This window comes from Uloborus diversus, unplaced genomic scaffold (assembly GCF_026930045.1).
Source record: "Uloborus diversus isolate 005 unplaced genomic scaffold, Udiv.v.3.1 scaffold_11, whole genome shotgun sequence".
Lineage (NCBI taxonomy): Eukaryota > Metazoa > Arthropoda > Arachnida > Araneae > Uloboridae > Uloborus > Uloborus diversus.
Genome location: NW_026557765.1, coordinates 3,791,481 through 3,935,659, shown reverse-complemented (window position 1 = coordinate 3,935,659; position 144,179 = coordinate 3,791,481).

Below are 144,179 nucleotides of genomic sequence, written 5' to 3'. Positions count from 1 at the left end.
GGTTGATTGGATAATGAGTAAGTGTTCAATCAGCATAAATAATAATAAAAACCATTAATTACATTAAAGTTCCGTTTAATGGAAAATGATCAGCCAAATCATGTATTATTTGCCAATCTTGCGCAAAAATCTTACCAGGGGTGCCCATCCCCCCAAGCTCAATGGCGCAAATTCCCCCCCAAAAACTCGTTTTCAAATCGTTTTAAACATAACAGTTTTTAGAGTGTGTATCTTCCAGTCAAATTCACGGGGGGAGGGGGAGTAGTGCTAACAAATAGCACTTGAACTGAAATATTGTTGGATTGTTGACCCGCCTTGCCTTTCCAAATTTTACAACGTGGACCTTGAGTAAACAAGTTTTGGGAATCCCTGAATTTTGCTACATCTTTTTTTTCTTTTTCAAACGTATGAATAACTATAGGGAGAGTGGATTCAACTTTCTGGGCTTGGGATGGAGTCATTACTAGATGTACACAATATGAATCTTCAAACGGAAATTCATTGTCACTTAGATAAGGGGTCCGGGGGTTTCTTCCCCAGAAAATTTTCGAAATCGTAATTTTAAAACCAGTTTTATACAATCTCTGGTGATGTTTGGGGGATAAAAGGTTTGGTGGAACCCTTACCGGTAACTTTTCAATATTGTAACGGATTCGGTGCGACTTCCACTTTCTTGAAATGAAGACACAGTTCTTGATAAAAACACAGGAGATTTATTTACACTATATACAGGAAAGATCTTCAACAACTGCTAAATTATTCATCAGCAATTAAGCAATTATCACACAACACCGTAAACTCACCGTTTACACACGTATTTACTTCCAAATACGAAAACAACACAGCGAAATGCCTCGCTATAAACAGAGCAAAAATGCACTCAGTTCGAAAATCTCAATCGAAACTAACTGTTTATCCATCGCTAACGGCTTAAATACACCGAAAAGAATTTTCTCAAATATTCCACACGCTTCTCGAAATGCGTTGTCCGTTATCAACTTTTATCAATGAACAAAAAGGGAATAGGGGTCGTATATTTTAGCCATATGAAAAAGGGGTTGTATATTCATTACGGGAAACTATTTACAGGTTACGTTCCTACAATAATTACTATTTACAGAATTTGTAACATTGCCCCCTTCCTAAGGACTGCACGTCCCGGGCAGTACAATCCCGAGAAAGGGTGCCAAACTTCTATCACAAGTTTACAAATATACACATTAATTAATAACTAACAGATACAGAAAACACAATAATAACACGAAATATTACTAAACATTAAAAGCAAAAATTATCTACAACTTTTATGTTATCAACCATGGTTGTTTACGTAATACTCATGAACTATGGCCATAGTATGGGGCTAACCGATCATAATGTACAACCCTAGGTTTTGCATTAGGTGATTTTTGGATCCTCACTACGACGTCATTTAGTCGGTTAACGACTTTGTAGGGTCCATCCCAATGCGACTGCAATTTGGGTGAAAGACCTTTCCGTCGGATGGGATTCCATAACCAAACCTTGTCGCCTTCGTTGAATTCATGTCCAGTAGACCTTGTGTCGTATCGGGTCTTCATCTTCTCCGCCGCGATGTTGATTCGCTCTCGTGCGAAGTTATGAACGTCTTCCAACCGGGCCTGGAGATCCTGGATGTACTCCTCAGGCGATGAAGGCGCATCCGGAGGACGACCGAAGACGAGATCACAAGGTAGCCGAAGCTCTCGTCCGAAGAGCATCTGAGATGGGGCATATCCGGTAGTCTCGTGGACAGCACTGCGGTAGGCCAGCAGGAACAAAGGTAGCTTCTTGTCCCAATCCTGTTGATTTCTGGATACCATAAGTGAGAGATTATTCAGGATTGTGCGGTTAAATCTCTCCACCATGCCGTCCGATTGTGGGTGTAGTGGTGTTGTCCTAGTTTTCTCAATTCCGAGAATTTGACATAGGCCCTTAAACACAGCAGAGATGAAATTCCTCCCTTGATCGGAATGAATCTGCAAAGGTGTTCCGTATCTCGAGATCCAATGCTGGACTAGAGTCTCTGCTACGGTAGTAGCTTCTTGATCTGGAATGGGATATGCTTCCGGCCATTTGGTGAAGTAGTCGATGGAAACAAGAATGTATTTGTTCCCATCAGCAGTTCTTGGTAGAGGACCCAGGATGTCGATCCCAATTCGTTCGAAAGGAGCTCCAACGTTGTACAGATGTAGCTTCCCTCTGCTTCTTTTCTTCGGTCCTTTACGAGCAGAACAGGCGTCACAAGAATGGCACCACTTCTCCACGTCATCCTTCGCCTTACTCCAGAAGAAGCGCTCCCGAACTTTACTGAGGGTTTTCAACACACCAAAATGTCCTCCAGTCGCACTACTATGTATTTCTTTCAGAACATCTGAAATCCTTGATCGGGGAAGTAGTAACTGCCACCTAGATGTTTTGCCGTCATCAGATTCCCATTTTCGGTACAGTACGCCGTTCCGTAAATGGAGTGAGTTCCATAAAGCCCAGTATCTTTTTGTTGCAGGACTGAAGATGGAAACGTCCTGCCAGCTAGGGCGTCGACTGTCACTTTCCATGAACTCTAAAATTGGTTTTATGTCGGGGTCTTCAAGTTGATCTTTTCGAACTTGGTCATCACTCCATGAATCAGGTTCTGATGATGTTGGAGTCACTGTCACCTGATAGGCGGTAGAGCTAGTCATTCCATACTGTTTCTCGATTCGGGAACAATAGTGGCAGTTCTCAGGACAGGGTCTCCTTGATAAAGCGTCAGCATTACCGTGAGATAACCCTTTTCGGTGCTTGATCTCCATGTCATATTCCTGGAGCCGCTGTATCCATCTGGCTATCTGGCCTTCTGGATTCTTGAAGTTCAAAAGCCAAGTTAACGAGGCATGATCTGTCCGAAGCAGAAATTTTCGGCCGTAGAGGTAATGATGGAAGTGTTCTACAGCTTTCACTATGGCCAGTAACTCCTTTCTGGTGACGCAGTAATTTCGCTCCGACTTTGATAAGCATTTGCTCCAGTAAGCGATGACATGTTCATTTCCGTCAATTTCTTGGGATAAAACAGCTCCGATGCCCTCGTTGCTCGCATCAGTGTCCAGGATGAAGGATTTTTCAGGCTGAGGATAGGCGAGGATAGGCGTTGATGTTAAAGCCTCCTTCAGTCGTAGAAATGCATCTTCGCATTCTTTGGACCATTCGAACTTTTGCTTGCTCTCCGTCAGCTTATGCAAAGGTCGTGCAATGTTGGAAAAACCCTTTACAAACTTCCTGTAGTAGGTGCAGAGCCCCAGGAAACTTCGCAGCTGATGGATGTTTTCGGGACGACTCCAACTCTTGACCGCGGATACCTTTTCCGGATCGGTTTGTACACCCTCAGAAGAGATGATGTGACCAAGGTAGTTCACTTCCCGGCGGAACAAATTACATTTGGACGGGCTTAACTTCAGATTGGCTTCCTTAAGCTTTTGCAGCACCTTCCTAAGATTTGCCAGATGTTCTTCGAAACTGCGTCCCACGATGATGATATCGTCTAAATAGACCAGACAGGATTCGTAGGAAAGTCCTCTTAACACTGTCTCCATAAGACGCTCGAACGTAGCTGGTGCATTGCAGAGGCCGAAGGGCATCACTTTAAACTGCCATAAGCCTTGTCCAGTTGTAAATGCTGTCTTCTCTCGGTCATCAGGGTGTATCTCAACCTGCCAGTAGCCGCTCTTCAAGTCCAGGGTCGAAAACCACTTGTGTCCGGAAAGAGTGTCCAAGGTGTCGTCTATCCGTGGAAGAGGGTAACTGTCTTTCTTGGTGATTTCATTCAGCCGTCGGTAATCGACACAAAATCTGGTGGAGCCATCTTTCTTTCGGACTAAGACGATGGGAGAAGCCCAGGGACTGGATGAAGGTTCGATGACATCATTCTCCTTCATCTCTTTCAGAAGGGTTTCAACCTCTTCCTTCTTCGCGAACGGTAGTCGTCTTGGATGCTGTTTAATAGGGCGGTGTTCTCCAGTGTAAATCCTATGCTGCGTTAAATTCGTACGGCCAACATCCTCCGATGTAGATGAAAACAGATGCTTGAAGTCGTCCACCAATTGTTCCGCAGCAGTTCTTTGATCCTTCGATAAGGGTGCACTCCCAATTAACTTCGATGTCAAGGACTCAGAAGACACAGTCTCGGGGGAATTGATTCTTCTAATGATGCAGTTTACGGGAGTACAAGTTGCTAACACTTCGCCTTTCCGGATATTCCTTGGCCTTTCACTCACGTTGGCGACTCTCACAGGAATTACATCCTTAGAAAGGTCCACAAGCGTAGATGCTACCAGCACTCCTTTTGGGTTATTGCTTAAGTTGGGGTATTCAATGAGTCCAAATCTAAAACTATTGCTTTCTTCAATGGAGCCGGGTATTAATGATTCTGACCTTGAGGGAATCGATATATCTGTTTGGGCTATTATTTGATGAGCGGATTTTACATCACTTTCTGCAGGGAAAACGGCTATGTCTTCTCTCATCGAGTGCAGCTCATTAGTCTTGAAGTCGAGAGTGAAGTCATATTTCTTCAAAAAGTCCAATCCGAGAATGAAGGGGTCCGTGATATTAGCAACGAATGCCGTATGATGGTAGGTGGCACTCCCAAACACTATTTCCAAGTCCACTTTACCGTCAATCTCAATTTTGTCACCTGTCACAGTCTGGAGACTTACGCGTGGCGATGTCCACAGCAGTTTCAATCCAAATTCACGAGCCACATCTGTCCTAATGATTGTCACATTGGCTCCAGTGTCGACAATCAGTCTGCAGGGGTTCCCATTTACATGTGCGTAAATGAAAAGTCCATCACTGCCACTACTAGAAGAGGAAATCTGCAGAGCTTTAGTGGTTGTGATTTCCTTCCCTCGCGTAGCTTGGCGAGCCGGACAACTCCTTCGCAGGTGTCCTTCACTACCGCATTTCCAGCACTTCTGCTCTTGTTTCTTTTGGGCTGTTATGCTGCTCAAATGTCTTGTCAAGTCACCGAGTTGTCTCTCAAGTTCAGCGAGGTGGGACGACCTGGAATCAGACTCATCAGCTTCCTGAGTCCGGATTAGATGGCGATCCACACGGGTTGCTTCTTGGGCGGCCTCGTATCTCATCGCATACACAACGGCAGAACTCAGGTCTTTGACATCCGCCATCCGTAGAGCTTTCTGGATTTCCGGATCTCGAACCCCGTCGATGTAGTAGTTGAGTGCCAGGTTGTCTCGAACATCCGCAGGACAGTCACAAAAAGCAAGATGAGACAATCTCTCGACGTCCGCCGCTAGCTCTTGCAGGGTTTCCCCGGTTTTCTGGAAACGGGACTTCAACTGGAGTCGGCTGAAATCTTTCTGGCACTTCTCACCGAAGCGAAGCTCCAACGCAGATGTGAGGGCGGCGAAATCCAGGCGCTGGCTGTCCGGAAGGGTCTGGAGAATGTCCGCTGCGTCACCTCTCAGGGATGCTGCAAGATGACAGGCCTTGGCAGCAGAGTCCCATCCGTTCGCTTCCGCCACTATAATGAATTGAGTTTTGTAAACCTGCCACGAAGTTTTCCCATCAAATGTGGCAAGTTTAATGGACGGTCGAGCAACCGATGTGGGAGCGCCAAACTGTACAGAGCTGCTTTCCGCGGTCGCCAATCTCCTTTCCACGTCCTTAATTATTTCTTCCTTAAATGAAGTCAATTTCTTGTCCTCTTCTTCCAACTTATTTTCCATATTGGCGATGCGCTCTTCCACAGTATCAAATTTTTCTTCCAGAGCATCGACTTTATCTCCCATGGCGGTTAGTTGATTCTCCATCATGGTTTTCATCGACGTTAGGTCACTTTTCATTTCATCGTGACTTGTAGTAATTTTAGCAGTTAAATCACTATTTAACAGTTCTTGGTTAGTCGCAATGTCATTTTTTAATTGTTCTTGATTTGCAGTAAAACTTTCAGCCAAGTCACTTTTCGCAGCATTAATTGCTTCCAGAAGTTGTTTTAATTGGTTATCCATTGCGCGAGTAATCACCATAAAAACAAAGTCTATAAATTCAAACAGTCTTTATGAAAAAATGTCCAAAGTCACACTTACTCCAAGAAAGTCCAGAAGAAGCCCCACGTTGGGCGCCAATTTGTAACGGATTCGGTGCGACTTCCACTTTCTTGAAATGAAGACACAGTTCTTGATAAAAACACAGGAGATTTATTTACACTATATACAGGAAAGATCTTCAACAACTGCTAAATTATTCATCAGCAATTAAGCAATTATCACACAACACCGTAAACTCACCGTTTACACACGTATTTACTTCCAAATACGAAAACAACACAGCGAAATGCCTCGCTATAAACAGAGCAAAAATGCACTCAGTTCGAAAATCTCAATCGAAACTAACTGTTTATCCATCGCTAACGGCTTAAATACACCGAAAAGAATTTTCTCAAATATTCCACACGCTTCTCGAAATGCGTTGTCCGTTATCAACTTTTATCAATGAACAAAAAGGGAATAGGGGTCGTATATTTTAGCCATATGAAAAAGGGGTTGTATATTCATTACGGGAAACTATTTACAGGTTACGTTCCTACAATAATTACTATTTACAGAATTTGTAACAATATTGTAACTTAAAAAGCGCAATTGTAGATAATCTACCGTTGTGTTAAGGAGGGCTCTCCTTTATTTCCTAAATTGTAGTTCTAAAAACGCAGTTTTAGACTATCTGTGGTAATGTCAGGGAAAGAGGAGATCCTAGGGCTCACCCAAGGAAAATTTTTAAAACTAAAGTCGTAAAAACGCTATCAATGGTTGGGGGACAAGCAGTTTTCTGAAATTGAAGCTCTAAAATCGCAATTGTAGCCGACCTTTGTGACGTTAAGAAAAGAGAGGAAGCTCTCCCGGAATTTTCTCGAAATTGAAGCCCTGAAAACCAAATTTAAGACAATTTTTAATACTGTTGACGAGAGTTGGGGGAGGAGCGCTCTACTCAAATTTTCGAACTTGTAGCTTTAAAAACGCAGTTTTGATAGATCTTCATAATGTTAGTGGAAGGTGAATTTCGGTGCCATTGCGCCGCTAATTTTTTGAAATTGATACTCCAAAAACGCAATTCTAGGCTTGTCTTATCGTGTTAAGGAAAGAGGGGGGGGGGGGAATCAGAGGCTCTCTCTTATAAATTTTTCAAAATTGCAACACTAGAAACGCAGTTTTAGATGACTCTTGATGGTAAAGAGAGTGTTATTCTGGCGTTACTGTGTGGGGGAGGGGGAGAGGGGTCTCTCCCGAAAGTTTTCCAAAATTGAAGTCGCATAGCCAAAAAAGATGGATCACACACACTGTGACAGATAGACAGATATTTTTCGGAAAGCCTCAAACATGGATTCAGTTAAGCAATAAATAAATACCTTTGTGCCGAGGAATAACAGGAAATATCCAACGTTGTTTAGCACAAATTAACAGATTTCAGAATACACGTGTTTCGAGGTTTCAAAGAACCCCTTTTTCAATTCAAAGGTGTGAATGTCTGAAATTTGTTTATTTGTGCTAAACAACGTTGGATATTTCCTGTTATGGATTCTGTTATTCAGCACACATCGAAAATCATAACTCGAGAATTTTAACAAATCAAATATCCTTTTATACATACCAGACATGAAAGAAAGTAAATATGATTTACAAAAAAATATTTAAACACCTTAAAAACAGACTGTTCTACATCCATCAGCAAAAACCAACATCACTGAAAGTTTTAATAAAAATCATCTAACGATAAATTGAAACAATCAGTTTAAAAATGGTAGAGAAGATGGGAGTAAAGTGAAATGAAAAATTCTTCATAAGCTTAAGCTAGTTAATGAAGAAAATATATTAATTGTCAATAAGAGCGATGAAAAATATGTTATTCGCCAACTTCAAAACTAGTTCTTAACGATTGTCAAGGTGCGAATGAATCAATGAAAGAATAGAGCATACTGATCAGAATTATTTCAAACAACAGAACATTTTTTGACCTCTCTCCCTCTCATCACTCACACGTATTCATCATGCAGAATTGTGCTACTTCCAGAAAATTTATAAAAAAATGAAAAGAAATCAAATCATCTAATCCAGCTTTGAAACGAATGCCAACTCCATGCCGTCTGCGATGTTCCCTTAATTGGGAGGGGGGGGATACGCTTTTGGTCACCCCTTAATTGTTTCAAACGCATGTTCCAATATGCGGAGAGAGAGAAGATTTGGCTTCTAGTTTAGCAGGGATAGTCATATTACTTGACTTACTAGCAACATAACTTTTAAATATTCAATCATAATTAGGGGGTGTCGCAGGGCTACCTTTTTACATTATTTCGAAATTGAAGACATAAAAACGCAGTTTTGGACTATATTTTAAGTTTGGGAGGAAGGGGAGAGGAGGACCAGGATAGCATCTCCCGATAATTTTTCCAAATTTAAGTTCCCAACACAATCGTACGTTACATTTAATTATGTTCAGAAGGGTCCGGGGGCTCTCCCCCGGGAATTTTTATAATTGTTATTTTAAAAACACAGTTTTAGACGATTTTTGGTGATGTCAAGAGAGGAAGAGACTCGGGGTCATCGTTTAATAATTTTTTAAAATGCAAATTTCAAGCACGCATTCTCAATTGTGAATTACTTCTGATTATGACACGTAAAGGGGGGTCCAGGGGTTTTCCCCCGGGAAAAATTTGAAAATTGTAGTTCAAAAAATGCAGTTTTAGAAGATCTATGGTAATATTAAGGGAAAGAAAAATTCGAGGGCCACAGCTCCCCCTCCAAAATTTTTTGAAATTTTGAAGCCTTAAAAACGAGAATGTAGACTTTTTTTTGATAAAATTTAGTACACCGTCAGTTTCTTGAAATTAAAACTCCGAAAACGTAATTTAAGCCAACCTTCGATGAAAGAGGGGGGAGGGAGTTTTGAAGGGGCTCGAGACCAGAAATGTTTCGTAATTGAAGCACTAAAAGCGAGATTTAAGATATTTCTCGATGATGTTGGCGAGAGAGAGAGGAGGGGGGGGGGGGGCATTCTATTGAAAAACTTTCGATTTGAAGAAACCGCAGTTTTAGAAGATTTTTGGTAATGTTACTGGGTGGAGAGATTCGGAGTCCTCCCCTGGCAAATATTTTAAATTGAAATTCAATTAAAGCAATCGTAGACGATTTTCAATACTGTTAGAGGAGCAGAAGGTTTTGGATTGGAGATCTCTCCCCCGAAAAGTTTTCTGAATTGAAGCCTTAAAAATGAAATTTTTGAGAATCTTCGGTAATATTTGGAGGACGACAGTTTTGGGACACTTCAGGTTTTTTTTTTTAAATTAAAGTTCAAAAGACTAAATTTATTCGACCTTGAATGATGATGAATGATTAATTGAGAGGGCGTTTCTCGGAGGTAACGGTGGGAGTACTCTCATGGTCTTTCTTAATTGCAGTCCTAGATACTCAGGTGTCGACCATCTTTAATGACGTTAAGGTAAGGGATGGGGTTTGAGAACGTTTTCCCTGGATTTTTCAAAACCTAAGTTTTGAAAACTCACTTCCAGGCCAGCTTTGGGAATGCAAAAAGAAGGGTTTGGAGTTCCCCACTCCTCCTTTCAGTTTGGCTACGTCCTTCCATCTTCATTGTAAATTTTAATTATTGAAGTAATATTTTATTATAATTTTCCTTTGCCAAACATGATTATTTGCTGAAATTTTCCATAATAAAATTTTCAATTTCCCGCCTAATATTTTTGTTTTATTGCAATACAAGCGTTTGCTCCCTTCGAAAAAGGACTTATAACATTTTGAACGGATGTGGTAATTTGCTGCGATACTTTAGGTCTCTACACCACTTCATTTTATTTTAAATATGCCACCTGCATCTCTTGATCAAGCTTTGATTTACTTACGATTTTTACATTCAAACATTTAGAACTTTGGGTGTGAACATTCATTACATAATACTTTGAATCTCTCTTTGTATTTAACTGGTTTTTTTTCCCCTCTATCTCTCTATTTCAAATTTATTTCAACCCATACATTTTTTTCCACTTAGCAATAATTTTCAGGACAACATTTTTCATCAAAAAAAAAAAAATAATAATAATAATAACAATAATAGATAAATAAAATAAATTAAAAAAAGAAAAAAACATATGGGAATGTTTCGGTGACCCCTATCCTACGGGCTGTCCTATTTATTTATGTATTTTTATTATTTTTTTAACTGCAGAACCATGAAGCATGGTTTGTATAACCAGGGCCGCCGAGAGACAAGGCGTGCAACATGTTAGTTTGGTCGCCTGTCCTCCCTCCCATTATTCAAATTTTTCTCTATGCACAATACTTTAATTTCAGCCGGAGCCCATAGTTTCCGACTAGGCAGACATACGCATTCTGCGGCCTAGTGTACTGTACTGAATACTTTTCCTGCGTTAATAAAAATGTTTGAAGTGTACTTTTCCGCGTTCTGCGGCCCTTACTTAGATCCTCTTGATAAAACAGAATCATGGATGTTCCTAAATTGTATTTTAAGATTACATTTTCTGTTCAAATTTGACAGAAAAAATACCTTTTGTCACTATTATTTCACTTGTTCATTTATAATTACTATTTTAATTATTTTTAAACAACGAAGAGTTTTCCTTTTTCTTCGTTAGTTTGCATCGCTAAAATGAAATTGGCGGCCGCACTTCTGAAAAACAGGGGGGGGGGGGGTGCTACGGCGATGGCTCTGAAGAGTACGTGGAAAAAGTATTATTGATGCATCTATTTCTTGTTGAATGAGTTTAAATATTTTTTCTTTCCAAAATTCAAAAATTTCATGTTCTAAAGAAAAAAAAAACCTTCCGGAAAAAATCCCCCCCCCCCAAAAAAATTTTGATGGCGCAGCTTGCGCTATAATCCACCCCTGTGGGCACCCTTGAATCTTACTTCAAGATTTGACTTGAGAAAAGCCTTGAACAGTCACGAAAAGCAAAGATAGTCAACAATACAACAATTGTCGCTATCGACAGGGAGTTGAGATGATACACTAAATACTGTATTGAGTTGAGGAAAGCCTTCGAACATGGAACTAAAAAGCTCATAACTCGTTTTTTTATTCTACTTAGAAATTTCGAACAGGTGCCATCTTCAGCAGAAAAATCAGAGCTTTCGATGGACATATAATGTAAATATGTGCAAGTATATTTTCATCCCAATATTAGAGAATTTATACGAAAATTGTGTTTTATTGCCCCCTAAGGTGGTTTTGCCCCCCCCATAACGCGACGAAAACTACCCTATGTGTTATTCTGATGCATAAGCTATATTGTTGTAAAGTTTTATCAAAATCCGTTCAGTAGTTTTTGCGCGAAAGAGTAACAAACATCCATATATCCATACAAACTTTCGCATATATAATAGTAGTAAGATTCATCATTTTGAAAATAGTTCTTTGCCCTTCTCACAGCTAAAACGTTAAAGTAGTATTACTTACTTCTGTTCTTTTAAAAATCAGAAGCGCCTTAAGATTCATTTTCCCTTAATCTAAGATCCGGCTAAGGTTGACTTACCCTTATCGAGTTCCCTTATAATTTACACACAAAAAGTAGGTAAAAATAATACAAATACGATGATATAGGGTTGTCTAAGCAAAAGTGTTCAAATCATAGAATAGTCGCGATTCAAAGTTTCAAAACCAATTTCGCAGATTTTCCGCATGTATCTTTAAATTTGGATATAATCCGTAGATTTTTAAAATAAGAGGTAGATTTAAATTTCCCGCAAAATGACATATTCGGCTCAAAACTCAACATTTTCGCAGAAAAAAGATCATGTGAAATTTTGAAAAAACAAAATTTCTGCAAAATTTCTTATTTAATTTGAAGACACCTGCAGAAAATCAGCAGAATTGTTCAAACTTCAATCAACCTATTTTTATCAAAATTTTCTTTCTTTTTTTTTAATGAGGAAACTCGATGAGGGTAATTCAACCTAAGTTGGATCTTATACTAATAGCGGCACATAGTTTACATGAACGTACAGAAGATATTGATACACGCGTATCAGGAAAGCAGTGCCAATCAGTACATATACACTATATGACCAAAAGTATTGGGACACTTTCAAAAAATCACATTTTTAAGGATTTCTCGAGAAATACGAGACCAGTTGCTTTGTAACTTTAGTCACGTAAAAGGTATGTTTCAGTTGTCATTTTCCCTTGAAAGTTATACTGTTTCCATTGAAAGGTATGTTCCTTAAGCTGGAACATACCTTTTATGTGACTAAAGTTACAAAGCAACTGGTCTCTTATTTCTCGAGAAATCCTTAAAAATGTGAGTTCTTGAAAGTGTTCAAGTACTTTTGATTATATAGTGTATGTCTCGACAGTAAAACCAAGTGGTATTAGAGTAAGGGTATTTATGTAGTTAAACTGCGTATGGTAACATTTAATACGCAGTTTAATGCGTTGATAGGTTTTGGCATTTCATTCACAAACCATAGCATTAATTGAGAAATCATAAAAGCGATACATCATTTTTATTGAAAAATCGTTGCGATTTTTGTGCGATATTTGATTACACTAGCTCAAACATTTATCTAGAATCTGAAAGTAGTCTAAATATTTTTTTCTTGACTGGGAGGGAGGGGGGGGGGGTAGATACTGTATAACGACATCATTTGTAAATTTGCAAACTTAAAGGATATTTTTAGCATGATTTATTGAAATAAAATTACGATACCTTTTCGGCTTTTCACGTGTATTATCGTAAATAACGTTTTGCTTACGACAGCATTTAAAGAGAAACTGGTCTTTTTCTATTGCTATTTTCCGTTAAAACATTGAATTTGCAATTTTATTGATCCATTCATTAAAAAGTAGCAGAAAAAAGCATTTTAGATAAAAAACGAGATGATCTTTTTAAGCAATAGTTGCCTATAAAAAAAATCGAATATCTATTTGCTAAGGGAGTCAGGGTAAGTATATTCTTCTACAGAAAATTTTATTCTTTAAAAAAACAGGTGTAAATTAAAACCAGTTTTTTTTTATTGATATATAACTTTTCATACAATATTTTTATTCATAAGAATGTACTTAATAATGTTCAATTAAGTTTTACTATGTATATTAATAATCACTAAGTAAATAAATAGTTAATAAAAAGCAAGACATTTTAAGCTAAAAACAAAACATTTGAAACGAATATGAGAGGAACTTTTTAAGTGAGAGTAGAGTTTAAAAGAAATTGAATATTTATTAGCTGAGTTTTTAGTTCAGTTTTTATCTTCAATAGTAAAATTTATTTCGTTTAAAAAAATGGTGTAGTAACTTAAAACGTTTATTTTAAAATTGTTTTCAGATTTTGAAATGTTTTATCTGATTAACCAAGTGTTTGCAATAACATTTATGTAAAAAAAAGCGAAAAATTAGAAGAAATTATTTCCCAAACGCTTCCTCCCCCTTCGTAGAATACAAAAAAATTGTGGATTTAACATTAATGGGAACATTGGCAGATTCAACGAGCGAAATTCTTCGATGAAAATATTTTTAGAATTTCATCCTCGGTCTCAAGACCAAAAACAATTTTTGTGTATATTTGAATTAGTCTTTTAGTGGAAGTTGTATTGCTCCCTCTTCCGATCTTTGGTTATGAAAGGTTTAAAAAAAGTGTTTCGTTTTTTTTTTGTCATATTTTGTCTAAAACAAGCCCCTTTTTGACAAATAATTTTGCGTGTGAATCAATTACATAATCTGAAATATGCAGTCGAAGCATCATGTTTTTTAATTTGTTAATTTTTTAACTTTGAGTTTAAAAAAAACGTAAAACTCATTTATCTTGCAGTGAAAACTGTTTACAGTGGTTTTCTGATCGTTATTACTTTACTGGAAAACTAGAACCATCTATAGTAGATATTATGACCCTTGTTTATCTGGATCTCCGGATCAAATGTGTCCAGTTTAAAATTATTTATATTCACTTAAATAATAATTCTAAATTATGTTAACAAGAACGGAACTATAAGTACTCCAAACATTCACCCTTAATTTTGATTAAATGTACAACTCCTGCATAGATCGTGTAATAAATTAAAGTCACCTAGTGAACAACATGGTGCATTTTTGTTACAAAGCTGTTTTAAGAGAGTTGTCTGCTTATTTGCGAATGTGTTTGGCTTATTACTCATATTAGCCGGCATTTCCGGATTGCCTTTGGTCCCCAGTTAGTCTGGGTGTACAAGGTTTTACTGTACTGCAAATTTAAAAGAAAAAAGTGTTACCATGGGCAAGGGCGTATCCAGCTCAACATGGAAGTTGGTGGAGGAGGGGACTGGCATGTCATTTGGGCAATAAGGGGGCAGTTTGATTCCCCCCCCCCAGGTTTTGGGAGCAATGTAATTACGTATTTGTGTATGTATTTTGTTGTTTTTCCCAAAAAGGTTTTCTCATTGAGTATATACCGTTTGCCTCTTTCTCCCTGTAAAATTCTGAAATGACGGGCTTGAGGAGGAACTTTCTAAACTTAAACTTTTCCGCGGTGCATAGTGAGGGGGTGGGGGTCATGTGTAAAAATATACTATTGCAAAAAAAACACACTTTTGCAAAAAAACACTTTTGTGGGCAGTTTATAGAAAATGGAAGTGCTTTTTGCTCTGCTACCTTGTTTTAAGTCTTCAGTGTGGTATTAACGCAACTAAGCACCTATACCAACGATATCTATTTTCTTTGCCTATACTGCAGTGGGAAGGTAAAGCGCAATATCTGCAAGTTTTCACTTTTCATTTTTCTTTCATTTTTGTCATCTATTGTACTTTAGCTTTATTGTGCAAGCTTGTTTATTTGCTTTCCGCTGATTATAAAGCACGAAAAGAACCTCAAATTCCATCACTTCCCTTTTGTTAATTTGGAATTGAAAACGCGTTTCTTCAAATATCTAAAAAATACCGAACACTGCAGATACGGCCCTTTACTTTCCCTTTGCAAAATTATCTTATGGGAAGGTAAAGAACCTCCAATATTCTAAAAAACGATTACAGTGACAATAAGCTATAAAGGATTTCAATGGATAGCAGCCATGGAATGTTTTCATTTTAAGCCATCGTTTTCAACACAGAACTTGGTAATTACGTCAAGGCTAGTAGGCGGATATGAATCTGCAGCCTTCACGTTCTTTCAAACGATTGCTACAGTACTGCAGCGAATAATTAGCCATGAAGACTTTCAATGAATAACAGTCCAACTTGTGGTCCAGTGGTAACGCGTGGATCGAAAGCTGAAGACCTTGAATTCTAGCTGAACTAGGGTTGGTGGAAACAGCCAGGTGTTTGAAATGGGTTCTGCTGGTCACAAAATATAAGGAAATGATAATGAGTGAACATCAACTGCAGTGGTCAAGGATCTTCGTGTACTAAATGTGCCAGAAAGCATCTATGGTCAAAATGGCCCTAACGAACAAATCCTGGGGAGTTAATTGGAAATTAAAAGCAGAAGATCGCAAAATCTGAAAAAAGCTAGAGTAGATCTTCATTAAGTAAGTTTATTGATTTTCGCTTTTGACCAATATGAAAAGTTTTGCTGCATGAATTAAGGGGAGGGTGGATGTTGAAAATGAAAAAAATTATTTTTTAAGTGACATACTTAAAATTTTGTACCCTGATGTATTTCTAAATGAATAAAGACATCTCACTTTTTTTTTTTCAAAAATATCAAAAATTTTAAATATTTATTAAATTTTAAACTTTTTTAAACCAAATCTAAAATTTGCTCCCTGCGTCGCAAAATTTAATTAAATTTCATTTTTCTTTTTTTAAACCATAGTTTACATCTAATAAAACAAAAGTTGCTTCTTCAACATAAATTTTTAACAATAGTTTGTTCATAAAAAATTTTACATCAAATTTTACTTGATTTTTTACGGAAAATATTGACTTTTCGTAGTAAATGACCCTGAGAACTCATAATATAATGCAGATAGAGCCTTTAATGTAAGCAAGATTTGTTCCTTACATTTTTGATCTCATTAGAGCCAAATTGCAAAAATATTGAAAAAAAAGTTTTGCGCATGGAACATTTTGAAAATTGCGCGTTGTGCGAAATCTATTTTGTGAGAAAACGACAATTTATTACTTTATGGTGCATGGGTAATACAAATTCAAGTCAAAACTGCAAATATCTTGACACATTACTTACCTTGAGAAAATGTGGTTCCATAAAAATGCATTTTACATTTTTTAAAAAAAAATTGTATTTTCAACCAATGAAATTTAGCAGTATAGGTTTCGAAAAGAAAAAAAGCTTTTGTTGTTTTTTCATCGGAGACCCTTGTAAATGGCTCTGAGAACTCATAATATAATACATATAGAACCTTTAATATAAGCAAGATTTGTTTCTAACATTATTGATCTCATTTGAGCCAAATTGCAAGAATATTGAATAAATAACTTTGCGCAGGGAACATTTAGAAAATCAAGCGTCGTGTAAAATCTACATTGTGAGAAAACGACAATTTATTACTTTACAGTGCATGTATAATATAAATTCAAGTTAAAGATTCCAAATATTTGCACACATTACTTACCTTGAGTAAATGTGGTTCCATAAAAATATATTTTTTATTAAAAAGAGAAAAATTGTTGTTTCATCCTAAAAAACATTGCACAGCGTATTCATCGGAGACCCAAATGGTAGAAAAATACTATTATAATTGCATATATTCATGCATTATATTTTAAAAGTAACAATAAAATGTACGAGTTTTTGTTTTCAATGACTTTTGTATTAGAATTCAAATTTAAGTTAGGCATGTATGTGATATTTATTTACAGTTTACACAAATGTTCTAGTATAAACAGGCCCGTTGTACACAAAAGTAGTTTTATTCATAATCAAATCAAGTATTGCAGCTTACAAAGCATATGTCAGGCAATTAAAACTTATACCAGATGTAAATGATTTCAATTATACAGCTATTCACAATGAAACTTAAATGAAGCACTTCATCTTACACACTTGAAATAATGTAAGTACTTGGGACAGAAATTGTCGTTAGAGTAGAACAAAATATTTGAGGGAGTAGATGGACAAAGCGAAATTAAATTCAGGTTTGAGAGCTTTTACTATATTATTATACAAGATGTTTACATTTCGCATGTAAGGGTCATAACCAATGTAATTTAAGGCATGGGTGCAACTTTTTTGGTTTCTTATTTTTTAGCACAAATTAAAACGCACCAGCTGAATAAGTGACACCTTCTTTTTTTTTCAACTGGTTGTTGGCACAAACTTTGGCATATTTTTTAAAATTACGCTTCTGTTTACTTTCTGCAGTTGAACGCAGTTTTTTTTGTGTTTCACGCCTTTTGTCCTTTTGATGAGCAATAACCAGAGATGCATCTGCCAAATTACAGTCAGATGTTAGAGTTAAAGTTTCCGTGCACCCTAAATTAAATTCACTCACTGCAGCTAAAACTGCCAATTCAAGCCTCTTTTTGGTGACGAATATTTCTTTTGGGCACTTTTGCCAAATACAGCTGTGGAGGCTTTCATTGCGGTTTTGCGTTTTAGCAGCTGTACAACGTAACAGTAGTTCATCATTTATTAACCGTTGATAAACGGGCAGGATCTTTACAAGAACATCCTCAGAGAGCTTTGTCTTCATATGCTTATGACTTTGAGGTTTCATGCGATTTGACAAAGCTCTCTGATAGAAGCACCAAGATGATTTTCCTTGCGGACACTTACTGTGTTGAGGCTTGCTGTCGGTCGAGACACAGTGATACAACGATGCTAAAATGGCAGTTTTCATATTTTTAATGTTCGGCGCATTGTCTTTTATGGCTTTGCGGTAGTAACTTTGGAGGCGTTGAATTGTGGCTTGAGTTAAATTCCCAGACTTCTTGCCTCCAAGTGTCACGCCTTTCACCCGCCACTCTTTAACTTTATTTTCCAGGCCAGTTCGTAGCCTCTTGGCCACGTGATTAATGCATTCCTCTTTCGTTATCACAAAATCATCGTAGATGTTTTGCTCAGTCAAATGGGTGAAAGTTTTTGCATCACCATCAGATAGAAGAGAAACGTATCTGAAGTTGAGTTCCGTTGCTCTTCTAAACAAGGTCTCAGCAGCATGCATTTCCATGCTGTTTGAGGTGCCAAAGAAATTTTTCTGGCAGCCGGTCCCTTTGTGACCCTCAAACCACACATAGAATTCGCAGCTTTCCTTCCCCAAATCTCTTTCTGCAGAAACGCATTCCGGGCAGTACTTGCTGAGAACTTCGTAGTCTATGACTAAACCGGTCAACATGTCGATAACGATGCCAATCCCGTTTAACGACGTATGGCCTCGCTTTTGCCACGTACCGTCATATGAGACTGAAATATCGAGGACTCCATCATTTTCAACTGCTCCATTCTCAAGATTTATTTTACGAATGTAATCCCTCGAGGCATTTAAAATCTTCTTTTTTGTCTCACTTGATTCACTTGAAAGGGTTTCTACGTAAGCAGCAAAGGTCTTTTTATCCATATTTGGTATTCCCAAGACCATCGAAAAAGTTTGCAAAGCAGCATAGCCTCTGCCAATTGCCAAAAATGATTCCACGAGTTTTTTGTTCAGTTGAAACTTCTTTGATGTACTTTCTCGTGGAGTGTTGAAGGCCGAAGAGTAGCAATGGTTACAGTCCTTGCAAAAAATTGCCATCTTACATGCATACCCAAACTTGTTGCTAGCACAAACATCTAATGATTTACTCCCACATTCAGTGCAGGGCAATTCACACAACAGTGAGCTCCACATTTCTTTCGACATCATAGTAATGTTCTCGGGCATACTGCTGCTAGGCGACTTTATATCAGCACATTTAGAAGAATTAGGTTGATCCACAGGTGACGACAAAATGTTATTTTGATTTGTGCTTGCATTTTTACGTTTTGCAGCATTTGCAGCACAAGCAGCTCGCCGCTTAGAAGGGCGACCTTTAGGTTTCCGGTAGAGTGAACTAATCAAGTCCATTTCACCGTAAATGTTGAATAAAAATTTAAACTATGCAAAAACAATCACTAATATAGAACAACGTAACAGATAATAACAATAAAATCAACAAATCACAACAAAAAAACGGATACCAACAAGAAATAACAACAAAAGTTGATTCGAAAAATAATTATAACTCGCAGTCGCTAAATGTAAACAAATGTCGATTGTGTCAGAGATACGGTTACAGTTAAAGCAACTGTAGAAGTGCATCTTCTTGGAATAATATTATTTAGTGTGGCTTATCATATAAAGTGATGAAAAAACAAGTAGTAATATGTAAACAAACAGTTTAAAGGGCATTTAAATGTCTCCGGCGGCCATTTTGAACCACGAAATGGCAGCCATATTTGGTTCTAATGATAATTAATTTATGTATAACTTTTTAAAATGTTGATTTTATTGGAAAATTCTTTTGGCTTTGTGTAGGGAAGGGATCTAGCAATATTATAAAATTAAAAAAAAAAAATGAATAAAAATCATTTTTTGGTGATTTTCAACGTCCACCCTCACCTTAACGTAGCTTCTTCAGAACGATTTCTTCTGAAATTTTTAAATGAGGGGAGCAGTTTACGAACACACTCGTGTACAGATTCGCACAACACTTCCTTTTGTGCTTCCCACTGAGATAATTTACTCAGTTTTCAGTTAGATTACTTAATGCTTTCGCTAGTCGAGGGGGGGGGGGCTTATACGAAATTTCTAACCAATTATAGGATTGAATGGTTGAAGTGTTGACAAGGGCGAATTCAACTTCTGCATTTGCGGGGGTTATTTTGTAAAGGAGTGGGAGGAGGCCATAAGTGTCACTTTTGGGAACAAATGGGAGGGAGGGGGAGTTTTGGGACCAGTTTTGGAAAGATAAATCCCCCAAAACGCACCTCTAGAATCTTTTTGGTCACTTAAGAGGGGTTATAACCCCCTCCGGATTCGTGCCTGAGTGTTGATTATGAATTTTACTATTTATACGTGATAGTGTCCGTGATGTGATTAACTGTTTTTTGAACAAGGAAAATGGTATTTTGCAGTAACATGACAATGAAATTACACCAGGTCTAACCATTTAAATAATCGTTCTTCGCAGCAACATTCCAAAACATTTTTTATTTGGAACAATCGCGAAATTTAGACACTGAATATTAATACTTCTGACCATTCTCCTGCAGGCATGGACATTCCTTCATCCAACCACTCGGCGATTTCGATTCCGCCACGGCTTCCGGTAGTACCCAAATGGTTCGGCTACTACATCCTCATCCGCAATTTAGACAACCACAGCTCCGAAGAGGACATTTGGCGGGAGAGTGGACTGGACAATGATTCGTCAGTTGCCTTCAAAGGGTTGACATCCCACTTGACTAGGAACGACTGCCGAAGAGGTTCCGTCATGTTCTTCAGCTTCGAAAAAGCTCGACGCATGGCAGTTCTTCTAAACAAGAAGATTATATGTGGTCGCGTCGTTGAAGTTGTGCACATGGGGGACTACATACAAGAGATATGCAACGTGGAATCCTGCCGGGTCACTGAAAAATGGCGACAGAATGAGTTCTTCAGCCACGAGTACGAAGTCTCCATCCTGGTAAAATGCCCTCGTGGTTGGTTCTTTGTGAGGGATGTCTTCGAAAAATATGGCAGTGTCAAGTCATTCTATTATGACTCCAAGTCGGACACGGCCATGATTTCTTACACTTACCTGACGGAAGCTTACATGGCGTACTTGGATTTCATCGAAAAGGTACGCAGGAAGAGAGGGATGGAAGTGATTAATGTTCAAGTAACAGGGAAATGCATGATTTCCGTGAATATGGACAGACTTTGAATTTATTGGGAAAAGACATTGAGTTGTTTATCATTCTGAAAATTTAATTTAATTTTGTTCTTAGTGAGACATTATTTTCTTGAAATTCTCAAGTAAAGAAATTATTTTAAAATGGACGTTACAAAACACTTCATGAAACGGACATTTGTTGTTAAGTACAAGATAACAGCATTTCTCATACATTCTTGATATCAAGATGCTTGTTTCTGGTTCATCATGCTGATTCTATTTATTCCGTACGATCTAAGATAAAAATTGTTTAATGCTATTAAGGACTAACATTAGCTTGTGAAAAAAAGGACGAAAAGAAGTAATGTTTGATGACTGAATCAGTTTTACAAAGACGATTATTTTTTATATACTACAAGACTTTTTTGATAAGTCTTCATTAAAAATAATCTTGGAATATTTTCTAAGCACATTCAGTTGTAACGCTGATTATTTGAAACGTTTATTTTCTTGGAATTCTTAGCCATGGAAAAACTATTTTTAAAATGTGCATTTGTTTTTTAGATTTAAGAGTTTTAGTCGTTTTAAAGCAATAAAACTTTTAAAACCGATTTTTTTCGTTCATTTATTTGATTAAAATTTCGGTAATGTATGAAATATTACGTAATTAAAAATCTCCTTTACGAGTCCTGGGGGAAATGTTCACCACTAAAAAGTCTGCTTAATATAGACCTGTTATTGTATACGTAACTTACTAAACACACCTGCCTTGCCTTCAAAATTCGAGTCGAACCGAACCATTGCTTCGGTAACTTGTCTGGTCAGTGCTAATTCTGTGTTAGCTACCAGTTTGTTTGGCACTCTTGGCTTCCTTAAGAGGTTTTCCATTTCCAGCTCAGTCACTTTCCTATGCCGGGCTGATGAGTGCTAATAAGCACGAAACTGCAGTCCTCGGCTGGAAATGACTGAGCTGGCGGTGTATTTCACGTATTTCTGCCTTAGCCCTGGCTATGGGGCGGTAACTTACTAAACACACCTGCCTTGCCTTCAAAATTCGAGTCGAACCGAACCATTGCTTCGGTCACTCGTCTGGTCAGTGCTAATTCTGTGTTAGCTACCAGTTTGTTTGGCACTCTTGGCTTCCTTAAGAGGTTTTCCATTTCCAGCTCAGTCACTTTCCTATGCCGGGCTGATGAGTGCTAATAAGCACGAAACTGCAGTCCTCGGCTGGAAATGACTGAGCTGGCAGTGTATTTCATGTATTTCTGCCTTAGCCCTGGCTATAGGGCGGTAACTTACTAAACTGTTATTGTATACTTTATACTTACTGCAAAAGCTCTTAGTTGAGGGAGGAAAAAAAATCTCTAAAATTTTTAAAGAAAAAAAAATCAAAAGCTCCAGCAAACAAAGATAGGTTTTTTCCGGGATACTATCCTCAAGTTTTTGATAAAGGGGGCAGTTTAGTCTAGACTCTCGACTTTGAGGTGGTTTTACGGATGTAATAATAATAATAAATAAATAAATAATAAAAAAAAACTAAATGTTTTCGCCATCCACTTTTTATCAGTTTTTTAATTGATACTTGAGAAGTATAAAAATGCATAATAGTGAAAAAAAAAAAAAAAAAGGAAATCAGTTGAGGCCAGCAAAGTCAGCTCAGAAAAAAAGTGTCGACTGATTGACGAGATTCCAATCTTCCTGGTGATCTGAAACGCTGTTGATCTCGATTAATGGCTTTTTCTTTGTCTATCTAGACGCCAATAACTTCCTCTTTGGCATTTTTTTTAAAGATCCGTTTTACATAAAAAAAATGTGAATTTAACACTGAAAAAATGCACAGGGATCGCATATCCACATGTCTTGATGGTTGTTTTTCAGGTATATTGAGAACAAAAGATTTTATCCTAACAAAATTGACTACATTACTGTTTGCTGACGATTTGATCATTATCCAACCGAATGAAGAGGATTTACAACGATCCCTTTACACACTACAAAAAATGTGTCAAAACTACAATATGAAGATCTCGATACAGAAAACTAAATCGATGGCATTCCGGCGAAAGGAGCCGGTAAGACTAAAATCGTCTTCAACAATCAAATTATTGAACAGGTCAATAATTTCAATTACCTTGGTTGCAACATTTCATACCAACACGATTCTGGTATCCAGAACAAAATGTATAAGTTCCAACATATTTATGGCACGCTGATGAGAACCTTAAAAGGAAAGACAAGAAGAGAAACTCAGATGAAGTTCTATAGGGTTATGGCAGTGCCAACACTGCTCTATGGCTCGGAAACATGAACCATGAACTTCCAGACAAAAAATAGAATTCAGACGTCAGAGATGCGATTTCTCCGAGCGGTCAAACATTGTACCATCCTAGACAAAATAAGCGAAGATATACGGAAAGAATTACAGGTCTACAGTCTTAACGGAAAAATTACTGATTATTGTATCAAATGGAGAGACCACGTACGAAGAATGCCGCGTGGAAGACTACCAAGGGCCGTCTATTACTATCAACCCAAAGGCAAACGAGACTGCGGTCGACCTATAAAGCGGTGGACAGACTAGGAAGCCGGAACAGGTTGAAAGCCTAATCCATGAAGATGATGATGATCCTTGACTATAACTCCGAAAATAGTTCAAATTTAAGTAAATCTTCTTAGAGGCTTATTCTTAAAGGTCAAAACTTCGAAAATATTAAAAGAAATTTTTTTTTTTTTTTAATTTTTAGGCTAGAATACACCGTTAAATTAAAAATAGATTAAGAACAATTATAAGTGTAAAAATATAAAAATAATATTTTCCACCAACGGGCGAGAAAAAACATTCACATTCTATAAAACATTTCCACTGTTCTGTCAAATTTTCTTTGCTGTTGCCATTACAAAAAAAAAAAAAAAAACTAACGCAGACGATTATTAAATTAAATAACACACACGCATAAACATTGCAGACGATAATTATTTTAAAAATATTTAATGTAAAACACGGCAGACGAGGAGGGAGAAAAGAAATTAGAAAAATTTTCTTAAAAGACCTTGAGCAACTACCTATTATGATGAAAATAATATCGTGAGAAAAGGTGAAAAAAAAAAAATTTTATAACTCAAGTTGTAAGTTACTATTTTCATTCTTACTCATTATATATACTTATACTGTTGTGTTGTTTACTTAGCTTATTTCAAAACCTCTTTACTAACAGCATTAATTACTACCTTTATTATATCGCTCACTTTTTAGAGCTGTTAAAACAATTGTTATCAATTTGGAAAGGTAAAAGAAATTTCCCTGCTTAATCGCATTTATGAATCTTTGAACCGGCGCGGCGGTATTCGTATAAGCGGGGCCGACGTAGTTCCAAAATCATTCTGATTTACGAAGTGATTTTTATTGAATTTAGAATTAAGGAAGTTACGGGGAGGGGAGGGGTCTACCCACGGATGACATGGAATTGGCAAACGTCCAGTTAAGTTTAATTGAAGGGCTTGGGGCAAGAATGTAATATGCCACATAAGTTTTTTTCCGGTAGGCCAATTTCTAACTTTTGAAAAATTCTACAAATATTTTTCTCGATATTATACATTCTATATTCTGCAATACTAAAACCAAATACGTTTTTCTGACAGTGACATAATCCATTGTCATGTTTCTTTCAATTATCAAAACAGCACTTATACCAAAAAATCTTTTTTTTTTTTTTGAGCAATCACGATTGCTTATTGTTCTCACTTGACTGTTTTTGGCGTTACGCTGATTTTATTTTCTCGCCAGCACCCTCTGTCAGCACCACCGTCGCGTCGACCGGCCTCACGATGCTGCTCCTATAGCGAAAGCCGTCTCCAGGTTGCGTCCATATCCTACACACGCATGCATGCATACACACACACATACCCACATACCCCCACACACACATACACACATATACACACACATACTTGCACAAAGACAAAAACACAGGCCTACACACACACTTACACACATACACGCCAGCACACAGACACAAACACACACACTCACACACACACACACTCACACACACACACTCACACACATACCCACACACATACACATATATACACACACATGCCTGCACAAAGACACAAACACACACGCCTACATACACGCATACCCACACACACACATGCCTGTACACACGCAAAAAAACACGTGATTGCGAAAAACATAATTTGAATTTAAAATGTCAAAATTCAAACTAATTTTGTTATAAATTTTTTTTTCAAAATTGTGGCATATCACGTTCTTGGCCCGAGCTCTTCGATTTAATTAGATAATTTCGAGTGTCAGGATTTAGGCTAGAGTTAGATAATTTAAGCATTGGTTGCTTGAAGGTGGGATCTTCCCTAAAAAGTAAAGTGAGCTATTTACATTTTCAATTTTTATCATAATAATCATTTAAGTAACTGGAGACATTGTCCTTCGTTTAAAATTCACACAATAATTTGATTGTGTTGACTTTTGCATTTACTTTGTCGCATGGGAATTTCTTTCTCTTCCAAATATTATCGTCTGCTGTCATAAAAACTAGAACTTTAAAACATTTTTTCAGCATTTTATTAAAACATCACGTGACCAAGTTACTTCATTCATTATGAGTTCAAAGAATTAGCTTATTGTCTTCGAAATTTTATGCATCGTGAAGTAAGTGAGTTATGAATTAAAATTAACCTTTTTGTAAAAACGCCCATTAATTAAAAGTTGTTTTTTGACGTTTAATTAAGAACGATGTTAATAGGCTTTTTGCCAAAAAAGGAGCTTGGGGAAAAAATTCTAAAATATTTTTCATGCGCGGTGTAAAAAACTATTCTTAGGAGAAAAAAGCCGAAATTGTTGAACATTGAAAACGTTTATAAAGCAATTTTTTTTGCATGGTAGAGTGAATTTCTAAAAGAATACTACGTCAATTGAAAAAAAGAAACCGGTTTACTAAAAGTAGCCTGCTGTTTTTTAAAATAATTAATGTCTTACAATCCCGTTTTAAGATTTAGCTTCGATGCATTTAATATAAATTGACTTAAAAATAATGATTCATCTTGCAAGACTGGAGCTTTTGAAGTATATTGTCAAAACTTCTAACTTATGTTCAACTTTGTTTCAAAACGTGTTTGTTGTTGCTAAAATTTGAAGGAAAAGGTTTAAGTGGATTCTGCATCAAAGTTGCCCTAATTTTGCTAAAATTTTTGATTCTTCATCCCATTCCTGACGCAGCATAAAGTGACCCCAAATGGCACGATAGCTTTAAACCAGGTTTATAATTCATTTTAAATGTTTTTCAAAATTATTATTCCTTAATTTTTGATAACTCCACATTTTCATTCGCTTTAAACACACACACACAAAAAAAAAAAAAAAAAAAAAAAACTATTAAAATATAAGTGGGACTATGTAAAGTCAAGAAATGGTTTCTCAAAGTTACTCGGAACGACTGTAGGCACTATAACTGTAGCCTGTTCGTCAACGATCTCATAATGGGGCTCTCCACAAATGTGTCTCGCGTTGAAGGGGGGGAAGGGGTCCTTGAAATTGGGACTGTTTGTGATAAGGGGGAGGGATAGAGTAAGAAGTGTGAAATCACGCATTTTTTTTATAAAGATATGTTTCTGAGAAACAGCGTGACACGTAACAAAGGGGGGGGGGGGTGCGGTGCGGTAAAGTTTGACAGTGTGTGATAAAGAGGGAGGGTCGAAAATGTTGGAAATAAAAGTGCGACATTTGTAGACAGCTCCTACGGGGTTGCTTTTTTACACAGCTACAGACAGTGACGAACTTTACGTGTCGCAATTGCGGGGGAGGGGGGGGGGGTGAGATACAAAAAGATACATGAAAAGTATTCTACACAGTTTTTTCCTCTAAGGCCCCCCTCCAAATATACATTGAGTCGGGCAGCCTACACCTAAACATCCGCTACTAGATACAGACAAAATTTGCGATGTATGGAAAATTTCTGTGTTTTTTCTTTATCTTTTATTCCAGTCAGTGAGCATATCATAGCGTGCAGGGAATACACGATACATTTTGACTTCAGAAATATTGTTAAGGGTAGTTAGTAAGTAAACATACAAAAAGTCCCCGCCCCTAGGGGATGAGCTAAAGGTGGGAGGTAGGGGCGAAGAAAATTTTGGGTTTATCGAGAAAACGTTGGAAACGGTGGAAAAAAAATGCATTTAAAATAAAAATTCAAGCTAAATAAACTTCCTATGAAACTGTTTCTTCACATTTGTCGAATTTCCGATAATTTTCCGGGTATATGTTATGAAAAATCGATGATTTTCGGAAAAATTCTCTCTTTTTGTCAAACATTTGTTCCTAGTGCCGCCCAGAATCAGTATTCATAAAAATTGTCAACAAAAAAGTCCTAGAGCTTTAAATTTCCTTCAATTTGATATGCTACTTTGTTATATTTTATTCAATCAATCAAAAGTTACAGAATTTCAAACACGCAATTTCATGGCAAAACATGGAACACTTGCCATTTGTTAATTTCAAACTGACTCGAAAGGATCGCGCACTTCCTATTTCTTCGATGAATTCGATAATCCTGACGAACAATAAAGAAGTATTTGTGGATTACTACAACACAAATAATGTTTAGGCGGGGGGGGGGGGGGGGGGGTTGTGAAATTGTGACTTTGTGACAAGGGGGAAGGAAAGAGTAAGAAATGTGACATCAAGCATTTTTTAATAGCAATTATAAAAAGTAGCTTGTAAAACGAACTTTGTGATAAGGGGGGGGGGGAGGGGTGAAAATGTTGAAAAAAAGTGACATTATTTATATGGACAGCCCTTTGCCAAGGAATCGGACGAAGCTTTGTAAAGTTACGTATATGCAGTATGAATTGGTGGACTGAGGACGTGCAGAAAGTCAGCACTATAGATACTGTTTAAGGAAATTAATAACGACATTGATTTAATTTGAATTTATTGTTACTGAGGATACGTAGTCTACAAAACCGTTAGGCAAAAAGAGACGACTGTATAAACCATATGGGATCAATGTCAGTTAGAAAATTGAAACGACGGTCAAACAAGAAGGTTTCTGTCCGACTTTCATAATAACAGTCAGCTGACAAATCCGCTAATGAGGAAGCTGTTGAAGAGACAAATACGCTCCGAGCTTTAGGTGATGTTGACGTTGATATTGCGAAGATGGCTATTATAAGATGGCAAAATTCTTTGGTAGCTATCATTTGGGAGGAAGTCCTCCTGGTTTTTCTCTTGATAGCCAAATCCCTAATTGATCACAACATTCTGCTGTCAAAATTAACCAGAAATCTAAAATCATACAACATGTATCTAAAGTATATATGAATAGTTCTTCTTCCCCTGAATCCATTGAGGCTGCAGGGGTCATATGTATCTCTCATGGTATGGTGCTATAGCCGCAGAAAAGTCCCTCAACGAGTTTCGTTACAGATCATTTATCAAAGTAGGTACACCTGTAGCTAGGAACTTATTGGTGAAGTACCGGATTGGGGGTTTGGGAAAGGAGGAATGACCAACTCGTGCCGAAACTTTCGGAATCGGATGTTGCTCCTGACGGAATCTTGAAGATGATTTTGACAGTTTGCTTTTCTACAAGTGACCGGAAAGTCACTTGTAGGAAATCATCGTTAAACTACTCTTTCGCAATCTTGCATTGCAAGGGCAGTTGCAACAATGGACTCAAAATATTTATGCAGGGTGAATGGGGATGACGATGACATCAACACATTGCCAATTTCTTAGAACAACTTTTCCACTGCTGGTGACATGACCCTTCCGCCTCAGAATAAAACCTAGATGTCACCTTAAAGATGATATTTGCATTTTCTAATTTCTGTCAGTCCATATTCCATATAAACACTTTCAAAGTATGATTAGTAATAATGTAATAAAAACTATAATTACAAAAAGGTGTTGCCGGTCAGCTACATTTACCTTATTTCTATTATTAAAATTTTCATTATCATGCTATATCGTCACATATACATTTCAATAAGAACAAAGAAACTGAGTACATGCTAGAGCTTTATAGTTTTTGATTGCTTGTGAGCTTTGTGTCGCTGTGATTGGGCGTAGTCTTCGTATTTCTTTTTATCAGGTTTGAATCTGCAGTCCAAGTGCTCAGCCGGTGGGTTTTTCAAGACACAGAAAACCTTTAGGGTCCTTGTCTCATGATTGCTGCACAAGCTCCCTTGAGCTCTTGCTTGGCAGACACTCTGAGACAAAAAGAACAACATATTTTTTTTCCGAAAAGTATTAGTTTTCAAGAACGCATATCTAAAAAACCACTGGAAATGTGACATATATATATGAAAACAATTTCACAATAAATTTAGTTAACTTTCACTTTTATTCGGAACCCATTTTCCTGCCGTTTCCGAGATATAATCGAAAATTACAAAATTGGACTCCCCTTTCCCACCTTTAACTTCCCTCCCCTCCCTAGGGTCGGAGACTTTCAGTATGTTTACTAATTAATTACTTTTAACAAATTTCTTACTGAAGAAGTGCTGACTTTCTACACTTACTCAGTTCACTTTCGTTAAAAAATGCCATGGGTTATAAAACTAATTCATACTGCATATACGTAGTTCTGCAAAACGTCGTATTTCTTGGTAAGGGGCTGTCCATGAATGATCTTAAACTTTTTTTCAACATTTTGGACCTCCTGTCCATTTGTCACAAAGTACTTTTCATAAACTAATTTTTATTAGCATACTCGTACATTAAAAAATGCTTGATGTCCCACTTCTAACTCTTTCCTTTCCCCTTGTCACAAAGTCACAATGTCACAACCCCCCCCCCCCCCCGCCTAAACATCATTTGTGTTGTAGTAATCCACAAATACTTCTTTATTGTCCGTCAGGATTGTCGAATTCATCGAGGAAAGAGGAAGTGCTCGATCCGTTCGAGTTTGTTTGAAATTAGTGAAAGGCAAGTGTTCCATGTTTTGCTATGAAATTGCGTGTTTGAATTTCTGTAACTTTTGATTGGCTGAATAAAATATAACAAAATAGCATATCAAATTGAAGGAAGTTTAAAGCTCTACAACTTTGTTGTTGACAATTTTCATGAAAACTGATCCTGGGAGGCACTAGGATCAAATGTTTGGCCAAAAAAGAGAATTTTTCCGAAAATCATCGATTTTCAATAACATTCACCCGGAAAATTATTGGAAATTTGACATATGTGTAGAAGCAGTTTTAAAGAAGTTTATTTAGCTTGAATTTTTATTTTAAACGCATTATTTTCCACCGTTTCTGACATTTTCTCGAAAAACCCAAAATTTGCTTCCCCCTCCCTCCCACCTTTACCTCACCCCTAGGGGCGGGGACTTTTTGTATGTTTACTTACTAACTACCCCTAACAATATTCTGAAGTCAAAATTTATTGCATATTCCATGTACGTTACATGGAATATGCAATAAATTTTGCTGCTTTGAGCACTCATTGACTGGACTATTTATCTTTCTTTTTAATTTACCAATAATAAAGCTGAAAGTCTCTCTGTCTGGATCTCTGTTTATCTGTCAGGATCTCTGTGACGCGCATAGCACCTAGACCGGTCGGCTGATTTTCATGAAATTTGGCACAGAATTAGTTTATAGCAAGGGGTGTGCACCTCGAAGCGATTTTTTAAAAATTCGATTTTGTTCTTTTTCTACTCTAATTTCAAGAAAGTTTTCCCGAGCAAATTATCACAACGTGAACGAGTAAATTACCAAATTATCATAACGTGGAACCGTAACATGGGCAAGCGAGTGAACATAGCAAATTGGCGAGAATTTCGTCATCCATTATTTGTAAATAAACAGGCGAACCAAATGACCTTTTAATTTTCTACTACGGGCAAAGCCGTGCGGGTGTCACTAGTGGAAATATAAAAGCGATTGAAATTTAAGGCAGATCATCTTGTACAAATAAACATTTCGTCTCCAACTAAAAATTATTTTACCAAAACAAATCCCCTTCCCAAATTGAAAGTACAATCACGAAACTAACATCTTTCTGCGGTCATTAGTAGATAAATAGTTTACTTTCAGAAAAAGAGAATTGCAAAGAATTTGATTTATCTAACTGTCTATAATCCATTTGTTAAGTGTCTTTATGATAGAGATAAAAGGTGGGTTAATGTTTGCTTAAACCGCATCAGCTGACTGATTTGATGTTCATTAACGGGAACAATTTTTCTCGCACAACGTTATTGCTGTTGATAATCGGCTGCTAGTGGCAACCCTAAAAGGTCAGGAAACGGTTCGAGAAAGGAAGCACGTGTTGACGAAAAAGGTTTATAGAAAGAATTTGTACTCTTAAAGTGGATCAGAGGAAGAAAATAAATTCTAAGTCAGACAGGAGCGCCCTAATGGGAGGTCACGGGAGGCCACTGTGACCTCCCTAAGATTTCCTTATTCTGCAATTTTTGTCTACCGTTTCGGCAAATTCGGAGACAGCGTTGAAAATTGCAATAAAAAAATGTCAATGCTCATATTACCATTCGGTAAAACTCGGAGTTTCGTTAAGTAAGAATCCCCCCCCCCCTCTCAAATTAATTATTTCGGGCACTCCTGAACTCAGAACTTTTATTAATCATGTTTAAGTTATTTTTAAGAGGGCTCAGTGGATATTTTATGCGCTAATTATAGTTTTTGCTAGCAAATAATCAGTCCGGAATCAAGAAAAATAATTCTGCTTCAATTTCTCTCGCTAAACGTGACAGTTATTCTAGTAAAATAACACAAGGATTCACACAAAAATTGATGTATAGCTATGGTTGTAATAAATTGGTGTATAGCCGCGATGGGGGAGGGGGAAATGAGGCTGGTAATAGATAGGTACTAATTTCTGCAAGTGAGCGGCGCTGCAGATCTTTTTTCTCCTTTTCAGTGATTTGTACACAGGAAAAAGTAATAGTTTCAAATAAAATTCAGTATCGAAATGGTTCGCCGACAGGAACCATTGCTGATTAGTTTTTAATGCCAATTAACTCAGATGATGTCGCGACTCATGATAGTTTTCAAAAATGAAATATCTGCGAGAGAAAGTTTTGTGACGGATACAACATTCAAGTTTGAATATTTAGTAGCGCAAAAAAGGAAAGAAATAAAATGAAATAATAAATAAATAAATACAATGAATTAAAAAGGAGTCCACTCTCAAAACTGGCAGCGTTTTAATGCTGTGATTAGTATCTGCGTAGCCTTCAGAGTGCTGCCAAGTTAGCTTTGCCACAACTGTAGTTGCTACTGACAAGAAATGATGCCTGCTTTTTTGCCGCATATAATTAGCAAGCTATGGTGCTGGATGCTGGCAAAAGAAATGAGTTTTTCCAAAAAATCCAGTTTTTTTATGGGTCAAGTTAGAAATTAACGAATATGAAAAATATGTTCATGTAATTAAAAAAAAAAAAGAAAAAAATTCATTTGAATTTTGACATCTCGAATTCAGATTGTTTTTCGCAATCACGAGTGTGTGTATGTAGGCGTGTGTGTTTGTGTGTGTGGGGGGGGGGTATGTGTGTTTGTGTGTAGGGCGTATGTGTATGTGTGTGTATTCATGTGTGTTTGTGTCTGTGTGCTGGCATAAGTGTGTGGGTAGTTGTGTATATGAATGTGTCTGTGTGTGTGTGGGGGGGGGTATGTGTATGTGTGTGTAGGCACATGTGTTTGTGTATGTGTGCAGGCATGAATGTGTGGGTAGTTGTGTGTATGTGTTTGTGTGTGTAGGTGTATGTGTGTGTGTGTGTGTGTGTGTGTTTGTGTGTGTGTGTGTGTAGTGTATGTATGCGCGTGTGTGTAGGACATGGACGCAACCCGGAGACGGCTTTCGCTAAAGGAGCAGCATCGTGAGGAGCCGGTCGACGGTGATGGTGCGGAGGGTGGCGGTGGGAAAATAAAATGATAGGACATCAAAACAGTCGAGAACAATAAGCAATCATGATTGCTCAAAAAAGCTTTACAAAAATTTAACTCAACATTTTTGCGCATTGTACTGTTTTAACTAAATAACAGAAAAAGAAGTGCTGTGATGAAAAATAGTCGCAAAGTTCTAATAAAAATAAAATTAAAAAAATCCACAAAACATTCAGTTGCTTCATTGTTCTATTTCACCAACAGCAAAACAAACATTGTATTTTATTTTGACATCACAATCCTTTTTCCCCTTCTTGGCAATACATATTGGCGCCTGAATCTTTTTCTTGGCGCGAACCGCTTCTCCCGGCAACCATCACTAATCATTCTGAGGCTCTCGGTAAAGCACGACAGAAACTATCAAGTCAGTAAGCCGAAAGCATTGGATGCTGCAGCGTGTTCCGCTTATCACAGATCATCTTTGCTGAGCGTGTTTTGAAGGATCAGCTGGGAGTTTATCTCTGGTTCTGCATCTTTGCGGTGTTTTTTCCGTTGCGATCCCGAGGATTTTCCCCCTGATTTTTGAGATTTTTCTTTTTTGTTAACTTCATCGGAAATATGACGGAGAATTTAACGAAATTGCCGGTGAAAAGCATTTTAAGGAAAAGTTCACTGACTTTCATCGAGCACGATGATTCGGAAGTAGAGTGAGTAACTTATTTTTTGTAATTTTTCATTCACTGCAAAATTTTCGATGTAGCGGCTCCCGTTATAAGGATTTCAAAGTGATAATGAAAATAAATTTTAGGCCATTTTAGCTATTTAGATGACTGGATTTATACATGCAAAACATGACATGTACATCCCCTATCGAGGGGGGCGGGAGGTGCTCCTTTTTTAAACCTCTCCTAAATGTGGGAGTCTTGGGGGGGGGGGGGGGGGGGGGGGGCGGGAGTGATAGTTTTCTCCCAAAGGAATTTTTTAACAGTCGTTAAAACATTGAGCATTTTTAGAAGTATGTTGAACAAATAGAGTAGAATAAGTATTTATATTTTATGTAAATGAATTGTAATAATTTGATTTATTTGTAGAGGAATATTTACCAAGATTAAGCTACTTAAAATTTATACCTGCTTTAAAAAGTTCCATTACCAATATTATACGAGCGGAAATTGACGTCATTATCATTTTTGTTATTCTAGTTTTTCGAAATGTATACAATTTTCTGTATTAAATGAGACTTTTAAAATTAATTTAAACGACACTGTGGGCCCACTAATATTTAAAAGAGATTAGTAGTTAATATTTAATGGATGATAAAAAAAAAAAAAAAAAAAACTGGCGAATTTGCAAGTTTGGAGACCCGTCTCATTGTATTTTTTGAAAGTACCTTAGGTAAAAAAATTTAAACATTTTTTTAAAGTGTTGAAATTTAATTTAAAAAAAAGACTTTGAGAAACAGATATTATGATCTTATTCTGGGCCTTTGTGTCGTGAGTGTCCCTCGCAATTAGGACATGGTAAATTCGCCACTGAAAATATCTGAAAAAAAAATCGATTATCGAGTTTGATATATGTTTCGAGTTTAACAATAAAAAATTCACGAAGTGAAGATAAAGAATTAATTTTCAATTCTTATAGAGAAATATCGTCTGCGTATTTTTACAGTTGTTTTCGAAATTCAGAAGCTTGAATACGCTACCTTGTGGTGATTTAAGAAACTATCGAAAGAGGTAAAATATTCCGTTCCACGTTTTTCCTTTGTGGTAAAATATAATTTTAAAAGAATAGAGAAAAGCCTCCACGAACTATATGAGCAATTATTGTCACTCGCTACGTTTTGAGGCAGGTTGTAAGTTACGGCCATTTGTTTGCTTTACCCTTTTCAGTCGCCATTAGTGAGAGGTTACAGCGCCTCTTATAGTTTATTGAAATTGCGAATTCGTTTTCAATTTTTCTGGAGAAATATCGTCTGCGTATATACTTTATTTTTTTAAATGGTGTTGATTAGAATAATGCAATTAGTTATTCTACAATACTTGAGGGAAAAAATTCATATTCGAAATTCGTATGGTTTATCTATATATATATAAAAATGAATGTTTGTCTGTATGTCATCCATGAACTCAAAAACTACCCGGCAGATTTGGCTGAAACTTTCACCGTTTGTTATTTTTGGTACTGGGAATGTTTATAGACTAGTTGGAAAAAAAATCCGATCGATAGTTCCTTTTTTATTCCAATTTAAATCACAATCCATTGGATAAATACGAATAAAATGATCGGCTGCAGAAATTAATTCGCGTGAAAGATCTCATTGAAAAGAAGTTAGCATTTTTCTTGAGTTTGAACAAATAAATTCTTTCTTTATTGTTTTTTGGCTTTTCATGCAACGGGGGGGGATTTAAAACTTTTTCTATTTGATATTTTTAGCGATCTTGCAAACTGCGTGAGTACAAAATTTGAGTAGAGTCACGGCTTCACTTGATACCTGGACCGATTATTATGTAAATTGCTATATATATGTATTTTTCCACGGAGAAGGTGCATAATATGCTCATTGAAGCCACTCGCCACCAGGTGGCACTGCAGAGTAGCAACTTCTGCCCCGTTCAACCGATTGTCATGAAAATCAGTATAATGATGTATTTTTTTGTTGGCGTAGCAACGCGCGTCGGGTACAGCTAGTGATGAAATAAAAACTCATTTAAATGAATGTTTTGTAGAAAAAAAAACATGTGAAATTAAGTAGTATTGTTGATTACACAATTGTATATAGTTACGTGTTGATCTGGAAAGAAGATGAAGTCGTTAAATAAGTAGCAAAGTAAGCTTTTATTACCGTCAAATGTTTACTCAGTTGTAAGATCTTTCACTATCCATTCTCTAGTGTTAAGCTCCCAAAATATCGACTTCATTTTCGTGATCTTTGTTGAACAAGTTTATTATATTAATTACAGGGCCTAATTTACAGAAGAGCTCCTATTTTTTTTTCTTTAAAGAATTTCAAACAAGTTCTGAGGAGAATTACACTTCCCGAATTTTTTTTTGAAATGAAATATGATAAGAGTATTTGTTAAAGTTATTCCTAATTTAACCGTTCGACATAACTATTAAAAAGTTATGGTAAGTTTGGAGCAATATTTCTCAAATATTTTGCGCAATATGTTTCTGAGATCATATTTTGTTTTTATCTTCTTTTCTGAAGGGTAGAGAGAGAGGAATTACTAATTTTCACTCGGACTCTTTTCAGAAATTAAACATCGTCTCCACACTATTAAGGCAAAATTTCACAAACATGTAGGAACACAATAAAAAAAAATAAAAAAAAAAAATAATTGAACTTTGACATCTTGAATTCAAATATATGTTTTTCGCAATCACGTATGTGTGTGTATGTAGGCGTGTATGTTTGTGTGTGTGGGGGGGGGGTATGTTTGTTTGTGTGTCGGGGGTATGTGTATGTGTGTGTAGGCATGTGTGTGTGTGAGGGTAGTTGCGTGTGTTTGTGTGGGGGTATGTGTATGTGTGGGTAGTTGTGTGTATGTGTAGTTGTGTGTATGTATTTCTGTGTTTGTATGTATGTGTGTGCATGTGTTTGTGTGTGTTTATGTATGGGTGTCTGTATGTATGCGTGTATGTGTTTGTGTGCATGTGTTTGTGTGTGTTTATGTGTAGGTGTCTGTATGTATGCGTGTATGTGTTTGTGTGTGTAGGTGTATGTATATATATATGTGTGTGTGTCTGTGTGTGTAGGTGCGTGTATGTATGCGTGTAAGTGGTAGGATATTGACGTAACCTCGAGACGGTTTTCGCTAGAGGAGCAGCATCGTGAGGAGCCGGTCGACGGTGATGCTGCAGAGGCTGGCGGGGGGGGGGGGGGAATAAAATCATAGGACATCAAAGCAGTCAAATGAAAGCAATAAGCAATCGTGATTGCTCAAAAAAACATTTTTTTTTCTCTAAAACTAAACATCAAGTTTTAAGAGCAAAAGTTCATGATAGTTCTTTCAAAAAATAAATTTTATTTATCCTCTCTGGAGGACTTTCATTTTACTGAATCTCTTTTTTCTTTGAATAAACTTTGTGTTTTTACTTCCCGTTTAAACTCTGAAGCACTGGTAATTCATTACATTGATTTAAACAGATCTCTAATAATCTTTATCTTTTGCTAAAACTCAATAATGTCACATACTGTCTTAAAGGATTGACCTTTAGAAACAAATTTTGGTACTAAGACACAGCTTTTTTCTAAATTGTAATCAATACCAAATATTTAAAAAAAAAATTAACTAGGAAATAACTCAATTTTTATCATTATCAGTTCGAATCAACGTATTTTCAATCAAGTTATTTTATAGACAATATAATATATCGCAGTAATTCTTACAGCCAGTCTTATACTATTCTGCCGTGTGCAGGTAAAGAGCAGTTACTGAATTTTTTTCATTTTTCATTTTTTCGCATTTTTGTCATCTGTTGTACGTTAGCTTTACTGTACAAGCTCGCTTATTTGGTTTCTGCTGGAAAAAAAGGCGAGAAAGAAATGTCTCATTCCAACATTTCCCCATTGTTAGTACTGTCTGACCACGAATTGTATGGAAAGACAAACATCCGTTTTGCAGCGGGAAATGGACAAATCTATTATTTTTAGTGATGTCAGCTTTTGCAGAAGCAGAGTCTCATTCAAATAAGCGGAATACACGCATCAAATTTTTACTTTTCCTCCTCATTCAGATAGATTCATCTCATCTGGACGTTTGAAAATTCCATACAATCCGTGGTTGGACAGTATTGAATCCAACACACATTTCTTCAAATATCTCGAAAGCTCATTTCTGCAGATACTGCCGTTTACCTGGCCACGGCAGTACTCAGGGCCGGATTTAGGGGAGGGCAGGCGGGGCTACTGCCCCGGGGCCTCCACAACAAAGGGGCCCCCACAATACAATTTTTACAAAATATCCTAACTTTCACGGGTCGAAAATATCGGATATATACATTTATATCAAAGTATCGGATATTTTCGAAAATATGATGGTCTTTTCGAACCCTGATTAGGGGCCTCCACTCCTTCGTTGCCCCGGGGCCTCCACACTTCCAAATCCGGCCCTGGCAGTACTAGCAGGGCTTAATTTGAATGGGAGCTCATGTGAGCTGAGCGTTTTTTTTTTTTTCAATTTCAAGCGAATTTTTATGTATTAGACGGAATTAGGTGAAATAAGTGTTTAACAAAGCTCTGAAAACCATAGGGCTCCTTCACTTCTTTTACAACAAATTAAGCTCCGACTTCTCATTAAATATTAGTATGTTGACATATCACTGTTGCCATTGGCAAAATATTGACTCGTAGTGAAAACACCACAAGAGGGCGCCCTGATTCTTCCCGCTGCATTGAAACTTTCTCATTACGTTTTAATAATAAAAAATATCCTGCTTTGAGTTCATGTTTTATGTAGAATATTAATCGACGTATTAAATTCTCAATATTTTCAATGATATGAAATCAGTCTCATCAAACAGAAGTAAATAAACACTTTCATTTGCAGAATTTATTTATTAAAAGGAATATTTGCTAGAAATCTATTGATTTCTAATACGAGAAATTATGACGTTCGATTTTTATCTAGTTTTTTGCGTGTTAGTATTTTGCAGGGTTCGAAAATATCATATTTTCCAAAATATCGAAAATATCGGATATTTTAATATATATCCGATATTTTCAATCAGCACAAACTAATGTCTTCAAAATAGTAAAATCATCCCCAAATCACTCTTTAATTATTATTATAATAATGACTTAAAATTAAGGTTTCTTTCGTTATTCATATCTAATATTTCATTTTACATTTTCGACAATTTTAATAGAGTTAATTTAGCATTAGCTGTTTTACTCATTTGTCTTCTGTTAGCTACTTTTACATTGTTATATGATTCTGAAATAAAGAATATGCATTAGTCGGGTGCACAGTCATAAGACATTTTACTTTTTTCTGATCAACATTTAATAAGTAGTTAGGTACTTTTAATATGAATTAAAATTGTTACATTACTATTAATTTTATGAATATAAAATAAAAAAAGATTATATTATTTTGTTATATTAATAATGTATTGATACATCATAAAAATATAGTACATAACCTTTTGGTTATTTCTAATAATACATGAGCAATATTACTATAATTAATATAATTTTTATATTGAAAATACCATAGTTGGAAAAATAAATATTGAAAATATCAAAATATCATGATATTTTCAAAATAAATATCGGATATATATCATAATATATATCGGCGAACCCTGGTATTTTGTACCGTAGTTTATAGTACAAAAGTACTATTCATGCATTACAAACGCGTGTAATGGATGTTTTGTACACTGTACGCGGGCTCATAAATTCCAAAGAACAGTTAATTTCTTTTTAATGATTAATTTTATATGTGTGGCAGGAATACGTATTAAAATTTTCTTTTTTATTTTAGCAAGTCGCCTACAAAGCGTTAGGTCAAGAGCATGCACTAAATAATTCATAAATATAATTTTTAAAGGTGGCATAAAAAATTTCAATCTGAGTTATTTTGATCAGTACTTTTTTTTTCCCGATAAAGATCTATTAAATTAGATCATGCCACATTCCGGTCATTTAAAATCAGATATGAATCATAAATTAGCGCTTTCGTTTGAATATAATAAAATTTTTATTTTAATTTTTGCTCTTAATTATGTATTATATTGGATACACTTTCAACTTTTAATTTAGTGAAATCTTTATAATATCAGCGTGAGGAGGTTTCGTGTAATTCTTAGTTACAGCGTAATATAGGAAATTATGTTGAATTTAGAAGAAAGCGGAGATATTCCTAGGATAACTACAATCGCCAGGTTTGAGAAAGGAATAAGTCCAAAAATCAATTGTTTAAGAAATTGAACAATGACCACCAAATCTTTGCTGTATCTGCCTTTAGAGACTGGGTTTTGTTTATTTATTTATTTTTTTTTTTTTTTTTTTGCAACTTACATGTAGAGCAATGTTTGGAGATATTGTAGAGTTCAAAAAGTAATTTGGACATTTCGGTCTTCCATCCCTTCTTAAACCTGACGATTCATTTTCAAGGAGTGAAACTACTCCTTGATATCTTTTTATAAGAGCGGAATTCAAGTGCGACACATACGAAAACATAATAGTGATTAATACATAGAAGAAAATGTCGGTTTCGTGCAGGGTTGCCAGACGTCCCGGATTTCAAGGGACAGTCCCGTATTTTGTAAAATTGTCCCGCGTCCCGGGGAACTTCCATACGGGACGGCTAAAGTCCCGTATTCTGGCTAATAACAATATTTTACAGAAAGAGACATTTTTTGAGGGAAAAAAATAAAGTAAAACAAAAAAAACCGTGAAATAAAGAGCAATAAGAAAATCATGTGGCAGCAAACGCAAAAATTAGTTCTGTTTTAATTTGGTTTTTGTTTAGGCGGCAGACGGTGAGGAGCAGAATGATTGCTTCATCTTGACGCATCGACTAATGTAAATAAAATATATCTCTGCGCATGCGTTGTCAACCGCAATGAAAAGGATTTTTGTACTTTGATCGGCGACATTTTGTAAGGTTTAATGCTTTGTTACGATTGAATTTTTCAGACTTATCATGAGCAGACGTTCTACGTCGGAAAACACACCTTAAAGATACGTCATATCCAGTAATTGCCCTCAACTTCAAAAATATCCCCCCCCCCTTTTCACTCCTAGAAGCCTGTCCCGTATTTACTGTTCTTAAATCTGGCAACCCTGGTTTCGTGAAAAGTTTCAGAATTCCGAATTCTTGCAGATTCGAACGTTTTGAATTGTTTGCTCGGAGTCTATTTCGACCGTTTTTAACAGAATTTTTGTCATTTCATGTTTCAAAAAATGATAAAACATTCAGATGTAATACTATTTAAAAAATTCAAATAAACTTTTTCTTTTTTTTCTTCATTTTCCAGGATGCTAAAATTTTACATAATTTATGAATCGCGTGAAAATACGCTTGACTAAACTTTCCTTTGAATTTCCTTTTCTTTGAAATATGCTTGAAAATGCGTTAAAAATATCTCGGATAGAAAATTTTGATGGAAACATTTTATGTTAACAAAACTTCCTCCAGAGAAGCATGCCTACTGCAATGTTAAATTGTTTAGAGTCAGTAGTTTGTATCGGTCATTCAATTTTCCAATTGTATCTTAGATAGTTTAGTTTGTGTAGTCCCAAAAATTCGGCACTCGATAACCCGGCGGAATCCAGAAAAACCCGGCCACACAATGATGGGACGAAAAAGCACTGCGCGAAAAAACCGGTAGAGCGCATTTCCAGAGAAATAGATATTTCTCTAAAATATTAGTACGAATTTTAAGAGGTAATTTTAAGAATTTTTAATCAAATTTTAAAGATTTTTAATCAGATATAGGGCAACGGCACCAGTAACAGACGTCACTGTCAGGTTGACTCAATCTTCTGAGTCTTTTAAAGTATTTAGACTTTTTAAACTATTTTTTTTATCATGCAACTACATCTCATCTAACGTTTGGCAGCTTCTGGATCCTCTAAATGAGTTAATACTATTTATACTTGCTCAATTTTGAAAAAAAAGGTCCACCCCTAGTAACAGAGACCGACAATTCTGATGATACCCACTAACAGGTAGGATGAGGAAAAGTTGAGTAATTGACAAAATTCCCCTTTTCTCTTCAAAATGTGCCAAAAGTTCTTTATTTTTAGATCTTAAACCTTATTAAATTTAAATGAACATGAAACACCGGTAGACCTCATGGTGGCTGTTCATAACCTTCCACCACTGCCTTGTAAATACCAACTGGCTCATAAAATTCACTCTGATAACACTAGATGGTTGCAACGTATTCATGGATCGCAGCAACATCAGTTTAACCCGCCTAAAATTCTTATTTTGTAAATCCAAACTTACGACTGTCTATTACTGGACCCTTGTCTGTAACTGGTGCTGTCAATAGGCACATTAAAAATTATTTTCATACTATCCCTTTAATTATTTTCCTCCGACTTTCCCAACAGTTAATATTAACAAGAAGTTCTGTCTAGAACTAGACGAGCCTACTTTCCCGTATACCCATACTACTTTCTAGTACCTGATCAATATTCTCAAAAATAGCTAAAATAAACTAACTGAATACCTAAATTAAATCTTTAGCGTAAAAATAAAAACAAGTCAGGTCAACAATAATTATTTCACAGTCAAAACCATAGCTGCGGAGTCGGAGTCAATCTCATTTTGGGGTAAAGGAGTCGGAGTCGAATATCTAAGAATCGGAGTCAGTCATTTGTCCTCCTTGTATAAATTTTTGCCAAAGCTACGAAGTCAGAGTCGAAATCGGGGAGTCGGAGTCCGATTAATTGTCGGGCACAGGAGTCGGAGTCAAGTGCCCCTAAATTCTCGAAGTCTGGAGTTTGGCGTCAAGAGCTATTTCCAACAAAATTTGTTTGAAGTAAATCCGCCTTCAAGTACGGAATCTACATTGACTTTCAGTTTCCCCGTAGGCGCTAATGTTAAGGGATTTGAACTGTTCAAAATTGAACGGAAAATTGTTCAAATCAAAAAGATATTTTATATACAAGTTTTTCATCAAAAGCTTTTTCCTACAAAGTTTGTTTGAAGCAAATTCGCCTCACAGTTCGGAATTGCCTTGAATTTCCCCGTAGGCGCTAATGTTAAGTTTTTTTGAACTGTTCAAAATTGAACAAAAAATAGTTCAAATCAAAAAGTGAAATATGGGAATGAGGTGTCCTCGCCGAGATCTTTCGAACAAAAAAAAAGTTTTTTCGAATCGGACTATTCCTTCAAAAGTTATTAGGGGGGGACTGACCGACAGACAGACAGACCGACAGACATTTTCCCCCATCTCAATACCCTACTTTCCAATTTTTAATTTTTCGATATTTATTTAATTCTTTTATTTATTTTTGACTTTTTTTTTGCTTTTCACGATATTTTTTTAAGATGCATTAAGCCTTCTTTTATGCTTTTTTCTTCCTTTTCTGACTTTTACTGGGAAAGTAGGCTAAAAAGGCTTAATTCACCGCATACAATAATAATAATACCAATTAATGTAAACAAATATTTATTTTATGTGGCAGCTTAGCGGTAAATTTATTAACTTCATCAAGTAAATGAATTTAAGGAAAGTTTCGCTTGAATAAAAGTATGTCAACATCTTTAAAATTTCACTCCAAATCCTTAATTGACTTCTAATTGAACGCTGCATGACATTTTTCCCACCAGGAGACTTTTTTTGGCCGATTTGCATCACATTTCATGCAGCTTAATTACAAAATGATCCTTAAAAGACATTTTCCGCTTATAATTAATTTATGCTTTCATTGCTTTTTTTGTTTTTATTTTCCAAGGAAACGATTTAATTTATTGGGTTTTAAGGAAAAATGTTCTTCCTCACGTTCAAGTTAAAAATGTCGAATTAGAATGAATTGAACCTTTTTGCTCACTTTCAGACATCTTAGTTGACATTGAGGTTATTTTTATAACGTTAGTGGATAAAGGCATTAATAAATAATTATTTTGCTTCAAAAAAATTGTGTAATGCGATGAATGATACATCCAGACTTAGTTATTTTTGACGCATTATTCAATTTTGAGCAATCACGAATTGCTTATTATCCTCAGTTGACCAAAGTTGTCGTTGCTCTGATTTTTCAGATTGCCATGACAACGCTTGTTTTTAATATTTATGTAGAGAGTGAAATCTCCATCTCGTCATAGTTATAAATCGTCTGCTATTTGATTTTATTGATATTTTTTTCAGGGCCTAACTCAGGCAGACTTTACATTAAAAAAGGGATTTTTTGTGTTGAATCGCTTTTTTTCAGGAAAACACACATTTATAGATGAACTTCAACAGAAATGCTTCATTTAAATAAAAATTTCCAGATTACTAACTCCCATCCCCCCAAGAATGATAAGAAATAAAAATATCATAACTTTACACGCTGTAAATAATTTTTGGGATGAGTGTACTGATGGATATCTCCCCTAAACTCTTTATCCTTACTACCGCATCCTATTCACCATTTCTTTTTTTACGGATATGCCTCGTATTACCTGTTCTAGAAAATCACCGGTCATAATATGACGCGTTAGAATTTCTTCTAAATTTCCATTCCATTCCATTTGTAGAAACAAGAAACCCGACGAGTAGGGTCCTATCACTATTCGTGATCTCAATATCACATGGTGTCTATCGTTTAATACTGCATAGAGTATTGCAATGTAGGTAGATCACTTTCAACAAAGTAAAAAATGATTTCCAAGCGGTAATTTTAGAATTATTAAGTGATATAACGAACGGTGTACAATATTTCTAACTTTGCTTTTTAAAATTATTATTATTTTGCTTAATGAGTGAAAACTTATTTAACCATCTTGATAAGTATTTGCAGCACTGCGCTTTCGACTAAAAATAAAATTCTCATATAAATAATAGCCGATGATTGAGTAACCAGCGTGTTTCAACAATGAAACTCACACCACGGCATGATAATTTGATAATATGCTTTGGTAATGTTTGACATGCAGGGAAAGGCTTTATTGTGACAAGGCTGAACTGGATCCGGTAACTTAACTGTTTTATTGGTAAGACTGTGTCATTTCAGGGGAATGAAGAGACGAAAAAATGGTCAACAATGAACGCTACCTACTGGTGTTAATGTTAAAATTTCAACTGTCAAAATATCACCAAACAGGCAATGGCTTCGTTCAAATGTAGAAGCAATTTTCTCCCGTCATAACTTGACGGGCGATTTTCTAATACATAAATAAATAAATGGTGATAAAAAAATAATAATCACACATACAAACAAAATTGAAGTAGCGCAAAATTAGCCGCCATGGCTCAGCCCAAAAATGACTGTACTACAAATCAAAAAGTGAAATAAAGAGGTCCTTCTTACATCATCAAGGTAAATAAATGAAAAAAAAAAAATATATTAATTTGAATTTTTGGCATCTTGAATTCAAATTATGTTTTTCGCAATCACGAGCGTGTGTGTGTATATATGCGTGTGTGTGTTTGTGTAGGCGCATGTGTATGGGTGCGTGTGTGTGTGTGAGAGTGTATGTATGCATGTGTGTGAGTTTTGTGTATGCAGTGGTGTGCGTGTACGCGCGTGTGCGTGTAGGCGTTCGTGTGCGTGTAGGCGTTCGTGTGTGTATGTAGGCATGTGTGTTTGTGTCTGTGTGCAGGCATGAGTATGTGTATATGTGTATGTAGGTGTGTGTGTGTGTGTGTGCGTGTGTAGGTGTGTGTATGTATGCGTGTGTGTGTAGGATATGGACGCAACCTGGACATGGTTTTCGCAAGAGGAGCAGCATCGTGAGGCGGCCGGTCAACGGTGATACTGCAGAGGGTGCTGGCGGGAAAATAAAATCAGCGTAACGCCAAAAACAGTCAAATGAGAACAATAAGCAATCGTGATTGCTCAAAAAAAAAAATGCATTATGAAACTTCAAAATCGTTCTGAAACAAAACAAATATGTGCGAACTACATTTCCACTCCCAAATTCAAATATAATAGTACTTAGCCCTTATTATCACTTAGCTGCTGTTCCGTTCTACGCCACTTAATGACTTGCAGAAGTCATTAGCGATTTATCTTTCCTCCATTACCGGCAATTGCCTTTTGTAAACACAACCTTCTCCGCAGCATTGGTATCCTATTCAGCCTACTATTCGTTACCCCCGTTCTTTGTGCTGACCTCCTACGCTTACTACGGCATACAAAAGGTAAATGCCAATGCCAGCGAAGGCAGAAGAAAAACTGTGAAAGAATTTCGACTTGGGACGGATGCATTGATTTTGGTGGAGGCGGTGTTTTTTGCTTTCTTTGATACTTCATTGCAGAAAATAAATTCTGTTTTGCGAGAGCAAATATTGAATGCTAGAAACAGAATATTTACATTCATTCAGAGGCGTTCCGAACTTAAATTTTCGAAAGGATGGATATTATCAATTTGCCGAACGGAACTTTAAATTTTGCCAAATGATAAAATATTGGTATGTGCACTTTAGAGCAGGAATTTGTAAATGGAGGGAGCCAGTAGCGCATCAAAGAGGGGGGGGGGGGGGTTGAACCCCCCCCCCCCCCCTCATTGGTTTTTACATAAATGCAAATTTTAATACAATAGTTAATGCATGTGAAAAGGCTGTTTAGATTTAAAAAAAAAAAAAACCTGCAGAAGGTATTTTTGATCAAAAAATCCCCTTTGGAGGGTATATTTGTTAAAAAAATACCCTTCAAAAGGTATTTTTGATACAAAAAAACCCCTTCAGAAGGTATTTGTGATAAAAAAAACAACCCATTTATTAGGTATTTTTGATCAAAAAAATCCCCTCCAAAAGGTATTTTTGATACAAAAAAACCCCTTCAGAAGGTATTTGTGATAAAAAAAACAACCCTTTTATTAGGTATTTTTGATCAAAAAATACCCTTCAAAAGGTATTTTTGATACAAAAAAACCACTTCAGAAGGTATTTGTGATAAAAAAAACAACCCTTTTATTAGGTATTTTTGATCAAAAAATCCCCTCCAAAAGGTATTTTTGATCAAAAAAAAAAAAAAAAAAACCCTCTCCAGAAGGTATTTTTTTTATCAAAAAACTCTCCCCAGAAGGTATTTTTCATCAAAAAAACCCTTCCAGAATGTATTTCTAGCTGCGCTAGTGGAGGGAGCAAGTCCAATCATTGGCTTAACAAAAGCTTAGGCAAAGACGCCAAGTCATATGACTCAACAACGACGAATGGTTGACATGTTTTGCGTGAAACTAGCGAAAGAAACCTGATTTCTTCTAATGCTTTGCTTTAAAATCTGTCATTGGGGTCTTTGCTTCACGAATGAAAGTCATCACTCCCTCCATTCTATCTCTTCTCAATGGTGTGCGCACGTATGTGCAACTATTGAAAATAGACATTCGGGCATTTTAATAATGCTATTATGTCTTAAAATTTATCGAATCTTAAAACAAAATTTGACGAATAGGAAAATGTTTGAGAAGTCTCATCGACCTTCTGATACCTCCCATCGGATTGCCCCGGCATTCATCTATCTATACACGTATCTATTGACTCATCTATGTATTTATCTCTGTCTCTGTCTAGTTGATTTAAGGCGATACGGGGGTTTCAATTTTTTTTAAAGTAATTTTCAATGAATTTCTTTGAAATTTTCAGCATATTTACATGATACTAACACTAACTGAAATATAAAATTTCATTGAATTATTTTGAAATTTAATTTTTTTTAAATTCAAATTTAGATTTTATAACGCTTTTGTCATATTACTCCTTGCAAACGAAAATTCATCAGATTTATAAAATACTAGCAAAATATGATACGTAAAACAACCGAAATTAGGACGTTGGAATTACTTTTTCAAAATTTTGTCTTAAAGATAAATAATGAGAAGAAAAGCCGAAAACTAGACGTTTTCGATAAAATATGTTTATATTTCAATAAAATATAGCAAATATACTCCACAAAACTAATCAAACAGAAAAATCTTTCACAACAAAATGTTAACAAACCGCTTAAATACTTGGCATAAAATTTTCAGAAAATTGAAATAATAATTCGTTTGCAAGGAGCAGTTTGAATTTTGTAATTATGTCGAAAATTAGGTTTTGAGGAAATCAACATTTTCTGTTTTATTGCCAATTTCATTATTGAATAAGCAAATTAGTTTTAAATACAAATTCACCACAAATAAGGTCATTTAAAATGGTATTAGTATTAAAAATTTAAATATTATATGCTTTTTTTTTACTCATGCATTTTTATGTGCATTTTTGTAGTAAAAAAAGGGGGCGTGGCTCCTACAAAAAAAAGTGTCGCCAGTTTTCCACCGATTCAGTTCTTTTTTCTTTTTAAACGGTTCAGCTAAAGGTCTAATTTTTAGAAATATAATGAATGAAAAAAACGTTTGTTTGATCAATTTTTACTCATCTGAAAGCCCCTTATCGCCTTAACTTTTTCATTTTGTGATTTGCCGTAGAGCTTCCCATAAACATAATATCTGCTATGGGGCTGTCCATAAATAATGTCACTTTTTTGAACTTTGAGTTCGTATTGGAAAGGACACAAGGAGGAAAAAACGTAAAAAAGGTAATTTTAATGAATGAATTATTTATTTTTACTTCCTTTTACGAAAAAGGAAGTATTGTATTCGCGAAAAAAATTTCACTCAAAAATCGACCTTAATTTCCATTTTACTCACCCCCGAATGAATATTGAGTTTTTTTTTTGGACTCGATCACACGTGGATAGGTTTTTAAGAACGTATAGACACGCGAAATATCCATAATGACGATTCATGAGTTAATTACAACGAATTTTCTTGTGACGTCTGTATGTATGTGCGTATGTATGTCGCATAACTCAAGACCGGTAAGTCCTAGAAAGTTGAAATTTTGTACGTAGACACTAGTGGGGTTTAGTTGTGCACTTCTCCTTTTGGTTGCATTCGGGTGTTTCTAAAAGGGGTCTTTTGCCCCTTTTTGGGGGGAAATCATTGTTAATTTCGATGTAAACTCAAGTGGTGTTATAATTTGGCGATACACTTGGCGATATATCGCCAGTCTTTTATTCGCCAAGTTTTGTCGCCAACTTGGCGACAAACTTGGCGATTTTTTAAAATTTTGTTTCAATTTGGCCACTATTGGTGATGTTTAGAGAGTAAACTATTGAATCCATAGACTAATAATAAGAGTAGACCGAGCTTTCTCATTCTTGCTGATAAAGAAAATTGGTTCATAGATGTATCATGTGACTAGTGGAAGGGCTTGGCGAAGACTTTGGCAGCATGGTTGCTAGATGGCAGCATTATCTATAGTTTGGCACTCGACATGTATTTTAAGATAATGTGTTTTCATTAAAAAAATTCCAGGTGCAGAGATTGAACTGTTTTTCTTTTAGTTATGCATTATTTTGACATTAGTAATAGTTTTTGATCAGTTTTCGGTAACTTTTATTTCATTTGGAGCTGTCAGCGCTGGCGTGAACGAAATGGCGTAAACGTTTTGCGTTAACGCAAAAATGTACTAATCGGTATCTTAAATTGAAACTGTAGGTAAAAATCTTACCGTTTGCTGATTCTTCTTGGTCGCTTGCATCTTTTATTGCTTAGAGAGTTATTGAAATTGACTCAAGAAAATGCACAATGCTATCTAAACGAAAAACTCGCTATATTAACAAAATATTTACAACTTAGAATAACAAATTTACAAATCGGACTCCATAAAAGATCATTCTTCCGTGTTCCATCAATTCTATTTATTTTATTTCGCGCTGGCGTTGATCGTCTGCTACGATCAACGCCCGCTGTTGCTAGGATATCCACCAGTCACATGGTTTGGTTTATGAGCAGCAAAAGGGTTGCCATAGCTCGGTCTACTCTTATTATTAGTCTATGATTGAATCACATTAAAATTGCCATTAATGGGGAAATGACATTAAATTGGAGTGAAAGGAAGTCATGTGATGCACTCATCAGCTCGGTTTAGTTTAAGAGTGACTGGATAAAATTCCTTTATTATAATAAATCATTTATAATTCACTAGTTCCCAACTATAGTTTTTTCAAGGAAGAGGGCGGGGGAGGGGGGGTGATAGGTGTAAATAATCTCTGGAGGGGGCCGAAGATCCCTCAAAGATTGAGAACCACTGGTTTAAACCAGTGGGAGAACATCCTTCACTGTTTCTTTTTCATCCTCCAGCCGCTATAACGAACTCGTAATTAAAAAACTTCATTGAAATTACTTCACTTTCATCAGATTATGCAGAAAGCAATTTCATTTCGTTTTTAAATTTTGAAAAAGAAAAAGCAAACATCTTTAGCAATTACGAAAAGCTTTAGCATTAAACATCAAAAACGTTTTCAGATAAAAGCTTTCAAGAAACTAACAAATTTTCCTCTCATACCTTTTAAAAAATCGATTGGGGAGCTCTTGCATTAAAATGCTTGCTACATTTTATCGAGAGGAAAAAGATAAGTTTCATTGCCAGTGACACTTAGACTGATATTTAAGAAGATCGAAATCTAAAACGCGTTAAGTGACAGAATTTTTAAACAAGTTTTGAAGGTCTACGTTTGTACTGAATATGCAATTTTACATCATCCGTGTGAACGTTAAGAAATATTTTTTTCGGAAACAACTTATTAAGCTTTCATAAACTTTAAGTTTTGGTAAAAAGTATAATTTTGTACATTTGTTTAAATTTCCTTTTCAATTTTTTAAATAAAATTGGCAAAAGTTTTAGCAAAAGTACGACGCAATTTACTTATTAAAAGTTTTAAAAAGTAAAAATTGTACATCTACACCTTGTAAAAGTGTATGAGAAAATAAATTTGTTTAAAAAAATCGCTATTGGCACTTTTGCTGCTACGTCAGAAGTAATTTAAGCATATTTAAAGTAAAAATGCTATACTTGCTCGGGGTTTCGCTAAAACAAGAATTTAAGTTCGAAATTTGCTTTAAATTTGTAATTACTATTTTTAAAAGAGAAAAACTGCTAAACGTTATTTATTGAAAACTCTGTCTTGAAGTAGCCAAAATAACCAGACGCGTTTTCTTACTTCTTTAAAAGAACTTTTTAAAATTATAATTATTTCTTTAATATTATTTTTATAATGATAAAATTACTATTATCAATTTTTTTTATTAGATTCATTCAGTGTCTTTAATTATTAACATGTATAATTAGTGAGACATATTTATAATGTTTAATGTGATAACATTTAAATTTATCAAAACACTATAAAATGATGGTGATAAACACTAAGTTAAAACTGTGCGGCAAAAAAAATGCTCTCAAAATGCATATGGCATTCTATAATTCTTGCTGCTTCTTATGTAAAATGACCCCCTGAATCCAATGACAGTTTCATAGTCATTACTTTCATTTGGAGGGTAAGGGAGCTTAAAATTAGCCATTAACATTCTTCTGAGGGACTAGAGAGGCACGAAGTTCAAAAGCATAAGCATTTAGACCAAGTCGGGAGACTCACGGGGGTATTTCCCGCTAAAATATTTGAGAAATCATCGAAACCGATACATATTTTGTCTAGGGGTTTGTTTTAAAAATTTTTCACTGGTAAAAACCGATGAATCCCCGGTGAATGTCGATATTCTCCAACACATCTTGTTATGGTAACATAAGCATGATTCACTATTTTTACTTTACAACCGGAAAGTGTATTTGAATTTAGAATTTAACAATCGAAGACATCGGTGTAAGAAAAAAACAACTCCATTTTGTGTTTTTCGTTAAAATATATGAAGAAAGTTTCTATCTTTATTTCTGTGAACCTGACATCTCCAACCAATATTCCGTCAGATATTAGCGGAAAAAAGCGGTAATAGGCAAAAGTAAAGATTAGCATTACCAATATTTTGAAATATCTTGAAACTTATGTGTTATTTATCACAAGACTCGTATTATATTATTGTCTATTAACACTCCTATTGAATTATTTTCTACGTATTAAAGCTAAACATTGTTTGAATTATTATTAAAAATGCATTTTGTTTTTTGGGGGATAGTTACATGCATTTAGAGCAAGAACGAGACCGCTACAATCCGTAATAAATAATTGCGCATGTGTGACATGCTTTTTTTTTTTTTTTTTTAATATCATTGAAATTGGCTTCGTAGAGGTGAATTCTAACATAATATTCAATTCAAAAACAAAACTAAAAAGAATTTTTTAATTTTTTTTTTTTTGATTTCTGAAAGTGTTTAAAAAGTGGAGCTGTCACCATTGTCTTCAATTTAACCATACGTTTTACATTTCAAATCAGAATTCACTTTCCACTTTAATTGAACTTTGTATATTTCATTATTTAAGCTCAGGAATACCGCAAACATTAATTAGCCTTTGTTCCTTTTATTCGATAATGAGGCGAAGTCGATAAGTTACATTTGGAACGATATTTTAACTGAATGTTATGAACTATTCCCCATATGTTGGTTATTTATCTGTCTTTAACTGGCATCAGGGAAATCTCTTGAAATTCCTCTTTCTCCTCGTTCGAATTGAATTAGCTGTCAACCGACTAATTTCTCTGGATGGAATTTCATCTTTGGCACGTTGTCTAACCCCGACAAGAAGTGACTGATTGTTCTGATTCAGATGTCGGTGCAAGCGATGGATGATTGTGATTGCAGTGACTGATTGTGTTCAAGTTATCGGGAACTGCCACGAAATTTGACTTATGGCTGGAACTGAACTATGTAGTTATTCCAGGGAGCAGTCAAAGGAATGCCATTGTTGATTTCAAGCAAAATATTGCTACAAATGTAATTATGAAAATATGGAGTTTATTTGTAAGATAATCGACATCAGGTCAATCCATTGCGACGAACGTAACATTCTGACTTTTTTTTAAATTTTGATACATATTGAGAATTTTAAGCGTTTAATAATCATTTACTTTTAGTTATAATGAATTTTGTGACGGAATAAAACTTTGATGTAATACTTCATGCAAGAAAACACACTATAAATCACGCCAATTGGCTTTTGAAACTATACTATACTGTGAAGAACGGTAACAAATGGAATATATAACAACCTGGAATATTTTCACGAACTTCAACTCTCAATTGTTGCAGGTAGATATTATTGCAAAACCAATTGCAGCAACAGTTTTACTCTAAGAAAAGTACAGTTGTTTTGCAGAGATAAAAAAAAAATGTGTTAACTTTTTATTCCGCTAACATTCTCATAAAAATGGAATTTTAGAATAAATTCAAATTGGATATTTCAACATTAGTTAAGGGAAAGGCCTAGAAGCGTCTTTGGAATAATGGGTCGGCTGTTCCACCCCGTTTGCACTGCGAGCTAAGCGCGCTCAACCCATCAATGCACTTACGAGCTAAGCGCACTTACTTTAAGAGTCGTTTGCACTAGAGAACGCACTTAAAGTTTAACTGCAAGGTCTTGTTGAGCGGCTTCCCAGTGTCGCTCAACTAAAGCGGCTTTGAGATGCGCTAAGTGAATGCGCAGTAGGTTAGCTGAAAACTAAGCGGCTTAATTCCGCCAGTGCAAACGGGGTGTTCCGGACCTTCCACGAAGTTCTGCAGTTGCCATTTTTCGACTTATAACCGAACACGATAGCCTAAATACCCATTTATTTAAAATGTGACTCAAGAACTTACTGGCTTGCAGTCTATACGATTCTGAACTTTTGATGAAGTTTACATTTGAACACGTGCATTGCACTTTAAGATTTTAATTGTATAGTCCGAAAATATTGGGAAACCGGAAGGAGAATGACTTAAGGGTCAATAGAAATCAGGAATGTTTTAGCGCACAAAATTAGCAGATTACTGTATATACACGTGTTTCGAGGTTTCAGGGAACATTTTTTTCAATGCTAATAGTAAGCTTTTGGATGAAAAGACATCCTGTAAAAGCAACGAGAATAAACAGTAGACAGTTTGAATAGAAAATATAGCAAATTAACTAAACAAACAAGACAGGAACTCAGACTTATATTACATGATTCCCTTCGAGGAAAAACCGTTAAGCAATAAATGTCATAAAAAATCCCATAATAATAAAGTTTGCTGATAAAATGAAACTGCTAATGAATAAATTAGCAATAAATGTATGTTAGAAAAAATTGTAAAAATTAATATGTAGCATTTAGTGAAAGGCAGAACAAACAGAAAGCGGGAAAAGCAGAAAAAGGATAAGGGACAGCAAAACAAATTACTAAATATTTGTAAAAAAACAAGAAGTGGAAACGTAAAGACAAATAATAAAATAAAGACAGAACAATAACACCACTATGACTAAAACCATAGGAATTCAAAGAAAAGGGGGGAGGGGTTGATAAGTATAAGAAAGGAACCCAAACTGCAGAAAAATACGGAATGGTTCTAGGATCGTTTAATCGATTATAAAGATTCTTCAGAATGTGGAAAAACTCTCAAAAATCAAGATCTGAAAAATTTGGTCATTTCTGCATAATTTCATAACAATTAAAAACTCACTATTTGCATTGAAAAAGAGGTTCCCTGAAACCTCGAAACACGTATATACTGTAATCTGCTAATTTTGTGCGTCAAAACGTTGTTGATTACAGTTTACTTCTCCGCACAAAGGTATTTATGTTTCAAAGGTCAATGTCTGGCATTTGTATATAAACAGTTTCATTCAATAACGAATTTCTTCAGTTATATCCTTCTTTGTAATCGTTTTTCAATGAGTTCTATCTAGAACTTTTCATACCTTGACAATAAATTTTTAACTAAATTTAAACAAAACCTGATTAGCATTTTTTGGATGAACTTTATAGGGGAATGTGGGGCAAAGTGAAAAAGATAACTTACTTTTTTTTCAAAATGAACAAGTTTTAAATTTGATCTGAAAATTACGGTACAACTTGCATTGAAACGTTATTTTTTGTTTTTGCAGTAATTTTGTACCTCCACAAAATAGTGGACATTTTTCACATTTTTCGTGGGGCAAAATGAAAAATAGAATATTTTTGTGCTGAAATATTTTTTATCCGATTTTTAAAGATTTGTTTGGTCAGATAAAGGAGTAAGCAAAAAAATTAATGAATAAATAAAAAGGAAATGAAACAATAAACTAATAAATAAATAAGTTAATCTATGAGAAAAGATAAGTGAGTGAAACAATAGTGAACGAGTAAGAAAATAAGTGAACGAATGAATGAATGAATAAGGGAATTAATAAATGAAGGTATGCAAATGAAATAATTAGTAAATGAGTATGTAAGTGATTTGATAAAAGTTTGAATTCGTAAATAAAATGAACTATTTCACTTTGTCCCATCTACTTTGCCCCTCATGCACTTGACTAACACTACAAAGCATTTAAAATACAAATTAGCTTAATATTGAACAAATAAATGCAACAGTGAATATTAATAGTTAATATTTAAAATGTTAATAACAAGCACTTTATCATTTAATAATAACAAAAATGATTTTTGACTTACATCAAAATATTAGAACATGAGTATCAATTTTTGAAAATTGCTTGTATTATCATATTCTTTGATTTTCAGAGGAAATTTTTTCTTGACTGAACTAGATTATATGTGTCACTACAGAGTTAAAATATTACTAGACAGGTGGCGCTAAAAGCATAGTAAATATTTCACCATTTCACTTTGCCCCACATTTCCCTACTATGTTAATCAGATAATTTCATTAATTTTTATGTTTAAATCTATCGGGATTTTACTTTGTTTGGAGGTCATAACCAGTTTCAATGTGTATCAACTTCAAATCATTAAAGAAATTCTTACGGGAGGTTTAACTGCACTTGATCCCAATAAGTCGGATTTAACCGCACTGTAATATCTGTAAAAATTGTCTGGAAGAAATACGTATAAAAAATCACGTATCGAAAAAATATGAATTACTTATGTCGTAATAATTATAAGTTAGATAATCCACACACAAACAAATTAAAATATTGAGCTATCAGTGCAAGATAAACAAATATATCTGCCCTAAAAATTGTGGTTTTTATTGTTACACAAGCCTCAGAGATCCTTCAACTCCATCGATTGGTTTAAGTTTCACGATTTGATTTCACCCAATCGATTACGAATAATACCTTTCTCATAATCTTGAAAGTATCTCTCAGCGTGACAACGCTTTTGGTCTAAAATAAAGTTATATCTAATATCTGCCCTTAAACTATAATTTTTAGTAGTTTCACTTTTTCAGATATCATACAAGTTTTTTTTTCCGGTTAATCAGTATTTTCCATTAATTCTAACAGCGCTACTTGTTGCATTTAAATTAGCGAAACTCGAAATTTAAGTACCTGAAAATAAATAAATAAATTAATTAAATTTCTTAAAAGAAATTGAATCATGCAATTTTAATAATAGATTCTGGCTTCACTCAAACAAATTAAAAATTGTAAGCTTTCGGTGTAAAATAAACAAATACATCCACCCTCAAAATCGTCCAACTTCATCGATTGGTTTAAGTTCGCGACTTGATTTCACTCAATCGATTAGGAAAAATGCCTTTCCCATAATTGAATCCTCTTGAAAGTTTCTCTCAACGCGACAACGCTTTTAGAGTCTAAAATAAACTGTTATATGTAGCATCTACTTTTAAACTCTCATTTTTAGTAGCTTCACATTTTCAGAAATCATGCAATTTTTTTTCCGGTCAATCATTATTTTCGATTAATTGTAACAGCGCTTCTTATGGCATTTAGATTAACTAAACTCTGAATTTAGGTGCCTGAAAATAAATAAATTAAATTTCTTAAAAGACATTGAACCATGCAATTATAATAATAGGTTTTGACTTCACTCAAACAAATTTATTTTAAGCTTTCGGTGAAAAATAAACAAATACATCCACCCTTAAAAAACCGCCATTTTTCCTTTTCCTCAACTCTCATCTTCAAACTTCATCGATTGGTTTAAGTTTCACAATTTGATTTCACCCAATCGATTAGGAAAAATAACTTTCCCATAATTAAATCCTCTTGGAAGTTGCTCTCAGCGTGACCACTGCCAGGGTGGACTCGGGCACTGCGGATCGATGAAAGGAATGATTCGCCATCGATTTGACTACCCATCAGTAAATATTCCTCCTCCCTCTGGTAGTAACTAACAGATCCCGCTCTCATTTCGCCAGCAATTTGTGGACATTGGATGGAAGGGATTGAGGTTTTTGGACGACGAAAATCGATACCCCCCCCCCCCCCCGGGTAACTGCTGTGGTCAGTCAGATATCGCATTTTTCAAAGTGCTGTTTTATTTATTTTCTTAGTTTATGTTCTCTTTTATCCTTAGAGAGTTGTAGAGTTAGGTTTTTTTTCTTCTTCTAGCAGAAGTTAATTTGATTAACTTAGTTTCTTATTTTCGAGCACTTTTTCTGGATACTTATGTTGAACAATGAAGATTACTTATTGATTTAATTTTCCAAAAAGTAGCTGAACGTTTTTCATTCTATTGTCTTTGTGACTGGTAAATAGAAAGCCTCGTGATCCATTACCTTATGTGGGGGATAAACCTTACGCCCTTTGTTATAGTGTGGCCATTGCTTGATGGCGAGCCACGTGATCACTGTTGTGTGCTTTTAATTATTTATTTTCGCAGACGATAATTTTTTTAGGTAATTAAATTTTTTAGCTAATTAATCTAAATAAATTCTTTCTTTCCTTTTATTTTAATTACTAGTGGTACCCCCACGGCTTTGCCAGTAATAGAAAAATGAAAAGGTCTTTTGGTTCGCCTGTATATTTACAAATAATGTATGGTGAATTTTCTCGCCAATTGGCTTGTACCCATGTGACGGTTCCACGTTATGATAACTTCGTAATTTACTCGTCCATCTTATGATAATTTTGTTCTTAAAATTGGAATAGAAAAGGAACCACATTGAATTTTCGAAAAAATCTCTTCGAGATGCACACTCCCATGCTACAAACTAACTTTGTGCCAAATTTCATGAAAATCGGCCGAACGGTCTAGGCGCTATGCGCGTCACAGAGATCCTGACAGACAGAGAGACTTTCAGCTTTATTATTAGTAAAGATACTTAAACTGTTTTTTTTCTTTTTGAAGACGGATGCTTTTTTTTTTTTTTTTTTTGGTTTGGCATGTGTACAAGATATTCAAGTTAAATAAAAAATCTAATAGTAAAAATCAGTTAATATTCCTTCCCTCCAGGTACTAATTAATAGACCCCGTTCTCATTTCCCCAGCAATTTGTTAACATTGGATGGAAAGGATTAAGGTTTTTGGATGACAAAAATCGAAACCCCTCCCCCAGGTAGCTGCTGTGGTCAGTCAGATATCGAACTTATCTTGTGTGCCTCAATTGCTCTAGGTATTGAGACAGCTATTAGCCTATATTAGTTTATTATTTGTTTTTTCTGAACCTGTATGCTTTTTATTATATTAACTGTCCAGAATGTCTTAAAAAAAGAATATATTAAGAAATGAAGTTGTATGAAAAAAAAAAGAGTATATCACGAAAATTCCTTAAAAATTGAGCACGCTGCAAATAAATGATGCTTTATCACGGCTAAGTTGCGAAATAAATTTACTGCTCTTTATGATTTTACAAAAACAAACAAACAAAAAAAAAATAAATAAAAAAGATTAAGACAAATTGTACACAGCTTATTGCATTATTTGATAATTCTGAAGTGGGAGCTATTTTTGAAGTTGTTCCAACTCTGCAGCCCTGAAAATTAATCCTTATTTATTGTCAGAGCTCCTAGAGCATTACTATGCAATGCAGTTTTTTTTCCAGTTAAGAAATAAAATGGAGTAGTTTAAGAAATTAAAAATTGATGGTGCACATCAATATGCTTTTAAACTGAAGTGTCATCAACAGCAAAAAGAAAGAATATAATTACAGGCTGTGCGAATGGCTACCTAACCATGACAGTTAAAGATAAAATCTGACTTGTTCGGAAGGAAAAACGCTTCACTGAGCAGAACTTTAACCGTAACTGTAATCTTAGCGCTTTCTTCAAAGTCAAAAAATCGCCTAAGATACTGATTATTCTATGTAAACTTAGCCTAATCGACAAAAATTTGAATTCGGCTAGTAAAAACTGTCTTATAACTAAAGATGTTTTATAAAGATAGTAAAAAATGATTTCTTACTTCGAATGTAAGAAAAAATAGTTTTACTTTTTTCGGATTAAAAAATGATTAAGTATTACTTCCTTTTACAAAAAAGGAAGTATTGTATTCGCGAAAAAATTTTCACTCAAAAATCGCCCTTAATTTCCATTTTGCTCACCCCCAAATGAATGTTGAGTTTTTTTTTCGATTCGACCACATGCGGAAAAGTGCCTAAGAATGTATAGACACGCGAAATATCCATTTTGACCATCACCGAGGTAATTACAACGACACCTCTCGTGACGTCTGTATGTATGTGCGTATGTGCGTATGTGCGTATTTATCTCGCATAACTCAAAAATGGTATGTCCTAGAAAGTTGAAATTTGGTACATAGACTCCTAGTGGGGTCTAGTTGTGCACCTCCCCTTTTGGTTGCTTTCGGATGTTCCTAAGGGGGTCTTTTGCACCTTTTTGGGGGGAAATCATTGTTAATTTCGATGTAAACTCAAGTGGCGTTATAATTTGTCGGACACTTGGCGATATATCGCCAGTCTTTTGGTCGCCAAGTTTTGTCGCCAACTTGGCGACAAATTTGGCGGAGTTTTTTTTTTTTGGTTTCAATTTGGCCATTGTTGGTGATATTTAGAGAATAAATATTGAATCACATTAAAATAGCGAATAATGGGGAAATGACATTAAATTGGAGTAAAAGGAAGTCATGTGATGCACACATCAGCTCGTTATATACATACGTAAGTTTTAACAAGTTGTATGTGCATGAAAATTTCCGTGCGTACTTTTGATTGTGTTTAATTCATAGTTTTAGTGCTTGAATTCGCCACCTTTCGGTGATTTAAGAAATTGGCCAAAGAGCCAAATAATTTCAATTTTGCACGGAAAAGGCAGATTGAGGTGGTTCAAAAATACTTGTAAAAAAATAAAAGTTTCTCCTAGATAACAGGACACCCCTTAATATTTTTAGACTTCTGGATAGTAATTAATATACTGGAAGAATTTTATCTTCCTATTTCAACTGAAAGAGGGTGCTCAACCCCCTCCTCCGAACTACATATGTGTGGGGAGGGGGGTTGAAAAAATACATTGAACTGAAAAAACAATGCTACATATTGTAATATACACTAGTAATATGCATATACATTGCAATAAAATTATTATTTATCAAAAAAACAGCTGGGGAAGTAAAATGTTTCTAAATTTGTTGCATTTTCTATGGTACGGCTAATGTTAAATTAAGGGGTCATTGAGCACCCTCTTAAAATTTGAGTAAGAAGCTAAAACTTTTACAGCATAATACTATCAGTAAGTCTAAAAAAAAAAGGGGGGGAGTCATGGACTCTAGCTGAAAAAAAGTTTTTTTGAACCACCTTAAGGCTGATGTCTCATTAAACTGGCCATATCCTACATGAGTGGGTCGGTTTTGGTTTTACCTCTTTCAGCAGCCGTTAGACAGGGACTGTAAAGCCTCCTATAGATTATTTGAGTTGCGATTATTTAGTTTTTATTTTTGTAATATCCATTCACTACATTTTCTGTCATAAATGTTTCTCTTCTGTCGTAAAGTTCTTATGTTTTTCGTTTTCACTTGCTTCTTCACGTATCTGTTCAGAAGCCTAAAATTTTTTTTATTAAAATAAAATAAATGTATTTCGTAGGAAATTTCGTTCTCTGCTGTTATAGTTTTTTTTTACATTTTAAATTGCATGCGTTCCTTTGTCTTGAATTTCAACTAAATTACTCCAAGTTGAGCACTAGAAAAAAAATATAAAAGAAGGAAGGCGAATTGAGACCCCATAGTGCCTACAACCACTGAAATTTGTTACAAAATTAGCTCTTGGGATCAGCACCTCGGAACGTTTTTTTAAAATTTGGTATTAGTTCTTTTAAAAATTATATTTTTAAGCTAAATTTCATATAAATTGCCTATTTAAAGGGATGAAAAATTTTCCCAAAACCTTGAAAATTCTATGTCACTCGAAACAGCTTTTTTTTCTGCATCAGAGTAAGCGTGTCTCAATTTTCTCAATTAATTAGAACAGCAGATATAAGGGTTTACTGTTTTAGCGAAAATCCTGGGCTTAACTCAATTCAAGTATGAAACTAAAGCACAAAATGTTACAAAAGACCATATTTTTTAAAATAGATAACTTGGTTCTTGTCTTCTGGTGGAAGCGATATTTTATTAATGTCCTAATCATAATGAGTTAATTCTATTTTCTGCAGGAGGGGGAGAGGGATTTCCATTTTGTTCTAATCTAACTAAGTCTAATCCTTCCTAATAGACGTTTGGTGAGCGCCATCGAGCAAGAGACGGAACCCCCTAATAATTTTGCACAACGCAAAACAGCAACAATCGCGTATTTGCTCCTACACAAGTCCCAATCACAAGCAAAACAAATATCGCACCACAAATGCGTACCATACATGTTCTATCTATAGTAACCTCAACCAGGGGTGCACCCCCCCTAAGAGCAAGGGCGCAATCCTAAATATCGTGAAGACTCCCCAAAAGCAAGAGCCCCCCAAAAAAAGAAAAAAATACCCCTCAAAACAACCCCTCTAAAAATTTCAACGGCACAGTCTGCGCCATTTCCCCCCTAGGTGGATACCCCTGCCTCAGCCGTTGATAACGAATTTTTAGTCTGATTATTACCAGTAGATATTAGCAATTGGAATCTGACGGTACAGTCGAACTCGCTTAAAACAGGCCCTTAATTACCAAGGACACGGATTTAACGATTAAAGCAGAAGGTTTAAAAAGGAAGATCTTTGTTTTTCTAATTTTTCTTAAAATTTTACTACAATTTTCAGTCAACTAAAGAAAACAAAAGCATTCAAGTCCGGTTGAAGATGTAAATAAATAGCAAACTGCACTATCAGGTTAGAGAAAAAGAGTGTTTTGTTTTGAATTTTTTTTTTTTTTTTGAACACTCATTTGCTATTCTAAAACAAGTGCATAAGCATTTACTCATTTTGATTGTATTTGAAAATTGCTAAAAATGCCAACTTTAACAACAAACATCTCCACAACGAAACAATGCAATAAGCAAATACGTAACCTTTTGATAAATAAATAAATAGCTTTGGCTCAACATAATGCATCTATTCTTAAGATTGACTCACTCTGCCGTAAACAGCTATTAGTCCAGTCATTATAGTAAGTTCACCTCGGAATTCGAGATACCCAGCTGTAAGTCTGTAAACACTTGCATATTGACACCCTAAAAGTTGTCTCAAAACCTACATATGGTAGGGTGTACGCAACTATTAAATTTCAAGGTCAAAGGTCAAAAAAATCGTTTTTTTGCGCTTTTTTTTTTTTTGTAAATATCTCATTTTCTATGGGTTTTTTGCTATTTGTATTTATTATCAATATTGTAGAATACAAAATTCTCTACAAATTTTGTTTAAAATTTTTTTTTATACTGTGAACCGTTTTCGAGATAGAGGGCGGAGAGCGCGCTGTCAAAGGATCACTTTAGGACAACCGATGCCTTCGGTCGAAAAAGCGCCATATATAGTGGCGCCATATATGACTATCGATAAATCAATGATTATAAATATTTGTCAATTTTTATTAACTATTATATTATATTTTATCGTTTTTTTCCTAACCTATCCACTTTTTATTCAGTATTAATTTACTTAACAACACTTACCTGCCCATGTAATTCCAGAATTGTTAATGAAAATATAGGAATTATATTTGGATTTTAACCTAATTAATATTAATAACTTCTTACATGATGAAAAAAAAACGAATAAATTACGAATTAATCTTTTTATTAAAAAATATCATTCAATACATTTATTTTTATTAAAAGTAAAAAAATGGAATAAAGGGTACAAAAACTACAATTTATAATTTTAATCATCTTCTTCCTCTTCATCGTCGTCTTCCGGCTGCTGGTAAATTTCATACTGGTCTTCATTATCGTCTTCAACGACATTTGTCTCAAGTTCTTCCATGATTTCGGGGTCAAAGGTTCCATCTTCGTTAATGTCGCTCTGATATGGTAGAGCATTGAGACAAGCTTGCTCATTACATTGGCCACAAGCTAAAGAGCATTGCAAGCCCGCATTCCTGCATCCGCATCGCGAACCACAACCACTCTTGCAGTTGCAGAAAGTTGTATTTAGCAAATCTTCCGGAGCAGGTGGTAAAATTGTCATGATAGGCTCCCGAAAATCGTTTCACATTGCCCAACCCCATACCTGGGGTTCCAAATCATGCCCTAACCAAGTTTGAACTTGATAATATACACGTTTGAAATGTTGATGAGCAGCTGCACTTGTTGGTGGAATATTTGAAAGCTGCACAGGTTTAATAAGTTTTGTAGACTTGACGTAATGCATATAACGAAGATGATCGAGACTTTTCACAGATTTCGGAGCATTATTTAAAATGTCATTAGTATAAATGGGTTTATAATTATATTATGATTTAAGTTTCTCCCTTAATTATTTTTTAATTTTAGGAAACGGTTATCAGTATTAATGAATAGATATAGATTTAATGCATGAAGAAAATGATAAAATATAATATGATAGTTAATTAAAATTGACAAATATTTATAATCATTGATTTATCGATAGTTCATCAACTATATATGGCGCGTTTTCGACCGGAGGCACCGGTTGACCTGAAGTGATCCTGTGACCGCGCTCTCTCCGCCCTCTATCTCGAAAACGGTTCACCGTATAAAAAATTTTTTTGAACAAAATTTGGAGAGAATTTTGTATTCTACAATATTGATGATAAATACAAATAGAAAAAAAACCCATAGGAAATGAGATATATTTACAAAAAAAGCGCAAAAAAACAATTTTTGTGACCTATGACATTGAAATTTAATAGTTGCGTACACCCTACCATATGTAGGTTTTGAGACAACTTTAAGGGTGTCAATATACAAGTATTTACAGACTTACAGCTGGGTATCTCGAATTCCGAGATTCTTACCTAATTTGAGCTTAAATGACTGGACTATATTGTTGATTGGAATCAATGTGCCCATTTGCCTCAAGGATAGGGACAAGAGAAAAAATACAAAAACTTTAAATTTATACAGAAAAAAGTTGTAAATAGCTTCTATAAAAATGAATCCCATAAATGTAGAACATAATCAAAAATACATACAGTACAACTTGTTAAAAACTTTTCAAAACTTAAGATTCACATTAGAACTATTTGATTTTGTGTTTCTCCTAATCCCATTTGGCTCTATAGTTAACCCCCATACCCATGTTATGCAAGGAAAGCGATATAAGTTTTCAATAGGGCCGGCTCCAGTAGTTTTGCCGCCCCAGGCGAAGCTGACCCGTGGTGCAACCCCCATCTCTTCATAATATATAAATATATATATATATATATATATATATATATATATATATATATATATATATATATATATATACGTTACATATATTAGTTTAAATCATCGAGTATATTCTAACGTATTGCTATAATTTTCAGTTGCAAAAAAAAAACTATGGAACAAATTTGAGTTTTTCATTTCTTCTTCTTTTTTTTTTTGCCACCATGAAATTTGCCGCCCTAAGCGATGGCAAAGGTCGCCTACAACAGGAGCTGTGCCTGCCTGGTTTCCTAGCATCAACAAGAGTAAAATATTTTAATTGACTTTAGACATTGTAGAAGCCATTAGTGAAGAACTGAGGAGGATTTAACCCAGTCAGGTAGCTTTAAAAAATGCAGAGATGGTAAATGTGTTGTGGTTTCTAAAACATTCGTCGAGTTGTCAGATGAAAATTTTACTAGTTATTTATTTTCAATGGTAACACACGGAGAAGCAACTTTTAGAAATTGCGCAAGAAGACACCTTTGCCCATAACTCTTTGACACATAATGACATCTCATAAACGTCAGAGTCTGCAATGAGTTTTGAGACGAACAATGTGTCAAAGACATAAAAGATTCTGTAATGACACTTGAAATGGATGACGTCTCAGAGACGGCAAAGAATCTTTAAGGGCATAAATTGAACTGTTTATAGCTCGTTTAAGGGTACTAGAAATGAATGACATCTTAGAGATGGCAAAAGGTTCTTTGACATCGGCAATTAAATAATCGTTTGGTGGTTAAAATGAATGACGTCTCGGAAGCATCAAAGATTCGAGATGGCACCTGAAATGAATGACGTCGAAGACTTCAGAACATAATGTAACTTAAAATGAATAAAGCGTCATACAAATAAAAGAGTCTGCAAAGGGAAATGAAATGAATGACGTCTCAGATGTCAAAGTCTTTAATGGTGCTTAAAACTAATGACGTCTCGGAAACATCAAAGATATTTTAATCGCATAAAATGAACAACTTTAATGCTCGTTCAAAGTCAGTAGAAATAAATGACATTTTAGAGACGTCAAAGAACATTAAAGGTTTTTTTGTAGTAAGTTACCGCCCTAAGCCCGGGCTAAGGCAGAAATACTTTAAGAACATTAAAGGTTCTTTGACGTCGGCAGCTAAATAATCGTTTGCCAGATAAAATGAATGACGTCTTGGAAACTTCAAAGATTCGCAACCGCGCCTGAAACGAATGACGTCTCGGAGACGTCAAAGAGTCTTTAATGGCACAAACTGAAATTCTTGGAAACATTAATTTTGTAATGGGGCCTGAAATAAATGACGTTTCGCAGACGTTAGTCCATAATACCATAATATAACTTAAAATATATGAAGCGTAGGAGACATCAAGGAGTCTGGAATGGCAAATGAATTCAATGACGTCTAGGAGACGCCAGAATCTTTAATACTTGATCTTGAAATCAAAAATGTCTCGGAAGCGTCAAAGATTCATTTCAAGTGCCATTGAACTGAAGGATGTCTCGGAGACGTCAAACAGTCTTTAATGGCACAAAATAAAATCTTGCAAACATGATTTATTTTGGAATGGTTCCTGAAATGAATGACATCTCGGACACGTCAGTCCATAATGTAACTTAAAATAAATGAAGCGTCGGAGACATCAAGAAGTCTGCTATGGCAAATAAAAGTAATGACGTCTCGGAGCCGTCAAAGAATCTTTATTAGTACTTGAAGTTAACAACATCTTGTAAACATCGAATTTTTTTTAATGGTACATGAAATTAATGATTTCCCGAAGACGTCAGTCCACAATGTATTTTTTAAAAATAATGAAGTCTTAGAGACATCAAAGAGTCTGCAACGGCGCATTAAAAGAATGACGTCGCCCAGATGTTATTTTATGTCAAAGGGAAAAATTATCGCAATTGCAACATTACAAGGGTATTTATTTGGTATGTCAAGGGGTTTTGTGTTCTTCACTGAAAAATACTCTAAATGACCTTTATTCGGATCAGAAAAACACTAGAGACACCTGCGCAGTCGAACTCCAAAGAAACGATCTACAGAACAAGTGAGCAAATTTTTTTTCTTAGGGCTATATACGTTCATCATATTGCTTAGCTTTGAAATTTTATTTTTATTTATCGTCTGCACATTAATAATACGTTTAGTAGCCATTGCATCAATTGTTAATGTCATTTCTTAATGATTGATTTAATCTTTAAATATATTTGTGAAGTATTAGACTGTATTTTCCTAAAATCTTGCTTCCAGTGCTGATTTTATCAATGTCTCCCTAGTTCAGTGTTGGTTGTCATCGTTAAAGATACAATCAACAGAACGAGTCAGCACAACAGCGGGTGTACATTAACTATAGTTCTTGAAATCCGAAAGAATGGATGTACATGAACAGAGCGACACAATTTAGCATAGTAGAAGACAACAAATTTGAGTGGTGCGTGCTGTATCCATGACAACGGTGTTAACATTTTCTGACAATTGTTTTAAAACGACTAGCTTTTATTTCGCTGGGGGCTAGATTTGATGTTTCACTAGAGTACATCCAATTTTAAATAAACGATAGGAAGATAGTTTGTATACGGGCTTATTTCTGGGAACTTCATGTAACATATTTTAAGTTTTTTGAAGAAGTAAAACCTTAAATGAAAGCCTCCAAGCAAACCATATATGACAATGTTTCGGCATTGGTGTAAGTGTGGAGTCTGGACCCTACAGGAAATGAGTAATAAAATTCAAAAATGAAAATATTTGTTTTTCTCAAATTTCCCTTCTCGTATAGTGTAGGCAAACTCAAAGTTGAGTAGATACAATTATGCATAATACTAGTGGTACCTACACGGTTTTGCCCGTAGTAGAAAATTAAAAGGTCATTTGGTTCGCCTGTACATTTACAAATAATGGATGATGAATTTCTCACCAGTTTTCTATATTCATTTGCTCGCCCACGTTACGGTAATTTGCTCGTCCACGTTATGATAATTTCCTCGTCCATGTTATGATAATTTCCTCGTTAAAATGTTATTAAAATTGGAATAGAAAAAGAACAAAATCGATTTTTCGGAAAATCGCTTCGAGGTGCACACCCCATGCTACAAAAAATTTTTGTGCCAAATTTCATGAAAATCGGCCGAACGGTCAAGGCGCTCTGCGCGTCACAGACATCCCAGAAAGACTTTCAGCTTTATTATTAGTAAAGATATATTGTACCCCTCTGACATGAAGAGCTGGCTAAGCCATCACTGTTTCAGAATACATTTTGTTGTTCAACAGAACTAAGTTGGTTTCAGTTACATTTAAAAGAGAAAGAAAGACCTTAGGTATACTAGAAAATACAATCAGGTTTTATTTTCTAACGAAGCAGGGGTGCAGGAACAGGAACTTCCAAGTCTTCAGAACATATTTTCATAGATAAATCATATAAATTCCGTCTAGAACTAGGAAAATCGTATAAAGTTGAAAAGAATTATGAGGGCTTTCGTGAGCTCCCATGCAGATTAAACTCTTTAAATTTTTAAAATTATTGTTATTATTATTACTGTTACTCTTTGAGCTTCTTTATTAATACTCGCTTCAAGCAGGAGGAAAGTTTTACCATGCCCTCTTACGAAATAAATCTATGTTTGAGTATAATTCCTTACGTAAAAACCATAGTTATAAAAATTTACATTACACTTGTTAATTGTCAATTTCAACCTCCCATTTTAACACTAAATTAGCTGATATATGAGGGCAAACAAATTTTTAATGCAACCTGTTTTATTGATATTTTTCGAGGAGAAAAGGAATAAGAAAATTAATTTTAAGCGTATTTTTGCTCGCAATTTCCCCAAAAATTTGTCGGCGCAAGTTTATTTGATATTTTGGTATCTATGTACGTCTAAATTTGTTGAATCGAAATCATTTAATATTTAAATCGTGAGTATTTCTTAAAACTATCGAAGCAGTCGCTATTTTGGGGATGTTTTCAAGTGAGCTTAATTAATGCAGAGATGTGAACCTGGAAAAACAATTTATCATAGTTTTTTGTTACTGTTGTTCGCAATTAGGTAGATGAGGATTACGTTTTACATAAATTCTGGATATTTATAAATAGTTTTATATAACTAGGCAATTTAAAGCTCTCTTCAACAAAATTTCCTGTAATCAGAATGAAAGTTTAGTATTCGCGAGATTTCAATTAAAATCCTTGTACAGTAGAAACTTGTTTATCCAAAACTCTTTTTCACGGAACTTCGTTCAATTGACGTCGGTTTCCTGAAGTCTAAGAATAACTTAAGCTTTTTGCTAAAATTGAACTTGGTCTTAGGCTGCATTAAGCACAGGCCATAACGACAGGACAGCCGAGAGGCCATGTCAGCCTAGTCAGAAAGTAGGAGCTCGTCTTTGGGGGGGGGGGGGGATCGGCTCGGAGTCGAATTAGTATACATTTAATCAGGGGTGCCCACAGGGGGGATTATGGCGCAAGTTGCGCTATCAAAATTTTTCGAGGGGGGGGGGGAGTTTAAAGTTTTTTATTTCTTTATTTAAATTTATAAATTGATTGATTGTTTTATTGAAATTATTTAATTTATTTTATTTTATTATTTTTACGTTTTATTTCATTTATTTACTTAGTGTGTATGTCATCGGCGTCGCACAGAAGTTTTCCAATAAAATAATAATAAATAAATAAATAAATGAAAAATGTGTTAAAAAATAAATAAAATAAAAAAACAGAGCTAAAAATAAAAAAGAGAAAGGGAGTTGAGAAAAAGTTGGGGGGGAGGGGAGGGTGTTGGGGGATATGTGCCATTGAACTTGGGGGGAGAGCACCCTTGCATTTAATAAGTTTTACGTAGATAAGGGGGCCGGGTGACCAAACCGACAAGTGAGCCGCCTTGGCTCTTGGCAGCCCTGCATAATGAGCTATAGTGCTGCTCTGGTACGTTGCCCTCCAACATTGACAATGTTTTGCTCTTTTTCGGTAATTGGAAAAGGTAATTCCCGTGGATTTGGGTGGAAATACTTTTTCAAAACGACTGTCAAAGGCTCCTAATTCAACACAGCGCCAATGACCGTTCCCTACCCGAAAAAGATGTCAACTTTGTCAATGTCGGAGGTCAACTTACCAGAGCAGCACTATAGAGTTGCGCGGGAAAACGCAGAAATGTCACGTGAGCATCAACTGAACAATCAATCTGTACTTAGAGCTACCGGTAAGCACTCCGACAGCTTCTTTTTGCCACAGCCAATGGGTCGAATCTGAGAATCCTTTGTCACATGATCTAGCAATTCTGAGTAATTTGAAAACTGAGAGGGAATCTCGGTAGCACCGTCTGTGTTCAAGTTCTATTTTGTTTAGCGAGTTTTCGATGTCAGAAACAAACCATCCTACACTTTTTCAGCAGCAACAGGGGTGCCTATAGGGGGGGGGGGGCGTATGATGGCGCAAGTTCTCCATCAAAATGGGGGGTGGGATTTATTTAAATTTATTTACTAAAATTTTTTATTGATTTATTTTTTATAAAAATTGTTTTTAAAAATTTTATTCCGTTTATATTTTATGTCATGTATTTATTTAGTGTGCGTGTGTGTATGCCATTGGCGTAGCACAGAACTTTTTTAACAAAATAATAATAATAATTAAAAATAAATAAATAAATAAATGAGTAAAAATATTAATAAAAAAAAATAAAATAAAAAAGAGAGCTAAAAAATTAAAAAGGGAAAGAGGGTTAAGAAAAAATAGGGGGGGGGGACACTCCTGCGCAGCAGTGATCTCCCAGCTACATTCATTTCCATACCACATCTCCACAATGTCTCCAAAGTAATTGCAATCTTGGCACGCGATGTTTTACTTCTCTCAAGAACTGACGAAATGGCCCCATCTGTCTGTCTTTGTTCTTTCTCATAATCGTCGGCCCACTTTCCGACCGTGTATTGTACATAAGGGGCGGAACCTAGTGGTTATGGGCCTTTGTCTTAGGATCGAGGTAATGATGCATTCACTCACTGATGAAGGTAACCAGTTTGCAGCTTTATATGTTCAGAAATTCGCGAGAAATTGAGTTGCAGAGCTTGGCGATGTGAAAGCTAAATTTTCGGGAAGTCCTGGCATTTTGTTAAAAACAAAGTGGGTCAAGGCCTTTCGGATTGTAAAGCTATTTTGTCAGTGAACAGAACGTTAGTGAATTCCGAATTTTCTTTCAGAATTTCAATTTTTGTAGAAGTTATTTTTGTTCAACGGTGAGCATTCTTATCAAAATCTACGATTTCGTACCGAAATTTGTTCAAGTTTCAAATGAAATGAGCAATAAAAAGTTACTTCAAAGCGTAAATGAAATTTAATTTTACTGCAATTAAATGGCGTATATTATCCGAAAATGGAATTGGATTTTATAAAATTTGCATACGCGTATATTTACGTGCAAAATTATGTTTACGAAAGTTTTACATTTTTAAATAAAATTACAGTGAAAAATATGCTTTACTGCAATTTATTTAAGTATTCCTTTAAAACAGATTTTTTTTCTGATGTACCTAAAATTTCACGGCTGTTGATTAAAATCGAGATTAAGCAAGCAACGTTTTACTTTGCTGGGTGAAAAATTGTTAAAATGTATGAAAGAAATAGAAAATGAAATATAAATACAACGAATTTTAATAAATGTTGCACTTTTATGGCTTGAAAGCAAATTCAATTAGTTTCAAATTCAGCCTACACTTTCCATCTTAGAAAACATGCTTAGATTCTTATGATTAAATCAAGAATCTAAAAAAATTTATAACTACCTTCACAAATGATAATTATATTCAATTTATTTGACCGGTTTTTGTTTTAAGGAAATACTGATTAATCGAACTGATTTAATCTAATATTCTTTCAGATTTGCAAAGCAAAGCTGTATAGTTAGCGCCTAAAATTAAAATTTATTTTCGTCTTCCTTTCTTTCAGTGCTAGCCCATGCATCAGGTTTTCAGCAATTCAACAAAGTCATATTGTGTTGCATTTGTTGCTGTCATACAAAATTACTGCCGCTAAAATCTCAAATATTTTCGATTTACATACCCAATTTTTGTTTTATATTTTCAAAACATGCGAAATTTGTAATTGCAATCCTCTAACTCGGTGCATTTCAAGTCTTAGAAAAAATATTCTGCAATATTTCAGATTCTTTTATGGAAAAAATCGTCTGTAAAACAGAGCAGCCAACCGAAAAGAAATGCAAATGGCGTGATCCGCTTTTAGCTTATCTGTTTTCTTTTTTGGAACGCGTGTTTTTTCAGGCTGAAACAAATGAAGATCTCAGAAATAAAACCTCTGTAGAAACTAACGCTTGCGTTGCCAAAGTGAGATTGTAAAAAAACGTTAACAAATTAATTATGCGCATAACTTTACGCTTAATGAATTAATGTTGCTGTTTTACTAGCCAGTATGGTTTGAATATTTTAAGTTAAACCGTCAGACAGGGGCAGAAAGTAAAATTAATTAGCTTTGACTGAATATATTCTAACAATTTAACTCTGAGAAAAGCGACAAATTGATTCTTGAGTGTGTGATAAATCAGTTGTAATTTAAAATATTTGTACCTTTTTCTTACTATTGGATAATATGTTAGAATTATAAAAAAAAAAAAAAAATACGTAGAAAAGTGTTTTAAATGACAACAAAATAATTGAATTCTTTTGCAAACTGAACAAAACCATTCAATTACTTATAGTCTTGTAATTCAATAGTTTTGTGGTGTTTTAAATGACAACAAAGTAACTGAATTCTTTGCCAACTGAACAAAGCCATTCAATTACCTATAGTCTTGTTTTATTGATTCGTACCACGTTCCTTGTATCAAAAGATTTGTTTTTGTTGAAGCAAAATTCTAAGGCACCAGTAAGCTTGAAATCTGAGAAAGAATTTACTATTTATAGAAAGATGTCACGCAGAAAATTCCCAGAGCTTGCTCTTTATTTATTCCAGATAATGAATTATGCATTTTTTTTCTGTGCGTTTCAGTTGTGTTTGTCTTGTCTTAATTCATAACTTTAGGTAAAAGAAAGAAATGTTGCGTAGGTAAAATCAAGTGTCAACATGCTATCGAACAAATGGCGAGTACTTATGAGCGAGGATAGGAACAAATCGAGAAACGTTTTTGTTACTAAAAACCACGTGACTTAGCCCTGGCTATAGGGCGGTAACTTACTGAATATACCTGCCTTGCCTTCAAAATTCGAGTTGAACCGAACCATTGCTTCGGTCCCTCGTCTGGTCAGTGCTAATTCTTTGTATTAGCTACCAGTTTGTTTGGCACTCTTGGCTTCCTGAAGAGGTTTTCCACCTCCAGCTCAGTCACTCCTATGCCGGGCTGATGAGTGCTAATAAGCACGAAACTGCAGTCCTCGACTGGAAATGACTGACGACCAAACGGCACGACCTTGAGGGTCACGGATTTCGACAAAATTCTAGCAATAGGTCCATTCCCACTAGGTATGAGCGCAGGTAAAGCGGTTTGACTGCATAGGCCCTGGTTTGGCTGCAACGAGGGCCCAAATTTGCTAGTTTGGCCCTAGAAATGCAATGGCATTTCCATTGGAATTTCAGACTTCGACACTATGTTCGATCTCCCAACACCTTTGGCATCTTTTGTTAGTAAATTGAGTATAAGGGGGAACACGTATTTATTTATGGGCACTATCTAAGTTATTTGAAAAGTCAAAACGATCTTGTATTTTTTTTTTCTTTTTTGTGTGCGCCATGTGCAATAAATCAGAGCTTTTTCTCCTCTACCATTTTTGCTTATCAATGTGGGGTATACTTGATAGCAGATGTTAAATATCCAGTAAAAGTAAATGTTCTCATCAGCAAACGATAAATACTTTTTACTATCACACGACTAATATAAAACGAAAATAATTAGTTTTTCATTTGCAAACGATAAATATCCTGTAACTATGTTATTTTGGCATTCAAGTTGTTGAAATTAAAAGTAATAACCAATTTAAATTTGAGAACCGCTTATTAAAAATTAGTATCCAACGTAATAAATTTGAAAGTAAGCATGCAAATGGCTCATACTGCAGTACAGTAGCAGAAAAATGGATAAAAATGGTAATTTTAAAGGAAACGCCGTTGCATCCTGGATCCAAATTATCAACTTCTGACCCCCGTTGCAGCCGAACTAGGGCCTATGCAGTCAAACCGCTTTACCTGCGCTCATACCTAGTGGGAATGGACCTATATCTAGAATTCTGTCCAAATCCTTGACCCTCAAGTTCGTGCCGTTTGGTAGTGAGCTGGCGGTGGCTATAGGGCAGTAACTTACTTAATATACCTGCCTTGCCTTCAATATTCGAGTTGAACCGAACCATTGCTTCGGTCACTCGTCTGGTCAGTGCTAATTCTTGTATTAGCTACCGGTTTGTTTTGCACTCTTGGCTTCCTGAACAGGTTTTCCACCTCCAGCTCAGTCACTCATATGCCGGGCTGATGAGTGCTAATAAGCACGAAACTGCAGTCCTCGACTGGAAATGACTGAGCTGGTGGTGTATTTCATGTATTTCTGCCTTAGCCCTGGCTATAGGGCGGTAACTTACTGAATATACCTGCCTTGCCTTCAATATTCGAGTTGAACCGAACCATTGCTTCGGTCACTCGTCTGGTCAGTGCTAATTCTTGTATTAGCTACCAGTTTGTTTGGCACTCTTGGCTTCCTGAAGAGGTTTTCCACCTCCAGCTCAGTCACTCATATGCCGAGCTGATGAGTGCTAATAAGCACGAAACTGCTGTCCTCGACTGGAATTGACTGAGCTGGTGGTGTATTTCATGTATTTCTGCCTTAGCCCTGGCTATAGGGCGGTAACTTACTGAATATACCTGCCTTGCCTCCAATATTCGAGTTGAATCGGACCATTGCTTCGTCTTGTCAGTGCAAAATCTGTATTAGCTACCAGTTTGTTTGGCGCTCTTGGCTTCCTGAACAGGTTTTCCACCTCCAGCTCAGTCACTCCTATGCCGGGCTGATGAATGCTAATAAGCACGAAACTGCAGTCCTCGGCTGGAATTGACTGAGCTGGCGGTGTATTTCATGCACGTGTTTGATGTTATGCTTTATGCTTATTCTAAAAAGCATTTTGTGTGTGAGGAAAAGGAATCTTGCTGCATTTTTTCTCGTACACTTTTTTTTTAAACAGCGGTTCTCTACCAAGGGGGAGTTAATAAAAGGTAAAATAGAGCCGAGATTTACTCAATTGTGTAAACACGTGTGAATATTAAATAACAGAGTTAGCTCTCTCAATAATGTTAAAAAAGTGACTGATTGTGCGCGCCAACCTCACTTAAATCCTAGTTTATTAAATAAATAAATAAATAAATAATTTGAATTTTGACACCTTGAATTCAAATTATGTTTTTCGTAATCACGAGTGTGTGTATGTAGGCGTGTGTGTTTGTGTGTAGGGGGTATGTGTGTTTGTTTGTAGGGGGTATGTGTGTGTAGGCATGTGTGTTTGTGTCTGTGTGCAGGCATAAGTGTGTGGGTAGTTGTGTGTATGAATGTGTGTGTGGGGGGGTATGTGTATGTGTGTGAAGGCATATGTGTAATTGCGTGTGTATGTGTTTGTGTAGGTGTCTGTATGTATGCGTGTGTGTATGTGTTTGTGTGTGTATGTGTGTGTGTGTAGTTGTGTATGTATGCGCGTGTGTGTAGGACATGGACGTAACCTGGAGACGGCTTTCGCTATAGGAGCAGCATCGTGAGGAGCCGGTCGACGGTGATGCTGCAGAGGGTGGCGGGGGGAAAATAAAATCATAGCACATCAAAACAGTCAAATGAAGAGCGTGATTGCTCAAAAAAAAAAAAAAAAGAATAATTTGTTTAAAAATAAATTTGTAAAGACATTAACAAATAATAATAGATAAATAAGAGTAATAAAAAAAATGAATAAATGAACAAGCAAAAACATAAAGAAATAAAAACAAAACATCCAGTCGTTGATTCATTTGAATTTTGACGTCTTGAATGCAAGATATGTTTTTCACATTCACGAATTGCAATAGAATCCTACTCGTCATTTTCTTCTTGTTTCTACAATTGAAATGGATTTGGAAATGGCCAAGAAATCCGCACCCTTCGTATTATGATTGGTGCTTTTATAGATTAGGTACTACGAGGCATATCTATAATAAAAAGGAAATGGTAATTAGGATTCGGTGTTAAAGATATGAATATTATGGTCAATTTGCACTCGTACACTTATGAAGATTATATTCCCATCGTATACCATTATGGTATTTATATTTCTCATTAGTTTTAAATGATGGGAACTAGTAATCTAGAAGTTTTTTTTATTCAGATGAGGTTTTGCTATTAAGGTTCATCGATTTCGGTGTTTTTCTTGATGAAACGTAATTTTACAGCAAAAAAACAAAAAAAACACGTTTTGTTATGTAAAATTTGCTTTAGCGTTGAATGGAGAAAAAAATGCAGGAGATTTGTTACCATTATGACGAAAATAATAGGCTCTCATATAAATAAATATTTAAAACAACGAGTTAGAATTTTTCTCGTCGTCATGGTTATCTCAAAAATCAAAGGAACATCAACGACAGTCAAGTGAAGGTCATAAGCAATCGTGAGAGAATGCTCAAAAAAAGAAAAAAAATCTCAATAACTAGCGAAAGATAACTTTATCAGTTTCCTATTGGGGGGGGGGGGGGGCGTGACTTCATGTCAGTGTTTAAAGGGGGCGTAAAACCTGAAAGGTTGAGAACTACTGATTTTTAAAACAATCGATAAGTTACTTTATTTTAGGATTTTTTTTTTTTTTTTTTTTTAATTTATCTCTCCTAGGGAAAAAAATCGTTCCCTTTTTCAAAACATACGATCGAAACAACCTAAAACTATTTCAAACATTTACTTTTTAAGTAAATAAAATTGTTGTAGCATATAAATTGTAAATAAAATTGTTGTTGTGTTTTCCAATCATTTTGGTTAAAGCTTAGGATGATATCCAAACTTGCGATTTTGAAATTCGCTTTGGTGGAACAAAGCAATCTTAGGCCTAACAAATCGTCTGCAAGCATAAACATTTAGAACTCATAATAGCTTCGTATTTAAAAGGAGCAAACATTAATCGATCACTTCAGCGACGGATTCACGGTTTACGCGCTGTTGAAGGGCTGCAACCGTGACTGATGAGAGACCAAGAGAATTATTTGTTCTGAAAGGGGGTTTGTCGGATTATCTGTTGTCAAATAATGTGTTCGATGGAACGACCAATGTTTCCCCTTTCGGTTAAACTTTCGAATTTCGTTCTTTGGCGGGTATTCATGAGCCTGTGTGGATGTTTCAAAATTCGAACGTTTGCTCTCTCATTTTGAACGCAATGTTCGAATTTCGAATGCAAAGGAATGGAATTTTCAGTTTTTTTTTTGAAATTTCCTTGCAGTAATTAGAACATTTTGCGAGAAGGATTTATTTTACACCTAACTATTATCTGACACAATTATAAGTATATTGTGTAGTAGCAGATTGTTAGTGGGAATTTAATAAATAATTTCAGAAAATATAAAACTGAACCAAAAGTAAAAAAGTGTAAATAAAAAAATAAGAAATTGAACATTTAAAAGCACAACAATATTTATTTAAATTGAACATCTAAAACTATGATGATAATTACTTACAAAACATCTAAAAGCATAATAATGGTCTGAATGTCTAAAAACATAATATGAAAACATTAAATAGATCATCTAAAAGCTTTAAGATTACAAAAATTGTTCATCCAAAGGCATGTTAATAAAAACTTATTTAATATCTAAATGCATAATAATAATTACTTAAATGGAAAATCAGAAACAATAACAATTATTACTTAAATAGGATATCAAAATAAAACGTAATGACATTTAACAATGCCATTGAAAGACTTCGTAACATTATTATTTCAATATTTACATGTCGTTTCGGTTTTGTACTTTAGCATAACTTACGAGTAGTTATCAGCATCGAAAATTCCAACTGTTCTCGCTCAAAATTTTTCTCTTGTAGTTAATTAATGGCAGTTAGATTGAAAGCATAGTAGTTTAACAAAAGGTTATGCCGTTCCAGTTAAGTAACAATTATACCGTGCTAATGTAGCTATTGAATACAATATTGCCAATGCCATCCGTAGCTGCACTGCAATTGTAACTGTAAAGTATATGAAAATGATGAATCTTCTCTTAGATCGCTCATAAGATAGAAAACGGTAGTTTCTGATTGGAGGGCACTAAAAGACACATGATCAAATGCAGAAGATCAAAATGAATAATCATTTCCAGCATTATTCAAAAGACCGAAACCGGTAGATTCTGATTGGTGATCACTAAAAAAAGCACAATCAAATTCAACAAATCGAAATGGTTACTTATTCTTTGATTACTCTTAAAATAGAAAACGGTAGGTTCTGGTTGGTGAGCACTGAAAATGCACGATCAAAAGTGACAAATCGAAGTGATGAATCATTTCCTGTATTCAAAAAAATGGTAAACGGTCGATTCCCATTGGTGAACACTAAAAGTACAGTCAAAACGGCAAATCAAAATGATTAATCATTTCCCAGATTACTCAAAATATAGAAAACGGTATGATTGTAATAAACGAGCACTTGAAAATGTACAAGCGAACCTCGTTCATCTGGCTCCTATCTATCCGGTTCTCTAGTTAAGCGAATCAAATTTGTAAAGTTAAAAATATATATATATATATATATATATATATATATATATATATATATATATATATATATATATATTCACTTAAATAATAATTCTAAACCACGATTGCAAGAACAGTACTACAAATGCGCCCTATATTCGCACTTTATTTTGATTAAATGTATAACTTTTGCATAGGTCATGCAATAAATTCCAGTCATCTAACAAACAACATGGCCTTATTTGGAGTGTTATTTCGACAGCAGGTGCTGCTGAACTATAAATGACAAAGGGTTTTCGAGTAACATTCCGTTGTAGTTTTGTTGCAACGCATCATTTTTGTTGTAATGAAAAGTAAATCTGCTTACTTACGAAAATGTTTTACTTATTACCTCCAGGAGCACCCCTAACTTAAATTTTTGGGAGGGCGAAAATTCTCAACTTGCCGAATGGAACTCCGAATTTCGTCAAAGGATAATAAGTTTGCAGAATAAATCTCCAAATTTCGCCGAATCATTATAATTTTGCCCAATAGAACTCCCATTTTTCCGAATCAGGATAACTTTGCCGAATAGAACTCCACATTTTGCCAAATCATGATAACTTCGCCGAATGAAACTCCGAATTTCACCGAATGATAGTTTTGCCGACCGTAACTCCAAATTTCGCAGAATAATTATAATTTTTCCGAATAAAACTCCCAATTTTGCCGAATCGTCAGACAAAATTTGCCGAATAAGGAAGTTTTTGGATAGTAACAGTGACCTCCCATATCGGGGTGTCCCTGATTACCCATATTACCCTGATTTTCGGTCATCCGGAATGCCTTTGGTCCCAGTTAGTCCGCATAACCGAGGTTGTACTGTATTTTTAAATGCGGAAAATCAAAAAGATGAAGCTTTCCCTGTATTATTCAAAAGAGAGAAACGGTACGATCTGACAGGCGAGCACTAAAAAAACGCACGAGCAGATGCCAAATCATCTTTCCAGAACGTGCCAGGTAAGTGTTCAGTTGCAACTTCGCATGGCATTTTTTGCTCGCCAGTAAATCTCGAAACAAAGGAGCTTCGGAAATGCAAACACCTCATTTACACTTGGAGGCGCGGGAGGGGTGGGAAGAGGAGAGATATGGAAGAGTCGAGAAAAATTTCGTCTGCGGAGAGGAGAGGGAAAGGATTAATGGGGCGTTCTAAATGCGAGAACAAATTCGGACGACATTATCAGATTGCCGCAAGGGAGGAGTTAGTTGCTTTTTTGTCCGCGTCAGCGAGAAACTTTTATGAGAGTCTCGAAATTGGTTTAAAGATGGACGCGATGAGAGACTATTAAAAGGATTATTGGAGAGCGTATAGCAGGAGATGGTGTTGTTTCTTTTTTATGAGGAGTTTTTATTGTCAGGAAAAAATCTCGAAACGAAAATTGACTTTTACGGGAATAACATATCGCTTTTCGTTGACAGTAGGGCAAAAAAAAAAAAAAAGGCGTAGATAAAATTTCAGTTTTGTTTAATTATATTTTTAACATATTTATTCTCAAATACAGGGGTATCCAACCGTGAAGGGGGGGGGGGGAGGGGGCACACCCCAGAATACATTATTGAAATTCTAAGGAAATGTGGTCTTTAGGGGTATTTTCCTCCTTTTTGGGAGCTCTCGCTGTTGGGTAAGAGGCCATGTTTGTTTCTTTTTCTTTCTTTTTTTTTTTTTTTGAGCAATCACGATTGCTTATTGTTCTCACTTGACTGTTTTGATGTGCTATCATTTTATTTTCCCGCCAGCACCCTCTGCAGCATCACCGTCGACCGGCTCCTCACGATGCTGCTCCTATAGCGAAAAACGTCTCCAGGTTGCATCTATATGCTACACACAAGCGCATACATACACAACTACACACACACACACGCGCGCACACACAAATACATACACCTACACACACATACACAAACACATACACACACTCAAACACATACATACACACACACGCATACATACAGACTCCTACACATATATACCGACACCTACACATACACACAACTACCCGCACACTCATCACACTCATGCCTGCACACAGACACATATGCCTACACACCATTCCCCACCACACACAAACACTCATACACACAACTACCCGCACACTCATACCTGCATACAGACACATACACACATGCCTACACACACATACACATACCCCTACACACAAACACACACACCCCCTACACACAAACACACATACCCCGCACACAAACACACATACCCCGCACACACACATAAACAAACATGCCTACATACACACACACTCGTGATTGCGAAAAACATAATCTGAATTCAAGAGATCAAAATTCAAATTATTATCATTATTATTATTATTATTATTATTTTTTTTTTTTTTTTTGTGGAGTGGGTGCAACATTAATTTTGTAGTGGATGATCACCCCTGTCACATATTTCACTAAGTACGAAAGATTTATTATTTGTTTTCTGAATGGTTTTGTATTCTTAATTTTTAGTAAGTTAAAGTTTGGAAAATCTTCCTTTAAAGTTAGAATATTTAATGATTCGCAACTATTGATTACATCGCGTTTACACCATATCGTACCTGCTATGTTGACGTTAACTGACTTTATTCCAATATTATGGCAAAAAAGAGTGTTACTTTCAGATTTAAATCAATAATCATTACGTTCTTTCAAGTTTTTGAGGAGTGCTATGTTGCCAGCAAGTGATATGACGTAGAAACCGATTCTTACGCTGAAATTCGTTTCATTTTTCCCAGAAAGAATATGATTGTATCTATTATATATATATAATGCGTTAAGGAATACAGTGTGTATTCGCATTGGCGAAAGAGACAATTTTCAAGACTTTTTAAGTGTGCATTTTTCTTGGAGGTTGAAGGTCGATTGTTGGGCTGCTGTCGTTTCGTGTGCGGCTTGCAGTCTTTTTTAAAGCAACCTTACGCCCTCTTAAGTTTTGAAGCAAAAATCGAAGATTCGCCACTGAAGGCTTAATTCTAACATCTATCCGACGCTGTGTTTGCTAGCACAGCAATGCAATTAGAAGACTTTGGAATCAGATGGTCTCTTATTTACTTCCTTTTACAAAAAAAGTATTGTATTCGCAAAAAAATTTTCACTCAAAAATCGGCCTTAATTTCCATTTTTCTTGCCCCGAATGAATGTTGAGTTTTTTTTTCGACCCGACCACACGTGGAACCCGACACATGCCTAGGAACTTACAGACACCCGAAATATCCATTTTGACGACCCCCGAGTTAATTACAACGAAATTTCTCGTGACGTCCGTATGTATGTGTGTATGTGCGTATGTATGTCGCATAACTCAAAGACGGTATGTCCTAGGAAGGTGAAATTTGGTACGTAGACTCCTAGTGGGGTCGGCCTAGTTGTCCACCTTCCCTTTTTGGTTGCATTCGGATGTTCCTAAGGGGGTCTTTTGCCCCTTTTTAAGGGAAATCATTGTTAATATCGATGTAAACTCAAGTGGTGTTATAATTCGTCGGACACTTGGCAATATGTCGCCAGTCTTTAGGTCGCCAAGTTTTGTCGCCAACTTGACGACAAACTTGGCGATTTTTCTTTTCTTTTTTAATTTTAAATTTTGTTTCAATTTGGCGACTGTTGGTGATATTTAGAGAGCAAACTATTGAATCACATTAAAATTGCCAATAATGGGGAAATGACATTAAATTGCAGTAAAAGGAAGTCATGTGATGCACACATCAGCTCGTATTTCTTAATGGAAAGTCGCTTTGTTTATAAGGAAAACGGCAAGCCTATTTTCTCTAGCAAACTTTTTATTCAAAGGCACAATTCCATCGGACATAATCCTGGTTGCCGTTCAATAATTTGAATCAGTTAACAGGTAAATGCTTTAAATCCATGCCTTTATAACGCTAGGGTCTGGCTGCTTTACAGACAAACCCCCCTTTCCTGCTGCTTTCCAAATGACAACAGGTTTCAATTTGGTGCGATCTATGCTGTCACTAAAAAAAAACGAGCCTGATGTGTGTGCATCACATGACTTCCTTTTACTCCAATTTAATGTCATTTCCCCATTACCGGCAATTTTAATGTGATTCAATAGTCTACTCTCTAAATATCACCAACAGTGACCAAATTGAAACAAATTTAAAAAAAAAATAAATAATCACCAAATTTGTCGCCAAGTTGGCGATAAAACTGCGACCAAAAGACTGGCGATATATCACCAAGTGTCCGCCAAATTATAACACCACTTGAGTTTACATCGAAATTAACAATGGTTCCCCCCAAAAGGGAGCAAAAGACCCCTTTAGAAACACCCGAATGCAACCAAAAGGGGAGGTGCACAACTAGACCCCACTAGGAGTCTACGTACCGAATTTCGACTTTCTAGGACATTCCGTTCTTGAGTTATGCGACATACATACGCACATACATACGCACATACATACGCACATACAGACGTCACGAGAAAATTCGTTGTAATTAACTCGGGTATCGTCATTATGGATATTTTGTGTGTCTATACGTTCTTAGGCTTTTTTCCACGTGTATTCGAGTGGAAAAAAAACTCAATATTCATTTAGGGGTGAGTAAAATGGAAAGTAAGGTCGATTTTTGAGTGACATTTTTTTCGCGAATGCAATACTTCCTTTTAGTAAAAGGAAGTAAAAATAAGTGTCTTTAGAAAATTTCTCACTGGAGCAGCTTTCTCTCCGTTAAAGTTTTATCCTGTAGAGCTGTATAAAACGAATGGGTTTCATCAACTTTATTAAATGTAACAAAAACTATCTATTTTTTAACTATTTTGTTCACGAAATTTAATTTTTAATTCCTGAAACAATATGTCCGCAAAAATAGATATATTAATGTAAATGACTTCGAGAAATGAATCGATTATTGCAGAAAGGGCGCAGTCACATTTTTTTTCAATATTGAATTAGCTGTGGTTTTCCCATATTTGTATGTAGAGACATCGACTGGTGTAGCAACAAAGAAATTTATTTTGGGGTCACATTTTTCGTTTAGGGCATAAGTCAAAATAAGAGCAACACTGCAGGAGACTTTATCAAGAAATAACCCTGAAGAAATTTAAAAAGATTGTTGACGACTTTCTTCGGAGAGGACATTCGTTTGTTCTTTGCGACTGGGATTTTGGGTCAGTAAAGCGAATGTTCAACAGATATGACAGATTATAACCATGTTAAATCCAATCTCTTATAAGTGAAATCCTGAAATTGCATCAAGATTCACCGTCAAATCTGTTGAAAACAATGAAATCTGTAACAGCTAAAACAGGTGCCCTTCATTTTTTAAGAGGACTTATCTCTGAAATTGAGACTTTGGAAAAAGATTCTACTATGCGACAAATGTTTTCAACTATCAACATTCATAATATTTAAATATTCGTCGATAGAACATCAAAGAAACGGTTTCAGGCTAGAATTTTTATAGACTGTTTCCAAGAGAATATTGCAAAGTAACGCTTGTCGGCTGAACTGCCTATGCCAATATTCAGTATAAAGGGAAAATTTTCATATTGTTGTAAGAAATAACAAATATCAAGCTGATTATTCAGTGCAATTTTGAACATATTCATGCTAATATGTACATCGAACTTAGTACACAAAACTAGACGAGAAGGATCGAAATAGAAGATTTCCATGGAGGATTTATTTAATGAATATGAGTATAGTTTTATACACACGTAAAACATTTACTTTTCATCTCAGTTTGTTAGTTTTTGTATTTTTTTATATATTTTTAAGCCAGATTTTATTATTTCACTAAAACAAGACGAGAGAAAGAGAAAAATACACGATGTTATTTTCTTAAGATAATGAATTTATGCATACTGGCTTCACTAATTACTTTTGTCATCTTTGCTATATTATTTTTTATTATTATAAATCAGTTTGAAACAAACCTATTTCACTTGATTTACATTTCCATCACTCTAAACTAATCTTTCAGGATATTTATTGCAGAAAGGGCATAAGTCCAAATTAAAAAAAAAAAAAAACTTGTATTCTGAAATTTTGAATTTAAATTATGTTTTTCGCAATCACGAGTTGCGACAGGGCCCTACTCATTGGGGGCTATTGTTTCTAGAAACTGCTCCCGTCCCTCCAAGCCTACCCCTCCTCCTGGGCGGTTACGTGTGTATAGTTGTGTGTGTGTGTGCAGGCGTGTGTGTATGTGTAGGCGCTTGTGCGTGCATGTGTAGGCTTGTGTGTGTGCGTAAAGCTGTGTGTATGTGTGTAATGGCTTGTGTGTATGAGCACGCGTGTGTGTGGAGCGCCATCGACCAGGAGAAACGGATTTCAGGAGGCAGCGCTCGGAGCCGCGCCTGCAGAGGCCGGTGGGCGGTGGTGCTGGTGTCCCTGGTCCAAGCTGAAAAAGGAACCAAACGCCAAGGACGGTGAAATGAAAGCAATAAGCAATCGTGATTGCTCAAAAAAAAATAAATAAATAAATAAATAAAAATAAAATAATAATAATTAATTTCAGTGACGAAATTAAACGTAATTTAAGGTGAGGTAATGATTGTACTTGTGGCTTGATTAGTCATAAAAATTTTCGTAGAATTTAGTTCATTTCTGAATGAAACAATCACTTTTTATTGATTCCTGAAAAGTTGCATTAGTTCTGGACTTATGCCTTTTCTGAAATAAGCGATTCAATTAGTGTCCGTAATGATGTCTTGATCGGGATAAAGCTTAATCCGTTTCTGTTATGTTAACTTTCTCCCTTCACTTCATAACTTAAATCGTTGTTGAAAATGTGTAACTTACAGCTGCTAGACATGAGTACTTCATTCAGTAAGTTCTCGCCCTATAGCCAGGGCTGAGGTCAGAAATACATGAAATACACCGCCAGCTCAGTCAATTCCAGCCGAGGACTGCAGTTTCGTGCTTATTAGCACTCATCAGCCCGGCATAGGACAAACTGAGCTGGGGGTGGAAAACCTCTTAAGGAAGCCGCTACCAGTTTGTTTGGTACTCTTATTGGCTTCCTTAAGGGGACACTGGACCTTGAAAGCAAACTTTTTTAATTATTGATGGATTTGCATGAAATTTTAACCATATACTTTAAACACTAATACAAGCTTAATTATAAAATTTCATTAAAAAATTTCAATTAGAAGACCAATTATTTAAAAAAATTAACGATAATTAACAAAACTTTGAAAAGTCCCTTGCGTAATGAATTTGATTTCACAACACTGAAACTTATTTTAAGTCATTCTCTATACTATAATAAATAAAACAAAACTCACAAAATTGTCCTCATATTCAAATTAATTCAAAAAATACAAATTTCAAAAATTTGACAAAGATTTCTTCTTTTTGAACGTCCAGTGTCCCCTTAAGAGGTTTTCCACCTCCAGCTCAGTTAGTCCTATGCCGGGCTGATGAGTGCTAATCAGCACGAAACTGCAGTCCTCGGCTGGAATTGACTGAGCTGGCGGTGTATTTCATGTATGAGTACTTCATATTTACTTGTTATTTATTATTCAATTGAAATTGTTCTTGTTAAATTTTCAGTGACTGGAAAAAACAAAAATTAAAATCATTGATTTTTTACTTCCTTTTACAAAGAAGGAAGTATTGTATTCGCGAAAAAAATTTCACTCAAAAATCGGCCTTAATTTCTATTCTGCTCACCCCCGAATGAATATTGAGTTTTTTTCGACCCGACCACACGTGGATATGTGCCTAGGAACGTACAGATACCCTAAATATCCATTTTGACGACCTCCGAGTTAATTACAACGAATTTTCTCGTGACGTATGTATGTGCGTATGTATCTCGCATAACTCAAAAACGGTATGTCCTAGAAAATTGAAATTTGGTACGCAGATTCCTAGTGGGGTCTAGCTGTGCACCTTCCCTTTTGGTTGCATTCGGATGTTTCTAAGGTGGTCTTTTACACCTTTTTGGGGAGGGGGGAATCATTGTTAATTTCAATGCTAACTCAAGTGGTGTTATAATTTGGCAAGCACTTGGCGATATATCGCCAAGCTTTTTGCCACAAAGTTTTAATTCGGCCAATGTTGGTGATATTTAAACACTGAATTTAAACACTGATTAAGCATTGAATCACATTAAAATTGACAATAATGGGGGAAATAAATTTGTGTGAAATGTTCTTTTGCTTCGATTCGCAAGAAACTAGGGGAGAAAATATTTAGTGTTTCCTTTCTTACTCCAAGGCGCTATTATCATTAAATTGGCGTAAAAGGAAATCATGTGACGCACACATCAGCTTGTCTCTGTTGAGATTTTGTTAAAATTCTTAAGTGAAAATATTTTTTCCTCTATAAATTTCCAAATTAAGTATTTATCTATGATCTTGTTTATTGCAAAACTCTTACTGTAAAAAAATAAAAATATTGCTTAAAACAGTAAAAAATACATAAATATAAAGATATTTATGTAAAAAAATGTATTAATGAAAAATCAAAGTAATAAATAAATTAAAGTAGAAACAAGGAAGTATGTAGTTAATGAGTTAACCAATTAAACTCGGTAGAACGATTATTGAATATAAAGTTTCGAAATTTATGGCTCAAACACAAAAGGTATAACATTGGTTTAAGCATTTGAAAAACTTTTCTTTTACTTTTATGCATTTAGCTTGGATTGTCAGTCATAAAAAAAAAAGTACTCAAAAAATTCCATCGGTAAAAATAGTCCTAAGTATACAAAAAATTGTTTCATCGGCAAAAATAGTTCTAGAGAGAACGCATCTCCAATATCGACAATTGTTATTACTTTAAAATGCATTGCCAAAAAAGTGAAAAATTTGGAAAGAAAACTTTTTATTTCCTTCTAAAAATACTAAGCATCACTTCACTTCGCATCTTTTCCCAACACCCTTTTAACTGCCGAACATCAATGAGGCAATTCAGCAGTTCAGTTACAGTTAAAGAGTTCAGAACCGCTTGTCACTAACAGGTTGTTAGATAGAATGTTTTCCGGAGCACGTTTCATGGAGCTTCTATTAAAATAAACGAAAACCGAATTTCCAAAGAGGAAAACGTATCTATTTTTACGTTTCTGACCTACCGGAATTTTTTTATTTATCTAACCGTTTATTGCATATATATAGGTATTAATGGGAAACCAATAATGGGTTCCGGTGTTTCTTATCATGAAAATGAGTGTTTCGGATTTCCAGCTAGTGGAAATAATTACGGTACTAATAGTTAAAATATTCCTGAAAAACCTAACGATACAGAAAAAGGTTCTCCATCTGTCTTATTCTGCGAAAAATTAGTAACAAGTCAGTTAATTTAAATGAAATCGCACCTATTTATTTCATCCCCCCCCCTCTCCTTTCTTCTTCTACCTTTTTTTTTGTCCTTGATCTAAAATAGGAATACGATTTAGAGGTGAAATAAATTACGCACTATCATTGAGAACCAAGAAATGAGGAGTTTAGTATAAAAACCAGTGAAATCCATGCTTTTTCAAAATTTTTATTATTTTTGTTTAATAATTTGATACGTCTTTTTCGGTACAGTTCAGCCCCAAAGCGGCTTGGTAGGAATCTAACTGCATCCGGTCGAAAACCGATGGCAAAAACCGGGTTTGAAACAAAAGCATCTCAATCTATGTTTTCATTGAAGCAGAGTTGCCAGGTTCGTCTAATATTAGCCATTTTGGCTATTTTTTACTTGCACTTCGGTAGAAAAAATTGAGAAGCATTAGCCAAACTGATCTACGTTTCGCTTTATCTTTATATACATGACATGATCGATGCTAAGGAATGTAAAATTTATAGATCAGCAGATTCGAAAAGAATATTACAGCAATTTTTTTAATCTTTCAAATAAAAGCACAGGAAGTGTCTTTTCTAAAGATTTTAGTGTGGGTGCAGTGAAAATTTTCAAAATGTCTAGAACGGAGAACGGTTTTCCTGCTGGTTGGCTATTTTGGGCTAATTTTATTAAGCAATTTGGCTATTTTCCTAAATTTTCACCTGGCAGAAAGGTTTTGAAACGAAAAATGAAGCGAAGATCAATTTACTTCAACACCAGCTTTATCCAAAAATATTTATATCAATAATTAAATGATACTGCTAATTTAGAATCGAAAACAAGCATAAAGTCGTACATCGAATGTTTTTCTACGGGAAAAAATCTGTTTTAAAAATTTAGTATGCAGGACGTGGCACGTTTTTTTTTTTTTTTAATTGATTTTCATACTAAACGCCTCCGAAATAAGTAACCCAGGTTTTAAAAGCGATGAATGTGGGGCTAAGTGAAATAGTTAAGGAAACTTACTTTTTTCAAAATAAATAAATTGAGAATTTGTTTTGAAAATTATGGTTCATAAAGAATGTATTTTATAATAAAACTTGGATTGAAACATTATTTTGAATTTTGGCACTAAATTTGTACCTTAAAAAAAAAAAAAAAAGTTGAAAATTGTCACTATTTTATTTATGGGGCAAAGTGAAGAATAAAATATTTTTCGAAGAAAAATATTTTCTATTTAAAAATTAAAATATTTTTTGATCTAATGGATGAGTAAATAAAGTAATGAATAAATAGATACTGAAACTATTAAGAGAATATAATAATCAACATATGAGAAAAACTAAATCTTTACTAATAATAAAGCTGAATGTCCCTCTGTCTGTCCGGATGTCTGTCAGGATCTCTGTGACGCACATAGCGCCTAGACCGTTCGGCCGATTTTCATGAAATTTGGCACAAAGTTAGTTTGTAGCGTGCGGGTGTGCACCTCGAAGCGATTTTTCGAAATTTCGATGTGGTTCTTTTTCTATTCCGATTTTAAGAACAAAATTCTCATAAGATGCACGAGTAAATTACGAAATTATCATAACGTGGAACCGTAACATGGGTACAAGCCAATTGGCGAGAAAATTCATCATTCATGTGTAAATATACAGGCGAACCAAAAGACCTTCCAATTTTTCTATTACGGGCAAAGCCGTGCGGGTACCACTAGTGAGTGAATAAAATAATACGTATAAAAATTCATTTTGTATGGTATTTAAATGAAATAGAAAATACGAGAAAAACATTGCATAAGCAAGAACACGTAACTATTTTGCTATTACAAGGAAGTGGGAAACAAATTTTGATATGTTTACCAATATAGTTAGCGCCAAGTAATTGAAACGCGAGCGTCTAAATGAAATTACCAACTCCTTATACTGTGACATCCAAGTTGGGTATCGAAGAAGGAGAGACTCGTGGCGGGAAAAAAAAAACTTCGAATTCCTTAACATCACCAGTAACCCAATTAAGTGTGCGTTCGACTAACCCCATCGGCGGGGAAGTCGTGATTTCCATTGCAAAGTTCCGAAGGGCGGGTGTCGGAAGGAATCACCGCAGATGCCTTGGTGTGAAATGACGGAGCATGCGGCTGCCATGTTTAACCACATTTCTGACTAAGGACTTTAGAAAAAATGTTGACTAAGATCAACCGAATGAAACGATAATTTTTTTTTCTGAAAGAGCATGCTTAAAGAACATAGGATCTGACCATTTTTTAAATAATTCGACTAAGTTTAATATTTTTTTAAAAATTACTTCTGTCGGTGCGCTTTCATTGTTTACGCTTCTGCCGATGACATCCCAAATGATGAAATGCCATTCACAGAGCACAATATTTAATTCTCTTCTTTACTCACATGTGTTGGCAACAATATGGTTGATAGCAGGCGTAGAGAGCAAAATTTAATTCGCTTCTTGATTATCATAACGTGGAAACGCGGTAGACAGATGCGCCAAAGTACATCACTTTTGACGTCATAAAGACCACGCCTTATTTTCAAAATCTGAAATTTAAAAAAAAAATAATTAAAAATTTAGCGGCAGGAAAACGAAAGTTTTTTCTGGCTCCATGTTATTTCATTTTTGCTTATTCTATCAATTTCAGTGACTAAAAGTAGTATTTTTGACTGAAGGAAACAACCCCATTGTTCAATGTATGGCGACTCGATCCATTTTAAAGATATTGAAATACCGTTTTTACAAATGCACACACGTTTTATTTTGAAATTTAAACGGTTTTAAATGCATCACTTATTCTAATTTAAATTCTTTGTAATTTTTACTTTTCGAATTATTTTTTCTTTTTCATAATTTTTATTAATTTTATTGTATTTTCACCCGAAGCATCAGTTCGTGAGTATGTGAAGACATCCGACAAACAGGAGCGCTCCGAATTTAATTTTTTTTTTGGTGGGGGGGGGGGGGGTGGAAATTCTCAATTTGTGAATGGATCTCCAAATTTCGCCGAATAATGATAATTTTGCCTAACGGAACTCCACGCTTCGCTGAATGATGATAATTTTACCGAATCGTCAGACAAAATTGACGAATACAGATTTTTAGGGAGGTCACAGTGACCTCCTGTGACCTCCTGTCAAAGCACCCCTGCCGACAACGAGCAAAAAACAGTTAGTATTGACTGCTTAAAATTTTTTTTCCGGTAATTTTTTGATTTTTGACACAATTTTGCTCTTAGTGAATAACACTTTGAAGTGGTGCAAATGGGTTAAGCACAGGAACGAATTTTTCTTATCTCAAGTGTCGGAATTTGCGAGAAGCCCCCATGACCGTAGCTGCCCGCAGAAATTACAAAAATGTACACAATTGCTTTACATAATTCCATGATGGACAAAGGGGCCCCCAAAAATGCATTGCGCCGGGTCCCCAAACTTGTACATCCGCCACTGATTAAATATAACCTGTTTCTTCAGATTGACTACTTGTAAGGGTGCTTTCGTAAGTTTTCCAGTACCAGCATTTGCCATTTACGTTTGGTGTTATGTCAGCCCGTAAGGATGCCAGGTCAGCATAAGAATTATAAACTTGTACATCCGCCACTGATTAAATATAACCTGTTTCTTCAGATTGACTACTTGTAAGGGTGCTTTCGTAAGTTTTCCAGTACCAGTATTTGCCATTTACGTTTGGTTTTATGTCAGCCCGTAAGGATGCCAGGTCAGCATAAGAATTATAAACTTGAACATCCGCCACTGATTAAATATAACCTGTTTCTTCAGATTGACTACTTGTAAGGGTGCTTTCGTAAGTTTTCCAGTACCAGTATTTGCCATTTACGTTTGGTTTTATGTCAGCCCGTAAGGATGCCAGGTCAGCATAAGAATTATAAACTAACAGGTGCGTATTCAAAAGAGTAAAAAACTTATGCTCTCCCTCTTGCAAAATCAGAAAATATTTTTTTGTCGTTATTTACCGCTATCAACTTAAGGAAACAAATCCCTGAGCACTTTTCTGAAAGAGAAATAAACTGCCGTTCGCAGGTAAAGGGCAGTAACTGCAAATGTTTCATTTTTCTTTTCTTTTCTTTTTGCATTTTTGTCATCTGTTGTACGTTAGCTTTATTGTACGAGCTTGCTTACTTGGTTTCCGTTGTAAAAAAAGGCGCGAAAGAAACGTCTAATTTCAATATTTCCCTATTGTTAGCATCGAATCCAACATACGTTTCTTCAAATATCTCAAAACTCATTTCTGCAGATGCTACCGTTTACCTGCCCACGGCAGTATAACGCATCACAGCGTCAAAAAATCCGATCTAATGGGGTGGTTTCCTTTAGTCAAAAGTACTACTTTTAGTCACTGAAATTGACAAAATGAGTAAAAAAAAAATAACATGGACCCAGAAAATACTTTTATTTTCCCAACAGTTATTTTTTAATAAATTTTTCAACATGTCCGATTTTGAAAACAAGGCGTGGTCTCGATGACGTCACAAATGATGCAATTTGGCGCATCTTTCTACAGAGTTTCCACGTTATGATAATCAAGAAGCGAATTAAATATTGCGCTCTACGCTTGCTATCATCCATATCGTTGCCAATGCACGTGCGTAAAGATGCGAATTAAATATTTTGCTCTGTGATTGGCAACACTGAATGGCATTTCATCATTTGTGATGTCACACGACAGAAGCGTAAACAATGAAAGCGCACCGATTTAAGTAATTTTTTTAAAATATTAAACTTGTACAAATTATTTAAAAAATGGTCGGATCCTATGTTTTTAAGCATGCTCTTTCAGAAAAAAAATACTTTTAAAATTTTGGAAACGACCCCATTGGAGCTATAGGTAGTTAGGTAATTTCTAATTGTTCGGATTCCCGAAAATAACCAAGAAAATAACGTTTAGGAAAATGTTATGCCATTTAATCAGAGTGGTTATACGTACAATATATATAAACAGAACAGGCATAACGCTGCAATATGTGGCTAATTAAATTTTTTAGCAAAATTTAGCAAAAACTTACAATTATTGTTTACTGAACATTTTGGAAAATTTATTAAAACTTCATGACAATGCGCTCGGATTTTTGACGTTTCAGAATTTCGAAAAATACCGTTTAAGAAAATAGTATGCCATTTATGCAAATAGAGTAGTTATACAATATGTATGTACATGCATAACTCTGCAATATGCAATTGATTACATTTTTAAACAAAATTTGGCAAAAACAAACCCTTACTGTTTTCTGAACATTTTGGAAAATTTATTAAAACTTCATGGGTTTGGATTGTTGACGTTTCAGATTTTTGACGTTCGAATTTTAGACATTCTACTGGAAGTAGTGAATGAAGAAAAATAACCGTTACTAATACATATCTGCTGCATTATTTAAAGTATTAATTAGTGGCCTTAAAAGACTTTAAGAATGGCCAATTTGGATGTTCTTTAGGGAGTGGGGAATATGAGTAGATCGGAGCTTGGCGACTTTTTTACTTTCCACTTTGGCGAAAGCAAAAAATATCATGAACATTGCTTTTACATTTGCTCCTCACTTTGCATTCTAATGGAACTTTTATTATTTTTTAATTACAACGCTATAATTATTTGATTATTTTACATTTAATGAAACTTTTAATATCGTTTGCTTCAAATGGGGGAATATTTATCCTTTTAACAGAACGTTTAATGTTATTTAATGGTTTGTTTTATTCCATTGGCGGATTATTTTACGTTTTGCGGTTTATTTTACATTTAATAGAGCGTTTAATCTTGCTCATTGTCGCGTTTTATCTGAAAGTTGTTTGAAACAACAAAATAATGTGTGATACCACCAAACAAGTAACTTTCCATGTAACGTTGACCAAATATGGAGGCAAATGCTTTGGTTGCCACACATAAATGATTCCAACTAGGAAATGCTTAATTTTAATAGCGATAATTCTATCTTTTCCCCAATGCACCATTATCTACATCTTAGCCGCAAATTACAGCAACTAGCTAAAAAGGTTCTCTAAACACTACTTCAATAGTTACGTTAGCTCAAGTTATTTGAATGAGTTAAATCTGGTTTTTCTTTCTGCTGCTCATTATGCTAAACTATTTGCTTCACCAAAGGTTCAAGAAGCTTGTATTTTATTAACGCTAATTATTTCCAATGTTGATACTACTTCTTAATTGAATTCATGCCCTTTGCCCCCCCCCCCTTCCTTGAAAAACTTTGAAAATACGAACCAACCTACATAATTTATCTTACTCCAGTTCGTTCACAACGAAGTGCCTTACTTTTTTTATGATAAATTTTGCTTTAGATGTGACTTTGATTGCTAATTTTTTAGTATAACAAAGAAATTGGAGCTGATAGGGATAGTAGAAAACTAGTAATTAATGAAAAATCCAGATAGTTTCATATTCAAAATTTAACTGAACTGTCCAAAACTTTATTTTTAACAATTAACTTATTACTAGAACGTACGATATCCAAGATGAAAAGAAGTAAATACAATTTTTTGAGGTAATTTAGGATCCAGGTGAGGTTGGCGTGGACATTAGTTTCTTTCACAACATTGAGAGGGTTATTTAATTTTCACCTGTGAACACACAGTCGAGTGTCATTGTTTGTTTTAATTTTTATTTTATCTGATATACCCTCACGCCCCCCTTGATATCCTTCGGCGAATCCCTAGACTCCCTTTATGCCTCCCTCCTAGGTTGAGAACCGCTGATGTAGGGTAACGACCCCAGTAGTCGGCACTTTAAGAGTTTCTCCTTAAACTTACCTCTGTTTTCATTACTTAGTTTTTTCTAATTATTTTTGTATAAAAGAATGAACATCTGTGCATCTATTTAGTTTACTAAAAGCAAAAATATTTGAATTGATATTTTTATAAAAATATATGCATAAAAAGTTATTAAAATCACCAGTAATTTGCATCTGATACTCCAGTGTATGACACCTTGTGATCCAATAGTTGGCACATGTTAATAGAACTGGAAAATCACTTTATTTTTAACCGACTTCAAAAAGGAGGCGGTTATCAGTTCATACCGTATGTATGCTTTTTTTTTTGTGTTTGTCCACTCACAGCGTCTCACCTAGTGAACCGATTTTGATGATTCTTTTTTTAATATATAGGGGATGGCTCAACTTAGGTCCCATTACTTTGTTTGACCATATTTGTCCTTTAGAAAAAAAAGTTATGGGCAAAAAACAATAAAGTTCATGCAATTTCCCTATTAGATTAAATATGAAACCCATTGTTATGAAAGTTAGGTGCCATACAACAGTAACATTAATAGTAATTGTAATGATAATTTTGAATGAAGGCTTCTCTGAAGCAAGCATCAAATTTCTTCAAGGGATATTTCGATAATGGGGAATCTGGCGCTGTCGTCTCATTTTTGGCGTAAATAATTTTTTTTTAGTAACCCTGCTGATTTATAGTAACCCTATGTGAATTATCAAAGTCTTCCTTTCTTCAGTGCTATTGCTCCATAGTAGGGGTAAACCTAACCTGGAAGCGAGGTGATGCAGTGATTAGGATCTGCTTAGCCTTCACAATGCTACCATTAGGTTTGACTCAACTACTCTGTAGTATTTTTATCGTTATCATCTATGCCGATAACAGATGATCGGGGCTAAGTAAGAAAATACAGGATTGCATCATGAGCAACTTAGATGCTGTGGAATGTAAATTAGTTAGGAAAAACGCAATACTTAAATGGTTATAATTAAATTAACTACGCATGATTTCCAGAGAGGAACAAAGATAAGTTTTTAGTGCCAATCGCTTAACGTTTAACGCGTGTCAATATTTTTTTTTTTTTTTTAGTATGGAGCATTTTTAAGAAAAAAATGAAGTTTCGTGATGGTAACTTCTTACTATTTCTGAAATACCTACATTTACACTAAACAGAATGAAATAAAAAAATTTTGAAAAAAAAATAGAACCGACTTCAAAATTGCTCTAAAAAGTGAAAAATAATTTTATTCTTTAAACACCATCGATAATGCTTTTAAACATAATTTTTGAAGTTGGCGCAAAAACGATAGATAAAATCATTCACAGCCATAACTCAAATACAACTATAAATTTAACCAGGCCCAGTTTCTTCACTATCACATACATTATGCATTGATGACAACATATTTGAATAACGATATAAATGTTTCGTTCGTAACTTTGGATGCTTTTCTGAAAAAAAATATGAACGAAGCATGGTTACACTGGATTTTACGTTTTGTTTTTGCGCCAACTTCAAAAATTATGTTTAAAAGCATTATCGATGGTGTTTAAAGAATAAAATTATTTTTCACTTTTTAGAGCAATTTTGAAGTCGGTTCTATTTTTTTTTTCAAATTTTTTTTTTCACTTGTAGATAACATACAAATTTTATTATCATAAGAAACATAATTAATGTTAGTTTATAGTAGGTAACTTTACGTAAATTAATGTTAAATCACACATCTTGACATCGAAAAAGTATTTTAGAGAAATAAAAATAAATTTGGAGTGTTGCATGGAAAAAAATATCGAGATTATTGCTGTTTCATTAGTCGGAATGCAGTCTACGAATTATAACTATTTCCACAGAAAAAGGAACATTAATCCGATGATTCCAAGGGACCATAAAAAATGAAACGATTCTCTGCAGTCGCAATATCTGACTGTGAAGGCCAAACATATTTGGTTTTTTATTGTCGATTAAAAATTTAACATTTTATTCTGTAGGATTCAAATCAATAGTAGAACCCATATAATATTTTTACAGCAAAAGAATCAGAAATGAAACTAGTAACATATTTCACAACATATTAGTGACTATAGACACATGTGCCAATTACTGGGGATTAGCAAAATTAAAGCACCACTAAATGGCATTCATCATTACCTCAAAAATCCAAAAAGGGATTTAAAAAAAATTCTACCCACTCAAAGTAACACCTTTCAACTAAACAAAACATTTGATGACCAAAGTGTAAAATGTATTTTAAGTCATACTTTAATGGATTGACGCGCATGCTTTCGTTAAGCCAGAGAAGAAGCTTTTGCAACAAAAATGGCTGATTTGACACAAGCCACAATTGTTTCTCTTTCCTATGCACTGCTACCATTTAGTAACATGAATTGAAGTTATAGTCTTTAAAGTAAATGTACATTAAGTTGGTATATAAGCCTTCTACTTTTAAAAAATTGGATATGAATCTTATTTTAGGATATTTTTGTTGAAAGTGCCAATCACTGATGACCGACCAATTACTCGGGGTGTTACCCGAGAAGATAAATAATAAAAAATGTACTGCATAAGATGCATATTCAAACTGGTTGTAGTTTGGAAGATAATATAAAGAAAAGCGTTGCGAATACACCCAGGAATGCAGAATTCTTTCGTAATTACTGGAATAATTAATTTTGTAAGTACACTGCTGTGCTGCAAGTTTCGCATTGAATTTTGTTTAAGTTTATTCACTCACACCCCATAAAAGCAGTGAAAATGAAATGGCCAACTACTGGGCTGATACACGGCCGAGCCTTGGATATCTATGGCCTACTATCCAAGGCCTCTACCCAACGTACCAGAGTATTTTCTCGTATTAACAATTGCTTGGTTTTTAAAATAAAAATGTTTTATTCCCGAAACAAGTTAGTGAATCATTATCAGAAAGGTATGGCCTAAAGTTTTACAATGTTTTTGTTGTGGTATTGATTGCTGAAATTTATAGGTTAACAAAAATCAACAACCGATCTCTTCAATGGCCGACTACTGGTGCTTTTACCCTATTAGTCATCATTTGAATAAAATAACAATAATACGAAAATTTTGCGGATTCGTCTGAAAAACTTGCCAAATACAGTAATTTTTAGGAGGTCATCGTGGCCTCCCGTGAGCTTCCATTGGGGCGCTCTGTTTGTTACGAAAAGTGTGCAAGTACAATAAAAATATGCAAACATTTCAGATAATTGTGCGTTCCCACAAATATTTATTCCCGGCTAAAAAACACTGTTTGAGTATTATCCCTTCCGTCCCTGCTACCTGAACCTTTGAAATGTCACCTATAAACCTATACCTTTTTTAACTTTTTCTAAACGAATCACTACAACCATGAATACAGTAGAAATGTTTTCAGAACTTTATAATTTTTTATTTTTTAATCCACTTTTCTTCAGAACGTAAAACAAGTGCACTCTTTATTTAATTCGACTCTTAAATATGTGTCAAGTAAAATGTTAGAATAGTTCTATTTCAGGATGCAACATACTTTTCAAAGCGTGATATTTTTTATCAACTTTTTCCAGATTTTTGGGCAGATTTTTTTAAAAACCTTTTAAACTTGCTCTTTCTTTTTTGTGGTTAAAAATGGCTCAATATCGTCTTTCATTTTGCAGAGGCGACCTGTGCGCTCGCCTGCTGACCTCAAACGAATGAATGTAATACCAAGAAAAATAACAGACGATCTTGCTGGCTGGCATCTTCCCTTCCGCCTTGTGTATGCATACATACCCGTCAACCTTTTTTTTTTTTTTTTTTTTTTTTTTTGCGTTTGTTGATGTTGTGGATATGACTCAGCGTTCGTCTGATCAGAAGCGCTAGTCACGTGACGGCGTTAAAAAATAATGCATTTTTGTTTCCTGGTTTCCACCGCGTAATTCAATAAAATTGCGTTTGTGGTATGATTTTTGTTTGAATAACTTGTACGTCTACATCTGTTCTATACAATGAATTTTTCAATATTTATTCAGTAATTAAAATGGAAATTATTTCGTTTCAGAATGTTTTGAAAATAATTATTCTAAGCGCTCTAATTGTTACACATAGTTCGAGCAGAAAACCTCTGGAGCAGGGGTGCCCACAGAGGGGATTATGGCACAAGTTGCGCGACCAAAAAAAAGGGGGGGGGGATTTTTAATTTTAAATTTTTATTTAAATTTATTTATTGATTAATTTTTAATTTATGGAATATTTTATTTTATTCTGTTTATATTTTATTTCATTCATTTATTTAGTTTGTGTGCGTCGTTGAACGGCTAGCACAAAATTTTTCTAATAAAATAATAATAATGATAATAATAATTAAAAATAAATAAATGTTCAAATAAAATAAAAAATATTTAAAAAAATCAATAAATAAAACAAAGAAAAAAATAATTAATAAAATAAAAAAGAGAGCTAAAAAATAAGAAAGGGAAAGAGGATTGAGATTTTTTTTGGGGGGGGGAGGGGGATTTGCGCCATTTAACTTGGGGGGGGGGGGGATAGGCACCTGTGCTCTGGAGTAGTTTTTATGGACTTTCCAATGACATGAAATACAAAACGATACAGTATTTTCTTCGTATAGAATAAACCTTTTAAAGCAATTTTATGGCTTAGGCTTAGATCACTGAAGAACGTTTGAAAGTTATTTTCTTCAACTGTCCTCCAAATCTTAACGTTCGAAAATTCCAGTCTCTAGCTCATCGGGAAGTTAGTTCAAAATCAGTAACAGATCAGGCGTGCAACAGAGTTGATAAAAACATGGTAAAATAAGAAATATGTGTGTGACAGAGTTTAATCAATTTCAATTTCCTGGAGTTTGGCAGAGCCCGAACTTACACATTTGGGAGGCGGGAAATTCTCCTTTTTCGGAATTAAACCCTGAATGTTACCGAATGATAAAATAAGAGCCACGTCAAAGAAGAGCCATTAAATTGCCGAATCGCCAGATAAAATTTTGCCAAGTGAGGAACTTTTCGTCGGGAGGTCACAGTGACCTCCCGACGTGGTGCCTTTGATTAGGCATCTGAACAATTAAATAAATAAATAATGTCTCCAAATTTGCCAATAGTCATAAAAAAAGGCCCTGTGAGGAAACTTTTTGGGAGGTCACCATGACCACCCATGGTAGCTATCCTGCTACGCAAAATGAAAATATATCTTGTTACCTTGTGTTCTTCCGCCTTTTCATAGTCTGACTGTTGAGAATTTCCTCGTGGCAGGCAATCGAAATCATAATTTTTTCAAGGGAGGTTTTTTTTTTTTTTTAAATTTTAACTTTTTGTGTAAGGATACACCCCTTCAGTGCTCTTTTTTTCTTCGTAAAAAGCTAACCTGAAGGTAAGATGTCAGCCTACTCCAAATTTCGCCGAATGATGATAATTTTGGCAGAATAGAACTCCAAATTTTTCTGATTGATGATAATTTTGCCCGAATCGTCAGACAAAATTTGCCGCATAAGGAAATATTTGGAAGGTCGCAGCGACCTCCCGTGACTTTCCATCGGGAAGCCCCTGGCTGCTTGCTCTACAAAGAAATACCACTGAATTCTGAGAAGTGGGGGAAAAAAGTCAAACAAGATCTAATACGCTGGTGGACAAAATTAAGAGATAGAAGGCCTTTTCCCAAGTATCTAGAGAAATACTAGATAAAAATTAATGAAATTTGGTATAGCTATAACTTATAGAATGACAATAATGTATGCAAAGCAAAAATTAAAGTGCCATTCATTGGCAAGAGTTATTGCCAATACTCCAATGTGGACTGAACTTCATGATGGAAGATGGAAATGAAAGTGAGGCTTGTATGGTATGTGGGCGTCTCTAGTACGTTGTGTGGTCCCCTCTGACAGGTAGATAGCATGCACAACGAGTATTTATTCTGTTAATAAGAGAGTTAAGGAGTGCTTGAGGACGACCTTCCCACTCTTCCACCAGAGCAGTTCCGGATGAGGGTTGGCGTATCGCAGTAGCCCTCCCACGAGCATTCCAAGCATGTTCGAAGAGGTTAAGGTCAGCACAATCGGCTGGCCAATCCTTTCGACAAATGTATTCGCTTTCCAGATACTCCTCAACCAGGAAAACCCTATGTGGTCTGGCAATGTCGTCAATAAAAACGAATTCAGTGCGAACAGCACTCCTGAAAAGACGCACATAGGGTTGTAGGATCTCCTGCCTGTACCTAGGGCTTTCCTGTAACCAGTGTCACACAGATGGAGTGGTATGCGGGTATCTTGCATGATCCCTGCCCGAACCATCACTCCTCCACCAATATAATGGCCCCTTTTCATGATGTTACTGGAATGGTATCGGGTCCTAGGCTCGCTCCATATGAATATTCGCCGAAAATCATGATGTAGACTGAATCTGGACTCATCTGTGATAAGAACATTAGCCCATTGGAACTGTGTCAATGTTGGTGCTGTCTGCACCATTGTACACGCTCTCTTTTGTGGGAGATAGTGAGTAGGATGCAAATGGTGGACTTCCTATGCAACCCTCTTTCACCGAGCCACATGGCAACTGTCTTCCTTGAAACTAATGTTCTTGTGGCAGCAGCGAGGTCCCTAGACCGTTGAGGTCGCTGTAGACGTCCTCTGGCGTTTGTCTGTAAGTAACAAATACTGGTCTTTATCGGTCGTTGTCGCCCTCGGACGACCTTGTCCTGGTCTTCTGGACATTGTCCCCATGTTTTTAAGCTGGCTCCACAAATTTGAACCAACGCTTGGAGTTACACCGAATTCCCTAGCAACCTCAGCTTGGGACTGTTCTCCTCATGGTCTATCCACAATTCTCAACCTCATACCTTCGTCTTAACGACGATGTTCACTCATTTCATCTAAATATCAACAAAAAACAACAAAATTATTCAAGAAACACAGTACAAATCGCTACTGTGCTGTAGAGTGGAATGAGCTGAGAAGCTGGGTGCAGACTTTTAAACCTCCTTCTGCCTCAGCAACGCCCCACAAGAATACGTAAACTCATCTCAGCGACACCAGCACCATAGGCCCATTATATGGCAACCAGCAGTTCATTTTTATGTGATATTTTCCGAGAAATATGTGAAAACCCCTTCCATCTCTTAATTTTGTCCATCAGTGTACTTTTTCTTTGATATCCCATTTTTAACCGACTGCGACTTCAAAAAAGGTTATGATTTCGTCTTGTGGCTTTTTATGTATGTTTTCGTATTATTCCAAGACTACTGGACCGATTTGAAAAATTCTTTTTTTTGTTTGAAAGGGTGTGCTTCCCAGATGGTCTCATGGTAATTTGGTCTGAATCTGATAAGGGGTTCCCGAGAAATCCAAGAAACTTTGAATTTCACTCGTTGTGGATACGCAATCGAGTTTACGTCAGCGGGCGGAATACGTCACAGGTCACGTGGTTTTTCCGTGACCGGTGTATTTTCACAGCAAAGGTTTTGCCTTCATCTTGAGCGATAATTCTCGCGGCATATGGATGATTAATTTTTGCCGCCTGTTAATTTTTTACTTATAGGTGTTGCTAATGTTTTACTACGTAGCAAAGCAGTAAATTAAATATATTTTGCTGCTTTAATAGCTGAATCAATTACCTTAATATATTTTTATACTAAAATAACTTTATTTATTCACTAAAATGTTTTTTTTTTTTTTTCAATATTTCAGTTTTAAACCACATTTATTGTTCAAATCCAACTACTACTACCTGACGTAACTGAGTAGATTTAGTTTAAAAGACTAATTTCGTATTTAGATAAATTAGTGTTTATTCAGGATTCGTAGATTGTCAGCTATGTTAGGTAGTAGTTTATAGGAGGCCCCGACTTCAAAAGGTTATTAAAAATTAAGAGATCGTATATAACTAATTAGGTATTTAAAATAATTCATCGTATAGTAATTAAAATCAGTGTTTATAATTGGGTGTTTAGAATAGTTGATTTTTGTACTGGAATTGTAAAATAAATTTCATTTCTAGGTTTGAGTAGGAAATAGTATGTAACTGTAATCGGTTATTTTTTGCTTTTTAGTTTCCTAGGTGTTTTTTGAAGGCTTTTTTTATTTTATTTAAAAGTAATAAGGATTCGGTTTGCTTTGGAACCAAGGCTACGGAGTCGGAAGCAAATTGGCTGACTCCGACTCCTGGGTTTTGAAACATCCGATTCCAACTTTGACTTTATTTTTTTTATTTATTTTTTCAATTTTCCCCTTTTATGGGAAGGAGGAAAAACCCCTAAACAGAGATTAAATATTAATTCCTTCTAATGAAATTTTCGCGTTCTATTTTATTGTAAACCTAAGGTACATACAACGTTAGAAATTAAATCTTAAAATCTTTTCCAATAGTTGCGACTTTAAAAGTGAGATCACTTAAAAATCTCATTTTTTTCTTGAAAAAGATTAATTTGCTCCCCTTTAATGTTTAACAAACAGATGTTGATCAAATCGCGTGCTTTCAATTTTTGAAAGCTGGTATCTTGAGAGAACAAAGCTATTTTGCCAAGTTAAAAACATCTGTCTTGAGAGGGGGCGGGCCGCCCCGAGCGACACCCATTAGGTGGTTATAACTAGGAGGCGGCGTAGGTGGTTCAAAAATACATGTAAAAAAAGTTTCTCTTGCATAACGGGACACCCCCTCAATATTTTTAGATTTGTGGATAGTAATATACTGGAAGAATTTTAGCTTCCTATTTCAACTGAAAGAGGGTGCTCAACCCCCCCCCCCCAAACTTCATAGCTATTGGGAGGGGGGTTTTAAAAAGTACATTGAACTGAAAAAACAATGCTACATATTATAATGTGCACTAGTTATACGCATATTACATTGCATTAAAATAATTATTTACAAAAAAAAAAAAAAAGTTGGGGAGATTAAATGTTTCTGAACTTGTAGCATTTTCTATATCACGGCTAATGTTAAATTAAGGGGTCATTGAGCACCCGCCTAAAATTTGAGTAAGAAGCTAAAACTTTTACAGCATAATACTATTAGTAAGTCTAAAAAGTATTAAATAAAAACAAAAAAAACCCGACTGCGTAAAAACCAAAAAAAACTAAAAAGAAAAATGTATAAGCCGAGTAGTTTAGAATGCTATTAAGTATACTACTGAATAACTGCACCATTGAAATAGTTTTATATTCGTACACAAATAAGACATATCTTGAATTAAAAAACAGCATAGAAGGATCAACAGTCGGGGCCCATTCTTTTCTGAATAAAGGAACCTCGTAAAATTTGAATGGGCCCTGTTGATCCTTCTATTCTGTTTTTGTAATTCTGATATATCTTATCTGTGTACGAATATAAAACTATTTCAATGGTGCAGTTGTTCAATAGTACTTAATAGCATTCTAAACTACTGGGCTTATACATTTTTGTTTTTAGTTTTTTTGGTTTTTACGCACAGTCGGGTGTTTTGTTTTTATTTAATAATTTTTTATTTTACACTTTTTAGTTAATTTTCATTGACTTAGTTATTACGATTATAAGACGGTACATTTCGCAACCTTGTCATTTCATTGGGAGAGTTTGTTTGTATCGTGAAGTTCATTAAGTAACTTGCGGTGGTTTAAACTACTGATAATTAGTCCCTCTAGGGACCTAACTCGGCTTAAAGCTACATGTGCATGACCTTCGGCAAAAATGCCCGAACTTAAGTCAACCACAGCACAACTATATAAACAGCCTGTATAACTCATGATGACGCGAAATCGGAAACGTCGTCAGTCAAATCTTTCTCGCAAAACTATAAAAGCCTCTCAAGAAAGTACACGTCGCGAAACTCAGTCCCTTGAATCAAGGCAAAAACAAATGCAATATGTTAGAGATGAAAATCGAATTAGTACTCTCTTTCTTTTGGTGCTTATTACACGGGTTTATCTTGATGAGCACTACAATCTGAGTGTCTTGCCTTCGTTACGCATAATATATTTTTTATTACAGTACGGATTACATATAAAGAACACATGAAAGAATTTACATCAGAAAGATGGGAAAGTACATCCGGAGCAAAGGTGTCTCAACCCACCGCCTCAAGTGGGAGAAGCAATCGCTTAGACCACTCGGCCACTGAGACCCCAATTAGTAGACTTAGTTTTCACTGCCTGAATTTTTTGTTTACTACCCGCATTTGTCGCACGCAGGTAGTGTGCGACACTCGGCGTGCGCCGATCCCAAACTGACAAAATGGCAACTGGTTTTTGAAATGGTACTTTTGATTACTGTCATGTGTTTAGTGACACTCCCAAGGTTAAGACAAATCGATTGACGTAAGAATTACCAAAATTGGCCAAGACGTTTAGCCTGTAGAGCGCCACATAGGAACAGACATACATACATAGACTGAAAAACACATTACTCTCCTTTGCGTCGCGCACGCGCAGTCGGGTAAAAATAGGGGGTGTCCTGGACTTTAGCTCGAAACAAATTTTTTTGAACCACCCAAAGGTAGCTATTACAGAAAGTTCGATAAACATTCAAGCCAGCTGTTTGCCAATGACAGCTTTTTTTTCTTATTAGTAGGCCTTAATACATATGTAATCGAACCAATTGGCAGTCAGTTTTTAAAATTATACAAGGAGGGTCAGCAAAAATTAAAGAAATAAAGAAGCCCGGCGTCGGAGCCGGACTGTTTTTTGACTACTCAGACTCCTTTACCCCAAAATCAGTCCGACTCTGACTCTTCGACTCCGACTCCACAGCCCTGTTTGGAACATTTCATCTCAAAAAGTCAATAGAAAGTTTGTCTTCTGAAGGTGAGAGTGTTGGTGCCTTCCATCTGTGAACACATAATTAGAACATAGAAAGAATCCGAAATACTCTCAACTGCTCCTCGAAGCGGAACCGGAAATCTAAAATCGAGATTGAAAACATGTAACCTTCTAGAATCTCTGCCAAGGTCATTACCGACCTCTCTCCCTGGGATCTACAAACAAAGTGAAATTTTCCGCCCCGTTGCGCCCTTTCGCGCCGCCCCGCCAGGAGAAGGGGGAGAGAAAAAAAGAAGCAATCAATTTGGACGCATGCGCAGACAGATGGAAGTTTCGGTTCTTGTGCGTGGGCGGTTGTCTTTGTTTTTGATTGAACTTCACTATGTTTTGGGAAGTAGTAAATAAAAGGTCAAGGTGTGATTCGGGATTAAAAGAAAAAGGATGATATATATTTCTTCTTTCCCGTCAAATATATGAAGAAATTGAGGCGTTAAAACTTGGATGAATTGATGGATTGGAGTTTTGTTAAGCTATTATGTATATTTGGATTGCAAAATGGTGAAAATATATTATTGGTGAAAGTTCTGTTAGAGAGCAGAGTTCTAGATGTAGCGCAATTTCAAGTGCCAAAGTTTCGAGGATGGCTAATTTTTCCAAATCCTGGAACTTCTTGAAACAATTTTTAACTTTTTACGTAAAAAAAAAAGGGCTGAATTTCCGAGGAAGTTATAAATGAAGATTGTGCGATAATTTTTGAGAAATTATTCACCGAAATCGAAAAGGATAAAGTGACTCGAACCTACCAATCATAAAGTTTTTTAGGGGGTGTTTTAAGGGATATTTTCTCTTTCTTTTCTTTAAAGGGGGGGGGGGAGGTGTCTTCGTGGTATTTGAGGTGGTGTGTCTTTGGTCTTTGGGGGGGGGGGGCAGGAGGGGTCTTTCCGAGATAAGGTGACCATACGTCCTGTTTTGAACTGGACAGTCCCTTTTTCAGTCATCCTGCTCCGTTGTCACAGCACCTACTGAAGTGTTCCGTTTACTGAATTGACAGAACAGAACTCTAAAAGTTCCTACCAAAAGTCACTGGTCGGAGCTGCTCGGGTGCCCACCCCTCTAAGGGCAAGGGCCCCCCCTAAAAATTTCAATGGCGCAGTCTGCGCTATGACCCCCCGTAGGTGGGCACCCCTGGAGCTGCTTAAGCATTTTCATACCAACGAATTGAATCAGGCATAATCTTTACTAATAATAAAGCAGTAAGTCTCTCTGTCCGGAGGATGTCTGGAGGATGTCTGTAGGATGTCTGTAGGATGTCCGTAGGATGTCTGTGACGCGCATAGCGCTTAAACCGTTCGGCCGATTTTCATGAAATTTGGCACAAAGTTAGTATGTAGCATGGGGGTGTGCACCTCGAAGCGATTTTTCGAAAATTCGATGTGGTTCTTTTTTTATTCCAATTTTAAGAAAAAAAGTATCATAAATTACGAAATTATCGTAACGTGGAACCGTAACATGGGCACAAGCCCATTGGCGAGATACGAAATTATCATAACGTGGAACTGTAACGTCGGTACAAGCCAATTGGCGAGAAAATTCACCATACATTATTTGTAAATATACAAGCGAACCAAAAGACCTTTAATTTTTCTATTACGGGCGAAGCCGTGCGGGTGCAACTAGTTAAAAGTATATTTTATGTTTTCCGGGTATAATGCACATATAGAAGGGATATTTTTGTTCCTGACAAATTTGTTGGCTAGCGAAAAAACGCATTGCAAATCTCAGTTCTTGAAGCAATGTTGATTTTAATAATTAAATTGCATCAAATTTTGCAAGAATTTTATTCTTATTTAAAAATCAGCATCATTATGTACGCTAGAAAATTTGTTGCGTTAAAAAAAAAAAATGCATCAGTTCTTCTTTTAAGTGTTCATTTTTGTTTATGTCTGTCAAAAACATTTTAAATATGCTCTTGCAGATAGATGTCTAAAGTTGGTAAATGTCCCATTTAGAGGGAGGAAGAAAAATAGATGGTCACTTCAGGTATGGAATAAACCCCAAAACCGCAATTTCGAACGGTCTTTGTAGTTCTAAGGGTTTTTGAAGTAAATATAGTTTGAAGACTTCTGCTTTAGACTGCAGGATCAATATTTGATGGTTTGCTTTGCGGATCACGTGACGCATTTCAAAGGGAAGGAGGATTGTATGGTAGCATCGCTTCCGGTCGTCTGGGAAAAAGAGAGAGAAGATTCCGAAATGGTGTGTGTGCTGTGGACTCTTTCTTGCCTTCGGTTTTTCTTACTTGTTTTCTGTTTGCTTTTCAAAACTAGTTTCAAGTATGTCACAAAGTTTGAACCGTTTTCTGTTTCTTTTTTTCCCCCTGGAACAAACATGAAAAGCAAATACATAGTTATACTGATAAAAGAAGGATTTGAAACTTTGTCGTTGCAGAAAACTTTTCAGCATATTCTCAAAATGTCCTTTTCAAAGCTGAATTCGATGTTCTCAATAAGAGTTAGATATAAAGTAAGCTTGCGGACCGAGGGCCCGACTAGCTAAAAGTGCGGCCCAAGGCCTACAAAAATTTAGAGGCCCCCTGAAGGCTATTATTTTAAAAATGTGTGTGTTTTTTGTATAGTTGTAATGCTATGCATAATTCTTTAAGTAATTTGGGGCCCCTTAGGAAGAGGGGGCCCCAGGCCCAGGCCTAGTACACCTGTGCGGTAATCAGGCCCTGTGCGGACCAAACTTTAGGAAATTTTTCTTCTATAAAAAGATTTGCCGTGCGTTATAGTTTGGGAAATTAATACTAATAACATACGATAAATCTTTGAAGATATGAAAACCAGAAACATTTTCTTTTTTCTTTTAGACAAAATAGACTGTAGAGATAAAAAAATAAAGTTATGTCTTTATGTAGGAACGAGTGATGGACATAACCGCGTTCTCATAATAAAATCACTCGATTATTCAAAATCACTCGAGAACTCGATTATCACGAGTTCTTGATTATCAGATCTCGAGTTCTCCATTATCACATCGCGAGTTCTCGGCTATCGTGTTTCGAGTTCTCGATTGTCACATCTCGAGTTATCGATAACCACATCTCTATTGATTCAGCTTAAGTTCTCGATTATCACAGCTAGAGTTCTCGATTTCAAAAGATCTCGATTATCAATCGCTCGAGTTCTCGATTGGCGCAGCTCAAGTTCTCGATCAACACTGCTCGAGTTCTCGTTTTCAAAAGATCACTATTATCAATCGCCCAAGTTCTAGCTTTTTTTTGAAATACCTCTATTATCAGATTGCGCTCGGTTCCCGAGATCTCGGTCATAACAAGTTCTCGATTATGGCCAGCACATCATTAGTAGTGACGTTCTTAGCACTGACGTCATCCGGTGCCATGATTTGTGGTGTCATCTATCCCCGCCTCCCCCCTCGTTCAAAGATTCAAAGATTTTTTTTATTCTAATATTTTATGTAAGCATGAAGTAGTACAATTTTCAGAAACAACTTTTTCTTGGGTGGCGTAAAGCTGAAATTGAAAGACACGTATTACGAATGCATTTTGCGGAAAATCTGTTCTATGTAACCGCACCCTTTCCAGTCCACAACAGTGTAGTCCATTTTCGTGAAATTTATTGATTAAATATAATTTAAGAAATATTGGGTGAAAATTTCCGAATTAATGTATTTATAATCTTTACGAAATCTTAAATCCACTTCGAGTTTCACCCGGGATGAACTGCACCCCTCGCCTCCATGTAATGACGCTACTGCTTTGTGTTAAGAGCAACGTTAATAAACACAAAACAACCAAGTAATTTCACTTATTTCCAAACTTTATGCTTCATTAATGTTTCTTTTTATCATCTTTAATATCGAATGAGGTTTAAAACTGTATTTCAATAAATGTTTTCTGATGAGCGAATTTATTTCATAATGATTTTGAATAATGGGGTTGTTTCCTTCAGACAAAAGTAGTACTTTTAGTCACTGAAATTGATAGAATAAGCAAAAAAAAAAAACATGGACCCAGATAATTCTTTTATTTTCCCAACAGGTATTTTGTAATTTATTTTTTAAAATGTCCGATTTTTCAAACAACGCGTGGTCTTGATGACGTCACAAATGATGCTCTTTGGCGCGTTTCCACGTTATGATAATCAAGAAGCGAATACAAATTGCGCTCTATGCTTGCTATCAATCATATCGTTGCCAATACACGTGAGTAAAGCTGCGAATTAATTACATTGCCCTGTGAATGGCAACACAGAATGGCATTTCATCATTTGTGATGTCATCGGCAAGAAATGTAAACAATGAAAGCGCACCGATTTAAGTAATTTTTAAAAAATATTAAACTTAAACAAATTATTTAAAAAATAGTTAGATCCTATGTTTTTAAGCATGTTCTTTCAGAAAAAATACTTTTAAAATTTTGGAAACGACCCCATTAGTAAATTTATTTTATAGTTTAAAGTACTGTGTTGCTGGAAAAACTGAAATATCTGATTTATTAAGCGACGTTTTATGTCATACATAGTTGATTTAATTCCATAGTAAATCACTTCAATCGCATGAGTATTTGTTTCTTGATAGCCTCATTTCTGTGTGATAGCTGCGGTACGTTTAGACCATAGGCTAATAATAAGAGTAGATAGAGCTTTCCCGGACTTGCTGATAAAAAAATTGGTTCATGGATACATCATGTGACTGGTGGAAGACTTGGCGAAAACTTTGGCAGCATGGTTGCTAGATGGCAGGATTATCTATAGTTTGGCACTCGACATGTATTTTAAGACGTAATGTGTTTTTATTATATATATATTTTTTCCACACTGTTAAAAATTCAGGAAGATTTTCTGGTAATTGTTACTGTAAAATTGCATCGCCGAAGCATCGCTGATTTTTACGGTAATTTATACCGGAGAAATAAGCGATCCCAGCGCCAATTGGTTGCTGCGGCCTACCGAGGATACCGTAAAATTTTACAGTAACATTTGATTTTTACGGTAATAGTTACTGGCAACATGGATGCCAGTAACAATTACCGTAAATTTTCCGGAAAATTTTTAACAGTGCAGGTGCAGAGGTGATTGAACAGTTTTTCTTTTAGTTATGCATTATTTTGACATTAGTAATTAGTTTTTGATCGTAGCTTTCAGTAACTTTTATTTCATTCGGAACTGCTACGTCAGCATTGGCGTAACCGTAATGGCGTAAACGTTTTGCGTTAACCATAGACTAATAATAAGAGTAGACCGAGCTATGGCAACCCTTTTGCTGCTCATAAACCAAACCATGTGACTGGTGGATATCCTAGCAACAGCGAGCGTTGATCGTAGCAGACGATCCACGCCAGCGAGAAATAAAATAAATAGAATTGATGGAACACGGAAGAATGATCTTTTATGGAGTCCGATTTGTAAATTTGTTATTCTAAGTTGTAAATATTTTGTTAATATAGTGAGTTTTTCGTTTAGATAGTATTGTGCATTTTCTTTAGTCAATTTCAATAACTCTCTAAGCAATTAAAGATGCAAGCGCCTAAAAAGAATCGGCAAACGGTAAGATTTTCACCTACAATTTCAATTTAAGATACCGATTCGTACATTTTTGCGTTAACGCAAAACGTTTACGCCATTACGTTCACGCCAACGCTGACGTAGCAGTTCCAAATGAAATAAATGTTGCTGAAAACTGTGATCAAAAAATAATTACTAATGTCAAAATAATGCGTAACTAAAAGAAAAACAGTTCAATCTCTGCACCTAGAAAAAAAATTATAATGAAATACATTACGTCTTAAAATACATGTCGAGTGTCAAACTTTTGATAATGTTGCCATCTAGCAACCATGCTGCCAAAGTTTTCGCCAAGCCTTCCACCAGTCACATGAACCAATTTTTTCATCAGCAAGTCTGGGAAAGCTCGGTCTACTCTTATTATTAGTCTATGGCGTTAACGCAAAAATGTACTAATCGGTATCTTAAATTGAAATTGTAGGTAAAAATATTACCGTTTGTCGATTCTTTTTGGGCGCTTGCATCTTTAATTGCTTAGAGAGTTATTGAAATTGGATAATGAAAATGCACAATACTATCTAAACGAAAAACTCGCTATATTAACAAAATATTTACAACTTAGAATAACAAATTTACAAATCGGACTCCGTAAAAGATCATTCTTCCGTGTTCCATCAATTCTATTTATTTTATTTCTCGCGGGCGTTGATCGTCTGCTACGATCAACGCCCGCTGTTGCTAGGATATCCACCAGTCACATGGTTTGGTTTATGAGCAGCAAAAGGGTTGCCATAGCTCGGTCTACTCTTATTATTAGTCTATGGTTTAGACAGCTGCGGATTTGTGCTAGCGGACTGTATTTTTACGCGGTAAGGTGCTGGTAGATGCCGGGGATGTCCATGTTTATGCGATATAATGAAATTTATTCAATATAATGTATAAAATAAGACAACTGACGACACATCACCTTTGTTCCCCCATTTTTTGCGATCTTAAACAAAAACACAGAATGAAAAATGCATGCTTTAAAAAATCGTCTGCAGATAAAAATTGTCTGCGCGTTATTATTCAATTCAGTTCAGGGCTAAACTTAAGCAGCGGAACTTCAATTAACGTTAAATACACAACAATTTCCATTGCAGAAACATTTACTTTTAAGAAGAACATCGTAAATAAATTGGTAGACGTTCTGCTGCGATCTCACTTCTACTTCAAGCACTCATGCAATATATTTCGCTTTATGTATGTGACGCTTTCGAAGGTGATGCCATTTTTGTTTAAAAATATTTCTATTTTTGCTAAGCATATATTGTGAGGCAACACTTCGGGAAAGGCTTTATCATCGCAGATGAGGAATTGAGAAATAATGTTTGTAAATATGTTTCTTTGTTGCCCGTAGAAAGAGATAAAGATTTTGTAATAAGGAACAACCTTAGTGCTTCTGGAAGAAAAAAAAAAAGAGTGTGTGCATTTTGAAAAATTGTTCCTTAACGTCCTTGCTCCGATTAGCCAATTGTTTTGGTAGATATGATTCCTCGGCATTCATGTGGGGGTTGTGTATGAGAGTTTGTTGATAAAAACTGCATTATCGCAGCCAGAAATACCTTCTGGAGGGTTTTTTTTTTTTTTTAATCCCAAGCACCTTCTGTAGGGGGTTTTTGATCAAAAAACCTTAATAATTATTTTTAGAAATGTAATTTATTGTTATTAAAGTTACTATTATTTTGTTATAATAATAATTATTATTATTATTTATTGTTATAATATTTTCTAAAATTATATTATTACTGTCATTGTTATTATTATTATTTTCTTATTGTTGTTGTTATTATTATTATTTTGTTTCTGGGAAAGAGAATGTAACAAGCCTTTCTGATCGATTTTTTTTCGAAAGTAAAAAGTTTTTTTCAATTTCTTGCAACTTAACAATCAGTATGCAGATAACTTAGGCCATTACAAGTTTTACATACAAGGTGTGTTTTTAAAGTAAGTACCGTTTTGAAATGAAAAAAAAAGTAGAAGTACAGATAGAGCAAAGAAATTTATTGCACAAAAATCTGCCAGCCTTACGCTATTTTTCGACATTGCTCCCGTGATTTTCCAAGCATTTGTAATACCATGGTACAAGTTTTTGTATACCTATTCGTAGAAAGTTGCCACCTGTGTAGTCAACCATGGGGTAACAAGTTATCTGAGTTCATCATTGTTGTTGTGACATCGACCGCCAAGGAAAGACTTTCGATGCCAAAACAAATGAAAGTTGCTGCGAGCGAGGTCGGGGTTGCCCGGAGAATGTTCAAAAACGTCCCAGCAAAAGCCCTGTAAGAGCTTTCATGGTTGAGTAAACAGGCGGCAACTTTCTATGAATAGGTATACACAAAACTTGTACCACGCTATGACAAATGCTTGAAAAATCACGAGAGCAATGTCGAAAAATAGCGTAAGGGTGGTAGATTTTTATGACATTAATTTTTTAGCTCTATCTGTACTTTTTTTTTAAATTTCAAAACAGTACTTACTTTAAAAACATCTCTCGTAAATGAAATACAAACAGTTGTTTTCCAGTCTTATTTTTGTAGTACTCCATAAAAGAATTTATCCCTCGTAAACAAGCCTTTTCCTTACATTAAAGGGAAAAAAAAAAGAAGGATAAATTACAAACTTGGTAAAGTTTTTTTTTTTTTTTTTGTTTAAGCTTTAAAAGTAAAATGATTGTAATTCCAGAATCTAGAATTTCGTTTCAAGCAGACTGTTTTTTAAAATCATATTAGTTGTTAGTGCTAATAACGCGGCATTCCCATCATTTCAGAATTTTTCCTGGAATGGGGGCGGACAGAAAAGTGTGTATACCCAATGCAACTTTTGGAAAGCAGCAAGATCACGCCCACTTTGAAAACATTAATTTTTCAAAGCCCGTGGAGGTCGGGTCAATTGCTCTCCTTGATAGGAGATACCCCATATTCGCTGCGTTTGCACAATTCGTAATTTGTATGTCGCCTGAAAGAAAATAAGCTGAGTACTGTTAGTTTTTAGCTTTGAAAAACATTTTTTTTTTCCTTCGATTTTTTTTTTTGTGCATCGCAACTAGTTACACCCAAACCTGTTTTTGTGCGATTTTTTTTTGTGCGGAATATGAAAATTATTTATAAAACAAGCGGAAATTATTTATAAAACAAGTGCGTGGTAGTATCATCAAGTGTCGACAGGGGCATTCCGATGGAAAATCACTGTGCCTCCCAAAAATTTCCTTATTCGGGAAATTTTTCGGGAGTCGGCAAAATTATCATCACTTGGTTTACTTTGATCGTTTAAAGATAACTTTTTGAGTTATCTTTTACGTGAGACTTTTTTTATGCGGTCCCTATCCACCGCATAGAAAAAAAATTGTGTTGAGAAAACAACTTTTTATAGCTACTCGTGAAATTTCGAACAATTTTTTTAATGCGGTTTTTTAATGCGATCCCTATCCGCCACATAAAAGCAGGTTTGGGTGTATAGTGGAACGAACAGTAATTTATGAAGTGACATATTTGTCGCCATCTTTACATCTATGTACAGAGTGCATTGGAAGTCCAATTTTCCATCGAATTTCAACTGATTAGTGTATGTGAAATAAGAAGGAAGGATATAATTTCTTTCCAAAAAGTTTGTCGCGTAATAACGAAAAAATATTGCATCAATTAAAGTTCAGTTTTTAATGAAAATACATTTCTAATCTTTATTACTAACTAGTGGCACCCGCACGGCTTCGCCCGTAATAGAAAAATTAAAGGTCTTTTGGTTCGCCTGTATATTTACAAATAATGTATGGTGAAATTTCTCGCCAATTGGCTTGTGCCCATGTTACGGTTCCACGTTATGATAATTTCGTAATTTATGATAGTTTTGTTCTTAAATTTGGAATAGAAAAAGAACCACATCGAATTTTCGAAAAATCGCTTCGAGGTGCACACCCCCATGCTACATACTAACTTCGTGCCAAATTTCATGAAAATCGGCCGAACGGTTTAGGCGCTATGCGCGTCACAGACATCCTACAGACATCCTACAGATATCCTACAGACATCCTACAGATATCCTACAGACATCCAGACATCCAGACATCCTCCGGACAGAGAGACATTCAGCTTTATTATTAGTAAAGATAATAAAGCAGAAAGTCTCTCTGTCCGGAGGATGTCTGGATGTCTGTAGGATGTGTGCAGGATATCTGTAGGATGTCTGTGACGCGCATAGCGCCTAAACCGCTCGGCCGATTTCTATGAAATTTGGCACAAAGTTAGTATGTAGCATGGGGGTGTGCACCTCGAAGCGATTTTTCGAAAATTCGATGTGGTTCTTTTTTTATTCCAATTTTAAGAAAAAAAACTAGCATAAATTACGAAATCATCATAACGTGGAACCGTAACATGGGCACAAGCCAATTGGCGAGATACGAAATTATCATAGCGTGGAACCGTAACGTCGGTACAAGCCAATTGGCGAGAAAATTCACCATAAATTATTTGTAAATATACAAGCGAACCAAAAGACCTTTAATTTTTCTATTACGGGCGAAGCCGTGCGGGTGCCACTAGTCAACTAATAAATCCAGAACTAGATTTATCCTTAAAATATGTGAATAAATGTGTAGTTAGAAGCATACCATGCGGTATAACGAATAAATACCTTTGTGCTTGAAAATTAAGGGGTCACAGTACCTTTCAAATTTTTTTTAAAATTTAAGTAAATTTTATATATTTTTTGAAACTATAACAATCATACTTGTTTCGTAATCAATAATTTATTTTCAAAATTAAAAAAAATATTGCCTACTTTTTTTAAAAACTCAAAAAATTGAGGAAAATTTCAATTTTTTAAAAATCCCTAAGCCTTTTTTTTTTTGCACTAATTTAAAAGAAGTTTTTTGCTAAACGATCACTATAATCATCTCTAAAAATCTGTGCATTCATTTGCTTATGAGTTTATTAGAAAATTTTCTGTGATTAATTATGTAAAAAAATCAAAGTTTTTTTAAACAAAATTTGGTTTTTAAAGGTTTAACATGCTCTAAACATTTGAGTAATGTATAAAATGCTTATCCAATGCACAGTTTCGTCAAATATGTTATCCCAATCGCAAAAAGTATTACTTTAAAGCTGTATCTTTAATAGAAAAAAATCCTTAAGGATTCTAATGACATGAAAACACAAAAAAACCATCATCGAGAAAAAGCAATTTCAAGTTTTTCTTTTGCATAAGAACACATAGCGAGCATGGCCTAAAACCACTCATAACTTTTTAAACATTTGAACTAAAGCAATGAATCTTTTCCCCTGTGTTTAGAATAGTTTTTAGTTTTGAAATAAACAATAAAATTTTTTTTTTGATCGTTTCATCATTTTTGAAGTACTGTAGTAACCCCTTAAATTAATAAATTATCCCAGGTTTCGATGCACAAAAATTGCAAATGACTGCAGACACGTGTTTCGGTGTTACAAGGAACACCTTTTAAAATGCAAAGAAGTGTGAGCTCCTGGATGAAAAGTCATCCGAAGAAAGATAGAATGACTTTTCATCCAGAAGCTCACACTTCTTTGCATTGAAAAAGGTGTTCCTTGCAACACCAAAACACGGGTCTGCAGTCATTTGCAATTTTTGTGCATTAAAACGTTGGATAATTTAATAATATCATTTAATTTATTTGATATCATGCGTACCTTTGCATACCATGTGATACCTTAAATGGCTTTGAAAGGAGAAAAGCTTTGCTTTTTTTTTTAATTCCTGAAACATTCAGTTCAAAAATTCAAATTCGTAAACATTTTCTTTTTCGAAAAAGGTTTGAAATATTTGAATAGCGGAAAATATCTTCTCATTTTCTTGCTAAATTTATGCATATATATTCTCGACTTTGGAAAAGAAGGATTTCTTCACGAGATTCCTATTCTTGAAATATTTTAAGATAAAATAAGTCTTCTAACTTTTCATCTATTTAAAAATATTTTACGTCAACTTTGAGGCGTATATTTTCTTTTTTATCCTTTGTTACTACTTTCTAATGCATCTACCTGTTACGTAACTCCACATTCTGACTCATTTTAGTAAAAAATGGCTTAGGTTCGTTAAAACTGCTTTTCACTTCTTGTGGAACATGAAAAGCTAAATGAAAAATTTAATGCTAAGGATTTTTTGTTCAATTTCCTGGAAAACTTTACATTTCATTTACTCTTTTTAGTTATAAAATTGGAAGACTTTCAAGCATGAATTATTTCGCCATGTTTGAGATTGTTGCCATATTTCTGTCATGAGAACAAACGATACAAGATTTTTTTCTGTATTTTGTGTTGTCGGTACAAATCACACAAACTCTTTTTGCATAGTAATAGATGAAAAAGACTGACAGTTTTGATATAGAAATGAAACATTTACTAAAATTGTCCACTACTTTTTACGTAAAATAAAGCTATATTTAAAATGGATTACAACATAGTTTCTGTGCGTAAATTAGGCTTAGTGACAATGTGAACAGACCGAGATTTTATGCTTACTAAATTTTTGAAACTCAATATTTGTTCAATTCGGCGGCTGCTTAAGTAAATTTGGCGGCGGTATAAAAATTATCTCGATCAATATCTATATCCCTGTACGTCCATGCATATATCAATTTCGATCTAGCTAATCGATCTATCTTTGTATCTCGTATCATTTTTTTTTAAAGCAAGTATAAATATTGGTACAAGTTTGTTAATAAATTTCGAACATTAGAGAAAAGAATATCGCCAATAGTAATATTTTGAATTTTTTTCCTACAACTTAAGCTTATGAAACGGAACTTAGCTGTGGATTTTTTTTAAATCAATCCCGAAATATTGGTGATATTTCTACACTGTTAAAAATTTTCCGGAAAATTTACGGTAATTGTTACTGGCATCCATGTTTCCAGTAACTATTACCGTAAAAATCAAATGTTACTGTAAAATTTTACGGTTTCCTCGGTAGGCCACAGCAACCAGTTGGCGCTGGGATCGCTTATTTCTCCGGTATAAATTACCGTAAAAATCAGCGATGCGTCGGCGATGCAATTTTACAGTAACAATTACCAGAAAATCTTCCTGAATTTTTAACAGTGTATACACTCTTGTGTTACATGGTGATTAAATTATAATTAACTAACAAAATATTGAGAATGTTTTAAAACGTTAATAAAAAACAAATTGTCTAAATCAAGGGTTCCTAAATTTTTTCGATTTGCGATACATTTTTTAGAATTGGAAATTTCTCATGGCACCTCGGCCTATCTCTATTTAGATAAGTACATGCATTTTTTATTCCATGAACTCTTTACTGCATGCGCTCCCCTCCCCTCACTTACGGCACCCCAGGATGCCGCGATACTCCCTATAGGAGACCCTAGGTCTAGGTTGTTCTGTTTCAAAACGAGCGGATGTGTGCATCACGTGACTTCCTTTTACTCCAATTTAATGTCATTTCCCCATTACTGGCAATTTTAATGTGATTCAATAGTTTACTCTCTGAATATCACCAACAGTGGCCAAATTGAAACCAGATTTTAAAAAGAAATGAGCTGATGTGTGCATCACATGACTTCCTTTTACTCCAATTTAATGTCTTTTTCCCATTATTGGCAGTTTTAATGTGATTCAATAGTTTACTCTCTAAATATCACCAACAGTGGCCAAATTGAAACCAGATTTTAAAAAGAAATGAGCGGATGTGTGCATCACATGATTTCCTTTTACTCCAATTTAATGTCATTTCCCCATTACTGGCAATTTTAATGTGATTCAATTGTTTACTCTCTAAATATCACCAACACTGGTAGAATTGAAACCAGATTTAAAAAAAAAAGAAAAATTAATTTGAATTTTGCCATCTTGAATTCAAATTATGTTTTTCGCAATCACGAGGGTGTGTATGTAGGCATGTGTGTTTGTGTGTGTGTGTGTGGGGGGGGTGTTTGTGTGTACGGGGTATGTGTGTTTATGTCTGTGTGCTGGCATAAGTGTGGGGGGGGGTATGTGTATGGGCGTGTGGGGGGGGGGTATGTGTATGTGTGTGTGGGGGGGTGTTTGTGTGTACGGGGTATGTGTGTTTATGTCTGTGTGCTGGCATAAGTGTGGGGGGGGGTATGTGTATGGGTGTGGGGGGGGGGTATGTGTATGTGTGTAGGCATATGTGTTTGTGCCTGTGTGCAGGCAGGAATGTGTGGGTAGTTGTGTGTATGTGTGTGTATGTCGGCATATGTGTTTGTGTCTGTGTGCAGGCATGAATGTGTGGATAGTTGTGCGTATGTGTGTGTATGTATGCGTGTGTGTTTGTGTGTGTATGTGTTTGTGTGTGTAGGTGTATGTGTGTGTAGGTGTATGTGTTTGTGTGTATGTGTATGTGCGTGCGTGTGTGTAGTTGTGTATGTATGCGCGTGTGTGTAGAACATGGATGCAATCTGGAGACGGCTTTCGCTATAGGTGCAGCATCGTGAGGAGCCCGTCTGTCCACGGTGATGGTGCAGAGGGTGGCGGTGGGAAAAATCAAAGGAACGTCAAAAACAGTCAAATGAAAGCAATAAGCAATCGTGATTGCTCAAAAAAAACAAAATATGTCGCCAAATTGGCGACAAAACTTGGCGACCAAAATACTGGCGATATATCGCCGAGTGTCCGCCAAATTATAACACCACTTGAGTTTACATCGAAATTAACAATGATTTCCCCCCAAAAAGGGGCCAAAGACCCCCTTTGGAGCATCCGAATGCATCCAAAAAAGAAGGTGAGCAACTAGACTCCACTAGGAGTCTACGTACCAAATTTCAACTTTCTAGGACATTCCATTCTTGAGTTATGCGACATACATACACACATACGCACATACAGACGTCACGAGAAAACTCGTTGTAATTAACTCGGGGATCGTCAAAATGGATATTTCGAGTTTACGTTCCTAGGCATATATCCACGCGTGGTCGGGTTGGAAAAAAAAAACTCAACATTCATTCGGGGGTGAACAAAATGGAAATTAAGGCCGATTTTTGAGTGAAAATATTTTCGCGAATACAATACTTCCTTTTTTGTAAAAGGGAGGAAAACTATTTTACCAAAACATCAATAACACAAAAACAGAATAAAACTAAATTTTTTTCACTTTCTTAGAATTAATAACGAGTACATGTTGTTTAAAAGTTAAATAGTTTTTAAAAAGTTATTTTTTAAAGTTTTTGAACTAACTTTTTGTATCATCTTCGAAATTGTTTTTTTTTTTTTTTTTTGTTTTGTGTGTGGTTAATCGTAAACGCGCCATTGACTTTATTTATCAACTGTAGATATTTTTATTTATCGTTTGCACTTAGGCTTAATTTATCGCCTGTCTTTTTGTATTATGCGTATTCAGCGCTGCAAAAAGCCTCTTTAGGTCAGACGATAAATAACTGAGAGGCATAATTTGATTATTGTTTCTCTCTAAAGCTGTGCTCTTTATGTTATAATATGCACTACGTTGTTCTTGCGCATTGAGTAATTCTAGAGCTTGAATAGCCATCTTGCGGTGATTTAGGAAATCAGCCAAGGAGGGCAAACATATCAATTTATATAATCAGGGGCGCCCCGAACTCAAGCTTGATTTTAAGGAGATTTTACGGGTGAAATAGAGAGAGAGCGAGAGAAAAGAAAAAACAAGTAGCTACTTTCACTATCCATTTTTATCAGTTTTTTACTTCCTTTTACAAAAAAGGAAGTATTGTATTCGCGAAAAAATTTTCACCCAAAAATCGGCCTTAATTTCCATTTTGCTCACCCCGAAGTTAATGTTGAGTTTTTTTTTCAAACCGACCACACGTGGATATGTGCCTAGGAACGTACAGACACACGAAATATCCATTTTGACGATCCCCGAGTTAATTACGAGTTTTCTCGTGACGTCTGTATGTACGTATGTATGTGCGTATGTGTGTCGCATAACTCAAGAACGGAATGTCATAGAAAGTTGAAATTTGGTATTTAGACTCCTAGTGGGGTCTAGTTGTGCACCTTCCTTTTTGGTTGCATTCGTATGCTCCAAAGGGGGTCTTTTGCCCCTTTTTGGAGGGGAAATCATTGTTAATTTCGATGTAAACTCAAGTAGTTTTATAATTTGGCGGACACTTGGCGATATATCGCCAGTCTTTTGGTCGCCAAGTTTTGTCGCCAACTTGGCGACAAATTTGGCGATTTAAAAAATAAAATAAATCTGGTTTCAATTTGGCCACTGTTCTTGATATTTATAGAGTAAACTATTGAATCATATTAAAACTGCCGATAATGAGAAAATGACATTAAATTGGAGTAAAAGGAAGTCATGAGATGCACACATCAGCTCGTTATTGATACTTTAAAAGTATAAAAATGCATAATAGCTGAAAAAAATGTTTAAAATTGAAGCTGACGGAGGTTGGCAAAGTGGGTATCCTAAAAAAAGGGGGGTCTCCTGGTTGACGTGATTCCAATCCTCCAGGTGATCGGAAACATCAAGTTAAGGTAAATTATTATTAAATAAGGGCGTAGAATTGTCTGTACGTAGCCGATTTGAAAATAGATTTTTTTTTTTTTACAAAAAAGCGTCTTTTTGAAAAAAAAAAGAAAGTTTATCTTTTGACTCCTTTTTTGAACTTTGGTATTTTTTTTAAAAGTAATAAATATCAAAAATATCAAAATCCCCTACAAATTATATAGTACTAAAAAAGTCTGTACCAAATTTCAAGCAAATCGGTTCATTAGAACTTGAGATAGCTTGTAAACCGTACCGAAAAGTACTAGTTACGAGAAAAATGCGGTCTCATTTCAGCAAAAAAAAATTATTTTGACAAAATTAACTGTAACTCCAAAAATAATTTGAATTTCCATAAATCTTAGAAACTTATTCTTAAAGGTTTAAACTTTGAGAACATGAAGGATAAAAAAAAATGATTTTTTTTTTTGAATTTCTAGACTAGAATACTCCCTTAATGGAACACCAAATTTCGCCGGATGATGATAATTTTGCTGAATGGAACTCCGAATTTTTCCGAATGATGTTAATTTTGCCGAATGGTCATACAAAATTTGCCGAATAAGAAATTTTTGGAAGATCACGGCGACCTCCCATGACCTCCGATCGGGGAGCGCCTGTATGTAATTTTTGCACATTAGAAAGACTTTAGATAATTAGGTACGAAAATAGGTTTTGAAGACTGAGCTTCTGCACTTCTAGGACTAAGTATTCATTTAGAAATTAAGCCCAGGCTCTTATACCGATACTTGTGAAATAATTACAACAATTGTATTTTTTACAGAATTTTTTTTCCCGGAATAACATATTTATTAAAATATTGTTCGAAGCATTTAACTTTTAGAATTACACTGCAGGTAAATTTTCTACTTTGCATTTTTTTTTGGACAACAAAGTATCCATTAGTAGAGAAATCTGAAGCAAAGAGAAATAGAGAGAGAGAGAGAGTGTGTAGAGAGAGAAAAAACTTATCTTTTTCAAAATGAATTTGGTAACTTGTTAAAAAAATTATAACACATAAAGAAAGATGAATGTACTTTATAATTAAACTTGCATTGAAGTATTATTTCTTATTTTTGGCTGTAAATTTGTATGTTTAAAAAAAAAGAAAATAAATAAATAAATAAATAAAAATAAATAAAAAAATAAATAAAAAATAAAATAAATAAAAAAAGTTGCATGAAAAAATAAGCACTTTTTTTCTTTTTGCATGGGTTAAAGTAAAAAAAAAAAGATTTTTTTTCTTTTCTTTTTAATTATTAAAATTTTTTTTCAGCAAATGAATGAAATAAATAAACGAATAAATGAATACGTAATGAAACAATAAGCAAATAAATTAATTAATACATGAAAAAAAAAGAATGATAAAAATTTTAAAGAAAAAAAGTTGCAATTAAATGAATTAAATAATGAATGAATACGTAGGTGGTTTAATAAATGGAGGAATAAGTAAACGAAATAAACTAATTCACTTTGCCCCATATGCACTTGATAAATTGTATTTAAAATCACATTTAAATTCAAAACATGCCTAATGTTATCTAAATAAGCTCTACATAGGATATCAGTAGATCTCAATATTTACTTAAAATGTTAATTACGAAAACTTTATCAATTTATAACAACAAAAATTATTTTTGATTAACCATAAAATATGGAAACCAAATTTTGAAAATGACACGTGTAATTAATTATATACCATGATCTTTTGGAAAATCTATTTTTTAACTGGCAACTAACAATATACATGAAATACACCGCCAGCTCAGTCAATTACAGCCGAGGACTGCAGTTTCGTGCTTATTAGCACTCATCAGCCCGGCATAGGAGTGATTGAGCTGGAGGTGGAAAACCTCTTAAGGAAGCCAAGAGTGCCAAACAAACTGGTAGCTAATACAGAATTAGCACTGACCAGACGAGTGACCGAAACAATGGTTCGGTTCAACTCGAATTTTGAAGGCAAAGGCAGGTATCTTACTGAATAACTAACAATATGTTCAAGTAATTAGTTACAACAGTTTTAAAAAGGTGGCGCTGCAAACTGAAATATTTTTCCATTTTACTTTGCTCCACAATCCCCTACTTCTAAAAGTTGATAAAATATTATGGTTATTATGTAGAGATAAATGTAAACTTTACTTCCAAATATGTACTCAGTAAATAAAATTTGTATTTTTCTTTTGACTGGGAAAACGTAAGTCACGAACCTTTCGAAAAGTTTAGTTAAGTCTGGGAGAACGTATTTATTTATTCTTCATTCTACAAGTTTCGTGACACACTTCCAATAGATCACGTAAACCTGTGTCTGGTGGAATATTATAAAAGATTTTTTTTTCGGGAAAGTTATTTTTAAGGGAGGAAGTAGTTAAGTTCTCACTTCTGGAAAGTTATAGTTTGCTCTCAAGTTCATTTCACTAAGCTGTTGATCTTTTCGTTGCTTTTTTTATTTTCTAATTCACTCTTACTTGAAGTCAGCATTTGTAATATGGATAGAAAACTTGTTTGTTTTGTTCGAAAGAAGATTTTTCACGTGCTTGAACAATTAACGAAGTTGTTTTCTTTTCTTCTTTTCCCTCTTTTTCTTTCTTTAAAAGAAAAAACTACTATTTTCGGAGAACTTTTCTACTTTTGATGATTTAAAGGACAAATGATGCCTTGTGATATCAAAGACAAAATTGTTCAAAATTAAATTATAATACGCATAATCAAAATTAAGCATGATTTTTACAAAATTTTGAATGAAAATGTTTAGTCCTTTGCTATTTTAATTTTTTCATTGTTTCTTTTAGCTGAATAAAAACATATTTTACTGAAGTTGAAACTTTACCTGATGTGAAAAATAAATTGCTTAAATTTTTATTTTGGGTTGTCATAAAATCATATAAAACCCCATTTTTAAATTGATTTAGCTGTAGTAACATTTAAAACTTTATATTTAACGCTAAGTGAAGGATTATGGTGCTTTTGTGGCGCTTAGGTAAAAGTTTCACTTCGAATACCGCAGTTCGTGGGTTCGATTCCCACCAAAGTTTTGGGTGTTGTTTCTTATCTTTGTGCTGTAAATCTTTCTTGCGTTGTCTTACATGTTAAAAAAGAAGTGCAACCTCAAGAGGCAATGGTATTCCATATCATCATAGTGATTATGTTAACTATGACACGACAGCAACAACAGTGAAATATTGTGACGGATTTGTTTTCCATATTTTCCATACTAACCGGATTATCCGAAATTTCGTTTATCCAGATCGAGTTTGGTCCGAGTTAATCCGGATAAAAGAGCTCCTTCTGCAACTAGCCGGATTCGGTCATCTTCCATCCGAGTGCCGTGACTGCGGAGTCAGAATCGGAGTCGAATGCTTTAGAATTCCCGGAGTTGGATTCGGTCATTTTCCATCTGAGTACACAATTCGCCGTGACTGTAGGGTCAGAGTCGGAAGTCAGATGGATTTTCGGGTAAAATAGTCGGAGTCGGAGTGAAAAACTCAAGAACTCCCGGTGTCGGATTCGGTCAGATACGATCTGAGTACACAGTTTACCGTGACTACAGAGTCGGATGGATTTTTGCGTAAAATAGTCGGATTCGGAGTGAAGGGTTTTGGAATTTTTTTAGTCGGATTCGGGTTTTTTCCATCCGAGTACACAATTTACCGTGGATGCGGAGTCAGAATCGGAGTCAGATGGGTTTTCGGGTAAAATAGTCGGAGTCGTAGTGAAAGAATCAAGAACTCCCGGTGTCAGATTCGGTCATTTTCTATCTGAATACACAATTTACCGTGACTACGGAGTCCGATGGATTTTCGGTTAAAATAGTCGGAGTAGAAGTGAATGGCTGTGGAATTTCCGGAGTCGGATTGGATCATTTGCCGTATGAGCACAAAATTTGTCGTGACTTCGGAGTCAGATGGGTTTTCAGGTAAAATTGGGAATTCTAGAGTCAAATGCTCTAGAATTCCCTAAGTTGTCATTTTCCTTCCGACTCTGCATTCCTGTTTTTGGGGCGTATCTCCCATTTTCAAAGCGTGAAACAGCTTGCAGGGTGTTAAAATATCTCCGATTGCCACCCTAGCGAGTGACAGTGGTCAACAAAATGGCTGACAGCTAGTGATGTGGATCGGGTAAATACCCAGCGGGTAGGTAAATATTTTTTGGGTATTTATCCGGGTATTTACCCAAGGCCTGGGTAAATACCCAAAAACTGGGTATTTAATAAAAAATGCAAAAAAGCGAATGAGAATTTTTTTTTTAAATCTAAATATGAAATAATTGGTAAAACTGATATATACATATGTATTACACAGTTTATAATATTTTTTATTGGAAGACTTGATGAAATCATGAAAGAAACATATCGTGAACCAAAGAACCTTTCTTTTTAGTGTCATATTTCGAGAAGTATAAGCAATTTATTATGAACTTCAGGATTTCAAAATCACAATCTAGGTTAGTCATATCCAAAATGAAAAAAAAAAAAAAAAGGAAGCATGAGGGATGTTTGGAAGAATAAACTGAGAATTTATTACGAAACTATGGTGTTATTTATTTTATTGATATTTAAGTGATATCATGGAAAATATAGAAACAGTTTTCACATTAATAAACAAAAAAAAAGTAAAATTTTCTTTTCTGTTGCCTTGCTCATTTGCATTTGCTCCCCTGTAGGGTGGGAAGGTAAATATTTTTTTGGGGTATTTATCCGAAGGTAGGGTAAATCCCCTAGTAATTGCGCATTTTGCAAAAAAAATTTAGGTAGTATTAAAAGGTGACTATTATCTTTTTTAAACATAAACCCTAAAATAAAAGATTAAAAATTTTAAATGAATTTTAAATGTTTATGTATACTATGTGTGTGTGTGTATATATATGTGTGTGTGTGATACAGAATACACCTGAACACTTGAACTAAGTTTAGAGGAAATTTCTGCATAAGATATAAGTAAATAAATTGTAATAATAAATTGAGCGACATTTCATTACATTTTGATGTCATGCAGGGACATATTACTGGGTTATAAAAGACTAGGACCTTAAAACATTAATGTTTGCCTTTTTTTTGTAACCAGTTAAGCTTTTTTCTTTTTGTAGAATGGCTTTTTATATCTGAAATTTGGCTATCAACATTGATTAGGCATATCCAACACATTTAATGTGAATATCATATTAGATTGCTAAGCTGTTTCACACAATAATTCTTTAAATATGTGATCAAAATACAATTTTTGGGCAAAAATTAATTGTTTTGTATATGGTTGGTTGTATATATACATAATGGAATACATACAGAAAAGTATTTTAGATGAATATAAATTTTTGAAATAAATACCCGGGTATTTACTCATTTTGGGTATTTACCCGGGTATATACCCTGGGTATTTACCCCTAAAAATAAATACCCGGGTATTTTACATCACTACCGACAGCACAATCCATATTACAGAAACTAAATCTTTCATCTGTAGAAACTAATGACAAGTGATATTGATCTCCGATGAAGCAAAAAATGGAAAAGTTTCGCAGACTGCCTCATTTAATGGATTTTCTGTCATCTCTCCGTCTTTTATCCATCACTTTCATTCTAGTGTCAAGAAAGGAACAGTGTCGTGACGGATCTCAGTTACTTCATTTTTTATGGCCCTTCGCCCTGCGCAACGGAAGGTGGGTTTTTAGTGCTAAGATTTATGATCGTTTGCCGATCTGTCCTTCCGGGGTAGCTGCAGATTTTGGAATATTCTAGAGGTGGTATTGATGTCCCTTTCACTTCCGGGTCATTTACAGTGGGAATGCAAATATTCAGTGAGTGTTCAACTTTGGGAATTTTTTCGATGATTTTCGTTGTAAATGAGTTTTTAGTCCTCACACAGAAAACATATAGTATAATTTGTAAAACGAAAAGTAAATAAATGTTACTTTGATTCGCAGAAACTTCATGCAGAACAACCTCGTTTATCCAGATTTGCGGGGACCAAAGGTAATCCGGTAGAACGAAAACCCGGATAATCTGGGAAATAAGCAAAACACATTTCTAAATAAGCAGAATTGTCTTTTATTACAGCAATAGACGATGCTTTGTAACAAAATTGCATGGGATCGTTACTCGCACACACTTTATCATCAGTTGCGGTGGTGATGGATTTTGGAGTGACACTTCAAATACGCCATGTTGTTTGTTAGATTACTCAGGGTAAAACCCCTGTAACTGGAGAGGCCGACGCTTCCGCCATGTTGGAGCAAGCGTACTTATGGCAGAACAGGAAAATACGGAATAAAAGACATTCCGTAGAACACTGCAACATGTTAGCAAAGATTACAGAGCATTTATAACTTATTGATAGTAAAATCATGAGGAATAAATTGATATTAACCACACACAAGCGAGCTCCATTTCTAGGCTGCTAGTCACTTTGTCAGGTATTAATCATCCATTACTGTTTTCTTTCTGTATCTGCTGGAAATCTGAAGAGCTGAAACCCTTTTTTGGAGTTTTTTGCACAATTAACAGCCGAACAATCACCCATTTGACTCAATTTAACGTATGCGAAAGAAATGTGAGCATCAGAAGCAATGCTATCGCTGCGAAGCACTGGATCAAGTTTGCTCCAAAATGGCGGATGCTTCGGCTTCTCCACAAAATGGCCTCAACTCAGGGGTGCCCACCTAGGAGGGGGGGGGTCGTGACTGTGCCATTGAAATGTTTGGGAGGGGGGTATTTTTTCTCTTTTTTGGGATTGGGGCTCTTGCTCTGGGGGGGGGGACTCTTCACGATACTTAGGAGGCTGCGCCCTTGCTCTTAGGGCAGGGGGGGGGCACCCCTGGACTACTATCATTTATTGCACGACCTATGCAGGAGGTGGACTCTCTCTATTCTGAACATTCATGGGACCGAAGAAAACTTTTCAGATTATGGGGGTGTTCATTATATAGGGAGGCTGGAACTGCATGCATATGTATTCTATTGCATTAATGGACTATGTTCAATTGCCAAGTGAGTTATGCCAGTTATTTAGGTATAGGTACTGGATTTTGAATTGAAGACTAGTGCAATGTCTGATTAAACTCAGTACAAACAACTGTAAAATAATACATTACAGTTCTCGGTACAATACTTCTAAAAAAAGAATACTTTTGATATGGGTTAGCATTGTATTCTCATGCAAGGTACCTGTTATCATTTAAATTGTTTAAGTGAAAAGGTTTCCGAGAGATTCTCAACCGCATATTGCTAGTAGGTAATCGTACTTTAAAGGTCTTGAATGGATATTTGCTTGAAATACGCAGTTGAGTGGCAGAAACTTCAGGCTCATATTGCTCAGCTGAATGATTCATGAAATGCAGCAATATCAGGGACGGATACAAGGGAGGCGATCGCCCTCATCGCCCCTCTCTTGAGGGACTCTTCAGCGGCATTTTTTCGAAAATGAAGTTCAAAAACGCAAATTTGGACGAGTTTGATTGATGTTGTGAGAAGGAAAGTTTGTGTTTAGGACCCTATTCCGAAACTATTTTGAAATCAAAGTCCAAAACCTTTGTGATCAAGCTTTTTAAAACCAGTATACATAGTAAAAAGTAAGTAATAAAAATCAATCACCTCTCCCTTGAAATTTTTCTGGATCCGCCCTTGAGCAATACCCACGAAAGTAATCTTTGTTCTTCCTCTCTTCATCTTATAAATGTTCTTCAATCATTGTGATAAAATTGAGAAGCTATTTCAGGTTTTACAATTTGATTGACAGGAATTCCCGAGTAGCGATTGTGAACATCTTCACGTTCAGTATAGAGAGGTAATAATTAATTGGGGTTAAAATAGAGTTCATATTACTGAGGTGTTCATATGATAGGGTGTTCAGAGTGCAGAGGTCTGCCTTTGTTAAGTATATGGTTTTTCGCCGGGACCATCAAAATGTGTTCAGAATATCGGAGTGTTTACATTAGGGAGTGTTCAGATAGAGAGAGTCCACTCTATTCATGGACTTTTATCGGCACTCTCCCCACGGCACCCACTTTAGTATCCCCTGGTGTAAGTCTAATAATGCTGTAAAAGTGATACTGCCATGATTAATAACAGTTTATTAAGATTTAAAATAAAATTAAAAGAATCAAATTTGGATTGATGAAAATCAAAATTGATTGTTAAGTATTAATCTTGAGGTTGGTATAAATATTAAGATTAATATCAAATTTCGGCTGACAATTTTTATCGAAATTTGATCTTAATCTCCAAGTTGATATTTTAATATTGATCAATGTTAGGATTAATTTAATCTTTTAATATTGATGTTTCAGTACTACTCACCTGGGGGGATACCGCCTTTTTATGCTGATATTTTAGTATTTAAATTTTATATTGCTTGCAATGTGAATGCATATTTTTTATTTAATTCATATTTCTTTTTAACTAATAATGTTTTGTTTTTCTAGGTAAGTGTTTTTCATATTTTGCTTTGAAAATATTCCTGGTGAGTTACAATAAATCTTGTTACTTTTAAAACTACTTATTAATGCATTGACTGACTAACATATAGTGAATTAATACATATTTTTATTGTTGAAATGGTTTTGTGTTATTATATTTGCATAATATGATTGAAATGGCATACATATGTTAAGTTAAACGTATATTACTTTGATGAACAAGTGTTCACTAATGCTTAATACTTATCTTAAGAATCATGACTAATTTTCTAGTAGTTTTACCATCATAAAAGAAAATATTTTTTCATAAATAAATCATATTAATGAATTATGTCAAATGGTATTTTTGCTCCACTATAATTGAAATTTGTAAGATATTATAGTTTAAGCGTACATTTGAGTGTGTTTTTCTTTGATCATTTCCCCCGAAGCACACATATGGGAAATAATTTACAACAAAAATGTCTAGCGAATACTATGTGAATATTAAGCAACAACGTGAAAATGTAAATGCTTCAAAATGCAATTTTATTACGGTATCTTTTAAATTTTATTTTATTAATCGATTTGCCCTTTTAGTTAACTAATGCCAGAGTTCTATTAGTCATTTTCGTCGAAGCGCATATACTAATGAAATTATTTATACTTTGTTCGGCAAAAATATTAACTGAAAGTAAGCAAATGGTTTACCGTAAAGTTTGTCAGAATTGACGATTCTCTCTGGAAATGGAAAAAAAGTAAACCAATACTCGCTGTGTGCTTGGCACTGCTTTGTTATTATCTACGCCAAACACATGTTTGACTCGCCAAATGTTGTATTTCTTTGTTTACAAATTTGTGATAGATGGATTTTAATGTTTATGTTCCGAAAGTAACTTAAAAATTTTACATTATTATTTCAAAATGCATAATTTCTATTATAATCACTTAACTACAGATACAAAACACACTGAAGAAAAATGTAATTAAAATTTTTTGCTTTGAAAACACTCGTATCCTTAAATAAGTATCATTTATTTTGTACTTTGTCATTTTGTACAAGTCCTGTATCAATGCAAAATTGAAATGAAAGTAATTCAAAAAATTTGTTTTTACTTTATGTTGTTTGAAAAAGAAACACCATTTTCAATATTTTATCCATCGCTGATGTCTGTGCAGATAAACCCCAGACACAAAAAAACACTTTCATATAATTGACTTTCAATTTTGGACGCTGTAATAGTTGAAATGTATAAAAGTTACCAAAATTGATCATGTAACGTGGAGTTGCTGAGTAAGAATTGTACGGAAGGAAGTTTGAAAAATGTTTCTTTTGCACATTACTTCGGCAGTTATGTAAGTAGTATTAAAGTTCTATTTCCAATAACATCCCTTCATTCATTTACTGCGGGTTTGAAGTCACGAATTCAGTAGATTTTTTTTTCTGAATGCAATTCTAACTCTTGATCTCTACTTTCGTGAAAGCGCAACATCGATTTGATAAAAAGTTCTTGATTCAAAAACTGTTATTAGAAAAAAAAATCATCTTTAGGGTATACTTTGATTGTGATTCATCAAGATAAATATTATAATTAAGTCTTAACTTTTTCCAAATTTTTTTTTGCATATTTTAAGGCGAATCTAAACCCTTTTGCCCCCCCCCCCCCCTTTGGTTGATATTTGTCCCGCAGATATTTCCAAAACATCTATGGGACAAATTAGCTTGAAATTTAGTGGAGTGCATGTCCGACAGGTTTTCTGAGTTTTTACCGATAGATGTCGATTTTACCTATTTTATTTAACTTACTGAAGCCCTATTTCAATAAAGCCTATTTGAATAAATCTGGAATGCGAATTCCAAACGACATTCTTCACGATATTTTAAATTTTACCTCACTGGTATATAGGGGAAAGGGGCACATTAGGGTGGTTCAAAAATACATGTAAAAAAAAAGTTTCTCCTAGATAACAGGACACTCCTCAATATTTTAATACTTGTGAACAGTGTTGCCAGATGGTCAAATCCAGATTTCCCCAATTCCCTTCCAACTTTTCCCCAAAAAGCGATGTTTTCTTTCAAAATTCCCCGAATTCAAAAATTATTTTTCTACTAATATTTTCATAAAATGTATCGACTTCCTCTGATATTTTTGTCTCTTGAAAATTTTTTTTTCCCCAAACAGCCAAATTTTCTTATAAAATTCCCCAACTTTTTTTTTCTTCCCATTTTCGCTTTTTTTTTGTCTTCTTTATCTTTATCTTTTTTTATCTTTACTAATAATAAAGCTGAAAGTCTCTCTGTCCGGATCTCTCTCTCTCTCTCTCTCTCTGTCAGGATCTCTGTAATGCACATAGCACCTAGACCGTTCGACCGATTTTCATGAAATTTGGCAAAGAATTAGTTTGTAGCATGGGGGCGTGCTCCGTTAAGCTATTTTTCGAAAATTAGATTTCCTTCTTTTTCTATTCTAATTTTAAGAACATTTTCCCGAGCAAAATAATCATAAGATGGACGACTAAATTACCAAGTTATCATAATATGGAACCGTAACATGGGCAAGCCAATTGGCGAGAAATTCATCATGCATTATTTGTAACTATACAGGGGAACCAAAATACCTTTTAATTTTCTACTACGGGCAAAGCCGTGCGGGTGCCACTAGTCATAAATACAAGCGCCTGACCGAGAGATAAGAAATAACCAAATATTTTTTTCTACTCGCATTTACTACTCTGCTTCTGTATGTACATTTAAACTATGACTTTTGTATATATTTATCCAAGAACATTCTTCATCACACTTATTTTTGCCTGTTTCACGTATCAACTAGTTATTCACGCAGAATTATTAATGCGAATTCCGTAGCATAATATTTCACATAATGCGAAATGCAAATTCCATAAAGTTGAGCAAAGCTAAACCAATGCTGTTTGATACAAACAATGTAACTACCAGATGTCAAGACGCGAATTTAAATACGAAAAAAAAAAAAAAAAAATTTCCCCGAGGTTTTTTTTCCCCCAGGTTTTCCCCAAGAAAAAAATTTTTCCCCAAAGAATTCCCCTCAAAACCCTTTTCCCCAAAATTTCCCCAGAGAGCACCAGATTTCCCCAAAATGGGGAAATTTCTCCCAATCTGGCAACACTGCTTGTGGATATTAATATAATGGAGGAATTTTAGCTTCCTATTTCGACTGAAAGAGGGTACTCAACCCCCCCCCCAAACTATCAAAAGTATGGGGTAGGGGGGGGGGGTTAAAAATACATTGAATTGAAAAAACAATGCTACATATTATAATGTACATGTAATATGCATATACATTGCAATAAATTAATTATTTACAACAAAAAAAAAAACAGCTGGGGAAATGAAATGTTTTGAAATTTGTGACATTTTCTATTCTACGGCTAATGTTAAATTGAAGGGTCATTGAGCACCCTCTTAAAATTTGAGAAAGAAGCTAAAACTTTTACAGCATGATACTTTTTTTTTCGTAAGTCTAAAAAAAAAAAAATAGTGGATGTCTTGGACTCTAGCTGAAAAAAGATTTTTTGGAACCACCCTAGGACATATATGAGCAATTTTTATTTAGAATATACAAAGCATGAAAAATTTTGTATGTAAGTTTGTAGAGTTTGCGACGCTGTCTAGGGGTATTTTGAACGATAATGCAATTCTACATTGTAGGAGGATGTAGGATCCGTTCCAAAGAACTACAACCAGGTGACGACACATAATATTTATTATTTACAACCACAAAGCACAAGACAAAACACACGCGGGGGAAAAGACGTCCGCCGTCACAAACAGGCTTCTCCTCTCTTTTTTGAACTCTCAGCCAGAGGGCAGGGTTGCACGGAATGAACTAGGATCTCTAGAATGAACAGGATTCAGTTGAAAGCCTATTTCCTACATGAATAGAGAGAGAGAGATGTGTTAATATAGTTGTTTAATTATGTTTCAAAATCAAATTAGAAAATCGGAAATATGTTTCGTAGTATTGTCTGGAATTTCAGAAATGTTACTCTGGAAATCTCAGCGAATTTGAGAGTGGCCACCCTGCTATGCGAACACATGTGATTAAAAGTGCTCGCTACCTTTCTTCAATATTCGGTATTTGTCGTTGATGAATAAATGATAATGATCTATTACATAATTAAGACCTTCTGTTTCAATTAGCATGTAATTAAATAAAATCATTTCAACTTTTATTCTTTGTAAAAAAAAATATTAACCATAATTTGTTGAGCGTCAGACATGTAAAATAAATACGATAGCTATGGTTTTATACCGTATTACCCTGCATTATCTGGCACGCCGGAAAAAAGCGTTCACCAGCATGCCGGGAAATTCGAATTTTCCGACATGCTGGATGATTCGAGGTTTATTTTGCAACAAAACAAAAGCAAATTTCCCCATTCAGTTCCAATCAGAAAGCAAACCACTATAAGGAAAAAAATATTAATTTGAATTTTGACCTCTTGAATTCAAATTATGTTTTTCGCAATCACGAGTGTGTGTGTGAGTATGTAGGCGTGTGTGTTTATGTGTGTGTGGGGGGGGTATGTGTGTTTGTGTGTAAGGGGTATGTGTGTGTAGGCATGCAGGGGCGTAGCTAAGGGGGGGTTTTGGGGACAAAACCCCCCCCGAAAAGTTAGTCTCAAAAAAAAAAGAGAAAAAGAAGAGAGAAGAGAAAGAAAAAAAAAAAGAAAAGGAAAAAATTCCAAGCGATTATACACATATATATATTATATATATATTATATATATATATATATATATATAAAAGAAGTAACCCCCCCCCGAAAGTCGGGTCTAGCTACGCCACTGTAGGCATGTGTGTTTATGTCTGTGTGCAAGTATGAGTGTGTGGGTAGTTGTGTGTATGAGTGTTTTTGTGTGTGTAGGGGGGGGGAATGTGTATGTGTGTGCAGGCATGAGTGTGTGGGTAGTTGTGTGTGTATGTGTAGGTGTCTGTATGTATGCGTGTGTGTGTTTGTTTGTGTATGTGTTTGTGTGTGTATGCGTGCGTGCGTGCGTGTGTGTAGTTGTGTATGTATGCGCGTGTGTGTAGTTGTGTATGTATGCGCGTGTGTGTAGGACATGGATGCAACCTGGAGACGGCTTTCGCTATAGGAGCAGCATCGTGAGGAGCCGGTCGACGGTGATGCTGCGGAGGGTGGCAGTGGGAAAATAAAATCAAAGGACATCAAAACAGTCAAGTAAGAACAATAAGCACTCGTGATTGCTCAAAAAATAATAAAAATAAACCCAGAAAGTAACCTTCTTTCAAAATAATATGTATTGCCTATAATATGTGTTTGTTATTCATGGTAGGTCATTATGAATGCATTTAATTTTAAGCCAATAAAGTAATCAATTCATAAGCAATCATCGTCACTGCGATTTTTTTTATAATTTTTTTAAAATAAAGAATTTCAAGTTCCTTTTAGAGAGGAAAGTTTATTTTTTAGTTATTGAATAGCTATGGTAAAAATTCTTTAGCGGGCGGTGAATTACTGCTTAAATGCTTGCTTACTTAGTTTTAATTTAATTTTTATAAAATTATTCGTTATTAAACAATTTTTTCTTGAAAATGACATTGAAACAAATGACATTGTTAGTAAATATTTTTACAAAATTAAAATAATTATTAATACTAATAAGATATGTATAGAACTTATATTCATTTTTAATCTGAACATATATCTTTTATGGTATTTTTTTTCCCCTAACCTCGATTTTTCCGGCATGCCGTTTATTGAATATCTGGTGACCCTCGAATTTTGCGGCATGACGGATAATGCGGGGTAATATGGTATTTATAAATCGGAATCATTCAGTTATTCCGTAACTGTTTTATTCGGAGATCATGGCGTCTAACGTTTCTTCCAAACTTATACCACAGAAAATGCGTTTCTTTACGAATTGCAGCGAAGTGTTGACATTTCACTACGGTGGATAATGAAGTAAGAGTGAAAGAGAGAAGAAGGGGCTCTCTATCGTATTTCTGAGGCCGCCATTTACTCAGACGATTTGCAGGAACGTGAGTAGTGAAATAAGTAATGTGGCTATTGTATTGCACTGGTAAAAATAGTTTCTCATTAACTGGGAAACAGAATCAGTTGCTGAAAATATTGGATTCTGTTTTCTTCCAATTGCCTATTATTCTTTTGGTCGGAATAGTTTTTCAGGACTGATCGGATTTGGATGTTAGGTCACTATTTGGATTATGTTTCGGCTATCGATGTACAAAAACAAAAACCCGAGTATTCTAAGATTACTAGCTGCGTGCCCGGCGTTGCACGGGCTACCTAAAAAATGTAAGAGCAGTCCAGTTGATGCTTTTGTAGTACACTGACACTAGTTTCTAGACAAATGTGTCAGGGGCTGTAATAAATGCACTGAGAATCCTACTGGTCAGAAAACAAATTGCAGTAAAATTATAAACTTGTCATTATTTTCCGTTAAAACACAAAATATGATGTCTTAATTGAATATTTATGACTTGAATTTCTCAATGAGGTTGTTTCCTTTAGTCAAAAGTAATTAATTTGCAGATTACGGCAAAATAATCGAAAAGTAAACAACTTAAACACCCTGATTACAGGAAAAGCCTCAAAACAAAAACAAGAATTTTACCTGTTCATATTCGAGAAAAAGAAATGGCAACAGATCTTTCATCTCAATGATTTTCTTCACGCTGTAAATTTTAATAAAAGCGTTCATCCGGAAAGTTGAGTTGAAGCACTGAATAATAATTTGAATGGAGGAAAGCCTTCGAAAAATATGGATTTTATTTTGAAATCTAAGAGTCATAATTAATAATTTTTAATTGATATCTCCGCTAATTATTATCGGAGGATTATGTTAAATAGCCAAACATGAAGACGGGAAGATGACGAATCCATCGATACCTGGTTCGATGGTCAGTTCACTGTCGTTCGGGAGAAGAAGCTTGGACATAGATAGATAGATAGATACTCAAATTTTATATGTATAAGATCTTTATACATAAAGGGCTACTTCTGTCCGGATGTGCGGGGTAAACTTCAAAACTACTGGACGGATTTGAACCATTTTTAAACCATAGATAGCTACATTATCAGGGAACAACTTAGGCTATAATTTATTGCTAAAAAACTTAGTTTAAAAACGTCGTGATCGAAAACAGTAAATGTCATGTAATTTCCACATCAAATGATTAAAGATTAAACCATAGAGTAATAATAAGAATAGACCGAGCTATGGCAACCCTTTTGCTGCTCATAAACCAAACCATGTGACTGGTGGATATCCTTGCAACAGCGGGCGTTGATCGTAGCAGACGATCAACGCCCGCGAGAAATAAAATAAATAGATTTGATGGAACACGGAAGAATGATCTTTTATGGAGTCCGATTTGTAAGTTTGTTATTCTAAGTTGTAAATATTTTGTTACTATAGTGAGTTTTTCGTTTAGATAGTATTGTGCATTTTCTTTAGTCAATTTCAATAACTCTCTAAGCAATTAAAGATGCAAGCGCCCAAAAAGAATCGGCAAACGGTAAGATATTTACCTGCAATTTCAATTTAAGATATCGATTAGTACATTTTTGCGTTAACGCAAAACGTTTACGCCATTACGTTCACGCCAACGCTGACGTAGCAGTCCCATATGAAATAAAAGTTACTGAAAACTGATCAAAAACTAATTACTAATGTCAAAATAATGCATAACTGAAAGAGAAACAGTTCAATCTCTGCACCTGAAAAAAAAAATTATAATGAAAACACATTACGTCTTAAAATACATGTCGAGTGCCAAACTATAGATAATGTTGCCATCTAGCAACCATGCTGCCGAAGTTTTCGCCAAGCCTCCCACCAGTCACATGATGTATCCATGAACCAGTTTTTTCATCAGCAAGTCTGGGAAAGCTCGGTCTACTCTTATTATTAGTCTATGGAGTAAACCGATGCCGTCGCAACACACGGTAATGCAATCGACGGTAACGATTAAACCCATTGTTTCGAAAATTCGTTGCCTTACAAAAGCAATATTAAAAGCAATCATAATGTAAATTTTGAAACAAGGCCTCTCTGGAGCAAGCATGACATTTATTGCCTTCATAGGAGTTGCATCCTTATCTTCTTTACTAATAATAAAGCAGTAAGTCTCTCTGTCCGGAGGATGTCTGTAGGATGTCTGTAGGATGTCTGTGACGCGCATAGCGCCTAAACCGTTCGGCCGATTTTCATGAAATTTGGCACAAAGTTAGTATGTAGCATGGGGGTGTGCACCTCCGAAGCGGATTTTTCGAAAATTCGATGTGGTTCTTTTTTTATTCAAATTTTAAGAAAAAAAAACTATCATAAATTACGAAATTATCATAACGTGGAATCGTAACGTGGGCACGAGCCAATTGGCGAGATACGAAATTATCATAACGTGGAACCGTAACGTCGGTACAAGCCAATTGGCGAGAAAATTCACCATACATCATTTGTAAATATACAAGCGAACCAAAAGACCTTTAATTTTTCTATTACGGGCGAAGCCGTGCGGGTGCCACTAGTAATACATAAATGGCTACTTCTGTCCGGATATCCGGGGTAAACTTCAAAACTACTGGTCGGATTTTAACCATTTTTTCACCATAGATAGCTACATTATCAGGGAGCAACATAGGCTATAATTTATTGCTAAAAAACCTTAGTTTAAAAAAGTTATGTTGGAAAACAGTAAATTTCATGTAATTTCCCCATGTTATGATTAAACATAGAGCAAAGAGCAATGATGGGCGGGGTTATGATAACGTGATCGCTTCGCGAGTATAGTTTTCACCAATCTCGCAAAGAGACCGTATAAAGTAGCTGGCGGATTGGTTTACATTTTAATTCATGTTTTAATGCTATTTCAAAAACGTGTTTCATAAACTTGCAACAATATCTAACGACCAAACGGCACGACTTTGAGGGTCACGGATTTGGACAAACTTCTAAGTATAGGTCAATTCCCACTAGGTATGAGCACAGGTAAAGTGGTTTGACTGCATAGGCCATAGTTCGGCTGCAACAGGTGTCCAAAGTTGTTAATTTGTACCCAGGATGGAATGAAGTTTCCTAAAAAATTACCATTTTTATCCCTTTTTCTTCTACTGTACTTCAGTATGAACCATTTGCATGTTTACCTTAGAATTAATTATGTTGGTTACTAATTTTTACTTTCTTCTATATCTAATATATAGAAGAAAGTATTGGATTCGTGCAAATTTTCGAATTTCGAATTTTGACGGATTCGAACGTTTTGAGGTGTGCTGAGTCCATTTCGACCATTTTTGGAAAATGTCTGTCTGTGTGTGTGTGTGTGTGTGTGTATGTATGTATGTGTGTGTGTGTGTATGTATGTGTGTGTGTGTGTGTGTATGTATGTGTGTCACGTCTGTGTGTGACCAGTTTTTTGTGGCCGCCTACAACAAAAACTACCGCATGAAATCGAACGAAATTTAGTACACATATGTGCCCCTATGTGAACTTGTGCCCATTAGTTTTTGGCGCGAATTCCTCCAAGGGGGGGGGGTGGAGCAATGGGACGTTTTTTAAGTTACGCGTGCTTGCTATTCCTCAGGAAGTAACTGGCGGAATCAAACAAAATTTGGTCCATATGTTGCCATTAACAGGAACAGGTGCTGATTCAATTTTGGTGTCAATAACTCAAACGGGGGTTGAGCTATAGAACGTTTTTTGTCGTCAATTGTGACTGCTGTATCTCAAGAAATAATGAACGGAATGAAAGATAAATTTATCGGCAAGTAGCCCTTAGTGGGTATAAGAACTGATTTTATTTTTGTGTCAACAGCTAAAAAGGGGGTAGCGCAATCACCCGTTCTTTTTTTCCATTTTGAGTGCCCTATCTCAAGAAGTAATGCTACGTTCTGGTTGAAATTTGGAATAAATGTGAATCCATATGTAAACAGGCTTTGGTTCTATTTTTACGCCGATCGCTCCAAGAGGTGTTGATTTTTTTTTTTTTTTTGAGAATAAAAATATTTTTATTAATGCAACAATAAGAAAGATAAATCGTAATAGATTGTCGTCTGCGTATTTCTCGTGATTTTAATTGTATGGAAATGATAGGAAATATTATCTCAATGATTTAAAATTTTTAACTGTTGCCATCTTATGTTTGTTAACAAATAAAATATTTGTAATTAATTTAAACAAGGCTTTTAAAATAACTTTCAATTTTCGCTCTTTGCTTTGCTTTTGCAATAATTCAGACATTGGGATAGTCGTCAAGTTTTTGCATGTGTCATTTTGTTTTTGTTGGGAATATTGCTTCCTCGTCAAGCATGGGGAGGGATCAGAAAAAAAAAAAAGAAAAATATAGAAGAAAGTTTCGTGATGGCCACAACATACTAGTTAATAAGCGGTTCTCAAATTTAAATTGGCTGCTACTTTTAATTTCAAACACTTGAATGCCAAAATAACATCGTTACTGGATATTTATTGTTTGTAAATGAAACTGATTATTTCCGTTTTATATTATTCGTCTGCTAGTAAAAATTATTGTTTATTAATGAAAACATTTACTTTAACTGGATATTTATTGCCTGCTGTCAAAGATATTCCACATTGATAAGCAAAAAATGGGAGAGGAGAAAAAGCTCTGATTTATGGCACATGGCGCACACACACACACACAAAAGAAAAAAAAGATCGTTTTGACTTTTCAAATAACTTAGATAGTGCCCATAAATAAATACGTGTTCTCCCTCATACTCAATTTACTAAGAAGAGATGCCAAAGGTGTTGGGAGATCGAACGTTGTGTCGAAGTCTGAAATTCCAATGGAAACACCATTGCATTTCTGGGACCAAACTAGCAACTTTGAACCCCCGCTTTATCTGCGCTCATACCTAGAGGGAATGGACCTATAGCTGGAATTGTGTCCTAATCCGTGAACCTCAAGGTCGTGCCGTTTGGTAGTAAGTTTAAATTAACAACCAATTGAGATTCAGTAATGGAATGTTTTGAATCAAGATGTATCTTAAAATATTTAGCAAGAAGCTAAGGATCTTGGGATATAGCAGTGCAACTTCTGGCTTCAATTTCTTAGTATAGCAGGGCCTCTCTATGTAATTTTTTTACTCTATGTGATTAAATATAAAACCCATTGTTACAAAAATTCGTTGACTAGCAACAGTAATATTAAAAGTTATCATAATGAAAATTTTGAATCAAGGCTTCTTCGGAATAAACAAGAGTTTAAAGTCATTTAAACATTTGGAAACTCTACTTTTTGCACCCTGAGGGAAACATAGTAGAGAGCTTTTTTTTTTCTCTTTGTGTGTGTGTACTATTTAATTAAATGAAGCAAGCGCACGGTTTTTTTAGTAATCTTTGTTTTTGTTAGTTCATATTTTGGAAATTCTTCAAATTTTTATATGCTTGAATTCGTGCTTTTGTTTCTAAATGAATATTCTTTGGTTCTTCTTACTTATTGCTATTTTACTTTTATGGGTAAGGAAGAAGCTCGATTTTTAATCACGTAAAAGTGGTGTGTTTTAAGTTCTTTTAGTTAAAACAGAAAACGAAAGAAAGGAGCGAATGTTTCTTAAAATTATTACTGACCCAGGCAACGCCGGGTATTTTTGCTAGTTATACAATAAATCGCTGCCCTAGCTCAATGCAGAGACATGTTTACTATGGGGTCGTTTCCAAAATTTTAAAAGTATTTTTTTTTGATAGAGCATGTTTAAAAACATAGGATTTGACCATTTTTAAAATAATTTGACAAAATTTAATATTTTTAAACAATTATTTCAATCGGAGCGCATATTCAATATCATTTTTTACGCTTCGGCACATGTCATCACAAGTGATGAATTGCCATTAGCGCAGATGCGGAATATTTAATTTGCTTCTTTACTCACATGCACTGGCAACGATATGGTTGATAGCAAGCGTCGAGTGCAATATTTAATTCGCTTCTAAATTATCATAATCTGAAATCGTGGTAGACAGCAAGCGTAAGCATTCAGCGTGCCAGTGGAGTAGCGCGCCTAAGTTCATCACTTGTGAGCTTTGGCACCTTGTTTGAAAAATCGGACATTTAAAAACATCAGTTAAAATCTAAACGTTTTGAAAATAAAAGTTTTTTTTTCTCTCCATGTTATTTTGTGCTCATTCTATGAACTTCAGTGACTATAAGTAGTACTTTTGACTGATTTAAACAACCCCATTGCTGTTTTGAGAAAAATGAGCTGAAGCAATTTTCGTGTGTGCAAAAAATAAAAGAATATAAAGAAAATTTGAATTTTTGACAACTTAAATTCAAAGTATGTTTTTCGCAACCACAAGTGTGTGTGTGTGTGTGTGTGTGTTTGTGCGTGTGTGTGTGTGTGTGTGTGTGTGTTTGTGTGTGTGTGTGTTTGTGCGTATGTGTGTGTGTGTGTGTGTGTGTTTGTGTGTGTGTAGGGTATAGACGCCACCTCCCTGGAGTGGTCCCGTCCGCTGAGGCAAGTGGACAGTCGAGTTCGTAGGGTTAGGTTTTACACCTACGTTAAGCCTTGAATGAACGCAAACGATTTGTAACCATTGCGACGAAAATTTGTCCTCTTAATTATTATTAAAACAGCGAGCTGAGCGTATTCTTGTCGTCATTGTAATCTGAAAAATCAGAGCAACAAACTTTGGTCAAGTGAAGGAAATAAGCAATTCGTGACTGCGCAAAAAATAAAAATAAATAAGTAAACGAGTAGATAAAATTAAAAAGCGCATTGATTTCCACATAACCAATACACTTTCTCTTTTAGGGTTAAGAATAGTCGCGTAATTAACAAATTTATCCGTTTTAAGTGCTTGGATCTCCCCCTAAATCAATATACTATATTTTTTCTTTATTCATTACGAATTTTCTCTTAATCATTAGGATCTTAATTTAACTATTTGCTCATGCTGATACGCAATTTGTAGATGCAACCCTGACAATTACTAGAAAAAGGAGTAGCTGAAGAAGCAGTTGAAGGGACTGAGGACCATTACCTTCAAAATTTTCGATTTTCTGGAGAAAAAAAAAATGTTATGCATAATTTAGTTCTGAACAATTTGATACCTATTTCATTATCATACGCTAAAAACTTTTCAAGTTATCGTAAAATAATGTTAACTATTCCCAATGAGATTTAGTGTCAACAATAGCTGCTTAAACTTGTTTTCCTCAGAAGTCTTTTTACTTCCTTTTACAAAAAAGGAAGTATTGTATTCGCGAAAAAATTTTCACTCAAAAATCGGCCTTAATTTCCACTTTTCTCACCCCCGAATGAATGTTGAGTCTTTTTTTCGACCCGACCACACGTGGATATATGCCTAGGAACCTACAGACACTCGAAATATCCATTTTGACGAACCCCGAGTTAATTACAACGAATTTTCTCGTGACGTCCGTATGTACGTATGTATGTGTGTATGTATCTCGCATAACTCAAAAACGGTATGTCCTAGAAAGTTGAAATTTGGTACGTAGACTCCTAGTGGACTCTAGTTGTGCACCTTTAATTTTGGTTGCATTCGGATGCTTCTAAGGGGGTCTTTTGCCCCTTTTTGGGGGAAATCATTGTTAATTTCGATGTAAACTCAAGTGCTGTTATAATTTGTCGGACACTTGGCAATATGTCGCCAGTCTTTAGGTCGCCAAGTTTTGTCGCCAACTTGGTGACAAATTTGGCGATTTTTTTAAAATTTTAAATTTGATTTTAATTTGGTCACTGTTGGTGATATTTAGAGAATAAATAATTGAATCACATTAAAATTGCCAATAATGGGGAAATGACATTAAATTTGAGTAAAAGGAAGTCATGTGATGCACATATCAGCTCGTTTTTTTTTTCATTTTTGCTTGCACGATATATTTCAAAAAGTTTTTCATATATTTTCATACAACTTTTTATTTTTATATTTGTCTGGCTTATTTCTATAATCTGGACCTAATTTTTACTTGAAAATCAAGCTGAATTTTTAAAAATAAAATATTTTATCCCAGAATTTTGTTAAATTTTGAAAATTATTTTAAAAATTTCAATAAAAAAACATTAAGATGTTTAAAAAAAATTAAATTGAGGTTCATGCTTTGAGAAAGGTATGAGGCTAGAGTTTAAAATTAACGTTTGGATTATACATGCATTTTCCAGTGAGAGAAACTGCATTCTATTTTTCAAACGTGAGAAAGCAGTACATCTTAATATTATTTTTTTCGATCATGAAATTGTACTGTTTAAATGAATGTTATAACATGTAATTTTTGTGACATTTTCAGCTTTCATTCAAGACTAAAAGTTTAAACACAGTCTATATAGAAATTTAGACACAAGCGTTTGAACAATAGGTATTGGTTGTGTCGCGTTAAAATTTTAAGAGTCAAAAAAAAAAAAACCTTCGACATCTTAAATTCAAATTATGTTTTCACGAGTGTGTGTATGTAGGTATGTGCGTTTGTTTGTGTGTGTGGGGGGGGATGTGTATGTGCGGGTAGTTGTGTGTATGTGTAGGTGTGTTTGTGTGTATGTGTTTGGGTGTGTGTGTATGTGTAGGTGTCTGTATGTATGCGTGTGTAGGTGTGTGCGTTTGCTTGTGTGTGTGTGGGGGGGGGGGTATGTGTATGTGCGGGTAGTTGTGTGTATGTGTAGGTGTGTTTGTGTGTATGTGTTTGGGTGTGTGTAGGTGTCTGTATGTATGCGTGTGTAGGTGTATGTATGTGTGTGTAGGTGTCGGTAAGTAAGTGACACAACCTGGAGACGGCTTTCGCTAGAGGAGCAGCATTCGTGAGGCGGCCGGCCGACGGTGGTGCTGCAGAGGAAGGCGGGGGGGGGGGGGGGAAATAAAATCATAGGAATTCAAAACATTCAAATGAGAACAATAAACAATCGTGATTGCTCAAAAAAAAAAAAAAGTTAGTCGAATTTGTTAAAGGTATAAGAAATACCTCCATGGCCGAGCGACGCTTAAGTGAGCAACATAAAAATGCTTGTAGACATTTCTAATCTTCAAGACGCTAGAGTAAATAAAATCCTGCCAATTCACACCCAGAACATAAAAGGCTGCTTTTGTCAGCGGTTATCTAACACTTGATTGAATAGCTATTTCTTTCTCTCTCACTTTCGTCAAGTAAGTGAACTTGGACTTTGCGAATCAAAAGATAACGAGCGAGTTTCTGTATCACGAGTTACATAAGGGTTGAAATTTTCTTGAAATGTTTCTGAATGATTTAAGAGAAAATTTACTGAAGTGAAATCTTTACTAGCTAGTTGTATGATGCTATAAAATACTACATCTAAAAATAAAAGCACGGTTAAGTAATAGAAGCACTAATTTCCTGTAATTGTTAGATTTTTCAAAATGTTTTATCGCTCAAAATTTTCCCTTCAGCTATTTGGATTTTTCACACAGTTTTTAGATATTTTAGACGTTTTCCTCTTTGTTAATAGGCTTTTGTTTTCACCTATTAGGACTTGTTTTATTTTGTAGTTGAGGTTTCTCTCTTAACATTAAGATTTTCCCTTAGTTATTGAGATTATCCCTTCAGATATAAGAATTTTTCACACAGTTATAAGATATTTTGGACGTTTTCCTCTTTGTGAATAGGCTTTTGCTTTCACCTATTAGGACTTGTTTTATTTTGCAATTGAG